The 120,477-nt window shown below is 37.9% G+C and overlaps 5 protein-coding genes across 8 annotated transcripts; 2 read left to right on the top strand and 3 right to left on the bottom strand.

The window, feature by feature from the left end:
* Positions 1-17,167: 17,167 nt before the first annotated feature.
* On the top strand, positions 17,168-18,145 carry LOC118348506. Its single transcript, XM_035690353.1, has one exon. It carries the CDS (start codon positions 17,168-17,170, stop codon positions 18,143-18,145), a length of 978 nt encoding a protein of 325 aa, XP_035546246.1.
* A 4,285-nt stretch (positions 18,146-22,430) lies between these two features.
* On the bottom strand, positions 22,431-24,872 carry LOC108986630 (reticulon-like protein B17). The gene is made up of 8 exons (XM_018959310.2): positions 24,171-24,872; positions 23,892-24,045; positions 23,717-23,791; positions 23,498-23,639; positions 23,332-23,401; positions 23,123-23,188; positions 22,918-23,040; positions 22,431-22,704 (listed from the first exon to the last, which is right to left on the bottom strand). Exons 1-8 carry the CDS (start codon positions 24,826-24,828, stop codon positions 22,562-22,564), a joined length of 1,431 nt encoding a protein of 476 aa, XP_018814855.1. The 5' UTR covers positions 24,829-24,872; the 3' UTR covers positions 22,431-22,561.
* A 9,916-nt stretch (positions 24,873-34,788) lies between these two features.
* LOC108986643 (ethylene-responsive transcription factor 4-like) lies at positions 34,789-35,734 on the bottom strand. Its single transcript, XM_018959328.2, has one exon. The coding sequence runs from the start codon at positions 35,627-35,629 to the stop codon at positions 34,952-34,954; it is 678 nt and encodes a 225-aa protein (XP_018814873.1). The 5' UTR covers positions 35,630-35,734; the 3' UTR covers positions 34,789-34,951.
* Positions 35,735-41,210: 5,476 nt separating this feature from the next.
* On the bottom strand, positions 41,211-41,591 carry LOC108986634 (60S acidic ribosomal protein P2-1-like; the record flags this gene model as incomplete). Its single annotated transcript, XM_035690352.1, has 1 exon — positions 41,211-41,591. A coding segment is annotated over one exon (369 nt), but the record flags the coding sequence as incomplete, so codon positions are not given.
* A 14,511-nt stretch (positions 41,592-56,102) lies between these two features.
* Positions 56,103-117,098, top strand: LOC108986636 (phospholipid-transporting ATPase 2-like). 4 transcript variants are annotated; one of them, XM_018959317.2, is made up of 25 exons: positions 56,104-56,224; positions 70,141-70,357; positions 70,846-71,059; positions 77,430-77,546; positions 83,907-83,999; positions 84,105-84,279; positions 85,416-85,582; positions 86,644-86,748; positions 87,338-87,435; positions 87,552-87,694; positions 88,786-88,882; positions 91,523-91,632; positions 91,718-91,882; positions 98,615-98,769; positions 98,905-98,985; positions 99,116-99,236; positions 99,405-99,511; positions 100,710-100,841; positions 112,227-112,380; positions 113,651-113,768; positions 113,848-114,021; positions 114,176-114,227; positions 114,661-114,788; positions 115,741-115,891; positions 116,490-117,098. In XM_018959317.2, the coding sequence occupies exons 2-25, from the start codon at positions 70,233-70,235 to the stop codon at positions 116,820-116,822; spliced, it is 3,315 nt and encodes a 1,104-aa protein (XP_018814862.1). In that variant the 5' UTR covers positions 56,104-56,224; positions 70,141-70,232; the 3' UTR covers positions 116,823-117,098. The 4 variants fall into 4 exon arrangements, with proteins under 4 accessions (XP_035543368.1, XP_018814862.1, XP_018814864.1 ...); XM_018959319.2 differs by lacking the exon at positions 56,104-56,224 and having other exon boundaries at positions 70,239-70,357; positions 70,889-71,059; XM_018959320.2 differs by lacking the exons at positions 56,104-56,224; positions 70,846-71,059 and having other exon boundaries at positions 70,239-70,357.
* The last annotated feature ends 3,379 nt before the right edge of the window (positions 117,099-120,477 follow it).

The following is a 120,477-nucleotide window of genomic DNA, read 5'->3' as shown; positions in this document are numbered from 1 at the left end:
AGACCTACTACAACTCATTCCCTACTGCAACAGTGTGTCAGTCTGAGGCTTAGGCGGCCGAGGGAGATCGTGGCTTGTCATGCCGTGCTAGATCGGACCTGCTGCTACTTTTCTACCAGGGTTGGGTGTCAGGTTGTGGCTGAGTCTTCCTACATACTTTGAGGGCATGCCGTTGCATGCCGGGCCTTCTGACACATGCATTCAATGCGACATGCCTTGAGTCTGACGAGACCACAATTGGGCATGTCCAGTCGTCTGCGTACAGTAGGGCGTCTTGCTCGGCGCCATACGATAGGGCTCGGTAGGTTGTTGAGTCCCGAGATGTTCTCCTTGGCATATCCGAGCTCAGTGCCGAAAGGCCTCCCGGGTTGGTTTGCGATCACAAGCTCGGCACGTGATCCTCTGAGTCAGGCTCTTAGCCCACGACAGGGTTTCGTCTTTGGGCCTGCAGTTTCATAAATTGACCTCCTCAGGCCTAGGCCGGTTTAAGATGGGCCCCTCCCTCACAGTACCTGGCGAATTCCTATCACGAGCACATGGTGGGAATTCATAGCACTTTTAATTATGGTGCCGTCCTTTGGCTTCTGTCGCTTCAAGTTGCTCTCTTCCTTTCCTGAGGTCGTCCCGTCTCTCGACGATCGATTGGACGTGCTGGCCGCCCTTTCCTTCATGTCCTGGGACCTTATTGGTCCGTGCCCCTCACTCTCTTGACACGACAGCTACCATTCCTGCCGTCACTTTAGAGACCGTGCACTGCATGGTGCTTGCTGAAGTCACTGCTGTTAGGGTCGCTTCGTTTCCCACATACTCTCCATCCTTCCTCCACTATATAAAGCCCACTTCCCTTTCTTCTTTCACCCATTTCCTCCTGTTTTCGTCCATCGTGTTCTTGCCATTTCTCCAGTTCTCTCTCCAGTCGTCACGTCTTTCTCCTTTTTTTTTTTCGGGCCACCGTGTTCCTACCATTTCTCCTGTCCTCTCTCCACCCGTCGCGTTTTTCCACCTTTTCTTTCTCCTTATCTCACTACGACCTCTTTTCCCTTTCTCGCTTTCCTGTTGCTTCCTACCATTGTCATGGCACCCAAAGTCGATCTTGTTCCTTTGTATTTTGGGAGGAAACACTGGGTTTCCTCCATCTTCGGCGATGACCTCAAGGCATTCCGCTCTAAGTACAGGATTCATCTTTCCGTTGTTCTGGAGATTCCTTGGGGTCGCGAGCATGAGGTGAATCCTGATGACACAGCAACGAGGGTGGCTCTTTTCCAGTTAATGTTCACCAATAGTCTTCGCCTCCCGTTTTGCAGTTCGGTTCGCGAGGTTCTAAATTATCTTGGCTGGCCCCAACGCAGCTCCATCCTAATGCGTGGTGGCTCCTGATATCTAGTTGTATCATCTTTCGGATGGTACTTAGCAAGACCCTTGAAGAATACCCCGATCTGACGGTTTGGAAGTTCTTGTACGTATACCGCCTCAACTACCGGCCTGGAAGCATCTGCAGTTTCCAAGCCTGGTCTTCGGGCCGGAAGATCGCCTCGCTCGATCAACGCCACTTCCGCGAAGAGCATGGAACTTACCCTCAATCGGAGGGAGGAGGCTTGCTTGGAGTTGGTGACAGCTTGGTGCGGGTCCATCCTAACGAGTTGCTGATCGATTTGGTCCTCTCAGATGAGAACATCCTCAGTTACTTGTCTACGCCCGATTGCTTGTATGCTATTGGGAGAAAGTTTTGGGTGGTATCCCCTCTCCTCGGGCCCAGTAGTGCGCCTCAAGTTCTTCCAGTCGTCGAGCAAAGCGACTGAAGGTACACCACAACAAAATGGTGAGGTTGGGGGCTCTTCTTTTCCGACGGTCATGCCGGGGAACCGGGAAGCCATCCCAAGTGCCTTCGACCTGGAGTTCACGTGTGCAGAGATTTCGATTCCTTCAACGTGGGGGAGTACAACATCATTTCCTAGTGGTTCAGGCTCTGCTGTCGGGCCCTCTACTCCTATGGGCCCTCAGCTAGCTCCTGCTGAATCTTTTCCAGACCTGTTGCTTCCTTCCGCAAAAGAATCTCTGAAGCTCCATCTCCCGTGGCGTCTGGGCCATTAAGTGAGACTTTGGGATCCCTTCAAGATTTTTCTTGGCAGCTAGCGGTTGCGGGCCCCTCATCTTCCTCTGGGGTAGAGGGGACGTAGCCCCAGCCTCGACTCTGGACAAGGCTCATGCCGCTGCCACCTAGCATGTGGGCTAGATGTTGCGACTGCTTTCGCCTAGGTAGGCTCTTCCTTCATTTGGCATATTCTGTTTAGCCCTTTCCAATCTCTTGCCTCTTACTTGTATTTTTTTTTCTTTTTTACAGGCCACAAACCAATTGGCCATGACGATCGGGAAGGAACTAGGAGAATTGAAGGAGGCCAACCGAGAGCTAGGGACCTTGGCACGCTTTGGGTATTTAAAGATGAAGCAGGCGGCCTAAAGAATAAAGAACCTTAAGATCGAGAGGAAGGAGCTGATCAACTAGGTAGTATATGTGGAAGAACAAAACCAGCACCTGGAGACGGTCTCCGCGAGGCCTAAAGAGAAGAAAAAGGCTCTTAAGGGTTTATTGCGCAATGCTGACTGGGACATCTTTCGTTTGTCGTCAGCAAAGAAGCGCCTCGAAGAGGCTCGCATTGCTTCCAAACGGAGTTTGGTCACCCAGAAAGCTGAGTTGGAGGCTGCTCGGGAGCAGTTGGTGTCTGTTCAGAAGGAACTGCGTGAGTTTAGGGAGGAGAGGGAGTCCGCCCAAAGGGAGCTGGAGGAATCCCGACGGGATTGGGCTCTAGCCGTCAGACATTGTTCACAGCTGTTGTTTGGGCATTTTAGGCACTCTTAAGAGGCCCAACACTTAAGAGAATAACTATGACAGGCGAAGACATGCATTGATGAGCTTTCGCAGTCGGGGATCGAAAAGAACATTGACCTCTTATCCCGCATCATGGAGATTGTCGGCCTGAGGTCTCATCTCAATGACTTCGCCAAACGTTCCAGGGAGATCAAATCTTGGATCGTGAATGAAAATGCTATCCGGGACGCGGCCTGGTCTTATGGCTATTGAGATGACCTCAATCGGATGCACAAACACCTGTTGCAAAACCCCGAGCTGGATTTGCGCACTTTGTCTTTGTCCTCCCTTCCTCCAAGTTCCGAGGTGTAAGCTTTCATTAAAAACTTCGGGAAGCCAGGGTATCTCTCGTTCCCCCCGGGCGCTCTTCTGCCTCCTTCATCCTAGTGATGGGCTCGCCCCCTTCTTTTTTTTTTTGTAGTACTTTGTATAGTGGTCCCCGAGTCCTTCTTGTAACTGAGTATGTTTAATGAATCAAATGAAAACTTGTTTCTTGCAACTACTGTGTTCTTTTGTTTCCTTTTTATCTCCTCATTCTCTCTTTTTGCGCGGTTCTGACGAGGGCTCAGCTTTGTTGGACGGAGGGTCGGGACTAAGTCCTGAGGTTTGGCCTTACCCGGCAATGAGTCAAGGGACCAGTCTTCTTGCAAGTGTAAGGACTCGGCTTAACAAGTCAAGGGACCCGTCTTCTTACGAGTATAAAGACTCAGCTTATCAAGTCAAGAGACCCGTCTTCTTGCGAGTGTAAAGACTCGGTTTAATTGGACTGCAGGTCGATACCTAGTCCGGAGACTTGGGGTCTTACCCCGCAGCGAGTCAAGGGACCCGTCTTCTTACGAGTGTAAGGACTCGACTTAGCGAGTTAAGGGACCCGTCTTCTTGCGAGTGTGTAAAGACTCGGCTTAATTGGACGGGAGGTCGGTACCCAGTCCAGGGACTTGAGACCTTACCCTGCAGAGAGTCAAGGGACCCATCTTCTTGTAAGTGTAAGGACTCAGCTTAGTTGAACGGGGGGTCAGTACCCAGTCCGGGGACTTGGGACCTTACCCCGTAGTGAGTCAAGGGACCCATCTTCTTGCCAGTTTAAGGACTTGGCTTAGCGAGTCAAGGGACCCGCCTTATTGCGAGTGTAAAGACTCGGCTTAATTTGACAGAGGGTCGGTACCCAGTCCGGGGACTTGGGACCTTACCTTGCAGGGAGTCAAGGGACCCGTCTTCTTACCAGTGTTAGGACTCTGCTTATTTCTTAGACAATAAGAGATTTGAGATGAACATCCAAGCGTTCTCATTCATTCATAGTTGTTCGTACAAAGTGATGCCTTATACTTCTACACATACTACTTCTTTAAGTCAACATTCCAGGGATGTGGTAGCTCGTGTCCTTGGCTATTTTTTAGGCAATAGGAACCGGGTCGATTGCTCGCAATTACTACGTACGGGTCTTCCCATCGTGGTCCCAGCTTTCCTTCTTCTGGAGTAGTTATTCCAGTCTGTCGCAGCATTAAGTCACCTATCTTGAAGGAGCAAGACTTGACTTGTTTGTTGAAGTATTGTTCTGCCTTTCATTTGTTACTTGCCGTTTGCATCGCTGCTTCTTCCCTTCTCTCCTCAGGACATCCAAGCTTTGGGCTAGCCTTTCCTTGTTGGCGTTTGGGTTGAAGTGTGGACATTCCGACTTCTATGGGAATTACCGCTTTGCTACCATATGTGAGGGCGAAGGGTGTCTCCTCGGTGGGGGTTTAGACAGTGGTCTAGTATGCCCATAATACGCTTGAGAGCTCTTCAGCCCATGCTCCTTTGTGAGCCCCAATCTTTTTCTTGAGGGTGGAGAGGAATGTTTTATTGATTGCTTCAGCCAGCTCGTTGGCTTGAGGGTGTCCTGGCGAGGAGTACTTCATCTTAATTTTGAGCTCTGTGCACCATTCCCGGTAATGTGTGTAGTCGAACTGTCTTCTGTTGTCTGATCTGAAGCTCTGAGATATGCCAAACCGGCAGACCACTGACTTCCACATGAATTTCATGATGATTTGGGAGGTGATGCTTGCGAGAGCCTCCGTTTCAACTCATTTTGTGAAGTAGTCGATTGCAACAATGACAAACTTGGCTCCTCCCCTTACTGCTGGGAATGAACCAATTAGGTCCAGAACCACTGGGCGAAAGGCCACAGGACCGTGATTGATGTTAGCTCCTCCGCCAGGCAATGCGAAATCAGCTTGTGCTCTCGACACGGGCATTTCGTGGTAAAGTCTTCTGCATCCTTGAGGGAACGAGGACAGTAATATCCGGCCCGAGTTACTCTCGTAGCCAGGGCCCTCCTTCCCAAGTGGCTTCCATAAATTCCTTCGTGAATCTCTACTGGCATATATTGGGCTTCATCCAGTGAGAGGCATCTGAGGAGTGGCTCAGAGAAACCTCTTTTGGACAGAACTCCTTCCACCAGGGTGAACCGGGCAGCCCTGTTCTGTCCTTTTATGCTTCTTCTAGGTCACTGGGCAGCTGCCCTTCCTGCAGGAATTTTTGGATGTATGTTTCCCATTCGGGAGGTGCTGGGGTCGTGATAGACACTTCCTCCCCAATGGATGGGGCATCGACCATCTTGACTACGGTGTGTTCTAGAAGGGGGAGTGCTTCCTGCCCCGACGCAGTGCTTGCCAGACGATCTGCCTTCTGATTTTCTCATTTTGGCACCTGTTGGATGCTGAAGTAGTGGAAGCGGTCGCACTTGTTGCAGACCAGTTGGAGATACTTATTCAGCCTTTCTCCTTTCGTGCCGAACTGCCCCAGTACCTGGCTAACTACTACTTGGGAATCAGCTCTCACTTCTATTTCTTCAGCTCTTAGTAACCATGTGACTGTCATTCAGGCTAAGAGCACTTCATACTCAACTTCATTATTGGTCGCTTTGAAGGCCAGCTTGACTGTATAGTTGTGCTCCTCTCTTGTTTGGTGATAATGTGCACTCTCACTCTCCCACCAACCTGGCAGGACGAGCCATCTACGTAGACCTGCCAGGGCTTTCCTTGGGATGTGCTCAAAAGTTCGTCCGGGAAGTTGGTGAATTCAGGAACGAAATCTACCAATACTTGTCCTTTGATTGCATCTCAGGGCAGGTACTCCATATCGAATTATCTGAGCTTGATTACCCATTTTGTCCTGAGGTGTCTGGATTCTTTAGCACTTTCTTGAGGGGGAGGTCGGTGAGCACTTTCATCGGGTGGGCCTGGAAATACGGCCTTAATCTCCTGGCCACGATGACTAGAGTGAATACTAACATTTCCATTCGGGGGTACCTTGCCTCTGCTCTGCAGATGGGCTGCTGCCCTTCTTCCATTTCCCAGACAAGTACGACTGATACGGCATGCAGTGACACCGCTAGGTACATCGTCAGGGTCTCCTCGGGCCTTGTTTGGCTTAGCAGTGGGGGGCGACTCAAGTACAACTTCAAATCAACGAAGGCTTTTTCGCAGGTCTCATCTCATTCCTGGGCCTTCCTCAGGACTTTGAAGAAGGGTAGGCACTGGTCGGTTAATCGAGCAATGAAGCGGTTCAGGGCTGCTACCCGGCTTGCCAGTCTCTGGACTTCATGAAGGTTGCAGGAGGAAGGCATTCCTATCACTGCTTCCACCATTTCGGGGTTCACCTCAATCCCTCTTTCGGAGACCATGAACCCCATAAACTTACCAGTCTCCACTTCGAACGCGCACTTCAACAGGTTCAGCTTCATTCGATATTGCTGGAGGATGGAAAATGCTTCTCGTAGATTTTCCAGATGCTGTCTGGGATCTTTGCTTTTCACCAACAGTTCGTAGAAGTACACTTCCATAGTACCTGAGTTAGACTTGCTACCATCTTTCTACCAGGATTGGGTGTCAGGTCGTGGCCGAGCCGTCCTACATACTCTAGGGGCACGCCGTTGCGTGACGGGCCTTCTAACACATGCATTGAATGTGACATGCCTTGAGTCTAACGAGACCACAATTGGGCACGTCCAGTTGTCTGCGTACAATAGGGCATCCTACTCGGCACCATACGATAGGGCTCGGTAGGTTGCCGAGTCCCGAGACGCTCTCCTTGGCATATCTGAGCTTAGTGCCGAAAGGCCTTCCCGGGTTGGTTTGCAATCACGGGCTCGACACGTGATCCTCTGGTCCAGGCTTTTAGCCCATGGCAGGGTTCCGTCTTTGGGCTTGGAGTTTCGTAACTTGACCTCCTCAGGCTTGGGCTCTTCTGGGATGGGCCCCTTCCTCACAAAACCGGTATACACTAGTTTCAAAAATTTAAAAACCGATACCGGATCAATTCACTACCGAAATCGAAACTTCCAGTTTTTCTGATTTCAGTCCGGTTCGGTCCATTTTTCTGGTTTTATGGATTATTTATGTTAGTAATAATATGATATTTATATTTACTAAACTATTAGTCTATTTATATTATAGTATAAGTACGTTAATTTATAATAATTCACACATACTAGTATAGTATTGAATTTAATTATAGTCTATATAAGTTTTAGACTTTTTATATTAGTATATATGTATTTACAAAAAGAATAAATATATATATTATAATTTATTATGTTAAAAAGGTATTTATCATTGTTATATATATATATATAATAAGTTTATATTAATAACTTAATATTCATGTTTATGTTTATGATTAGAATTTTATGTTATATTAAATTTTATATTATAATATTAAAATTTATATGTTATATTAAATTTTATATTAAAAATTATAAGATTAATTTTATGTTATATCACATGTTATATTAGTTTAATTTTATAAGATTAATAGATTTGAATAATAAGACTTAAATTATTAGCAATTTAATATATAATATATATCCATAATATAAAAATTATAAATATATATACCGGTCCAGTGCAGTTTAAACCGGTTTTCAAAATATGAAAACAGGTATCACACCAATTTAGGATCAATTTTAATTTTTAAGAATCGGTACCGCACCAGACTACTTACAAACCAGACCGAACTCATCGGTTCGGTTCAGTTCGATTCGGTCCAGTTCAACCGATTTTTCAATTTTTTTACAACCCTAACGAAATGTAATTGAAAGAAGATGATGAAGGGCAAAATGACAATCAATCTCAATATGTTTCGTCTGTTCATGGAAAACGTTGTTACAAGCTATCTGAATAGCACTCATGTTGTCACAAGATACATAAGTGGCAGTGGAGATAGGTACATCCATATCTTATAGTAGCCATCGCAATCAAAGAAACTCAAATGTGGTGTCAACAAGAGCACAATATTCTACCTTAGTGATAGAATGCGCAACTACGGTTTATTTTTTACTACGACAAGAAATAAGAGACGTGCCCAATTAGGGCTGCAAACAAACCGAGTCGAGTCGAATTCGAACTAGGGGTCGCAAGCTTGATTAGCATGTATATCTGCTCGAACTCCAGCTCGAAAAGTACTAGAAATTTCTGATCGAATTCGGCTCGCCTAACATATATTAAAATCAAGCTCGACTCAAACTTGAATACCAAAAATAAATGAGCTAATACGAGCTCAAACTCGCTCGAGCTTGAGTTAAATTTGATGTACATCAACTCAGATCTGTAGCAGATGCACGATGGAAGAAAAACATAACAAAAAATAGTGAAAGAATAGAGAAAACAAAAGCGAAAAAAATTACATATGAACGAAAAAGTAAAAAACATTACACCACTCAGATCTGAACACGATGGCTTCAAATATATGAAGATCAATTCAGATCTATAGAGATAAAAAATCAGAAATAAACCGACCTAAAAAAAATATACATTGAATCGGATTTGTAGGAAGAAAAAGATTTAAGATAAAAAAGTATATGAGAAAAAAATGAACATCGACTTCGATCTGAAGATTTGTAGATCTGTTGGGAAATAAAAAAAAATTCCACCACTAAGATCTCAACACAATGTCTTCAAATATATGAGGATCTATTCAGATCTATAGAGAAAAAATTTCAGAGATAGTCCAAGTTCGAAAACAATTTATATCCACTCTGATCTGTATGTAGAAAACACAAAAAAAATGGGAGAAACAAAGAAATAAAACCATTTAAAAAAAAAACCTATAGACTAATGAAAACGAAAAAAAAAACATGGAGAGACCAACTTCAAAAGAAATTTAAATCAACTCCGATCTGTATGTAGAAAACACAAAGAAAGCAGAAAAATCAAAGAAATAAAACCATTTTTTAAAAATTACAGACCAATGAAAACGTAAAAAAAAAATGAGACAAAAGAAAACGCTTATGTTATAGGCAGAGAGAGAGAGATAGAGATAGATGAAAGAGATAAAGTGAGGAGAGGCAACACGGCTAGGTCATCTTGGAGTTGATCCGGTCGAGAGAAAAAGTAACAATTTGTAGTCTAATGGTGAGGCTACGACACAGAGGAGAGAACAAAAAAAGAGAGAATGCAGAAAAAAAAAATGGGGGCTTGTGTTAAGGACTCAGTTTTTCACATGAGAATTTGGGTCTTTGCTTTTTTTTTTTGTTCGTTCTGGGCTTTAGATGAGAAAAATACATGGGTGTTAAAAATAATTTCAAACCTAACTATTACACTGTACTTTGATAAATGTTTTTCTAAATTAATATATCAACTACCCATAAAATTGTTATAACAAAATAAAATCTTAAAAAAATGTATATATATGGCATATGATATATATATGAATATTAAAAAACATGGCGCCGTATACGAAATGAAGATTAAAAAAATATATATATTTAAGAGTATTAAACTATATATAGTATATTATACTATGATATTTATATAGTATACTATGAATCTATGATATATTTTAATATATATGAATGTTACTAATACTAATTATACTATTACTAATCCACACCATTATGGCCTATTTTATATATAATATACTACTACTAAAATATACTATTAGTCTATTACTATATCTTATAGTATAATTACTAATACTATAGTATCATACTATTAGTATGTTCGTGATTTAATATATATATATATATATATTATATTAATATGTGATACCCCATATGATATGGATAAGTGTAGGTGGTGTATGGAATCCCACATTGCTTGGGAATGAGAAATTCTTGCTCTTTATAAGGTTCCAATGAGGCTCCAATTGTATCATTGACTAGTTCTTTTAGAATATAGGTCATGTGATTTGGGCCTTCTATTGGGGCATTACATAATATATAAAAATATTAGTAATACACTAATATATAGTTATAGTGATAATATAGTATTATCAATAATACTATATTGATACTAATACTATATATAGTTATAGTGATTAGTATAACTATATTAGTATTAGTTATAGTGATTAGCATAACTATATATTAGTATTTGCTATAGTAATTTTAATTTAGTATAACTATATAATAGTATTAGTATAATCACTATACTAATACTATTATACTAATACTATTTGCTCAAATTTCAACTAAAGAATGAATGATCCTGTTGGGCGTATTGATAAATGAATACATCCAAAAAAACAAGTTGAATATACTCTCTATTAATGTCATTCCGGAGACAGTAAATTGAATGGTTTAAATATCTCCTTGTAGACGTATCGTTCTTGTAAACTATACTTTAAAAATATATGTACATTGTTGTGACTTGGTTCTTGTAAATCGTTATATTATAGTTATAAATATTATGCAGATCGTGTGTATAATATGTGTTGTAAACATGAAAAAAATTCTAAAAATATAGATAAATTTCTGTCTGTTTATAATTAAAAATTTGAAACATAATAAAATTGGTCAACTAGGCAGCCCTTACTAGTATTAGCCTATATGAAAGAGTAAAACCTGAAAAATAAAAAGGAAGGATAAAATATTAAAGATGTGTTGTGCATGTAAAGAAATATTACCCAATTAAATCACAAGTTATAAAATTAAGTATAAATCATGTTATCAACCAATTTAAGTCACAACTTGGATTTATGTCTCTTAACTATTTATCCATCTAAAACTAATAATAATGTCAAGAAATAATTTAAATATATTGGTTCTAGATGTATAAAATATGCAATAATTTAGTTTAATCACTTAATAAATTATTATTGTAAAGTAACAAAATATATTACTTATAGAAAGTATAAAAAATAATACATATAATACATAAAATATATACAATAAAATAATATATGTAAGAATATATATATATATATATATATAAATATTGCGAGTATTGTGACGAGCCCATAACGAATCGAGTCGAGTTTATACGAATTTTGTTCACGAGTCTACACCGAGTCGAGTTGAGCTTACACGAGTTTAGCTCGTTTAATATTCGAACCAATATTAGTGATCGCGAACAACTCATTAATCAAATGAACCGAATTCGTATCGAGTTTATACGAGTCGAGCTCAAGCTGTTCACGAGCAGCTCTGCTCGTTTGCAACCCTATGCCCAGTAGGAAACAATAACCAGTAATAAAACGTCGATTTGTTAGGTTATCTCCCCAATCAACATTTGTATAGGCAATCAATTGAACAGGTGACTAGGAAGAGAAATGTAGAACATGAAATAATGTCCCTTTGAGGTATCGAAGAATGTGAAGCACAACAGAGAAATGTGTGGATCGTGGAGCAACCATGAATTAACTTACTTGATGAACAACATATGAAATATCAGGCCGAGTGACAATAAGATAGAAAAGACTACCAACCAAATGTCAATTCAATGTGAGATCATGAAAAGGTTCATGACCATTAAAATTGAAATGAGCATTGAGTTCAGTCGGTGTGTCAATATCCTTGCAGTCAATCAGATTAGCATGTGAAAGCAAATCGGATGCGTATTAGCTTGAGTCAAACGGTAGCCTATAGAAGAAGAGGAAATCTCAATACCAATAAAATAACTAAGAGGGCCAAGATCCTTCACCTCAAAATGTTGGTGAAGATATTGTTTGAGCTCCTGAATGTCGATAAGGTCATCTCTAGTAATAATCATGTCATCTACATACAATAGAAGAAGAATGGTGCCTTGATCTGTGCAACGAATAAACAAGGCTGAGTCATAAAGCTGATAGAGTAGCCAAGACTAGACATGGTAGTGCTGAATTTAGCAAACCAAACCTTGGGAGCTTGCTTGAGTCCATATAGAGCTCGACGAAGAAAAAAAACTGGTTTGAAGGGTTGGAAAATCTAGGAGGAGGCTGCATATAAACTTCTTCGTTAAGTCACCATTAAGGCATTTTTTACATCCATATTAAATAGAGACCAATGATGGGATGCAACAATAGCTATAAGAGCACGGATAGAAGAGAGATGAGCAACATGAGCAAAAGTCTCTTCATACTCAATACCATATTCCTGAGTAAATCCCCAGGCCACAAGTCAAGCATTGTATTTACCAATAGTACCATATGAGCGAGTCATATTTTTAAAGTCCCACTTAGACCCAACAACATACTTCTCTGGAGGCAAATCAACCAAATCCCAAGTATGATTCTTAGATAATGCATCAAGTTCCTCTTTCATAGCAGTTTGCCAAAGGGGGTTGGTGGAAGCCTCATGATAGGAGTGAGGTTCAAGCAAGGCAACTAAGGCATGAAAACAATGCAAATTGGAGAAGTGATAGTAGAGATCTTACCCTGGTGGAACGATGAAGGTTTGAAGGTGGATCGTCGACTGGATCCATGGACTGGACAAAACTTGGGGACTCAACTAGAGTAGCGTTAGGACCATCAAATGTGTGTGGTTCAGGTGAGCTTGATTCTAGGAAGAGAAAATCAAGGAGTTGAGCAAAGATGTGTGTCTCAGTAGGGATGTCAATGAAAAAAGGTGGAAACAACCCATTAGGAATTTCTCGATCTCGTAGAACAATCAATGTTCCCAGAAAACCACATTACGACGGGATATAAGATCATAACACCTATAGCCTTTGTGTTCGATCCCACATTCAAGAAAGCAACACAATCGAAAGCAAGGCTAAAGTCTGGTACGCTCGTGTGGTTGAAGTAAAACAAAACAGGCCGAACCAAAAATTCGTACGCTAGAGGGATCAATGAGAGATGTTAGACTCTCAATATGAGCAACAGTTGTAGTGGGTTTAGGAGCCTTCGGGTGTTAATAATGTGTCTTGGATGTCTGCAAGAATATGCCCGATTCTTGGAAGGAACGTGACAAGGGCCGGCCTTGTCAAGAGGCTCTAGTTGAGAAGATGATGAACCAGAAGATGTGATAGCCAAGACTGAAGTGGTATGATAGGAACACAGTGCTTGTAGGCGAGTCTCTTCTCGAACAATCTAAAAAGCAGTCGTGTCCAATGATGGAAAAGGAGTGTGATGCAAAAGTTGCCCAAGAACATATTCAAAATAATCATGTAGTGCCATCAAAAACTGATAAAGTCAAGTCTGATCTCTACGTGTAACATATAGTTTAGCATCCTCTCGAGCCCTCTATGCTAGATTTGAGAGACAAAGTTAATCCCATAAGAATTGCATGCGAGCAAAAAAGTCATTGATACTCTAGCCCAATTCTTGCTTCAACTAATAGAGATCAAACATCAATTGATACTCTCAAGAACTATCAACCGATGAGTAGTGAGTGGCAAGCATATCCCAGGTAGACTGTGAATCATCGAAAGGGCCAAACAAGACACTAATTGATGGAGTGGTAGTACTACAAAACTATGTGAGAATCTGATAATGATTACTCTCCCAATCAATAAGACGAGTACAAAAGGCTTCATCAGACTAGGGCTGCAACCTGACCAACCCACTTCATGTTTTGGGCCGATCCGACCCGGCCTGGTTCAAGAACAGAATAAACCGATATGGGCCGACCCGACTCGAGATTGGAAGCCAGTCTCTCATTTTCGACCACAAACCCATCAGAAGAAGAAGTTTCAGGGGGAGCGTGATCCTTGGAAGAGCTCGGCCACTCGATTCCACATCTTGAAAGTATCAGGTTTGAAGCCTATGGCGATCTAGCCTTTGGTCCCAACATCCTCACGAAAATCTCAAAATAGCAGTTTCTAGTTCTTCTTTAATGGCAGACATCGTGAATGAGAATGTATACCGTGTTTGAGAAAAATGAGTGCTTCGAGCGACCGTGATAACAATAGAGAGAGAGACCAGGAGGGCTTAAGTAGAGAGGGTGGATACGTTGATTGGGGGTGGGAAATCAGGATTGGGACTGGAAGGTTTTAATTAAGTTGTTTGGTTTTCATAAGGGGAATAGCTGGCAATATTTGGGTGAGAGTGTGTGGGTTCTGACTTGAAAAGGACATGATTGACTACACATATTGATGTTACATTTATTGGCTACATTGATTGACTACACATTCTAACATTAATTGGCAATATCGGTTTCAGCAGGTTCGACTTGCAAGTTTCTTCAATTTGGTTTTTTGGCCGGGTCGAATCGGGTTGTACGGACTGATCGGATCGGATTCTAACATTTTTTGCACAACCCTACATCAGACTTAGTAGAGCCCTTGGTTGGGGCTTCGGGATATCTCCAGTCACATAAAGACAAAGTTTACAACCCTTGAGAAAACTACACATAAATTGAGCTCAAGTGATTTAGTTTGTGATGTCCAAACTAATGAGAATTGGACGTGAAACATCATTTTGAGCCATTGCAAGAGATACTATACAAAAATAGACTGGAAATATGAAATCAGAACGAAAGATTGAGTAGAAAACACCTGGTCAACCATAGGAGTCAACAGTAAAAATCAACGGTCAACGGCACATGGTGGCGTATGAAGGCGTGGAAGAAACTTCTTGCGGCCCGTGAGAGCGCGTGATGATTCTGGCTGGAGATCTGGATGCAGCTTTTAAGTAGATCTTTGTTGGAGGATTCCAATGGTATGGTCAAACCTCTGAAAAGATACTTAAAAGAGGCCTAAAAGATCGCCAGAACTATGAGCAGCATCAGAAAAAATTAAACTGAAGCACCCCCAAAAAAAATAGGGAGAATTTTTTACCGCGTGATTCAGAAGCAATTCTCTGATACCATGTTGGAATCAGTGTGCTTCATTAATCGCACAATGAATATGCTATACAAGGTGTCATATATATAGGAGACCAAAGGTTATATGAGAGACATTCTCAAGCGACGTGGGATTCTAACACTTAACTATTCTAACAGTCTAAACAAGAAGATTAGTGGGGGATAATGTAATTTTGAAGATAGATATGGCTAAAGCCTTTGGTCGAGAGGATTGGTCTTGTCTTTCACATATCTTGGCAGCCTTTGGTTTCAACTCTAGTGTTATAGCTCTTTCTCAGCAATGCTTCCAAGCTTCAAAGTTTTCAAACTTCCTCGATGGCACTCACAGGCTATTTTGCTCCAACTCGTGCCTTACATCAAGGAGATCCTCTCTACAATTTTATTTGTTTTAAGTGAAGAACTTCTTAATAGATGTCTAACAAAGTTGGTGTTAGATACCTTGCGATGACTTGCTGATTTTTACTAATGGCCCAAACAAGAGCTTTTAGACTTTCATTTCTTTCATATCAGAATACGAGCATGAATCTAGCCAAAGGATTAACCTGCAGAAAAGCTCTTTTCTTATGCACCACTCCACTCCAAGAACCTGGAGAAGCACTGTTGTTGCCACTACTGGCTTCCCCGAAGGTAACTTTGCTATCACCTATCTTGGGGCCCCCTTACTTATGGTAAGATTACTCTGTCCATGATTCATAGAATCTGCGTTTCTTTCTATAGGATGAGACTGATGGACATACTAACAGGCACGGGATTTCAGGGAGCTGAATTTGTAGACCAATTCAATAGGGATGAATGGGGATTTAATGCTTACACTGCAAACTTGGAGATTTCTTGATTTTTCTACAACACGGACTTTATTCTGGAGGCAGAAATATCAAAGACTCTTTGATGGACATCACTTCGAAAGTGCACAACTCTTGCATTTGGAGGTCCATATGCAGTTTCCTTCCAACCCTGCACTTAGAGAATCTATGACATGTAAGAGCTGGTTCAATAAGTTTCTGTTTTGATAATAACTGGTCGGGTGAGGGATCACTTTCTAGCATGGGCTTCCCTGGAACCGACCCTGAACTCCTATTTAAAATGAATGCTCATCTTCTCGATGGATCCCTTCTAAGCTCTTCTACTCTTGGGGATCAGAATTTAATTCAAAAGCTGTTGAGCTATAACAATATGCTAAAGGCTGCCAAGAACTCTCGGGTATGAAAACGCATTAACAGTGGTGACTTTCCTACCAAATCTACTTGGAACTTTCTTTCCTCACTATCCAACCTCTCAATGGCTAAATTCGTCTAAAGCCTTGTTATGCCCCCTAAAATTTGTGTATTTATTTGGAAACACTGGCACAACGGCCTAGCTCTTGAGTATCTAAATGCAGCAGCTATGCTGAAGGTTACGCAGAGTCAGGAAATCATGTCTTCTATCACTGTGAGCTTGCTGCAGGTGTTTAGAGGTTTATCACCTCCTTGTTTGGTGTCACGGCACCTAGTTCTTCTTGGCAAGAGACATGCATTCGTGTTCCCTTCATTTGGTGCTGACCAAGTTAAGCTCACTGTTATGCTTTTACCAGCCTTAATTCTATGGGGTTTGTGGAATGCTCGCAATGTGGTTCGCTGTGAAGCCCACTAGAATTAATTGAATTTCCTAATCAAGAAAATCATTGGTTGTATGACTTTTCTTCATTACCAACCAACCAAACTTGTTGCAAGGTTTTATGCCTCTATTTTTTTTATCATCAACTAAGAATTCCTATCAAAGTTTTCAAGTTTTCAGGGAATGCAATTGTCTAGTTGATGGGTGGTCTAAATTATGAGGCGGCTAGGAATGATTGTTCTTTCTCATCTTCACTATTGCTTCCACGGCTTTTGTTGGGTTTACTGGACTCGTTTGTTTTCACAGATGAGATGAGTTGAGATAAATATTGACACGATCAAATCCGATTCTCAGGATTTCAATTTGCACAAAATCAGCTAAGGAATCATCACCATATTTTTAGCCATAGTCATTGATTTGTAAATATCAGTTATTTCCTTACATTTATTTATTTCCATATTTAGTCTGACTTCATGTATCTATTTAATTAGCAGTGTATCATTGTAATTGACAAGTCATTGAGAATAAAATTATTCAGTTTTTCACATTCTTAACATGGTATCAGCCTAAACACGATCCCTACCCCACCCGAGCCCTCCATGTCTTTCTCTTCCTCTTCCCCTTCCGATGTCCCCTTTCCATATATTCTCCATCCCTCTGATTCTCCTAGCCTAATCCTTGTTTCTGGGCTTCTTACAGGAGATAATTTTTCAAAATGGCAAAAAGCCATGACCCGCGCACTCAATGCCAAGAATAAACTCAGCTTTGTCGATGACTCTCTTCCCACCCCTGATTCTAGTTCTCCTGAATACAAACAATGGAACCAAACCAAGGACATGGTCCTTACCTGGATTTTGAACTCCATCAGTCCATCTCTAGCCAACTCCCTTGAATATCACACAAACCCACGCGAAGTTTGGGTTGACCTCCAATCTCGTTTCAACCACGGCAACAATGCCCATCTCTATCACCTCAAGCGTGCGCTCTCTTCTCTACAACAAAACACCAATTCCATCCATGAGTATTACAACCACATCAAACAAATTTGGGATAAATTAAGTCATCTTCAAAACATAAATGATCTCAAAGACATGCAAAACCAAGCCGATGATGAGCGTGTCTTCCAGTTTCTCCTTGGCCTCAATGATTCCTTTGCCCAACTCAGAACCCAAATCCTAGCTATGGACCCACTTCCTCCCATTACCAAGGTTTTTTCTATTTTATTTCACGAAGAACAACAGCGCCTCCTTCAGCTCCACCCACTACCTTCGGATTCTATGGTGTTTGCAGCCGCCACCTCCAGCAACCCACGGAGCCACCTTCGTTGCACCGAATGCGGCAAAATGGGTTACACCTGTGACCGCTGCTGGAGGATTATTGGCTACCCACCTGGACGTGACCAACGCTCCAAGCCGCGCCCCTCCATTCTTGGCAAACCACCACCTGGCCCAGCTCCGGTAGTCAATCAAGCCTCTTCCTCCTCCGATTTGTTGCCTCTCCTTGGATTGATGCCGGAACTCTACCAAAAATTGATGGATCTGCTGAACCCCACACCCATCTCCACCAACTTTGTCAGTAATGCTATTTCCTCTTCCCCCTCCTTTGATAGTCACCGTGATTGGGTCGTGGACAGTGGTGCTAAGGCCCACATGTGCCACGAACGGCATGCCTTTGTTGACCTGCAATCCCCCTTCTCTCTTGGTTAAACTGCCGAATGGCCATACCCTTTCTATTAAGGGTATCGGCACTTGTCACTTATCTCCTTCCCTTACACTTTTTAATGTCTATTTTATCCTTGATTTTCATTTTAATCTCTTGTCTGTCCCTTAGCTCACCACTAACACAAATTGCATTGTTTCTTTTTCCTCTAAAATTTTTTTCTTTTAGAACCCACAGTCGACGAGGCTGATTGGAGCGGATGATTTTTGCAATGGGCTTTATGTGCACCGGCCCAACAATGTTCTGGCTTTTTCCCTGCAATCCTGTACTAATAAAGACTTATGGCACCGACGCCTAGGTCATCCTTCCCCTTTGTTTCTTCCTCAATTATTTAATAGTTCTCATGTTGTCTCGGATTGTGATATTTGTGCTCGTTCTAAACACACACGTTTGCCTTTTTCCTCTAATGATAATAAAAGTATTTTTTCTTTTAATAGAATATTTTGTGACATTTGGGTTGGTTACCACACTTCTTCCATTTGTGGTTCTCATTATTTTCTCACTATTGTCGATGATTTTTTCCGTACCACTTGGCTCTATCTTATGCGTCATAAATCTGAGACATACACCAATCTCATGCATTTCTTTGCCCTTATCCAAAATCAATTCAATACCACGATCAAAAAAATTCGCACTGATAATGGCCAAGAATTTATTTCGCACAAATTCCAAACATATCTTCATAATCACAGCATTATCCATGAATGTACCTGTACTGAAATTCCTCAACAAAATGGCGTTGCGAAGCGAAAACACAGACACCTCTTGAATATTGCTCGTAGTCTTCGTTTCCAAGCCCACTTACCCCTCAAATTTTGGGGCGAATGTGTGCTCACTGCTGCGTATCTCATTAATCGTACACCCAGTCGCATTCTTTAAAATAAATCTCATTTTGAACTTCTCTTCAACACCATTCCAAACTATACTCACATTCGTGTCTTTGGTTGTCTTTGTTACGCCCAAACCCTCGGTGCTCAACGAGATAAATTATCTCCCCGTGCCTCAAAATGTATCTTTCTTGGCTACCCCAGTAATCACAAAGCATACAAACTATATAATCTCGACACCCAAACCATCTTTTTTTCTCGTGATGTCACCTTTCATGAAGACATCTTTCCTTTTCAAGATCTTCCAGATATTTCTCACTCACCTCTCCCTATCCTTCCCTTACCCGTTCCCAAACCTCCCCTACCAACCTCACCCCCTCTCCTCCTCTTATCACCACAGACCCTCTATCTATTTCTATCACAGAATCTCCATCCACTTCTTCTCGTCCTTGTCGCACTACTACTCGACCAGCTTATCTCCAGGATTATGTTTGTCCGACACTACACGCAGGGCCCACTGCATTATCACTCGTTGCATCAACCTCAAGTATTGTTCACCCTTTATCTGTTTTTCTTTCTTATTCTCGATTTTCCCCTTCTCACCTTACAAATTTATATGCTCTCACCACTTATGTTGAACCTTCTTGCTATTCTACTGCTCTTCGTCATTCTCATTGGCAGGAAGCAATGTCTAATGAGCTACGTGCCCTTGAAGCCAATTCCACCTGGACACTTGAGTCCCTCCCTCTTGGAAAAAAACTCATCGGTTGCAAATGAGTCTTTAAAACCAAACTCAAAGCCGACGGCTCAGTTGAAAGATATACAACTCACCTCATTGCAAAAGGCTACACTCAAGTTGAAGGTCTCGACTATCATGAGACTTTTGCACCCATTGCAAAATGACTACTGTCTGGTGTTTGTTAGCTGTCGCTGCCACTCAACAATGGATCATCCACCAACTAGACGTCAACAATGCCTTCCTCCACGGTGATCTTGATGAAGAAGTGTACATGACACCACCTCCCGGATATTGCCCTTAGGGGGGAGACTCGTGTCTACCGTCTCCGCAAATCTCTCTACGGCCTCAAACAAGCCTCCCGCAACTGGTTTTTTAAACTAACCGATGTGCTTCTTGATGCAAGTTTCACTCAATCTCAAGCATATCACTCTTTGTTCACATTGGTCACCACCACGAGTATCACCGTTGTGCTTGTCTACGTCGATGATATCCTGATTGCTGGCAATGATCTCTCCCAAATCGAGGTCTTCAAACATGCTCTCTCCACCAATTTCAAAACCAAGGATCTTGGCCCCCTCAAATATTATCTTGGTCTCAAAGTTGCTCGTTCCAAAAAAATGCATCTTCCTTAACCAACGAAAATATGCTTTTGACATACTGAATGACAGTGGCCAGCTTGGCGCTCGAGTCGCTCATTTTCCCATGGAACAAAATTTGAAGCTCACAAATCAAGATGGCTCCCTTCTTTCTGATCCGAGTGCCTATCAACAACTTGTGGGCCGACTCATCCACCTAACCATCATTCGTCCTGATATTTTCTTCGCCGTGAACATCCTCAATCAGTTTATGCATGCTCCCTGTCTTCCTCACATGCAAGCCACCACTCGTGTTCTTCGCTACATCAAAGGCAGTCCAGGCCAAGGCATTTTCTTTCCGTCCTCCAACACTTTGCATGTTATGGCCTATACTAATTCTGATTGGGCCAGCTGTCCCACCACTCGCCGCTCCACCACCGATTTTTTCATTCAGCTTGGTTCGAGTCCTATTTCATGGTGCACAAAAAAACAGACGATCGTAGCCCGTTCTTCCGTCGAAGCTTAATATTGTGCCATGGTCGTCACCACACGCAAGCTTATCTGGTTGAAACAACTCCTAATTGATTTTGGTATTCCTCATCCTGAACCTTTTAGTTTGCATTGTGATAATCAATCTACTCTGCACATTGCCCATAATCCTGTGTTCCATGAACGCACCAAACACATTGAGATTGATTGCCACATTATTCGAGACAAGATCCGGTCTGGACTCCTTACTGCGGTCCACACGTCATCACATGAACAAATTGCGGAGGAGTATTGACACTGTTGGGAATAACTGTATATCTAAGACTAACTCGAAGTATAGTAGCGGAAATAAGCAAAAGAAAATACTGACAATCACATATAAACAACCCCAATATTTAAGTGGTTCAGCTCAAAGTGAGCCTACGTCCACTGGTGGGGTCGGTATCAAAGCTTTCACTATCAACAAAGATGGAGTACAGAAGAATAATACAAAACTTCTTTCACAAAGAAGTTATCTCTTTAGCTCTCTAACTTCTCTCAAGAAAATCACTAAAACAAACAAAAGTGATTTCTGAAGTGTAAAACAAAAAGGGGGGCGCCGTTTGATATTTATAGAAACAGTGAAAATTCACTTCTGTGAACATTGGCTCGAGCGAACTCTCGAGCGAGTGTCTAGCGAGCGTAGGGTTTTGACAGTTTGCTCAAGCGAACTCTCGGACTTGAACTTCGCTCGAGCTGAGTGTCGAGCGAACTCGAGCGAACTCTCTGACTTGCATTTCGCTCGAACTGAGTGTCGAGCGATGTTGAGCGAACTCTCGGACTTGCATTTCGCTCGAGCTGAACTAACCCTTCGCTCGAGCGAACATACAACTGAGCACTATTTCAACTGACTTCAAGCCACCTCTTAACAGACACGATCAAATTCGATTATCAGGATTTCAATTTGCACAAAATCAGCCAAAAAATATTATTTTTATTTTGAAATTTGAAAAAGTTATAAAATAATTAGATTGGATGAGATGAGAATGACAGTGAAAATAAATGAGGCCTAAAAATTGGATTTAAGCGGTATCGACCCCCAACTTTCGACACATTTGTATATTATTATACACTTCGTGGAAAAGGAGCTTGGGTTTTAAAATTTCTTGTAACCTCCAAACTCCTCTTTTGTAAATGTTTTTAATCCACTAAAAGTGTTCTGGGTATATAATTTTAGATAAAGAAATTTTGGGTGATGTCCACTTTTTAATATGGTATACACAATTAAGGCTTAGAATGAAAGAGAGACATAATAAAGTAGAATGTAAAAACAATGCTCGAGAAATACTATAAAACCAACATAAAAATGATATAGAGCGTTTTCTATATTTTACATAAAATTTAATTGCTACTATACAATCAATTTCATTAAGATATTTTTACTTTTTTTTTTTTTTCTTTTTGAAGGAAAAAAATCCTATTTCCTTACACTCCGTCTGTAAAGCCAATCCAGAAGTTTCAAACTTTTAACCAAAAAGAGTAATTTCTTGTTTTGATGTTTTTTTTTTTTTCCCAATATGAAAAAATCATGTCAAAGATTCACGAATTGTTTTGACAATTTCACATTTAAGCTGCCTGTGCCAATGAGAATGGATCAGCAGAGTAGAAGAAAGTCGAGCCTTTTTAATTTATCCAGGTTGAACATGGATGAGCCATTTTTGTTGTTAACCATCAAGAGTTTAACACAAATGCCTCATCAGGCCACAATATGGTAATGAACATGAATGAATCGAACTACTGCTTTGGGCAGCCAGCTCCTTCTATCACAACCAATGCCTGCTGTTGCTGCACTTGTTCGCTTGTATCTGCTTTTCCTTGGTCCATTCTGGGCACTATATGCTGTCGGCAATATCGGAGTATAACCAGAGATATAAATGCTGCAAAGGTGAGATCGCATCTTAACATAAGAATACATCACTCCACAACAAGCAAGTGCTCTAAGTTTCAAATCATATTCTTAGAACAAATTGCAAATACATGTGACAATTTGGGTTAGACAGACTTGAGGATAAGGTGGTGGTGACTCCTTTAATGCTATTGATGCGGGCATGTTAAACTTAAGACACTAACTCACATTGTCGGGAAATTACCTGTGAAAATACGGGTTTTTATAGTAGACAGATTCCAAAAGGCAGTGATAGCTGATGCAGCCACAATCTTCTTGTGAGAGCAAGCACCCCATACTTCAGCCACCCACCATTTCAACCACTCAGCTGCAGACCAATAACGCTTGGCTTTAGTAATACATGGACAGGAAACTAAATATTTTAGGGTTCTTTTTTGTTTTTGGAATACCTTTTTGGTTGATCTGAATCGAGTAGCATGAGTATAGTTTTGGGACACTGAAGCTGAGAAAAAATCCTGTCCAGCAATACAATAATGAAATACATCCTCACATCAAGAACTAAACACCCCCACAATAACCAAAATCAAGCACGTATTTGCACAATCAATTTTATAAAATGCTGAGAAATGACAAAAGAGACTGAAATCGGTGATCATACCAATTGCGCAGAGCCTCCATAGAGTTATAAGGTGCCCGTACTCAGCTCCTAAAACTAGTAATGGAGCTACCTGTGAGCAGAAAATTATACGCTGATTCATGACTCAAGGAATCTCAGACAACGTGGTGTCAAACATGAATAAAAAAAAAAATCCAAAATTTGTTACCTTGAGGGTCATGGATGGCTCTCCTGAGAAGAGTTCTCTTGTCTTTGAGATTGCAAGATTTGTAGCTGGAAGTATCATTTTAGCTAGACGAAAAATGTCATCTTCTTTAAGCTTAAAGTCATGCTTCTTTTCGTCATTATTTCTGCAATTTATAAACTTCTATACTTCAGCAAATAGAGGAAATTATATTAAAACATAATATGAAGGACTTGTTGTAACCTTTGACAGATTGAATTTGAAACGAATGATGCGCCCAAAAACAGAAGTCCCAGTTGGGATATCGCCGAGAAAACGCTGAAATCATGGCATGGGGTATGTCTTAGATCCTTGATAGAACAGTTAAATTGGAGAGAGAGAGAGAGAGAGAGCGGTAAAGGAAAAGAGAGATACACACCTAAAGTTGATTCCGCTAGTAAAGCAAGAAGACAAGAAACATAGAGTTCCAACGCCAAACCAAAGGCTTGACTTCGCAATATCTCTCCACATAATTAAATCGTTTATCAGCTGCCCAATTCGGTCAAGATTGCCTCCATCATCATCTACGGTTTCTAATATCGCAAACCACCATCCAAAACGAGCATAAATTAATCACTACAGCCCCCAAACAGAAACGAAAAATAGAACAGAAAACTGAAGGAATCCAAAATTGACGAAGAGAGATACGCCGACTTACTTGGAGATAAACTTGAGGAAGGCACAGAAGGGACCAAACTCAGCTTCTCCTTCTTCGACCGGACACTATGCCTTTTTTTCCTGGGCTTTCCAATCTCATCCATCAAGCCTAATTCCTTCTCTTCTCGAATCTCAATCTCCGATCTTCTCCTCGACCTTCTAGCATTCCTCGGCGAGGCACAACCCAGTAGACCCATTTGTGCTGTCCTGCTTTTGCACCTCCGGCGAGAGCCAGCAGCCTCCACCTGCTCCTCAGCCATATCTAGCCGATCTGCAAGACGGGTCTTGGATTTTCGTAGCGGAGAAGATGAAAGAAGCAAGAGTTCATGAAGAGGAAGAGAATTGGAAGTCCTTAGAGACAGTGTGGATGGAGATGGGGTGGCCGCCTTCTTGGGTGATGGAGATGGGGCGAGGTCAAGAGAGAGATGAGGAGGTTCTTTGGTTTCAACGTTGAGATCTCCAATTCTTGCAAGACGAGAGGCCCATTTCGTTCGCAACCGGGAGGGCTCCGATCGATGGGAAGACGGTGTTGAATCCATTAATGAGTCTGATGTTTTATGTAATTGGATTATGAAAGATTTGTGGGTTCTCTGAATAAGGAGAGTGGGTATCGATTGAAGAGATGAAGCGAGGGTTTGGACAGAGGTCTCTTTGTGCATGAAATTAAGTTCGAGGTATAGTAGCCGTTAGGCAGATTTACAGACAAAGGGGGAGCTACGGTTGGCTTTTAAGTTTTTGAATTTTGAGGGAGGGGACAGTGGGACCGTGAGCTACAACGGTAAAAAGTTTTGGGCCGTTAGATTATTCCGTGCCGTTAGTGGGGTTAATATGATAAGACTCATTATGGGCGTATTTTGGATGGTATGGGCCTTGGGGGTTGGAGCATTGCCGATGTTTGTTCTAGACGCATTTCGGCCGTTGGATTTATATCGGTAATAATGGGTCATTGGATCGTGGAGAAGGAGGATATGGTGCCCTCATGACAGCAATCACTTCACCCTGGCAGATTCTAATCACTATGCCAATACCAATTTGAGTATGATTTTGATCAATTGCAACATCCCAATTTGCCTTGAACCTGGTTTTTCCTGAGGAGCTTGCCACAGATATGGTGCAGACTTATCTACCAAGTTTCGATCTAAACAAAATATTTGGAGGCATGAAAATACCATCATAGATCACAGCATTCCTCCTAAACCAAAGCTTCCTCATAATGATAGCCACTTATGCAAATTCATTCAGATCAAGGATCTCACTGAGAAACAAAATAAGGTTCAGAAAATTAAAAAAATCACCAGTTATCTTTTGCACTTTTTTGCAACAGGCACTCCAAACATCCTGAGCTGTTGCACAATTCCATAGGACATGCATAACATCTTCTCTAAAAAGACCACAAATAGGACAGAGATTCGAGTCCATAACTGTCTTCAAAGCTAAATTGGCTCTTGTAGGTAAATCATTTTGACAGGCTTTCCATAGAAACAATTTGACAGCCATAGTTTTTTCCAAAGATGGCTTGCTGCATTACCAGTAGAAGCCTCCCCTATACCCCTCCCTATCAACATCTTCTGTAGGTGATAAGCACTTTTAACAGATAAAAATCCAGAGGTATTATAAAATCAAATCTGCTTATGAATACTATATTAATCATGCCAAGGGGTATTTGCAATATAGCTTCAGCATCAGAATCATTAAAGGTAGCCCCCACCAGCTCAGAATTCCATCTATTTGTTTCAAAATCAACTAATTCTTCCACCATTGCAGTGCTAGGTAGTGTGTTAGGGGATGTTTGAACTACAAATGTCAAAGGTTTAAGGATCCATTTATCTTTCCATTGCCAATTCTCCAAACCAAACCTTCTTTTAATAACATCTTAGCTCCATGGATACTTCTCCAGGCATAAGAAGCTTTATATCCCAACTTTGAATTCAGAAAATGACCATGACTATAAAATTTTCCTTGCATAACTCTTGATACCAAAGAATCAGAATGCTGAACAAGACCTCTGGTCCCCCACTTCTTTGATGTACACATTTTTAACTAACCTACCCAGTGTATCTTCTTGTTTTCCTAGTGATGGCCCCATCAAAAACCCTGTACCATCTTACTGATATCGTGTAATAAACCTTTGGGAAGCTAAAACACATTCATACTATATGATGGAATAGCCTGAACCACAACCTTTATAAGTGCCTCCTTACCAGCTTGTGAAAGAAATTAGGTTTTCCAGTTACCTGTTCTGTTCCACACTCTATCAAGAAGCCACCTGAAAGCTTTAAGTTTTCCTTTGTCCACCATATCAGGAAACCCCAAATATTTATCATCACACTTAATGGCCTGTACACCAGTAAGACATATAAGGTGCTGCCGAACTTCTTGCCTAGGGTTTTTACTAAAAAAAGACAGTTGTCTTGTCTTTATTCACTTAATTTTTTATTTTATTTTTTTTCTGATCAAGCATATTATAGATTAAATAAAAGATACAAAGTTTGAGGTGGATCATTTCCATTATCAATATGCAGAAAACATCTAAAAATTTTATCTAAGGATAGGCTTCCAAAAACATGATTGATATGTGCACAACTGAATGCGCACATCGATTTTGAGATCGATGTATTTTAACAAATTTTCAATCTTGATGAAGATTAGATATGTGCTGAATGTCCTTGATAATAATTGATATTTTTCAAAATAAAGAAGTATCTAGGCTTTCAATAGATGTAATTACCGATTGGAAATTCCCTTCTATTATTGCAAGACATTGAGTTGAAGCCATATTGGGCTTTATTCACTTACTTTACTTTGCTTGCTTGACTTTTCTCTTGCTTTGTTTTGTTCAATGGACTTAGCATGAGTCATCAAATCATTTATCGTGGTTTGATGACACAACGTTTGTATCAAACAGGAGAATAAGTTGTCACTAACTTGAGACTTGGGAAATAAGAGACTGAATAAGTTGTCACTAACTTAACTTGAGACTTGGGAAATAAGAGACTGAATAAGTTGTCACTAACTTGAGGCTTGAGAAATAAGAGACAAGAATATATGTAATAAAGGGGGTGCCTAATTGTGGGTACCCATTCCTCTTTATATGATGAAGTGGCTTAGTAACCACTTCAAAGTTCTTTAATGGTTAGCCTTTAGAGCTAGTCGTGGTCACAAATTGGAGGGGCTATGTATAGCTCCTTCCCCCCTTAGTGCAAGAGATCATTTTGGAATAAATAGAATTCTCTCTCTCAATTGTGTTGGTTCTCTTTAGTCTCAATATTTAGGTTGCAGAAAATATGATTGTTATCCTGATTTTTACAACGCGACATACTTCATGATCATTGAAAGAGATGATTTCAATCAAATAATACTGTGAAAAAGTTTGTTGAATAAACGCACCCGATCCAAGATTTACCACTAAACAAAACATTGCTTGCATTGTACTCTAATCTAAATTTTCTAACTTGACATGATGTGAGCGCTGGATCCATTGTTCATAGTTGGGTCTTAACCAAGTGAGATAACGTCGTTACTTAACATGCATATGCTAGGTTGTTTTAGCAGCCAAGTGATACAACTATTTATTCACTTTTAGATTTATCTAACTGCCAAAAGAGAGAGAGAGAGAGAGAGAGAGAGAGAGAGAGAGAGAGAGAGAGAGAGAGAGAGAGCAACATAAGTGTGAGGGTGGTAATCCCCAGGGCTAGGTCGGGACAAACAGGCCCAACCCATAAGGCCCAAGCAATTCTAGGGCCCGAGGACAAGGGATGGGCCAGGCCAAGTCAGCCTAGGAGGCCCGGGAGGAGAAGCAGTCAAGAAACACACACTGGCCAGGGGCTGGAAGGCAGAATTGTTTGACTCCACTACTAGCCGATAGCCCCAACGCGCGAGATCAAGGACAATCTCTGTCCCTTAACCCCAGCGTCTAAATAGGCCTAAGGAGTGGACGCATTTGACTGGGGCCACACCACATTTAATGAAGGGTTGAAACAGGCATGCCACGACAAGGAGTCATATCGCATTTAATGAAGTCCGAGGCTAGGCATGCCACGACATGCCTCCTGGGTTGTCAGTGGTCACCACGATCAAGTTTGGCAAGTCTGTTGCACAGCAAGCATGGAGACACGACTTGAGTACGGAGCGACATATCCACAATCTCCTTCCCGAGGATCGCCCCCGACCAGGTATTTATACCCCTTCCATAAGTGAGGGGAGTGGGTTCAGACACTTTGATACTTAAGATTTAATAATTCTCACAAGGAAATCATATATTGACTTTGTCATCGGAAGTGTCCTCCACTACTCTGAAACCCTCATTTCTTCATAGTTGCAGGTAGATGGATTGGGCCCTCATGTAGTTGTTCGGGTTACGAAACACGACATCAATAATAAGAATTTGAATTGTAGCAGAACTTCTTCCAATGTTATTACTTTGAGATCCAGCAATGTTAGGGACAAGGAGCTCGTTCCCATATCATTTTTGTTTTAAATTATAAGGAAAATATAATTAGTCGTGCTACATAGAAATCTCACACTCTACATACCACTTAAAACATATGATTTTACTCTTTTATTCTCATATTGAAATATAAGGATAAAAGAATAAAATCATATATTTTTAAGTGATGTGTAGAAGTATGAGACTTATATTTAAAAGTTTTCAGATATAATACGTACGTGCACAATATAAAATATAAGGATAAAAGAGTAAAATTACATATTTTAAATAATATGTAGAATGTGAGATTTATATCTAGAATTTTTAAATATAATACGTACGTGCACAACTATTTTATAGTTTTTACGCAACTTTTATTATTATAAATTTTCAAACTTGAAAGTTGAAACCATCAAAGTAAAAGGTTGAAATAAATTTAAAAAGAAATAACATTTTATTAAATAGTTGTATAAAAGTTGTCAAGCATTTCTGTCCCTAGGTAGTACTAGTGTACTACATCCGTGGTTAGGATGCGGTCACGTGAAGTGGCTTTTACGCCATCCAATTGCAAACCACCGCATGCTGCCTAATTTTAGACTTTTTTTTTTACCTCTGACTATGTATAATCTTTGTAAGAGCATTCTTATTAAATTGATTAGATTTATTTTTAAAATTTAATTAATATTATATTTTTTTATATTTACCTATTTTATTTAAATTCAAGATTAACTATTTCTTCTCTATATAATAATTAAATATTATTAAATTAATAATTTTTTTATTTAATTTATTTGTATCACATTTTATAATTATACTAATTTAATATTAATAATAATTATATTCTAATTAAATTAATATTAAAAAAATCATATTTTCAAATGTCATTTAATGTTAATAAAAAAAATTGCGATTAAAGTTAATTGGAATGAAAAATTATTATTTTAATATTTGGTGAACCAATTATAATTCTCAATATTTTGTTAATCACTGTAACAAAAATTCAAATTATTTTGAAAATTACTAATTCAATATAGAGTCTTTTTGATACAAATTATCTAAATTTTAACTAATCTTCTCATTTAGCCAAGCCAATAAGAATGCTCTAACAAGATATATTTCATTATCCAAATTCCAAACATTTTGAAAGAACCCAAGTGCATGTTAACAGGAGGAGGATTGATGTTGGCATGCATGGTGCATGGACCTTATATAAATAAATAAATATATATATATATATATTAAAAGCATCACGATCGATATTTGCATTTAAAATTACGATATCAAAGATCTTTAGGTATTACTTCCTTATAATAAACTGTTATATTTTGGAGAAAAGTTCAAACACCAAGGGGGTGGGTCATGATTCATCACATCCGAATGAGAATGATGCCCAATCTACCTTTCATGTAATTGAGCTAACAACACAAGTAATAGGGTCCTTTTTCTTACTAAGTATTGTAATAAGAGGAAAAAGCTGAATCCGTACGTGTGCATTGCCGTGTCAGTTAGGGCTGGGCAGTTTCAGCTCATGACCGACCACTTCCCTTCTTCTATTGAAATTTCCCACCTCTCAACTACCATGACGGCCATCACCCTCCCTCCCCCGCCGCTTTTCTCCTCTGCATCCTTAAACGACGAGATTTATTTGTTGTTAATTTCCTCTGGATTACGTAAGAGAAAAATTTTATTCATCATCTTCATACACTACATATTATATTTTATTTTTTTTCTTTTACTAAATGTATTGTAATATATGGATTATAAGTAAAAGAATTCAATTAATTTAAGAAAAATAAAACAAATTTTTTTTTTAAAAAACAACTTAAAAAAAGAAAAAAATATAGTATGTGGTGTATGGTATATGTGATGATGAATAGCAAAGTTTTTAATCATATTTGTTAGGTGGCACATTTTAAGTTATTGTTTATTTAAGTGGTTAACACATAAAATTACTTATAATGTATTGAGAAAAGTACACATTTTGTAAACTAGATAATAAAATAAAATAACAAGAATAATTTAAAAAAAAAAAAAAAAAAAAGAATTCGGTATCAAGGCGCGTTATGATGGGTGCTTTCCTCCAAATCTTAAAAAGTCATAACTTTTCAATCCGTAAACAAAATATTTAACATGCGTCAATAGTTATAACCAAACAACACACAAAGGCCTAGCCATTGAACCGACACTTACATCAGTTCATGATGTTGTGCACATGATATTAATACTAAATATGATTAAAATATTTTAATAAACTAACTCTAAAACTAAACATAAGCCGCCACATTAACAGTGTGATTGTGGATGACAAAATCAAATATAATAAAGAATATCATTTCTTCTATTATAAGTGTAGTGATAATTTAGAGAGGCAAAGTGTAATATATCCTATCTTTCTTAGGGGAAGCCTCAATTCATTCTAATAGCAAATTATACAAAGCAAGCTTATATTTAAAAAAAAAAAAAAAATGGGATCAATTTCCTTGTGTACCCGTTACCGATCACGATTTGCCCTCTAAAGTGGCAATTAAGGATGTAAATTATAAAATATAACGATCTAAAGAAAAATCATAAATACTGATCACCTATCTGTATTATAATTGATGAGCATTAAAATCATTAAAATGTATAAAAAAAAATTCCTTCACAAATAATATGGGATGATCTTATTTATCACTTTCCTATACTCAACTTGAAACGTCATATAAATTGTTACAATTTGATAGTTAAGAGTGTCAATTGTCAGTTTTGAATTTGCAATGCAAATTAAAAAATAAATAAATTAGGAATACAAAATGTCATTTTCTATAAAAAAGAGAAAAAGAAAAATATAAGCACTTTGAGTCTTCAAAGTCGTAGATGCAAGGACCCTTCTCATATCGCTTGATAAATTACACTTACGATAGGGCGGAGGTATTAGAAGTGCACATCTACTATTGACGAACTTAAGCCATTTAAACATCAATGCTTGCTTAGCCTTCAATTATTCAAAAAATAAAAAGTGAAAATAAAATAAAATAAATGAAATACACATCGGTATATTTCGTCGGTGCACATCCTCGGTTCGTGTAGAAGGATTCCTTATAATTTTACGTATAATATTATACATATGGACTAAAAGATTTATTTGATCAATTTTTTTTAATTTGGATTTTGAATTATAAAATTTTTATCATATCAATAAATAACACATTAAAATGTATTTTTATATGAATAAAAATTATAATTATAAATAAAATCTTCCATCAAATAAATCCATCAATTATTAAATTTAAACGTATCAAATCAAAAATAAAATAAAAATAATATTATTTTATTACGTAATTATATATTATTAAGTGGTAACTTTATTATTTCTCTAACAAATTAGATGCTTCCTTCTACCGCGTATACTTTAAAGGTGCGGCTGGCTGGCCGCCATTGCAGTCAACGTTTGGCGCTTCTGATGGCTTGCTCTTAACGCCTTATTACACGTGGCGTCCGATCTCCCCGACTGCCGACTGGTAGGGCCCAAACCACACAACTAACCAAGCGGTTTATCCAAGATTCCACGCAAACCAGGGCGGCGGCAGTAGCTTGCATACGTGGCCCTTCATCTCATTTCTCGTGGTCCCGTGGACAGTACGCATCCGTTCACGTGCTGCGGACCTTCAGTTGCCCACCGCCCCCATAGTTCGTCTCCCACGCGTTTCTGGCGGTCGTGTACACTGTTCACGGTTATAAACTTCTAAATTTAGATTATTCCATCTCATCTTATTTAATTATTAAATTTTATCAAATTTTCATAAAAAAATAAAATAAACAATTCAACTTTTACAAATTCTAAAATAAAATTAATATTAAAAAATATATTCAAATAATATTTTATTCAACTTTCTATTTTTATTTCAACTCATTTTATTTCATCTATAAAAACAAACAAGACCTAAGGATTAATTTGATTACATAAAACTAAATTATCTAATCTCATCTCATATAATTATTACCATTTTTTTAAATTTTATATAAAATATAATAAATAATTCAACTTTTTAAATTCTAAAATAAATATAATATTAAAAAATAATATTTTATTTAACTTACAACAAAATATTTTATCTTATTTCATCTAAATTACATAATCAAACAAGACCTAAGGCTCAGTTTAGATTTAGAAAATATTTCATTTCATTTCATCTCATCTTATCATTACAATTTTATTAAATTTTTACATAAAATATAATAAATAATTTAAAATTTTAAAATAATAATATTAAAAAATAATTTTTAATATTTTTTATTTTTTATTTTTTATTTAAAATCGTTCTACCTCATCTGTCAATCCAAACATCCTCTAAAGTGATCAGAAACAATTTCGTTTGGCAAGAATAGGATAGAATAAACAGCTCATGTCAGAAAATGACAAAAAATCTTAACATCGGCGAACATCATTATTCACATTAAATTTTTTATTTTCTGTTTTGCCGTCAGTATAATTGTAGAAAATTAATTAATAAATAAGTAAGTTTCACATTTTTTATGAAAAAATAAACAATTCTGATACTTACGTGATAAATTGATAATTGATAAATTTACTGGATAACGGTAGAACCCATTATTTTTTCAAAAAAAGAAAAAATGCAACGTAAGTATATATGTTTTCTATGTATATAAAAATAAATATTCTATTTATTTATTTATTTATTTTGTAACTATTATCAGAACAAATCATATGTTCTCAGATACATTCCATAGGTGTAATAGAACTTTTTACTTATAAATCGTGTGACTGATATATTTTCCACTATTGATATGGTATAATTATTTTTATAAAATATATTTATTTTATAAGTATTATAGGAACAAAATCACATGTTTTATAAAAATAAATTCAATTCCCTTGTAATTTAATTTTTTTGAAAAATTTTATTCTCAGAGCAATTCTAATAAAATATTTATTTAGCATAATTTAATTTGGAGCATAAATTTTAAATATCAGCATCTACTGCATAAGTTTTAAAGAAGATAGCAATCAATGCTAATAATAATAAACATTTTATAAGAAAATAAACATTTTTTAATCTCAATGATAAAGGTGATTTATTAATCAAATTTTACTATTTAAATAATATAAATAATCTTACTGAAAAGAATAAACTCTTTTTCATAAATCAATTTCTTTTAGCATATAGCATCAATCTATCAATGCATGTATCACTCTGGAAGAAAGAAGACGGAGTGCTGCTACTCCCACCGATATTTGGTATCGAAATGGGTACGGAATCGTGTATTCTGTGTTTTTTTTAAATATATATAAATAAAAATAAATACTTAAAAAATAAAAAATTTATTAATATAAATAAAAAATTTAAATTTTATTATTTAAATAATATAGATAATGTGACTTAAAAGAAGACTATATTTTCGTATCGAAATGGTACGGAATAGTGTGTTTTTAAATATATATATAAATAAATACAAATACTAAAAATAAAAATAAAATAAAAAACTGTTAATACAAATTATATCGGTGTAGGCGTAGCTGTCATTTTCCAACAAATAAAATAAAGTAGACAGCGAAATCTCCTCTACAGATCCGATCGAATCAGCCGACGCATAAGAGGGGACCCACTAAGAGCGGCAGCGACGGCACCTCTTTTAAAAAGCCCAAAAGGGCCATTAGGCTCCCACCACGTGGGAACCGATGACGCTTCCTATCACCTGCCCGGAAGGAACCAGCTCCGCTCCCAATTTTTCTTCCTTTTTTTTTTTTATAGAAGAAAATAAAGATTCCATTTTTTAAGCAAAAAAACAAAATTAACAAAAAGGGAGGGAGGACGGCAAAAAGTACACGTGTCATCGATAGAGAGTACGACATGCACTCCGTCAACACGGAATTCTTTTTGCTTGGCCCACTTACGTTACGTAAGACCCTGCACTCCACTCGTGATCTGCTGGCCACTGCACCTTCTGTACTGCAGTTGGTGTGTCGGGGACGCAACTCATTCCGTAGACTGTTTCTACGTAATCCATTCACTTATCCATAATATATATTTCAGACAAAATGAATGGGTTTTTTCTCTTAAATTTTCTTTGGGAAAAAAAGAAGCAAAAGAACAGGCTTGAATGGGTCATTACAAGGAGCCTGTTCTATCCACATTCTCTGGGGTTTTGTTCAAAACATGCGAAAATTAAGAAAGAGGCCAGAATTTGAACGAAACATCAAATTTCAAATCATCGTACCATTAAATCTGTAATTCATAGATACTCAAAAGTTAATATCATCGATCCCTTAATTACATTGGAGGGGGGAGGTGTTCTATAATTAAGAAGAAAAACAAAAGAGCTTTGCTTGTGATTATTACAAAACTTATGGGAAATTAAGCGTCCACCGGAGGTGCAAGATTAAGATCAAGATTCAGTTCTTTTCTCGCTCTCGGCTTGCAGTCGACGACCGACGATGAGTCTGACTCGCTCTGGACCCCACTTCCCATACCTAAATTGAAATCAACCGCCGATGGATCGAACCGGATGGGGTACGTCTGGGTCACAAACTCAGGCCGACCAAGCGCGTCCACAAACAAAACCGGACTCACGTGTGAGAAACTACCTACCACTCCCCCAACATACGCCTGTTGATTAAGAAATGGGAACGGAGCCGCAACAGGTCGACCCAGAAAACCACTGCCACCGCCCATCTCTTGCAGGCGCGAGACGCCACGCGCCTCGGCTTTTGGACTCGTCGACTCAACGGTGCTGCTCTGGCTGGGGCTCCGGTCGGTGGGAGAGCAATCATTCGGCGATGGGAAGTTGGTCTTGGCCTTGGAACCGCGGAATTCTCTGGCCGCAGCGTCGTAGGCATGCGCTGCTTCTTCGGCCGTGTCGAAGGTGCCGAGCCAGACCCGGCTCTTCTTGCCGGGGTCTCGGATTTCGGCAGCGTAGCGGCCCCACGGTCTCTTCCTTACTCCCCTGTAATGCATCTCTTTGTCATCGGCAGTAGCCCTTCTAATATTGCTTCCCTTTCTCACTCCAAGGCTGTCTTTCACTTTGATAGCCATTCTGGTTAATTTTTCAAGCAGAAAGGTGGGAAAATCAGGATAACGTGATTCTGCAACGCAGAGATGATGAGTTCGTCTTTTGTTATGGAGATTGGAGAAGAAGGAAGGGGATGGGTGCTTATATACAAATTTGGAGGCCAATAATGTAATTTCGTAAATAAAATTTAAAAATGAAACACCAGTGAGAGAGAGAGAGAGAAATTCTGGGGGTGCAGTCAACGAGGGATTTGACTGAGAAAGAGGCGCCGCCCAAAGACAAGGGGCACAATCCTATGAGAGTTGGGGGTGAGACTTATGATGATGCTGTTGGGGGTTACGTGTCACACGGGAATTTCGGGGCAAGCGGCGATGTGTTGATGCGTGCCGGCTTTTTGCCTAACCGGGCCGTTCTTACGGCTCATCTTTTTGTAGCATGGTGCTTACGCTCTTTGCTTTGAGCGTGTATTTCACTGTACCTTTGAAATTTTCAACTTCTGGATGGTTGCCATATAGTCATTGAAACTTTTATAGCGTGCATCACACGCTCCTTTATGAGATATGGGCATGGTAGTAAGCGGTATAGCCTACGACCATTTCTTTGTACAATTGTTGTCAGTATTATCCGCCATCTTTTTTTTCTTTTATTTATTTACTCTCTCATATTCCTAGGCAGCCTTTTGAATCGCGCTTTTTGGACCGGCAGTTCGTGACCACTCGGTGGGTGCATCCACTAGACTCGGGACACGTGCCCATGTCTTGCGCTCGACGCGTCCGCCCTGACAAGCCGTGTCGTGCGCATCATTGTTTCGGTGCAAATCACCTAATTTGTTTTTATTTTTGTAATTTAATTTAATTTTAATGAAGTTTCTATCTTTGTCCGTGCGCTTTTGAGGTCGTGGCATTTGCCATGGTCCTCTGCTTCGCGTGCTGTCACTGATCTTAACCTTTATGAGAGGGTCAAGTCAAAGGATTTGAGTGGCTTGGAAGGTGGGGGGAATGAGTCCGCCAAGCGCGTGAGTTCGGTATATCGAAGTTTGTTAAAGACTAATTTCGCAGAAATTGATGTTATGCTAAGATTCGCCGCTAAGTATTGATGAAAAAAAAAGAAAGTCTAATTTCGGTTTAATTAAATTCTAATTAAAGATTAATGTTATACACCATATTCTTATTTTATAATATAACGTGTGAGATCCCATCACACATCCTCCTGTCCGCATTTGAAAAGCCATGAGACGATGCCTGATCTATCCACATTAAGCCTCGTTTTATTTATATATATATAAATTAAAAAAAATATTTTATTTAATAAAACGACCCATTTAGGTGTTTGATTGATTACTATATAAAATAAAAACCCTAGGTTATTTGCTCGTCTTTCCTCCTCCTCCTTCTTCTTCTTCTTCTTCTTCTTCTTCTTCTTCTCTCTCTCTCTCTCTCTCTCTCTCTCTCTCTCTCACACCTTTGACGTTCTCTTCACTCAACAGTTTCCTCTCGTCTTCTTCTCCTCCGCCATTCTGTCCTCTCATCTTCTCCTCCCTCCTCTCCCTCTGAAGCTTGTGAGTTTGTGACTGTGAGAAACGATATCTTGGACACGGGCCATGTCGTGGCTGTGGGTTTTGCATAGAGACCCACTGCCATTCGAAGTCGTTGTTTTTTGCTCAGACCCACAACCATGGTGATGGTTGTGGGTCTTGCTGGAGTAGAAAGTTGCCATATTTTTTAAGTTATAATTTTTTGATCTGTATGAATTTTAGGGTTGGATATGTTAATTTGTTGTTGTTTTTTGTTGGTTTTTGATTCTTTTTTTGTTTTCCAGTTGTTTTTCTTATTTTGGTTTTGGATCTGTTGACTTTTCCTCCATGATTGGGCGGTGAGCTGGGTGGGGCAGATGGTCGTTGGGGCCAATCCACTCCCCGGCATCCGAATGGGGCCCTCACCCATGGAGAGCGTTGTCGGGGTTCGGGGGGTGGGCCAAGGCACTTCCTGCTCGGGGGTGCGAGTATCACCCCTAGAAACCGTATGTGACCCTTTTTTTTTTTAGGGTGCGTGTTTTGTTTTTTTTTGTATCTGTGACGTTATTGTTTTCTAATTGCATTGTTTTGCCCTCCCTTCAGGGTGCCCTACCATTTTTTGTATAAATAACTTGGATTCCTTGTGGAGGGGCCAATGGGCTCACAAACAGAAGGACTGAGCCCACACTTTGAGAAAACTCTGAGTTGAAGGGCTTCGGGCCCTAGTCAGGGATTGAGAAGGAGGAAGCATCCCCGGGCCATGCAATAATGAGTCCTAGAAAGATTTTCCATACCCAATCCTACCCTCAGTTGCGCATGCACGTTAGAAGCTAGGATAGGCATAGGAAACTGGGACAGTGTACAACCAAACATACCCTTGCCCTGATAATCCGCGGGAAGCCTGCTACATTAAATAACTTGTCCCTAATGCCATGATGCATATACACTATCGACCAGGATGATAGTAAGAGATTGGCCACATTAAATGATTCGATACGAGATCATAGCAGCATAATCCGACGAGGGATACTGTCCCTAATAGGATCCTAGAAAGAGGCCACACATCACCACCTACCTCAGTCAAACACGATTGAAGGCATTGACCCAGACAACCGAATTAAATGCAAGGCTCACATGACTCTCCATGGGTCTGGAGATCTCGTTGAACACTTTGAAACTTTCAAGAATCACATGACTTTTCATGGATTTCTAGGAGAAATCACATGCCAAGCTTTTCCCTTAATTTCAAGGGGGATGGTTCAGAGCCTTGCTCTCGGGTTTGATCAATACTTTTGAAGAACTCGCTAGGCTATTCTTAATGCAGTTTATAACAAGCAGAAGAAGGAGGCGGCCAGCCACGTACGTGTTATCTATCATGTAGCGGGAGGATGAGACTTTGAAGTCATACTTAACCCATTTTTAAAAAGGATGCATGACAACTAAATATTAGGATGAGAAGATCACATTGGCCGCACTCCTGGGAGGCGTATGGCCAAGGAACATGTTTATGATAGCTGGCGAGGTGAACCTTGACCACTTTGTAGGAGCTTATGGGTAGGACATACGATTTTTTCAAAGCTGAGGACACGCTTAGAGCCTTAACATCCCCTAGAAAAACCAAACTGGAGGAAGCAGAAAAAAAGTTCCCATGTGCAAACTGCTGACAAGGCCCTAGAGAAACCTAGGCAAAGTCGGCACAAGGGGAGGCGAGACAGAGACATTTCCTAGGAGTCAAAGTTTCAGGTTCGCCCATTCAAACTTACATGTGCAAAAGGAAGGAGAAGAAAGCTCGCGAGGCAGCAATAGCCGAACTGAGAAAAATAGCCATTTCTTTGCTTGCCATTAGCAGGAGGGTCACAAGTTGGAAGATTTGTATACTTCGAAAAAGAAAATGGAGGAAATGAGTGAAGACGAGGAGTTAGAGCGCTTAGTGGCTGAACACTCAATGCCCCTACCTAAAAGAGGATCCACGCACAGGAGCTAGAGTTGATCCTGGTGGTCACAGAGGAGCTCAAGTCCAATGCGACAGAAAGAGGCGCAAGGAGACACTCGTGAGGCCTCTCGTCAAAGGCCCGAAATGGAAAAGGCACCTCTGGGTGAGATCAAGACCATAGCTGGAGGATGCTCTGAAGGTGGCCCAACTTCCTCCAGCAGGAAAGCCCATGCCCGAAAGGCTCGGTACAAGGAGGTAAACAAAACGTACTACCAAGAGAGGTGACCCTGGAAGCAAACAAAATGATAGACTGCAATAGCCATATCTTTCGACGATGAAGTTTGCAAAGGTGTCTTGTAACCCCCGCTATGATGCGTTGGTGATAACATTGTTAATCACCAACTATACTACCAAGAGAGTTTTGATCAACAACTGTAGTTCGATCAACGTTCTCTTCTTGGATGTTTTTATTGAGTTGAATATTGATATTTGTAAATTGCGCCATTCGCCCAAGGCGCTAAAAGGGTTTTCAAGTGAGGTGGTATAACCTTAGGCGTCATCACACTACCTGTCTCAGCACGCGTGGCACCACGTGTCGTTACCATCATGACTGACTTCTTAGTGGTGAAAGCTCCCTCATCCTACAATGCCATTCTTGGATGCCTGACCTTGAACAGCCAGAAAGTTGTAACTTCCATTTATCACCAGAAAATGAAATTCCGTCAGAAGCAAGAGAAGGAAAAATTTGAGGCGAACAAGTGTTGGCACGAGAATGTTATGTACAAGAACTCAAAAATTGAGGAGAAGAAGTCCTTATGATGGAGGTCACGACGCCAGATGAGCCACCACCCTTACCACCAAGACTCATCGACCACGAAGTGGAAACAAGAGATGAGCATCGCCTGAACCAGGCTGAAGCGAATGAGCTACTAGAGTTGGTAAGAGCATTGGCAATGGCCTAGCCATTGCCAAGTCTAACATTTAGCTAGAATCTCAACTTTTGGCTATAGCATCGACTTTTAACCAGGTGAACCCATATTGGACTAGCCATCTTAAAGTCAAAATAATAATATAATACTATATATTTTAATAATATTTGACAAATTTATTTATTTATTTATTTTATTCTACAAATACACTTCATATATTAATTAATAATTCCATTTCAATTAGAGAATTCTTCCTCATCCTGAAACCAATTACGAACTACATGTACAAGAAATTATATCAATATCTCAAGGACCAGAAAACAACATGCAATATTCAAAAGAACAATACTAAGTTAATCTGTAAGATTTCTGCATAACTTCCCAGTCTTAAAAGTAGGGGTGTAAATTTAAACCGGGAAACCGGAAAACCGGACCGGACCGGACCGAACCGGACCGGTTGGTCCGGTTTTGAACCGGTCCGGTCCGGAACCGGTTCCTATTTTATGAAAACCGGCCGGTTCCGGTCCGGTTCCGGTTCCGTAGTTTTTGGGACCGGACCGGACCGAACCGGACCGGTTGGAAAAAAAATATATAAAAATTAATTTATATATTATACAAAATATTTATATATATAATATATATAATTATATGTTAAATTTTTATATATAATATATATAATTATATATCATATATGAAAAAATTTTATATTATAATTTATAAATAATAACATAAAATGTTAATCTTAAATATGAACATTTGTAATTTATTTGATCATATGTTATTAATATAATTATATATAAGATAATGTTGTTATAATTTATAAAATAAAAGTTTAATCTTAAAGATAAAAATTTAATTGATCAAATGCTTTAAGCATAATATATATATATTAAATTTTTAATAATATTTTATAATAAGAATTAACACTTTATTATATGTTTTTTACATTTAAAAAAAACCGGAAAACCGGACCGGACCGGACCGGAAACCGGTAAAACCGGAAGTACCGGTTTAGGAGGGTAATCGGGGCGTAATCGGTTTTGAAAAATACAAAACCGGTAAATACCGGTTCGGTCCTAGATTTTGTCCAAAACCGGACCGGACCGGACCGGTTACACCCCTACTTAAAAGAGAACCAAACATTAAAAAATAAAAAATAAACAGCTTGCGGAAACATGAACTTGTGATTTCTACCAAGCCCTGATGGAGTAATCTTGAAACATACATGATATCCTAATTTCTCAATCAAACAGACTGAAGCCCATATCATCGTCTGATTCCTCTTTCTCTTCCACCTTTTCCTCTTTATTTGGCTCTGCTGCAGTAGCAGCAGCAGCAGCACCGTCGCCACCACCTATTGTTGCAATTGCAATAGAACCACCACCACTAGAAGGGACATATGCCAATTTCTCTCTTCCAGATGCAATAAGTTCAGTAATGTCTTTACCCTTCACCTCAGATAGGAGCATCTCAATCTTATCATCAACAACTTTAGCTCCAACGGATCCAAGGATGTCTTTCAAATTCTCAGTTGAAGGGCTGATGTTCCCTCCCAAAACTAAAACCCCCAAAACACACAAAGTTTCAACAACATTGAACCAATCCAAGCATAAACATAATTTTTTTTCCCCGAAGACAAAGAGAGACAATTATTCACATGAATTTGATACTAGCCTCTTCCTCCCACCTTCCTCTTATCTCCCAATCTTCAATATCCTTTCTAAGGCTTCCTGAGAATTGTGGTTTCAGCAATCATGGAAGTGACAATATATGGATCCATGTTAGATGCTAGCCTCCGATCCTCAATGTAACCTACCAACTACGTGGTAGTACGAAATGATTTTCTTTTAATTTAATTCAATGAACCCATCTCTGGAAAGGCCTCAAGCTTTCTTCAATCACACACTAGAAAGATATTGCCAAAATGATAATACCAATTGAATCCTATCAAGAAAATAAATTCATTTCTATTTATTGAGGTTGCCACATGTTGGTAGCAAAGTCATATCTGTGATACAACAAGGAAATTTGCCAATAGCCATCTTGAGCTACTGTATTTCAGTTCTATATGGAAGGATTCTTCTCATATTATTAACAAACATGACGGAAAATTGAACTATTCCTAAATAAAAACTACAATGAAGTGGCCTAAAGACAGATTCATACATAAACTTGGGGTTATTACCGTTAATTCACTCACAAATCCTGCTCCCACAACTTAAAGAATGTCGATTAACAACATTCAAGCTAACTAATCTAGATTTAAACATAAACTTGGGGTTATTACCATTCATTCATCCCAGCTTAATCTAGGTGATTTCTCCTACCAAACCATATTATTACTGATATCCCAAGATCAGTGAAGTAAAGCAATGAACACCACCTTTCCAGCAAAAAGACAAGACGAAAGGGAAAGTACCCTTTTGCACATGCGATGGAACTCTCTGGACTTTGAACTCTCCCTTGAGGTCGACCAACCCTTCGTTGATTTCTTCTGTAGTCTTCAACCCTAATTTCATTCATTTCCTCCTCTCGCTTTGCCATCATCACTACTGAGGATGAAGGGTTTTAGAACAACACCGTCTGAGGAGGCACACGAATCATGCTAATGTGCTGGATTTTAGCACCATTGAAGGAGGATTTGAAGATTGGGAAATGGGGTTGCGAAGAGAAGCTTATCGACGAAGAGAAAGCAATTGGGAGGCTCAACATCTTATTCTTTCTAGCTACGTTTTGTTTAGCGGCTCAACATCCTGGACGAAGTGGAGGAAATCGCGCAACCGTTGGACGAAATTTCACCTGCAACGAGGGAGAGAAGAGGGATGAACGAGGGAGAAAAGAGGGCGAGGAAGCTTGCTGGTTGAGGAGAGAGAAAAGAACGAGGGAAATAAAGAATAGGCTGTTGATGAAAATAATAAAATAATGTGATAAAAGGTGAAAAGTAACTCACCAATAATAGAGAGTCCTCTTAATTTACTGTAGCTCACATGTTAAGCTTTGGAGCATTGACTAGTCCAATGCAGATGTTTTTTCTAACATATAGCCAAATTATGGACTTGCATTGGCATTTGGCTAGCCAATTGTCAATGCTATAAGCTTCGGCTCGGATTATCCGGAGGCAACCACGAGGATCAGAACAAGGATGGGGCCCAAAACCAGACAATAGCTAAAAAGAATCTTGGATAAACACAAGGATGTACTTGCCTGGAGCCACGAAGATATGCCAAGAATAGATAACGAGATCATCGATCATCAACTTTATGTGAACCCCAAAGCCAAGACGATCCAACAAAGGAGAAGGGATTTTAGTATGGAGTACGCAGCCATAACAGAAGAGGTTGATTGTTTGGTAGCTGTTAGGTTCATACATGAGGCCATTACCTCGAATGGCTTTCCAACATAGTGCTAGTAAGAAAACCAATGGTAAGTAGAAAATGTGCGTTGAGTTCCCGGACTTGAACAAAGCCTACCAAGATGATAGTTTTCCCTTGCCTCGTATAGATTTGATAGTGGACTCCACGATTGGGCATTGAATGTTAAATTCCAGGGATGCCTACCAGATGATAAGGAGAAAACGTCGTTCATAACGGATTAGGGCTTGTACTGCTATTGAGTCATGCCTTTTGGCCTAAATGAAAGGCCCATCGATCAAAGATGGGTGAACCGTATGTTTCAAAGACAGATTGGCCAAAATATGGAAGTTTATGTCAACGGCCTGTTGGTCAAGTGTAAAGAACCTAAGGATCATTCAGCTAATTTATAGGAAACCTTTGTTGTGCTATGATATAATAAAATAAATTTGAATCCAGTAAAGTGTGCCTTCGTCATAAGCTCGAACAAATTCCTAAGCTTCATTGTCTCGGAAAGACGATTGGAGGCCCTTCCAGGAAAAAAATTACACCAATAATGAACATGGGGCTAGCCTGGATCATAAGTGAAAGACTAACGGGGCAAGTGGTGGCAGTCAATAGGTTCGTCGCCAGGGCCACAGACAAATGCTTACCCATCTTTAAGGTGTTGCAGAAAGCCCAGTCTTAGAATTGTGAGTATGGCCGAGTATTCGAAAAGCTGAAGGAGTACCTCTCCAACTCGCCTTTTCTGAGCTAGACGGATATGGGAGGGACATTGTACCTATACTTGGTGGCCTACCTAGTAGTAGTCTCTACAGCCTTGGTAAGAGAAAAGAAAGGCACCCAAAGACCAATATACTACCCGAGCCGAGCATTCAGAGGAGCCAAGTCCCGATACCTGCATATGGACATGTTGGCATTTGCACTAGTGATAATAGCCTGAAGACCATATTTCCAAGCTCACCCGATTAAAGTCCTAAAGAAAACTACTATGAAAAAAGCATTACACAAGATGCCACCAGCTGCCTCATGAACTAGTCGATAGAGTCAAGCAAGTTCGACATTGAGTACATTCCCCAAAACACAATGAAATGGCAGATCTTGGCTGACTTTGTAGCTGAGCTCACCAACCTTCCAAAGGAAAGCCCAGGTATGTTGATCAGAAAACCCTAGCAAGGCTTTGCCGACGGTTCGTCTTGCCACAATGACGGGGGGTATGAGTGTATATCAAAGTCGAGTCCAAAGAAGAACACCATTACACAATAAAGCTCACCTTTAAAACCACTAATAATGCGATAGAGTACGAGGCATTGCTGGTAGGACTCAATGCAACTGGCGCATTAGGGGCCAAGGAAATTGAAATGAGAGTCGACTCTCAGATGGTCGTCAACCAGGTTGTATGGGAATAAACAACGAAGAGCGAAAAATTGAAGAAATACTTGCAATTGGTATTGGAGAAGTGTGATCGATTTTGGTATTTCAGTATCAGGCAAATACCGCGAGAGGAAAATTGGCACGAGCCACCTTGGGAATGAAGGATCTCTCCCTACCATGGGAAGCGACATCAAGGACGTTGGAAACTCCCGCTATTGGAGCGAAGATCTAGGAAGTTAGTTTGGCAACGCCAATTTGGGCATCAGGTATAGCAAAACACATGAACCAGGGAACTCCTCGAGGAGAAAACGAAGCGAGAAAGCTTAAGAGCTGGGCAACGCGCTTTGCCCTAATAAATAGAGTATATACAAGCGAAGCTTCTCTATCTCTCTCCTATGATGCGTATAATCGGAAGAATCGCAGTAAATATTGATAGAAATCCATGAAAGAGTTTGTGGGACTCACTACGGTGGAAGAGCTGTAGCAGGAAAGGTCGTAAGGGCTGGCTATTATTGGCCACATGCCCTTAGAGGCAAAAGAAGTTTGTCAAGAGATGCGTGGAATGTCAACTTTTTGCGCCTGTTCCACGTCGCCCACTAGATGAGCTTAAGTTGATCATTAGAAAAAAAAAAAAGGGTTTGGAACGGTTCAGTCCATTATGTAAGCAGTCCGGTGTGGTACTGGTCCAAACTAGTGCGGTACCTGTTTTCATATTTTGAAAACAGGTTTAAACCTTACCGAATTGGTATATATGTATAATTTTTTATATTATATGTAATATTTTTATATTATATTATATGTTATATTTTTATCATTGATATATATATATATATATATCAATGATAAATATATTTTTTGCATAAGAAATTATAATATATATTCTTTCTATAAATACATTTTTACATATTTGATCATATATACTCATATAAAAAGTCTAGAACTTATATAGACTATAGTTAAGTTCAAAACTATACTAGTATGTGTTAGTTATCATAAAATAATGTACTTCTACTATAATATAAATAGATTAATAGCTTAGTTTATGTAAATAACATTTTATTAGTAACATAGATAATTCGTAAAACTAGAAAATCATATTGGACCATATCTTAACTGAAAAGACTATAAGTTTTAGTTTCGATAGTGAATCGGTCCTGTATTGGTTCTTCAATTACCAATATATATCGGTTTGATTATAAAAAAAATGTACAAAACCGAATCGAACCGGACCTGTTACACTCATATCGATCATGTTGTCTTGCCCATTCACCCAATGGGGGGTGGACATAGTCGGCCCTTTAACCCCCAGGAAAAAGAGGTGTGAAGTTCGTGATAGTCGTTGTGGACTACTTCGCAGGTGGGTAAAAGGCTGGAGCTTTGGCCATGATCACGGCTAGCAACATCACTAGATTTCTATGGACGTCTATTGTATGTAGATTCGATATTCTCTAGTTTGTGATCTCCAACAACTGACGATAGTTGGACTCTGACCATTATCGCAACTGGTGTAAAGGGTTGGGGATCAAAGGCACCCTCAGGCTAATGTACAAGTAAAATCAGCCAACAAAACCCTTTTCAGAATCTTGGAAAAAAAAAAAGAAGCCAACTCACCGAAGAGGAAATTAGGCAAAAGAACTCTTAGGAGTCTTGTGGGCCTACCGAACAACCGTGCGAATGCCAACTAGAGAAAACCCCTTCGTGCTGACATATGGGAGGTGGCGGTAGTGCCAATAACAAGAGATTGGAAGAGCATGCCGACTTACTGGAAGAAAAGCGAGAAGAGGCCGAAGTGCGAATGGTGATTAACAAAAGAGAGACCGAACGTTACTTCAACCAAAGGGTGAAGCCGAAATCCTTCAAAGTCGACAACCTGGTTCTAAGGGAAACAAGACTAACAACTCCAAAAGAAGGGAGGCTAGGCCCTCGATGGGAGTGATCATACGTGGTAGTCACCAACAACCAGCCAGGCTTATACCGACTCAAAGATGCCCAAGGAAGGGAGCTGCCCTACCCATGGGATGCCAAGCACTTGAGAAAATAGTATGCCTAAGGGCCACCCATGTATGCTGGAAAGAAACAAATGGAATCGCCTCTTTTCTAAAATTGTTGTGTCCAATCCAACAAAATATTTTTACTCACAAACCCAAGTCCCTAGACTTACCCACAAAGTCGAGTCTCTAAACTTGGCTACAAAGTTGAGTCTCTAGATTCATATGACAAGACTCTTGTCGTGGATAAAGGGGGAAGACATTCCATCAACTCGCACATCGGATGAAGGGGGAAGACAACCTGTTCACTACTTTCATCGTCAACCTTTTAGCCAGCATGGTGACTAATAGAACCATGATGGCCCTTTCGCTGTGTTGGCCCTCGCCCACCAACTCGAGTCCCTAGACTCGCATAAACAATTCGAGGGTGACAACAGTCCCTTGGCTATTTTGACTTTTGCCCAAAAAATCGAGTCCCTCGACTCGCACAACAACCAAAGGTCAGAGATAGCCCTTTGGCTGCTCTAACCTTTGCCAATGAGTCCAGTGACTCATGCAGCAACTAACAGGCAAAGATAGTCCATTGACTATCCCGTCCCTCGCCCCTAAGTCGAGCACCCTTTTCCCCTCGCCTCAGTTGGTGAATGGGTAAAGGCGATCACAAATAGGGATGCACAAGCCCTCACCCTTGATTATCACACCCAGGCATGTGCAATATAGCAATTGCCTAAGAAAGAAAAATCACAACAAATGAAGAGAAATCGCCTTATTTTTAGGTCACTCTACCAAACCGCTTTTGTTCTGGTTAGTTAATTGTCCTTTAAGTCTGCTCTAATAAGAAATCCAGACTAGGGGCATCCATCCAGGGCATTTAAGAATTCAAATTCAGAACAAAAAACAACATGGCGAAGCGAGAGTAGGCACAACAAGAGTTTAATTCAGGATAAAATGATTACAAAGCTGTGTTAAATTTTTTTTTCTTCAGGTATGCAACATCGAATTAGGAAAGGCATCGGGCATTAGGGAGTAAGCAACATGGAAGGTGGTGCTATTGAGCTTGATGAAGCCCAACCTCAACGACGACAAATCTATATCAAGGTTCTTCCACAGGTGACACCTCAAACTCTTCATATGATACGAAAAGCCTCTTCACAAACACCCCTAGCCGCTACAAGTAGGGGTGAACAAAAAGACCGAATACCCGGCCCGACCGAATTACAGACCCGACCCGACCCGAATTACCCGACCCGGTTGTGTTTTAAAGCGGAAACGGAATACCCGTTACCCGATTTGTTTTTAAACAGGTATTACCCGTTTACCCGATTTCATCTAAAATCTCACGGAATACCCGCTCGAGTCGACACTCTCCCTCGCAGCGGCTCTCCTCCTCACAAGCTCACTCTCTCCATCGCAGCTCTCTCCATCGCAGCTGACTCTTGCAGATCTCACTCTCTCCATCGCAACTCAGAATCAAGGTTAGTGGGTTAAACCCATTAATTCTTCTACTTTGCTGTCGTAGATTTCAACTTTCTCAAAATTTCTATTCTATTATGCTCGTTGGTAAAATTTGGCATCTGGTTTAGGGTTTTCTTCTCCTTTTCTTTTCGTAGCAATGCATAAATGTTTTCGTAGCAATGCATAAACATAAATGATTTTGTGTTTAGGGTTTTAGTTGTGAGATTTGATATCTGTTTTATTTTAATGATTGTGTCGATTTTGTTTTGTTTGTTCTTATATTTTTGGTTGAGTTTTCAGTGTGATAATGAACCCAATCACACACTGTTTTGGTACTCTGGTACTTCAGGAATTTGATTACCAGTTTGGTAGTCTGGGTTTATGTTAGAACATATTCCTTAGCATGAAATGTGTCTCTGTAGAGGCAGAGTCGCTATGATGGAGGTTGTAATGTGTCTAAACATGGGAAAGCCGTGGATTTGGTTTGAGTTTCACTTCAGTTTAGAGCATGCATGTACAATGGGAGAAGTGGTGGGGGAGAATCATGATCATAGCAAATTGAAAAAATGCATATATGCTTAAGTTCACAGATTGCTTGACTAACAGTAACAATGTGAATACATTAAGCTAATGATATTTTTTTCCCATATAATGTCAAATAAAACCTTACCATCTCTCTCTCTCGTGGCTCACCTTTTTAAGCTCCAACATGGATTCTCTTTGCCACTGAAAAACCCATCACCTCTCTCTAGAGATAGTACTAGATTCTATCTTCACTCTTTTCCCTTCATCATCTTTATATACTCGCAGACACAGAGAGAGTGAGGGTGGGTAAGGGGCAGAGGGGAGTGAGAAACATTCTTAACAACCAACTATTAAACAAACAGCTAAGAGGCTTGCCTGCCTTATCTGTTGAACTGCAGCGGCTTTTCCTCCACTTCTTGAAGTGGGCTCCTTGGTGTCAAACTCCACAAACTCCCCAGAACTTCCAAATAGCAATCGATTGGCAAAGATGTTTTCATGTGGAATCCCAAGGACTGATGCAACAGGCTTCAAAATAATTTGTTTAATCAATAATTACAAAAAGTAATCCGCTCTTCAATTTATTCCCCAATTTGAAAAAGTAGATGCCATATACCGAATCCCATATAAACAAGAACTCTATGAGCCCTACAACTGTTGATATGTCAGATCACAAAATAAGTTTTTTTATAAGTAGATCACAAAATAAGTTAACCTTCTGAAGCATTCAAAATGGAGGACATTGAAGAAATCTAAGTATTGAATGAACAAATACCTATTCATTTGTTCTAATAATTTCTAATAAAATATTCTTAGTATACAGTATGTACAATAATAAAGCACTTCCAAGGTGCCATCATCATTCGAAGCTTTTCCTTTTTAAGGAGTAGAAGTCATGAATACCGTTTAATCTGAAATTAACATCAAACTATTGGTCATTACCAGTCATCCAGTGGAAAGCAAAAGAAAAATAGATGTCAACAGACAAAAAGCCAGATCTATACTATGCAAGATTGTTTGTGAATACCAAGTAGCACAATTATGTTTGTAATTATTGTTCTTCACCATCATAACCTATAATGGTGGTATCTCCATTGTATAAACAGTTCAGAGTTTCAATTTGATGGCATGACTCAGTATGAAACAAAATAAAATCTGTAGTAGGAAACCAATGATGGCCATTATATTTTAATGGCTTGACAAGCCTATGCTCTGCCATTTAAAATTTCCATGCTTCGTGTACTTATTCTATAAGCTAATAGTTATACTAGTGAAAGTTACAACTATAAAGAACAATAGACAATAATATTAATCTGACAACTCACTTACCCTTGAAAACAGGAGGGATCATTTCAACAATAATTTTACGGCTGGAGCACGAAACTTGCATTTGACATAGTTGGGAACTTGGTTGACTGTTACAGAAATGGTTGCAAGGAAACTTGAATTTATTAAAATGATGACTGCAAAAGTCACTTCCACTATGTTTCGATAACTTACTGTATAAAGGATGCAAACATGGAACTAACTTTGTTGGCATATATATCGTCTCTTTTTGGATTTGATCAATGAAAAAGGAGTTGAAACGGATCAATTTTTTGGATAGTTATTATGTGCTTGAGTCTCTCTTTGCATCCTTTTAAGGGAATATGTTTTCTTTAATTTGTAGGTATCGTACTCTATTTTTTTTTTAATTTGCAGGGAATATGCCTTCATCTGGGTCTGAATCAATGCTCAGTGTGATTCATTTGGATAGTACTCAGCCTCCAACTTTGGATAGCTCTCTCCCAACAACTAGTCCTCAAGTTCGCCCTCCTATCACAAGGAAACGGGGAAGATCAGATGTATGACAACACTTTACGAGGATTGAGAATGTCGAGGATCCCAATGAGCCCAAAGCCACGTGCGATTATTGTGGTAAGGTTTTGTTATGTCATCCTAAAAAACAAGGTACTTCATCTTTGAAGTACCATCATCAGACATGTAAAGTCTTTAATGCTAGTGGAGTTGGAAGGGATAACCCCCAATAAAAAATGACCGGGACTAGGAAGACGGGGGTGGATGGTACAACTAGCAGTCCTAGTATTGGACTTGCTAAGTACAATGAACAGAAAATACGATCGGTGGTAGCTAAAATGATAATCATGGATGAGCTATCGTTTAGATTTGTAGAAAAACAAGGTTTTAAAGACTTTATGGCCGTAGTTGAGCCTAGATTTCGAATCCCCTCTCGCATTACTATTATGCGAGATTGTATGAAGATGTACATATTAGAAAAAGATAAGTTGAAGAACATGTTCATGGCATCTGATTATAAGATTTGCATCACTACTGACATGTAGACATCAATTCAAAATCTTAACTATATGTGCATAACAGTCCATTTTATTGATGATGATTGGATCTTGCATAAGAGGATTATAGATTTTAAGAAAGTTCCTGATCACAAAGAAATAACAATAGGAAAAGAGATTGAGTCATTTGTACTTGGATGGGGCATAAAGAAGATATTTACAATCACAGTCGACAATGCATCCTCTAATACTACGGCCATTGATTATTTGAGAAAAATTGCCAAACTTAGGGATTGTATGGTATTAGAGAATGAACTTATGCATATAAGATGTTGTGCACATATTTTGAATCTCATTGTTCAAGATGGATTGAAAGAAGTTGATAAATCAATTGTCAATATTCGAAATGCAGTAAAATATGTGAAATCTTCCCCTGCAAGACTTAATAAGTTCAAGTCATGCGTAGACAAGCAAAATATTTTGGGTGGTGGGCTTCTTTGTCTTGATATTCCAACTAGATGGAACTCAACATATCTAATGTTGAGTGCGGCTCTCAAATATTATGCGGCGTTTGAGGTGATGCAAAATGAAGACAATGAGTTTGGCCCATATTTACGTGAGGTTGAACAAGGAATACCAACTTTACATGATTGGGAAACCATTAAGGTTTTTGTAAAATTTTTGAAGCTTTTTTATGATACGACTTTGCGGGTTTCAGGCTCAATTTATGCAACTTCAAATTTGTTCATTAGAGAAGTATTTACAGTCTATAATTATTTGAACAAATTTTCTATGAGTGAGAGTAATATGCTGAAAACCATGTCGGAGAGGATGTTGTTGAAATATGACAAGTATTGGGGGGATATTTAGAAATTGAACAAAATGTTGTTTATTGCATCTATGCTTGATCCGCGCTTCAAGTTAGAAGTTTTGGCATTTTGTTTTAGAAATTTTCTTGGGAATGAGCGAGCGTCTGAACTTGTTGATTGGTTAAAGAGGATCATTGAGCGGATGTATAAGCAATATTCAAAATCTAGTGTAGGTTCAAGTAGGAGCCAATCAAGTGTTGGTGAGACCCAAAGCAATACTTCTTATGATAATGTGGATGATATATTAAGTATGTTTGAACAATATCAAGCATCAAAGGGTGTGGTAGAGTCTAAATCAGAATTGGATAAGTATTTCATGGAAAGTGTTGAAGGATCGACACCCGACTTTGATATTCTACTATGGTGGAAGGTGAACTCAATCAGATATCCGATCCTTGCCAATATGGCTCGAGATGTGTTAGCTATTCCCACATCTACTGTTGCTTCTGAGTCGGCATTTAGTGTTGGAGGTCGTGTCTTAGATTCATTTCGTAGCTCATTGGCCCCAACAACAGTTGAATCTCTTATTTGCACACAAAGCTGGTTAATGGCTCCCTCTATTAATTATGACTTCCAAGATGTAATGGAAGATGCTGAAAGCTACAAGTTGGAAATCGGTAAGATTCACATTTGAACTTTATTTTCATATAGTGTTTTCAATTAATTATATGTTTAACATAATTTTTTTTCATGTAGAGATAACTTTGAAGAATATTTTAAATGAGATCGATTGAAGATTACTTGAAGTACTTTTGGATCAAAACTAGCTAATCTAAGAGTAAGACCATTTTTTTTTTTTTTGTGGGCCTGTTCTTCAATCTTCACTTTCTTTCTTAGCAATAGAGGATGTCCAATTTTAGTATCATTATCCAATTTTTTGTGGGCATGCAGATTAGCTAGTTTTGAAGACAAGATGAAGATTCGTGAACACGCATCAAGGACAGGATGGGAGACGTGTTTGTGGGTCCGGTTTAATTGATATGTATGCCAAGTGTGTTTGTGTTGGAAGTGCTCGCTAAGTGTTTGATAGGATTGAAGTAAGAGATGCTGTGTTATGGAACTTTATGGATCAATACCCCTCTTTTTTAGTTTTTTTTTTTTTATGTGGATATTTACAAACATATTTTTTGTAAATTCTTGGAGTCAGAAGATTAAGAGACTAACATATATCTATTTTCCAAAAAAAAAAAAAAAATCGGGTAATCGGGTATTCCGAAAATAGTGTACGGGTCGGGCAATCGGGTATTTGGTAAATCGGGTAATCGGGTAATGGAATAATCTTGGGGTCGGGTCGGGTCGAAACATTAGAATTCAGGTCGGATTGGGTCGGATGAACAGTGCTAGCTACAAGTTGAGGGCCTAGGCGAACAACCTCCTCCTAGGAAGCGGTCAACTCTGCCTTCAGGCGGGTGACATTGTCCTTGTGGTTGATGGAGTTTTGTTTGTGAAACTCCATCGTCTTGCCAAGTTTGAGGAATTTCTCATTATGCTCTTTGAGGTCCTTGTTAGTAGTGGCATACTGAGTTTCTAACTCAGCCATCGGACCTCGAGTGACATCGAGTGTTAGGGATAGCTCTTGGCGGGAGTCCAAGGAGTGAGACAATTGGTTAGCATAATCCAAAGCCTACTTGTTTCCCCCCTCAAACTCCTCTTCCAAATGACGGATCCTATCCCAACCGTTGTTGCACTCCATCTCCAGAAGGCCAACTTAAATTTTTTTTTTCGTCACCTCTTCCTTGGATTGTTGAAGTTTATGGCATAAGTAGGCCATTCCATCCTAGAATCCGAAAGTGTCTTCCTCCAACATGTGAGATTGTGCGGCCTAGTTTTGCCAAAATGTCTCTCTTTGCCCACAAATTGGAAATGACCACATCAGTCTCCGTGGCATAAGTAGGGAGTGAGTGAATCTCATCCGCAGATAAAGATGGCGATGCAAAATCCACTCGACAAGATCATCGACACCCTAGAATGCAAAGAAAGTCTGTAAGAATATGAGGTTAAAGGGATGAGGCAATGGTTGAACACAAAAAAGGCTTACTAGAGATAAGTACGCCTTGAGGAGATCAGTAATGTCCCAAATCGACTGCTCCAACCAACTTCGAGGTTGCAAGCTAGGTCTTGGAGGGCGCGACCAAGAAGGGTGAGAACAGGAAGGACTAGGCAACCTCGAAGAATGAAGTGTCTTTTTGGCAAGAGAAAGCTCGACAACACCCAACTGAGCAACGACTAGGACAGAGAGGTTGGGGAGACTGAGGTGTTGGCACGACACTGGTTGTCTTGCCACCGCTAAAGGAACCTTCCCAATAGAAGAAAAGTTTATGGGAGGTTAAGAAACATGGTCTGGCCCCTCCCCTAAGATAGGAAGAGGGTGGATTTCCTCACCAAAGATAGTTGTGGGCGAAGGGATGGGTGAGGGAGCTTGAGGGTCAGGATATCCGCCTTGGAAAAAATCTCAAGGGTCATGTGGAAGAGCAAAAACCTCATCGCCTAACAAAATAAGCACCGAAACGAAGGCGATCGCTAGGGGTTGAGGCCAAGTGGGTGGCCATGCTGCTCCTGAAAGGCGGTGAAGTCTGTCACTGACGAATGCTTAACGACGCTTAGCTGCTACCCCCAGAAGCCAACGAGGACTGCCCGCGAAAGGGAGCAGTAGCATGGCTAGAACTTCATTCGCAAGAAGATTGGTCCTCGTCATGAACTTAGTCGTCCGTACGAGACTCCTTCCTCTTTTACTCCAATGGGATGGAAGGCTTGCTTCTTTATCCACGAGAACAGGGCAAATCGTTCAAAAAGTAACGCCTAACAACACGAGAACGGGAAGGCATCACCAGAAATCAGTCAATGTTTTCCCGGGTAAGGACAATGTCGGTCAATACCGCCTCTCGGTTTTGGTCCGCCACTGGTAAACTGCTTGAAGAAAATCTTTTTCCTAGATGAAGGGACCACATCAAACTTGCAATCCTCAGAAACCCTACTCCACACCACTCAGATGGGAACTCCTGGCGACTGACTTCTCCCTTTGGGAACTCCCAACAAGTGCCCGACACAAAAAAAAAACCATTTTCGCAAGTCCTTAACATGGGAGTAATGGGGTTCAATGTACACCACCCTACCTGTGGGATGCGAGCGAAAGCTGCACAAATTACTACCCAAACGACGAACAAAAAAGCGGTTAAGGAATTCCCGGGGTGTATGGTTGGGGTATTCTTCGCCCAGAGGCTCCAGGAATTGACACCACATGATGCAGCATACCAATAACGTCCTCTAAGCCTAGCGAATCTAGAACATCCCTTATCAGTCGGCAGAAAGGAATTCATAACTCTATCTAGAACAGAAGCATATAAAGGGCCATCTTTCGGGCAAACCCCTCTGAACCTACAACCCTACAGGTAGACTCAGGCACCTCCAAAACCACCTAGTTAGGGACTCTATATGAATGCCGTACGGAGTCTAGGTCAACTTGGGTAACCGAGGAGACCCAATGACAACCCTCGAAATCGTTGGGATGGTAAGTGCCACCGCTCCAACCTTTTGGGAAGGAGCATGCAAATGGGAGGAACGTGAACCATGAGAACCATGACGAGAAATGTTACGTGGAACCATGAAGAATGGAGAAAAGACTAGTGGTAGATGGAAGAAGGAAAGCAAGAAATTAGGGTTTGGATGGAAGTGTGAGGGCAAAAACAATGGGCACTTAATAAAGAGCATTCTTCCTTTCAAAAAAATAAAAATAATAAAGACACCCCATTTTGTTGTCCTTGGGGACACACCTGTTGAGAAAAATATTGGACAAAATTTGCTAATTAAATGTCATTTTCCATAGAAAATTATAACCATATCTTATAAATCTCACATATTCTACTAGAATACACAAATGTCATAAGCCCACAATCTGTATCTATGTTTTCCTAAATTTTGGAGTGTCTCAACTAAAAAGTTATGAAAATTACTTTGATTATAAGTAGATTATATAAAAATAATTTTACAGATTAATATAATTTGATTTGATTCTATAAATCAAATTTTAAATTTCATTTTATTAAACAAATAAATTTAATAAATCACGTAAAATCTCGTTAATTTATAAATTTATTTTTATACAATTTCCATCGATATGCCTTCCCGTTGAGAGAAGCATTGATCCAGATTGTCACTTACTTGACATGTATTTACTTTTATTTTATTTATCAAATCAAACGGCTGACCGTGGACTTTCCAAAGCAGCGGAGGGTGCGTTGAGTTGGTTATAAGTCTATCCGACTGAAACGGTCACAAATTAGTGTCGCCCCTCTTCTTCTGACAAGAGAGGTTTATTATATTATATGGCAAAGGGAGAGGGAGGGAGAGAGACAAAACCAGCACCAAGAAGAAGAAGAACAACCACCACAGAGGTATGATCTTTGACTATTCCCTATATCTCTGTGATCAATGTTTTAACTTTAGTTTCGGAAACACGGTGCCCTAAGGGAGGGATTATTGGAAAATCTCCTTGAATTTTGATCGAGTCGGATTAGATTGGGGTCAAATTCTGATGACCCATTGAGGGAAACTAATTTTTATTAATGGGTTTTCTTTCTGGGTTAAAGTAATGGGCATTTTGGCTCTTTTCCTAGTTTGCATTTACCTTGACGTTTTTGGAAATTGGAGATTATTATTTCGGGTTAAGAAAAAAGAACTTTTGGTGATTGCTGTTTAAATATACGTATTGAGACTAATGAAGCTATAATATTGTTAGCTATATGCTATGATGTTGTTAGCTATATGCTATGATGTTGTTAGCTATATGCTTGAAGTTTTAATGAAGCTTTTCTCACATAACATGTCATGTCATAGGTGCATAAAAAGGGCTTACATGAAAATGCTAACAATATCATAGCATATAGCTTAAAAACGACACCTTTCAAATATAGAACATTTTGCAATAATCATTAAAGGCATGATCATACTAGTTACCTCGTTTCCTTTAGTCTCGTAGTTCTACACCACTTTAACAACCTAACTGTTCCATTACTTAGAGAATTCTCTAACTTTTGAGTCTTTCTATGCATGTTTGTTATCAGAAGAATGGATCTGATTTCCTTGCTGCTTTCTCAAAGAAAATGATTCTTTTCTATGGTTGGTCATTCTATTAAATCATGTTTTTTTTAAGGAAGAGGGACGGTGCTCCCAATTTTATTAATAGCCCTCACTTCGGCGGAGGAATACCATGTACAAAACAAGAACTTGGGGGTTACAAAAATCCCAAACCAAGTCCTAAACAAACTAAAACTATATTAACTATCAATACAATATAAAATGTAAACTACAATAACCAATGTTTGAAAACAGTACAAGAAAATCTATATTAAGAGCTACAAACAGGACACTAAAATGTAAAGTACTTAAGTAACCACCATCTAAAAGTAAAGCACATGGAAATCATGTTTGATAGTGCTACTAGGATACCATGTGCAAAGGCACTTTTTGGGTTTACTAAACTTATATCAACTAGACCTTTCTCCTATGGCTCTTGAGTTCTTCACAAGGGATCTTTAAGTTTCCGTTTTACACCTGGAAGCTTGCTGGAAACTTCACCTGTATTCAGCCCCTTTGTAGAGTATTTTTAGATATTAACTGTAGGATTTGCAGCAGGTACCCACTTCCATTTGGGTGAATTAAGAGTCTCATTGGCAAGGTCTTGGAGTGGCTTTTTCTAAGGTCTTTAAAGTTCCCTAAAGTCCCCAGGTCATACCTGGTCTTGGCCTAGAAATAACCTTTTTGGGCCTTGATATGTCAAATGTTTGTGTGTGTAGACCGTGTAACCAGTTTAGCGTTGGTGGAGTTTCACTTGTTGTAACTCCAAGGTAATGACTCATGGGATTAAAATCACAAACAGTCCCACAGGAGTCAGGATAGTCAAAACAACAACCCTTAGGAGCTGTCACAGTGCTGCAGTGGTGCAGGTTTCTTGTTCCTTACTTCTAGTTTGTACATGCCAAGTCTATCCTTCTCACCATGGCAGAATGTATGCATAATGATGTAATCTTGTAATGTAGGCCGCATTTCTATAAGAGTTGAGTTCCTTTATGCAGTCTTGGTACAAGTGAAGGCCAATTTGAAGTTTACATGTACAGGAGCTACAAGTCGTGTAGCCAAATTCTTCTAAGTTGTTTACAAGAAGGAAGCTGGCTTATTAGAAGTCATTTATTTCTTTTTGTATTATTAGAATAAGAATCATTTATAGTTTATAAGTCCTTTAGGTCATTACGGGTTCATGTGTTGGATTAGAGTTTATTACTTGAGTTTTCCTAAGAATAGTTTTTTGAGTTTTATTTTTAGTGTTTGAGTTAGTTAAGAGCCTTTTGGTGAAGCAGATTTGTGTTTTGTCTATTCCGCTGCATTCGTAACGTCAAATCTGTTCTATAGGAGCTGCATTCGGAAGGTAATTCTCATATAAGATTTAATGGCATTGAGGTGCTGCATTCGGAAGGTTATGTTCTTTTGGACAGATCTGAAATTAAGGAACATATTGTAGAGTTTTTTGATAAACTTCTTTCGAAGCAATACTCTTGGAGACCAAAGGTTGATGGTTGGCTTTCGACTTGATTGATCAATTGAGTGTTGATTGGTTGGAGAGGACGTTTGGGGAGGATGAGGTGCTTAATGTGTTAAGAGGGATGGATAGAGATAAAGCGCTAAGACTTGATGGATTTTCGATGGCTCTTTTTAAGTTTTGTTGGGATATTGTTAGGGAGGATGTTATAAAGGTTTTTGTTGAATTTCACTTATTTATGAAATTTGAGAAAAGTCTTAATGCAACTTTCATAGCTCTTTTCTGAAGAAGGCCGAGTTAGTGGAGGTGAAAGATTTTTGTCCCATTAGTCTTATGAGTGGAGTGTACAAGATCATTTCCAAGGTTCTTGCCAATTGTACGAGCGTGGTTATGGAGAAGATTATTTCGAATCCACAAAATGCTTTTGTTTAGGGGAGACAAATTCTCTATTCGGTTCTCATTGCAAATGAATATTTGGATAGTAGAATCAAATCCAGTGTTCCTGGTATTCTCTGTAAATTGGATATAGAGAAGGCTTTTGATTATGTAAATTGGGACCTTTTGGTGTATATTCTTGGTAGGTATGGTTTTGGGGAAAGGTGGTGCAACTAGATGAAGCATTGTATCACTATTGCTAGATTTTTGGTGTTGGTTAATGGCACCTCTGTCGATTTCTTTAACAGTTCTCGTGGTTTGAGACAAGAGGATCATTTATCTCCTTTTCTCTTTGTTTTAGTTATGGATTTGCATGTTGGAGGCAGTGGTGGATGGGTGTTTTATGTTTGGTTTTTCTTTTTTTCTTTGATTAGCACTGGGTGTCTGGAAACAAGGTCTCGACTAATATCGGGAGTGCACAGGCCTTTGGCAAGGAGTTTCCCACAAGTGCACATTGGGTAATTCGAGGGAAAAATCCCCGAGTCCGATGACCCATTGAGATTGTTTGCACTCAAGGGGATTTGAACCTTAGACCTGGGGGGAGTATACTGTAACGCATGTCTTTGTGGTGGGACTTAAAGTAGTTTTGGAAAACAAGACAAGAATTACTAATTTTTTTTTTAAAACCTTTCATTTCCTTCTCAGGATATAAAAGATTCTATAGTTAAAATTTGAAACTTTTATTTATAAATCTGAAAGAGTTTTGTAGCGGAACTCGTTTAATTAAAACTACAAAGTTTTTTTACAACAATGATTTCATATACTAAGGCCCCGTTTGGTTGTTAAACTCATCCGAGTTCAATGCAGTTCAGTCTAATTTTAAGCCAAGTCTAATATTCAAACACCCAACTCTCAAATTACTAAACTCATTTCAACTAAAAACCTCTTTACACGTAGGACCCACAACATTTTTCAATTCAACATTTATTTACACGTGGGACCCACAACCTTTTTCAACTTTCCATAAATACATCTAAATTCATCTTAACATCCAAACACATTTAAACTCATTTTAAGTGGACCTCACATAACTCATTCCACCATCTCAACTCACTACTATTCATAAAGAACTCAACTCAGCTTAACATCCAAACGGAGCCTAAATAAAATGCCTAGGCTTTTGTCACATTTTCCTTGGGTCATGTCCGTCCTGATACTTTGTCCTCATTTCGTTCTTGGGTGGGACACACTTAAAAACAAAATGAGTCGAATACTTAGTAAGCATTACTTTATACTGTAAAAATATACTAACATAGTTTTTAGTTCATGCATCTATCATTCATCTACATACTTTACATAAAACATTTATTTTCTTTGAAAATATTACAAGGTGGGTTTTGTTTTTCTTTACAAAGATTTTCATTCCTCAAAACATTTCTCACCTTGTACATTCCTTCATGAGAAAACTAAAACGTTTTATACATCCAATTACTCTTATCACTTTTCCTCTGGCTGGCACACACTGTTACGCTCCGTGTGTTGGGATTAGTGGTCTTTTGGACCCGGATTCCGTTTGTGACCACAGGTTGGGAATCCCATTCATGTCAAAATACTAGGGAAACCAAAAAATACCAAGTGAACTTTTTGGAATCATTGCCTCATTCAACGTAATCCCAAACTATACAAGGAAGTAAATAATCTGCTATACACGTTGTCTAACTACCTCCTCATATTAAGCCTCTATACGTGGTAATATAATCTGTACAACTAATATTAACAGAGTCATAAAGTGTATAAATTCCTATATTGTATAATGTATACGTTAACAATTCAGTTAGAGGGTAGCACTTGGTGCACTACCACTACTACTTACTTGGCATTGCAATTTGCCCATTCTATTGGTACCGTCATTCATTCAGTCATGACCATTACGTAGTTTCATATATTAAAACATTCATTTTCTTTCAATCATTTCCTTTCTTTTCTTTTTCTTTCATTCATTCATTTCAGTCATATCCTTTTCATTCTTTTCATTCATCAGTTCATTTCATTTCATAAAACATCATTTCATAACATAAATCATAAACATCATTATTTCATTTTATGGAACATAAATATAATAAGTACTACATATAACATCCATTCACATGCATACAATTATTCTTGGGGTGCATAAAAAGTGGCTGCCAAAGAAAGCAATTACGTACATATACTTAAAGCATTAATACATTAGCATAGATTCATAAAGCACTTTCATTCTAAGAAAACATCTCATTTTCTTTCATTTCATAAAAAGAACCATTTTCTCATAAAAGTATTTTATTTCCTTTTTTATAAATAAAAACATTCTTTTTCATTTCTTTAGAAAACTCTGGAAGAGTATCACCTAGACTCCATGCTATTTACATTTCATGCAGTTCTTTCATGTGCATGTTAGATGACAACCTACATTCATACATAAGCTTTATGTCATTCCCTTTTTATTTACATAAGCAACTAAATCTAACAACTTGCATAAAACTACCATTCACTTAGGCTGCATTTGGATGTTGAGCTGAGTTCAATTTTTTTTGAATAGTAGTGAGTTGAGTAGTGGAGTGAGTTATGTGGGGTCCATCTAAACTGAGTTTAAAGTGTGTTTGGATGTTAATATCAGTTTAGTACTTTTCATGGGAAGTTGAAAAAGGTTGTGAGTCCCACATATAAAGATGTGTTAAGTTGAAAAAGGTTGTGGGTCCGATGTGTAAAGATGTTTTGAGTTGAGATGAGTTTAGTAATTTGAGAGTTGGGTGTTTGAATGTTAGACTCAGTTTAAAATTAGACTGAGCTCAGCTGAGTCTTGCAACCAAACGCAGCCTTAAGCTTCCTTCACTTAGACATATTCTATTATCCTAGTTCATCCTCCACACTTTCCTTTCATTTCACTTGTATAAGTCACCATTTAATCCTTGAAGCATAACCCTTTTCATAAATCCTAAGCCTAGACTACTTATAAAAAAAAAAAAAAAATCCTAAGCCTAGACTATGAACCTAAAAGCCTAACTTCATTTCTAACTAATAAAGTGAGCTCTTATACTTCACTTTAATCTCCAAAGCATCACTCAACAACCTAAAACTTAATCCCACTTCACCATAAAATCCCAACTACAATATGATACCATTCCTCAAACAATATTCTTCCTCTCCATACATACACAATCCAACATCAACTCAAGTTCTTATTCACTTCCTCACCTACAAACATATTACACAATCCAAAACAAGTGTACATGTACAGCCAACCAAAGCACTCATAGACATGGCTTTCCAAGTTCCATCTATACACGAGACATACAAGGTATACAAAGCTGTCTAATACATCCAATCAATCAAATTATGCATACCCTACCTTTTTTATAACCTAAGATCAACATACAATGCATCCAAAGTACGCATTGGTTTTTTTTTTTTTTTACAAGCTTCACCCACATATAGCATACATAATAAATACAATTCTGTCTAGCCCTCCCTTTAATAAATCAATTTAAGCTCACTTCACAGTCCATTGGCTTCATAAATAGCACGACGATACACCGAGACAACACATAATATAAATCTGTCCAAAAGGATACTGTCCACACCCTTGCAATCCAAACCAACATATCCAATACATGAAATCTGCCCATATAATTTATAAACCTACACCGCACATTCACAAAGCTTTACAAGCTTCATACACATACCACACATTCAATACAAGCTTCTTTAGTCAACCCGATACATCACTCTTTATAATTTATCATAGTCAACACATTAAATATACAAAATTTGTTCAATTAAAAACCAACATCATTATCATGCTTTTCAACTCCACTACAATATAGTTATGTCAATTAAATCCGTTATCCATTTAAACCCAATAAACAACAAACAACCCAATCACATGGCTCCACCATATCCCAACCTTCACAAATACTATTCTCAATCAATAAGCCTATTAACAATGAATACAACACACATATTAATCCATCATCCATTTAAACTCAATATACACAACCAACACAAAATACACATACTAAATCCATAGTCCATTTAAACTCCACATAAAACAAACAAACACAACCCCATACTTCACTTACAACTCCATTATAATCCCAACCAAACCTCATTTCACACGGCACATCAAAGTACTTAGTTCATCCCGATCCTACACATGGCATCCGGCCACTTCACCACTACATAATCACCCCCTTACTTCACACGACACAACCCAATCAAAAACTTCACATTCAATAGATACATAAATTCTGCACCAAAACAGATTGAATCGGGTGGTTGAGCATGGAGGCCCATGGTGGCCTGAGGTGCTGTTGTTGTGACTTGAGGTGTTACTGAGGTGGTGCTTCATGGTTGCTGTCGTCATGCTTTTGGGGCTTGCACAACTGGACGTGGTGTGGTGGCCTCCCTTGGCCATGGTGGTGGTACAATGACAGAGGAGTTCGACAATGACCTAGTGGCACATGGCGGCGTGGGGCTAGAGACGAGGGCAGAGTAGAGGCCGAGAAAACGGTGTGGGGCTTGTTTTTCTGGACGGCGAGGGGTGGTGCTCAACACAAAGGGGCTTGGTTGCGGTGTCGTGTGGTTGCGATGGTGGTTGTGGTGGTCTAGGTGTGCGGGAGGTGCTGCCAGAGGTGGAGCCTCTTTTCTTCCCCCCCCTACATCGTGCCGCCTCCATCTCCCTCTACCGATTCCCACTCCCCTCATGGCCACCCACCAGCCGCGCCACCCTTGCCGGTAAGCTTGTCTCCCTTCAATGACCTCCCTCCAACGACCTCCCTCTCTTCCCCTTCGTATCTCGCTCCCTCTACTTGGGAAATGGTTGTGGTGGTATCATTAGGACATCGATGCTTTATGGAGGATTGTCAATGATGCCAAATTTGGAAACATTTGGGGAGGTTGGAGCTCAAATGAAGTGAGAGGAGTGTACGGTGTGGGTGTATGGAAATTTATTCGGAATGGATGGGAGGAATTCATTAGCAATTTCAGATTTGTGGTGGGTAGAGGATCTAGGGTCAGATTTTGGCATAATGTTTGGTGTGGAGATATTAAGATTAGATAAAGTACTCTTAATTAAAGTGATTCTTCCCCCTTTAGATAAATACATTATTTTCCAACCAGCCAATCTATTATTTATCTTTTCAATAAAACCATCCCATATTGTCTTGGATTTATGAGGGGGGCCCAATGGAAGACCAAGATACTTCACTGGCAAAAGACGACACCTTACAACCCAAGATTTCAATCAAATCCCCAATATTATGTACCAAACCAACAGTTACCATTTCAGACTTAGACAAATTCACCAAGGCCTGAAACAACTTCAAAGCAAAGTAAGAGAGCTCTCAATGAACGAATATAATTAGGATCTGGCTCACAAAGAATTAAAGTATCACCAGCAAAGAGAAGATGTGATATATTTACGCTCCCAAGCGAAGAACCACCCACTAAAAAACCATACATAAACCCCTAGGGGTTGGCTTAAGTGGTATAACCCTTGGGCTAGGGGGTATGTGTGACCAACCGCTCCTTTTTCCTCTCGGGTTGGTCATGAGCCTCACCTAAAAGTCTTTCATCTTGAATTCTCATTTTTAAATCTAGCGGGTGATTTTTAAATTGAGCCAAGTATTTTAAAATCCTCCAAATATTTTAAAAGTCCAAAATTATTTAAATGGGGTATTTTTAGTGTTGTTAGACCAAGCCTAAAATTTTAAGTCAGCCTCTTTAATTGTGGAGCCCCGAAAATAATATCGTTTTAGAAAATCATTTTATTTCTTTAAGAATATTATTTAATATTCATTATTTTATTTTATGTTAAAAAACTTTACTTATTTAGATGATTTTATTTCTCCTAAGAAATATTTATTACAACTCATCATTTTATTTGATGATGAAAAAATTATTTATTTGAATCAAGAATAAAGAGTTTGGTTTTAAAACTTAGTGTATTTCCCCTTGCAATTATTTTTACTCTTTATTTTCTATTAGGTTTAGTGGAATGTGAGGTTATGTAACGCCCAATGTAAGGCTCAAATCACATGGCCTATACTCCAAAAGGACTACTCAATGATACAATTGGAGCCCTATTGTAACATTATAAAGAGCAAGAACTTCTCTTTCCCAAACAATGTGAAATCCCATACACCACCTACCTTATTCTCTTATCATATGGGGTATCACAATCTCCCCTCTTAAATTTTCGACTTTATTGTTTGGTCCATCCATCATAGGTGGCACGGTTCAAGTCCCACATTTCTGGTTGGGATAGACTCTAATACTATTTGCAACGTCCCAATGGAAGGCTCAAATCACATGACCTGTACTCATATAAGACTAGTCAATGATATAATTGGAGTCCTATTGGAACATTATAAAGAGCAATAACTTCTCATTCCCAAGCAATGTGAGATTCCATACACCACCTACCCTTACACATCATATGGGGTATCACAGGTTCATTAGAGCTATTCAGGATTGGGAGGTGGGGGACATATCTGATTTTTACAGCATCTTGTATGCATTGAACTTGGAGTGTGGCGGGGGGAGTGTGGCGGGGAGGATAAATTGCTGTGGATTCATCTCGGGAATAAGAAATTCTCAGTTAGATCCTTGTACAAAATTATGTCGAACCATTCATCTATTGTTTTTCCTTGGAAGTGCATTTGGAAAAGTAAAGTGCCTCTCAAGGTTGCTTTTTTCAGTTGGTTGGCTTTTGATAGGAAATTTGACTATTGATAAGTTGAGGAAGCATGGTATTTTTATTATGTATTGGTGCTTTATGTGTAAAAGGAATGGTGAATCAGTGGATCATCTTCTTCTCCATTGTGATGTGGTGAAGGGTTTATGAGATGGGATCTTTGTTAGGCTGGATATTGCATGGCTGATGCCTAGGAGGGTGGTGGATCTTTTGGCTTGTTGGAGTGGAATTCAGGGAATTGTCAAATAGTGGTTGCTTGGAAGACGGTGCCATTATGTCTTATGTGGTGCATATGGAATGAGAGGAATGGATGTTGCTTTGAAAATAGAGAACGTTTGTTGGGGGGAATTGGAGATTTATTTTTTCATACATTGTTACTTTGGGCAACGGCTATTGTATTGGAGGGGGTTAGCTTTTATAATTTTTATGCTACTTTTTTTAGCTCTAGATTGTAATTAGGTGTTTCTCTCTTGTATACCACCTATGTGCTTGGGCTATGCCTAATTATGTGGATCAATAATTTTTCTTGTATAAAAAAAAATCTGTTCTATAAGCTTCATCATCTTGTCATAAACATATTTTTAGAAATGGAGTTGCAAGGAAATCAGATCTTTTTCACTTGGAAGCAGCATGTGTATAAGTCAAATACTAAAAATAATCTTACTTCCATAACCAGTGTATATCTATAATAGACTAAAATTCATAGATTAAGTATGAAGAAACGCTTACCTAGCCTTACCAGCCATGAACTATGAAGAAAGTCAAGTGTCAAAATCTATCCACTTGAGTTTCTAGAAAGTGTTTTGGTTGAGGTTTTGATTTCTGTTCCAATAACCATTTCAGTTTAGATACTAGAATGGAATATTTTGTTCTATATGTATATACACATATGCATATGTAAGAATTTTTTTGATGACAAGGAGCCTCGGAGACTGCACATATGCAACATGTCTTTTACTTCTTTTCAGTTTAGATGCTAGAGTGGAATATTTCGTTACCTACATATATACATATGTATATATAAGAGTTTTTCTTTTTTGATAACAAGGAACCCCGGATATCATGCGCAACATGTCTTTTAGCCGGTAAAACTCCAGACCTTTGTAATGCACATGTGTGTGTGTGTGTGTATACTAGCGGTGGTAAACGTGCAAAGCACGTTTGCCACATTTGCCAAATTGAAGAAAAAAATAAAATGTAACTTCGAATATTAAAATAATCTAATGTATAAGAATAAAATTATTATTTATTTATGTTCATCATTTATTAAGAAATTTAAATTCAAATTAATTAAAAATTCAAATTAATTATATAGTTTTTTTTTCTTAAAAATGTACAGTAAAATTTCATTATTTATTTAATGAAGAAAAATTAGTATTTTATAAATTAAAGTTGATTTTTAGTATATGATATAATATTATTCTCTTAAAAATGTTTAGTAAAACTTTATCTTTTATTTAATGATGAAAAATTAGTATTTTATAAATTGAAGTTAATTTTTAGTGTATGATAGAATATTTATATTTTAATTATCTATTTTATGTTAGTTTAAATCAATATTTAAACTTCTATCGTTACATTAAATCTGAAGATTAAAAATGAAGAGTTGTAATTTAAAACCTATAAAACAATATTTTTCCTCACTTTTCCTTTCTCCCTCTCTCTCATTCCCCATGCACGATTGTGGTATTATGTCGCATATTGACATTCACACAGACGAACTCAAAAAGAAACAGAAAAACCAAACAAACATGAAAAAAAAAACCTCTTTACTGTTCATTACTGTTGATGAACAATCATAAACAATATAGGGATATGCGAAAAAAAAAACCACACAGCCTCTTTACTGTTCATTACTGTTGATGAACAGTAATAGGATAGCCTCTTTTAAGATATAGGCAAATATATATATATAAATTGAAATTAATTTTAAGTGTATGATAGAATATTTATATTTTAATTATCTATTTTATGTTAGTTTAAATCTGAAGATTAAAGATGACGGGTTGAAATTTAAAATCTAAAAATTAATATTTTTCTTCACTTTTCCTTTCTTCCTCTCCCTCATTCCCCACGCACTATTGTGGTATTACGTTGCATATTGGCATTCATACGGACAAAAAAAAAAAAAAAATAAAAACCTTTTTACTGTTCATTACTGTTGATGAACAGTAATAGGATATACGAAAAAAAACATGCGAAAAAAATCTCTTTACTGTTCATTACTGTTCATAGTAATGAACAGTACACATATAGACGCTTTTAAGTAGTAGGCAGATATAAGAATTGACACGTTATAAATGAACATTTGTGTGTGTGTGTATCTATAAGAATTGACAATCTATAAAATGAAAATATGATGAAACCTATAAAAAGTAAAGGTAGAGACATTGGTGTCAGTAGACGAGATTAGAAAAATACTGACACGAGTAGAGATACACAAAAAAAAAAAAACTAAAGAGCTAAGAAAGTAAACTAAAAAAGAGAGAATAAGACCTAAAAAAAAGAACAAAAGGAAAAGAGAATTGAGGGAAAAAAATCATGAATTTGAGATAATCATAAAATGAGAGATACCATTTGGATTCAAAATTATAGTAATACCGTTTCTATTCAATAATTACAAAAATTTTATCACATTCAAAAATTATGAAAATGGTATCATATTGTAAAGTTAAATTGATACATTCCAGACTGAATGGCCAGAAAAGATCAAAAGTTTCCAGAATTTAGAGCGTACATGTTACTGGCCATTATGGCCAGAGTCGATCAAAATTTAAAACCAGAATTTTGGATTGGGAAATTGGTGCATTCTCTAACTTTTTAAATCTATTCTGTACTATGGAGTTAAGGGATGGAGTAATTGATAAGATGTTTTGGATCCCTTCTAGAAAAGGGAAATTCTTGGTCCGCTTGTTCTACGAGGCCATAACTAGTTAGCACCACAATCCTTTTCCTTAGAGCAGTATTTGGAGGAGTAAAACGCCTCTTAAAGCTGCTTTTTTCTTCGTTTGAGTAGCTTCACTAGGAAAGATTCTGAGCATGGAACATAAGAAAATGACGTATCATGGTAATTTGTCGGTGTTAGACGTGTAGGAGAAGTGGAGAGACAATATACCATTTGCTTCTTCATAGCGGGGTGGCTTGGGCCCTATGAGGTGATATATTCGGTAGTGGGGCTAGTATGCATTATGCTTGGGAGGGTGGTCAATCTTCTTGCTAGCTGGAGAGGTCTATGTGGCATTCCACAAAGCGTAGCAGTATGGAAGATGGTCTCCATACGTCTACTGTCGTCTATTTGGAGGGGAAGGAACGATAGGAACTTTGAAGATAAGGAACGCTCACCAGATAAACTTAGATGCTTCTTTGATACCTTAATTTCACGGTCAATTGCTATAGACTTCGACGGACTTAGCTTTCATGATTTTCTTGAATCTATTCCTAGTTCTTGACTAGGTGTTTTCTCTTGTATACATCCTATGCACTTAGACTACGTCTATTCTCAACCTTACTAATAAAATTTCTTTTACCTTTCGAAAAATAAAAAGGTTCCTTGCTTTCCCTAGCCTTAAAAACTCTTCATTTTATCATTGGAAACAATAGGAAATAATTTAGACATCATGGTAGATAGGAAGTTTCTAATTTCCTAACACTCACTTTGAGTTCTACTTAGAGGTTGGACCAAGGTCCAACCTCTAAGGAGTCCTTAAAAGCATGAAAGAAGGTGCTGCTAAGTTGCTAAAGTAGGGGAGAACATGCTAGTGCAATGATTTTTACTGCAGTGAAGGACTCGGAGATTTTTCTCATTCAACCTCTAGGAGTCCTTGCTTTCACTGATTTTTACTGCCGCCAGCTAGAAGTGGCGCAGAAATACTTGCAGACTTGTATTTCTTGATCAGAAGTCCCTAACCTGGATTTATGCATCGTAGGCAATCTTAGTGGCTTTTCTTTTGAATTTTTCCATGAAGGGAAGTGTTAAACTATAAGATTCTTGTTTACATATGGCTTTGCAGACTCTGGGAAGAATTTCCAGTACTGCTGCCATGGTTTGTTGATGGAAAGTAGAAGGAGAATGGCTGTGAAGAGGAGCGCAGACCTGAGAATGGCTTCCTATATTTTTCATTCAATTTATTGATGAAAGTTTTAGAGTTAAAAGGCCTGAGAGGGGTGGCACACTTGGAAGGGTTTAGAGTTTAAAAGTTCTGGAAGCTTTACCCTTGATTTAAATAGATTTAACCTAACCCTAATGTCTCTTAGGGAGGGTGGCAGGGTAAGGTTTTTCTTGAAGTTTCCAAGGCAGTTTTTATAATACAAAATTCTGATTGATCCCAATAGGGAAGATTTCTTCTACTTTCTCAATACAGAACAAATCTATAATTTGAAATAAAATCAATAAATACCAAAAATCTGGCAGCAACCGCAAATTAGCAATCGAATAAATTATAAATCTTGGTTATGCTAATTTAGGACTTAAATATTCTTGGGTTTGACAGGTAGTCAATATGCTGAACGTTGATGTGCACTTACTATTTAAACTAATAAAAGCTTACTTGGATTATAGCCCTTTGATCTAGAGCTCCTTACCTTTTGTCTTAGGTAGGTTTTCCCTGCTATTGGTTAGATGTATGAAATAGTGATCTGTGCTACTCAGTTTTTTAATTTTTTTGCAGGATGTGACGCTATGAACTTCAATGCTTGTGGAAGTGTCTGGGGTGAACTTGGAAACCCGAGTTGAACATGATTAGATGCTTCTAGTTCAACAATGAAGCGTTACGTCTACATCAATGATGATGAATCATCACATGATCTTTACTGTGACAATCGCATATCAAACAGAAAATATACTTTATTGAACTTCCTCCCAAAAAACTTATGGGAACAGTTCAGGTGATTCTTCAACTGACCTGTTGATTTTCTGTTGGTTCTCATCACGACTTATCTAGTTGTTTGCTTGAGTGATATTGTGAACATTCTCTAGCGGTTATGAACTGAGTGCCAATCATCACTTGTGGCTGACTATGACTTATTCTTCAAACAATTTCCTTGGAGCATGAGCTGATCACATCATAAATAGATGCATTATGGCCCCTTACTTATTTCATGTTTTTTTCATCTTATTTTGCAATCACTTGTGAAGGAGCCCTTGGATTTTTTTGGCTGATTTTATGCTATGTTGCTTAGCACCTCTTTTTGAAGTTTTGTGATTTGTATAGAACATTTTATTTTATTTCGTAGTTAGGTATGTTTTGGACGAGAACAAGTGTTTGTTACCTTTATGTTCGAAAAATTACTAACCTAGTCTAATTTTCTGGAGTTAATTTTTCCTCTTTTGCTTGCCTCCCTTCTCTAATCAATTTGATTTCTTCTGTTTTCAGCCGGTTAATGAACCAATACTTTTTGTTGATTGCTTGCCTTCAGCTATGGCCACTTATTACTCCAGTGAATCCTGCCAGCACATGGGGCCCCCTTATCTTTATTTTTTTTGTCTCTGCGACAAAAGAGGCATGGGATGATTACAATAGATATATATCAGACAAGAAGGCAAATGAGAAGGAAGTCTGGGTTGTTAGGCAGGGCATAAGAAAACTTGTACGCAAAAGTTTTCCTATATCCTCTTTCTATTTTTGTTGTTTGACTTTGTTTTATTTTATTTTATTTTTATGTTTCAAATTAAAGTAAAAGAGCAAAATTAATTTTTAATTCGTTTAAAATTGATCAAATGGTTTGGCTTGCCCAGCACCTACTGCGATACTATATACTTACTTTAAGATGCCCAGCTGGCAGTTAGCCAGTTAGTTGCCATTAGTAGTTGGCTCAATTATAAGATATATATTTTATCATTGTAGCTTTGATATCCACTTGTGTTGTGCTTCTGTGGCTATCTTCTGTTCCAACAAATGCTTAAGAGCTTGCTGGTCAGTTTTAATCTTAAATGGCTGACCAAGCAAGTAAGGCCTCCATTTGCCAACTGCACTCACAAGTGCTAAAAGTTCTTTTTCATAAGTTGACAATAGTAGAGCTTTACTCTTGAGAGCTTTACTAAAATAGGCTATAGGCTGGCTGTTTGTTTGCATCAACACAGCTCCCAAACCTACTCCAGAAGCATCACACTCGATGGAAAATTCTTGAGAAAAATCTGGCAGCTTCAAAACTGGAGAATGAGCTACAACATGCTTGAGTTGCAAAATGGCCTTCTCAGCTTCTTCAGTCCATACAAAGGAATTCTTTTTCAATAATATGGTCAATGGGGCAGCTATTGAACCATAATCTTTGATAAACTTCCTATAATATCCAGTTAAGCCTAAAAACCCTCTTAAGGCCTTAACTGCTTTAGGAAAAGGACACTCCATCATGGCTGAGATTTTGGTAGGGTCTGCTTTTACACCTTCCCCAGAAATAATATGGCCTAAGTAGTCAACTTCCATAACACCAAATCTGCACTTAAGATTTTTAAGCAAACAAAGTATGTTGCTGTAAAACAGATAACGCTGTTTTTAAATGTTCCAAATGTTGAGGTAGATCTTGGCTGTAAACCAAGATATCATAAAAGACTAAGACAAATTTTTGAAGTAAAGGTTTAAAGACATGATTCATTAAACCTTGAAAAGTGGCTGGTGCATTAGTAATCCCAAAGGGCATTACTAAGAACTCATAATGGCCTTCATGAGTTCTAAATGCTGTCTTAGGAATGTCTGCTTCCCTCACTCTTATTTGATGAGAACCTGATCTTAAATCAAGTTTAGAAAAATACCTTGCTCCATATAATTCATCCAAGAGCTCATCTATCACAGGGATTGGAAACTTATCCTTAATAGTTTCTTGATAGAGAGCTCTATAGTCCATGCACATTCTCCATGTGCCATCAGCTTTCTTCACCAAGAGAACAGGTGAAGAAAATGGACTTTGGCTTGGTCTAATCACCCCATTCAGCAATAAGTCTTAAACAATTTTTCCTATTTCTGTTTTTGGTAGTGGGGGTACCTATAAGGCCTCACAGAAACTGGAGCAGTCCCCTCTTTCAAGATAATTTGATGATCAAAGTCTCGAGGAGGGGGCAACCCCACTGGATGCTCAAATACAGATTGGAATTGGTGCAGTACCTCTTCAACTTCTGGTAAAGGCTGTTTTGTCTCAACATCATTTTGAACTGCTACAAGTTGCAAAAGCCAACCCTGCTTTCCAATGAAGGATGACTTCATCATGTTAACTCCAGCTTCAACATGAACTTTTTCAGACAACAACCCTTGCAAAAACAGTTTCTTACCAGCAACCTCAAACTGCATAGACGTATTTGTAAAACCCCACTGAATAGGACCCAATGTTTTAAGCCATTGAACCCCTAAGACAATGTCACACCCTCCAAGAGTCAGAACATGGAAAGGAACTTAGTTCCTTGCACCTTAATCATTTCCTCACATCTGCCTTGGTTGACTGACTATGTTAGTATCATCTGCTACTTTCACCTGAAGACCTCCATCTTCAACCACTTTCAACTTTGTTGCTTGTACTACCAAAGGATCCAGGAAGTTGTGAGTACTTCCTGAGTCCACAAGGATTTCAACAAAAAATGAGCCTATTTTACCCAAGAGTTTCATGGCATTACTGTTAATGCAACCAGAAATGGCATGGATAGAAACTTCAAGTTCCTCAACTCCCTTCTTAACCAATTCCTTAGATTCCTGCAGAGACTGAACCTCAACTTCATCCCCACTGTCAAGTACCTCTTGCATGTCAGTAGTCTCTCCATGTAAGAAATAAACCCTCGGATTTTTGCATACATGATTGAGATTCCACTTTTCCTCACAGTGGAAACATAGACATTTTTTTATTTTTTCATCCATGTGAGATGAATTCACCTTTTTCAGAGGAAATACATTCATTTGACCATTATTAGCTAGATCAGCCAGCCCCACGCTATTAAGTGGCCATTTCTCAGCAAAATGGCCATTTTGTCTCCAAGATTTTCTTGAGGACAACCCATGTTCCTCTTGCAGCTTTGCCAAGCTAAAGGCAGCCCCAAGGTTCAGTGGATTAAACATTTTCACAGGTATTCGAATGTCATCTTTAAGTCCACTAATAAAGCAACTCATCTTATGCTTATCAAACAAACGTTTCAGCCTATTAGACAAGGCCTCGAATTGTGATGTATACAAACTAATAGAAGTAATTTGTCTTAATTTGGTTAGAGCCTCCATTGGATCATCAAATGCTTAAGGTCAAACCTTCCTTGCATTGCTACAACTAAGGTCTCCCATGAGTTAAATTGTCCAGAGTCAAAGGCACTTTGGTACCGCACTAATGCCTCACCTTCCATATGGTGCGAAGCCACCGTTAGTTTTTGATGGAAAGGTACTTGAAAACAATCAAAGTACTGTTTGGCCTTAAAGATTCAACTAGCAGGATCACTGCCACTAAAATGTGGAAAGTCCAACCTCAAATTTCTCTGAAAACCCCCCCTCTTCATGATTCCTAGTGTCATTAGATACTTCTCTATCTCTACGAGACATAATATTGACAGAATCAACTATAGATCTCAACATATCTGAAACTTGTTCTAACCTTTCAGTTATTCCAGAAATTGCTTGTTGATGCTGTTCCAGCTGCTTTTGCATCATTTCCTGCTGCCTTTGAGATCCTTCAATTTGACCTTTCAATGCTGCACGCGTGCCATCTGCCATTAGAATCGCCGTTGCAAGGATTGACTACTACTGATACCACTTGTAATGTGCTTGCTAACAAGAACACTACAGAACCCTTAACAATTGAATGCACAGAATTCACTCAAGAGTAATTCACACCAGAAGATAGAATGATTCTCAAACGCAAGATTCCATTCATGAATCTTGACAGGGAATTTTCGAGGAATTCCCAACCTCCAAATTGTATTAAACTCCAATGATCAATCAATGACTTTTACACACAAGCTGCATTGCTTTTATACCCGCAGAGCATGAAGATGACCCTAAAACGACCATGACTGAAACGTAAAACGCACATTACATCTCTTAAAGCACAACTCACTGTTTCACTTAAGGCCCCAAAACACAACTCTACAAACAAAACGACACTATACCTATTATTACAATGCGCACCGTATCACTTAAACACCAAACTTCCCTTTTTATTCTAAAAGTAGTTACAACCGTTACTTATTCAACCCCTTCAGTTAAAACCGTTACTTCCTTTCCCTCCTGCTTCCATTCAACATCTCTCAACCAGCATAGCCTTCACCCTTCTCTCGCATTACAACCTTCCCTCCTCTTCAAGGACCAGCCCCCCAAGCACCCGTTACATGATTGGAGGCAAGTAATTTGCATGGCGGGATAGATCTCGAAATGTAATGACTCTGTTAAATATGGTTGTGTAATGACTGTAGTAAATGCAAGATAGTATGGATTTGGAATAGCGGAATGAATGTAGATGATCTGTTTGTGGAAATGCTTGAGATGATGGAATAAGAAAAGAATGATATAGGGTTCTTCGAGGGCCCCTTAACCTCCAAAAGTTTCTATTCAGATTTGTTGATAATTGTTCAGATGCCTTTTCTTGTGAATTCCCTGATTCTAATACCCACGCAGGAGTAACTACTCAAAGCAATAACATATGGACACCTCTCCTGACTCTAACAGAAATAAAGCTAGAAAATTCCCTACAAGGTTCTAGATCATGTAAAGAAAATAACAAACAAAACAGTGCACTTTAACAATGGATAAAACGGTGCACTTTGGAATATTGAAATGTGCTGATGTCTTCATGAAATGGTGTGTTGCTCCTTACTGCTGCTGTGCATTTTGATGCTTCAACCCAGGTGGAACGCTGCGTTTTGGAATGGCTTCTCAACTCAACTATCTTCCCAACACTTAACTCTCGAAGTCCTCAGTTGTGTCTTTGTGTCTTCCATCGTCGTTACTCCTCTGTGAACCCTAGACCCCTCCGTGCTCCTTCTCTCTTCTCCATGGGGCCATAACAATGGTATACATAATGAGAGCGTTTGGTCTATTTAATTCCAAGAAGGATTATTTTGTGTTTCTTTTATAGACTATGGGAAGCCAACCAAATGAGAAAAGGATGATATGAGAATTTGTATCGTCGTTTACAGTGGTGATATATTTTATTAAATAGAGATGGTGATTGGTTCAAGGAGTGACCAACAGATAATCACCAATGGCAGAATACCATGCTGAGAAAGCAGTCTGTGAACAAATCCCTCAGTGAGTCAGTTGTCATAACTGATATTATCTTCCCCTGTAACATCATTGCCAACTTCATTGGAAAATTTTAAAAGACTGATTACCTCTCTTCTCTACTTAAAAAATGATATATTTAATGATAAAAGTCTAGGAATAACTTCCTTGGTGGTTAAGAGAAGCCAACTCACGCATCTTGTCCCTGGCAATGGCATCAAGGATAGGAAACCTGTTCTTTTTAGCTCTACCCATGTCCTTGTATTCTCACAATTCCCAATCTGGAATTTTCTAGTCTCTGCAATTGTACATGTCTTGTTGTACATGGAATGTGGATTTTAATGTTTTTAATGAAATGATCATTACTTGTATGAAAAAAATCTTGTCTTAAAGCCATTATGATGTCATTAGTATGCCAACAATGAGAAGATCACAAGTAGAAATATGACTTTCATGCCATAAGCAATTATAATTAATTTTGATAAGTATGCCATAAGCAATTATGGCTGGAGCAAGATTTCTAATATTGTTTTCTTGATAAAGCTTTATTAATAAGAATTAGCTGTGACATTTTTTAATAAGTGGAGTTAGCTGTTACCGATAAAAAAAGTGTGGAGTAAGCTGTCAAAATTAGGGCTGCCTACTTCATTTTGGAGCAAAACAAATAGCGATCAACGAATGGTATAGATATTTGTTGATGTGCTCCCAACCTCAAACTCAAGGAAAATTAACAGGGGAAAAAAGAGACTAGATACTAGTTGAGACCACCACAAAGCACAACATCGGTTTTCTTGTTGCTCATGTGTTTACTACAATACACGAGTAGGGAATATGAATAGAGAATATCTTGCCTCAACCCCTCTAGAGCTACTATGGTCCCACTGTGTTATCAATACACAATATGGAGCAATTGAAAAATAGGTGATTTAGTTTATGTCATGCGTAGCATCTTCACTTTGGTAATGCCCAGAAAAAAAAACATGGACCTTTTTGTGCTTGGAGAGGGTTAAAGTGGCAGCCCACAAATGGCAAAAGTTTGAAGTTCATTTGCCTCATTTGGTGTTTTTGGAGGGAAATGAACAAAAACCATTTTGAGGATTGAGAACGAATGTTGGAGGAGCTGAAAACTTTCTTTTCACTATCTTCATTTGGACATCTGCCATAGACTTTAATCAGCTTTACTTTCATGATTTTCTTGTATGTTTTTCTATTTTTAACTCTATGTTTTTCTGGTAAACATCCTAGGTACCCAAATTGCCACTTTTGCTCTTTTAAATGAAATTTATTACCGATCAAACATTATTATTGTGTCTTAAGTTTGGAGCTTAATAATCTAAAGATGTTTGTTTAGGTTTTTGCCATTATGCTAAATGTTTTTCTGGTAAACATCCTAGGTACCCAAATTGCCTCTTTTGCTCTTTTAAATGAAATTTATTACCGATCAAACATTATTATTGTGTCTTAAGTTTGGAGCTTAATAATCTAAAGATGTTTGTCTAGGTTTTTGCCATTATGCTAAATGTATTAGTGGAGTGTTTTTATTTTCTTGGGGAAAATAGCTGGTACTAATATTTGTAGATCATCATTGGTTCCTTGGTAAAAGAGTTAAATAGACTTTTTGAATAGAAGCTACTCTATTTGTTGTTAAGGTGAGAAAGTACAATGATTGTCTGATTTGATTCTCTCATGGACTATAGATATGCTGTTGTCTTTTTCTCAAGATTTTATATTCTAACCGTATGTTGTTCATCTCTCATTTTTACATTGACTTGTAGGTCAGAGCACAGAATATTCAAGTAGGTAATATTCTATGGATCCAGGAGAATGATGAATTACCCTGTGATCTTGTTTTGCTTGGTACTTCAGATCCACAGGGTGTTTGCTATATAGAGGTAAATCCACTGCTCCATATATCATTCTAGGGGAGAGCTTGCTTAGGTCAAAGTCATAAGTGCATGATCTTTTCAATTTTTGATTTTGTTAACAACAACAGTAAAAATGTCCTATGAAAAGTGTTCCTTGACTATAGAAAGTACAGCAGGAAATGAAGATAGAATATCACCACATCTTCAAGCAAGCTTGATAGTGAGTTATGTTTGTAGAATTCCGTTCAACCTTTGATTTGGCCTGTTTTAGAGTAATGAACTAGGTTTGAATTTAAAGATATAACGACCCAAGGAAGACCCAAGTCACATCGAGGCCTATGCAACAAAAGGACTACTCAATGTTACAATCGGGGACCCTTGGAATCATTATAAAGGGCAAGAGCTTCTCCTTCCGAAGTAATCCACCATCCTATACACAATCCTGGATATTAGAATCTTCTTTAATCCCAACATCATCTTTTTCAAGACTATTTCTTTGGACAATAGCTATAGATTTCACTGGCCTTAATGTTCATATAACACCCCTTTGCGTAGGTCAACAATGTTATATGCATTTGTAACCTTACAGCCATTTAAGAGATTCAACATCATAATAGTACCACTTTATTGAATCACAAAACTAGCTTGGCATAGTAAGATTTCATAAAATCAAGACAAGAACATGGTAATGTAAGACAAGAACATAAAACTAGCTTGGAAACGAAAAAATTTCCAGACCCTCCATTCTGGAAATTTTTTGTGTTCTCCTTGCTTCAATGGTTTTCTGCTATTGTACTTAATGGAGGGTTTGCTCATGCGTTTTTGTTTTTGTTTTATGCTATTAGAATGTAATTAGGTGTTTATTTTGTATTCTTCCTGTGTACATGGACTTCGCCTATTTCATTTGATGAATGAAAGTGTCTTTCTTACTTATAAAAAAAAACATAGTAATGTAAGCATAAACTGGTCCTATGTGACAATAAAAGGTCTAAGACTCCGAAAAATAAATCTACTCCTAGTCCTCTTGCTCGGTGTCTGCGCCATAATCATCTGGGACATTAAAACATAAAAAAAAATGAGTCGAAGACTCAGTAAATAGCACATCATATTGTAAACGTAATTTAACTTAACTTTAGGCTTGGCTTTGAAAACTATCATGGCACGCACACATACACACATATATATGTAGCATATGGATCATTCAATAGTAACTTAGGTAGAATTTAAGAAGTAATCATGGCAATTCCTGTAACATGGATGAGTGAATGATTTGACTTTATGCATCTAATACATTTCATGCATGAGTTGTAATCTTGTCTTTCATTTGCATAACGGCCATCATAACATTTTTTTTTATTGGCACTGTGTGTCTGGAACGGTGTCCTGACTAATCTTGGGGGTGCATAGACCCTCTTTTAGGAGTTTCCTGCAAGTGTTTTTTTGATTCGCACTGGGTGTCTGGGAACAGTGTTCCGACTAATCTAGGGGGTGTACAGGCCCTCAGCAAGGAGTTTCCTGCAAGTGCACCTCGCCACCTTGGGTAATTCTAGTGGAAAATCCCCCAGTCCAATGACCCCTAGAGATTGTTTGCACCCAAGGGGATTTGAACCTTAGACCTGAGGGGAGCATACCCCCAATCCTAAGGCCTTTACCACTTGAGCCATCATAACATATGTGCATTGGTCAATTGTTTTTGATTGCATAAATCATAGCATAAAATATGGTGGACTACATTTAGGTCTGTGGCTTGCACATCCGCCCATAACATAAGGCCAATCATTAAAGCTTACTTATTGTTCGCATGACTTCTTTCTTATCTTATCATGATGCAGGTGAACATTTTGACTTCAGGGTTTTCATGGCGTGCCATACTCATATGCATGGCATAGCACTAAACATGGCATATTAACATAAGCATGTTCATTGTGACATGGCATCCACTTATGGCAATCAATAAGCATAACATAACATAAGAGTGATTTTCATAACATCATTCATTCTAAACAAACAACCAAATCAGCATATCATTCATAATTGCATCCACAAGCACATTGTCATAATTCATCGAGCGTTCATAAAAAAGGACTAACATTGAATATGGCTGTACATAACATAGGTAAAAAACACTTCTTCACACAAACAGAATAGTTACAGGACACCTGAATGTTACGATCATGCCACTTACCTTATCTCCTTAGCTTTGAGAATCAACTAAACACATAAATCACGCACCTATTAAGTTACATACATATCCCATATTAATTTCAACTCAAACTCTTAATATTGACTAAGATATGAACCTATGCCCTATAGCGTTGCTTGCTGTCTACCTAGTGACAGTGAGCAAAACTGGCCTTGGGTCATGCATTCTACTCTTGAGTTTAATTACATGCTTTGAATGTATGTGTGGACATGCCCTTATGATTTTTGGTAAGTTAGAATGCATGTAAATCTCAAAACAGTGGCCGTTTTTCCACTTGGGGTTGCTGACAGAAACATGTTTTTGATGTATTATAAGGGATTCATGGGCATTTTGGTTAAAACAGATGCTAACGTGCTAACATGTCTTGGGTATGCACATGTTTAAAACATTTTTCTTCCTAGTCACTAGCTGCTGTGTGTGTATCATACAGCAGTGAACTAATCAAACATGATATGCCAATATGCAAGAAATCATGGCTTAATGAATGATTGATCATGTTTATGCTCTATATGGCTGAAATTTCTACCTTCAATAAAAATCTGGTTTTACGCAACTATGTAACATTTTACATGCAGTAATTAGGTGTCATGCATGTGCTTTAAATGTGTTCCTTACCTCTAAACATGTCAAGCATGAAAATCCATGACTTTACTAGATGTGTGATATTGCTGTGCTGCTGTCAGGCTCCTGACATCATGTATTTTGTGTGTGCCATGCCTATGATGTCAAAGTAGTATGTATAGGAATCTCTCATGCATGTTTCTAAGCCTCTATACATGTAGTAGTACTAGGTAGGGGTGGGGTTCTAAGGTCTGTCTGGGTTGCTGGCAGCAACCTAGATTCTTATTGCTTCTAAAAGTTGGGTATTTCTCACCCTTTCCAACCCAAGGTGGAGTTGGAGGAAGTCCTTGGCTGCCTCAACAACAGCTGTGTCCCTGCAATGCCACTAAGGTGCGAGTTCTAAGTCCAAACTTCCATAATATAACAGAGGGATTTTTCTAATGCTTAAGACATGGAAGTTTTGATGTATGGAAGAGAAGTCCTTACCTAACTTGCAGCAGAGTTTAGGAGGTTCCCTCTAAGTGTTTTGGTGGAGAGAACTTGAGAAAGAGGGCTGTGGAAAGGCAATATAATATGAGAGACATCATAGAATTCGAATTACCTAGAGAGGGTAAGAAATACTCACTTGAAATTGCTATCACCATGCCTATTTCGTAGGCTTAATGGTATGTTCCTGATTATGACAGCCTAGGGTGGCAGAGGGTACGGCACAATGGTGGTAGCAGCCTTGATAATCCTTTAACAATTTGATGATATGAAACTTAGTGGAGTGTATAGAGTTTCCCCTAAGGAAGTGGGGCTGCACAAGTGTGTATGTATGGGGCTGCCTTTGGTTTGCTAATAGGCTTAGGAGGCTGCCAGGGTTAGAGTTTCACTTAGGTAGAGATTTCAAGAGTCAACTTCCTTCCTAATTAGTCCTAAAATCTTGGCAGCCTCTTCCCTAATTTACTCCTGTGCTAATAAGAATAAAGTCTTGCCTAATGCATTCAGGAAATTCGAAATCCTGCTGCTCAACAGATTTTGGAAACTTCCCAGGTCCTGTTTCCTGCAAGAAAACATGTAAATACCTTCCGTATTTAAGTAAGGAAAGTTTGAGAGCTTAGGATTGCTAGTAGTCCTGAAATCTGAAATTTTAAGTGGGGGAAATAATTCCATAAATTTGTCAAATATTTTAAATTAACTCGGGCACCACAAGCTGTCCAGTGGGCTCGACACAAGCCTATTAACCCTATTCACTCACTTCTATGCATAATTAAAAGTCCAAACATCTATAAAATCAAACAATAGCAATATTAAAAAATAAATCATAGAAATTTAATCAAATATGATAAATCTGGCCATTGGGCCATAGTTGAAGGTCAGCCCAAGCTTTGAATCTAATGCTTGGGGGTGATGACTTCCTTGTATCTATTTCCTTTTCATCTTAGCTAGGTGGTTACTCTTGTATACATCCTGTGTACTTGGGCTTCGCCTAGACTTTCATTCTTGATAAAATTATTACAACAAAAAGAAATCCCAACGACCTCGTCAGGCTGGTCCATATGGGTGGCATGGCTCTAGTCCCATATTTTCTGGTAGGTTTAGCTCCAGTACCATTTCTAACAACCCAAGGAAGACCCGAACCACATCCAGTCTCATACTTTGAAAGGACTACTCAATGTTACAATCGAAGCTCCTTGGAATTCATTGTGAAGCGCAAGAGCTTCTCCTTTCCAAGCAATGGAATACCATTCACCACCCACCTTCATATACACAATTTGAGCCATCACCAAAAAAATTCAAGAATGACTACAGCTTGAAGTCCTTGTTAAGCAAGTTATGAGTTATATCTCTTCATATTAATTGCACACAAAAATTCTTCAAGTATATTCAATCCTAATTCTAGCTCCAAAAATGAGACAAATGTCTAAAACAAAAACCCAGCTGCTTTGTGCCTAATTTTGTTTTAAAAGAGGCATGAATGAATCTAGTTAATCTGATTACTGATACTAGCCAGAGTAATCACACATTGCTTTAAATCTTGGTGATGATTAATCTGGTACATCATAATGCCTGGTTGTTTCGGATTATACTTCTATCCAAATACTGATGAAGTCCACTTATAGATTCTCCTTAATGTTGAGAGCTTCTAGGTCTTGTAAGATTAACTTATTTCTCTTGGGTCATGAGTGTATCATTTCCACAAATGGCGAGGATACAGTTTGCTGGTTGTTTATTTGGCCATATTATCAGTATTCTCGTTGTAACGTTTCTGTGATGTTACATTTCTAGAGCATTTATTTGCACGATAATTGCTTTTTTGATCTGATTAAGAACCTATATGAATGGCTTATTGGTTTAATTGTGATTGATGAGGTCATAGCTAAATGTATACAAGAATGATTGAATTGGAAACTGGGCGTGTTTTGGGCTGAGCTAAGAATCATCCAAAGTCAACCTGAATTAAATTTGGAGCATGCAAGTCAAAATGAAGCTCGGGGTGGGATTAGGGGTGGAAATTCGTGTTCGTGGGTCATGTCAAATCATTAGTAGATTATTTGGATTAGACCGACCCATTTAATTAGACGGCTAGATCCTAAAACCCGACTTGTTTAATTAATTGGAGAGGGGGGGGGGGACGACACGACCCACTTAACCCGTTTAGTAATTAACTTTTATTGGACTCACCCAGGGGTAGCCCAAGTGGTTAGGGCAAACTTGTGTGCATGAGCTCCATGTCACAGGTTCGATTCCCCCTAGGATCAAATTGCGATTTAAATGGGAGGCCATGGTGCTGTGCTAGTTTCCCCGGGAGTTTAGGTTCCATGTGTGAGTCGTAAGGGCTTTGTTGTGAGGTGGTTCCCCCGTCATAAAAAAAAGGTAATTATTGGGTTAACCTGGACACAACCGTTTAAACTCGTTTAACCCGTTCCTTATAAACGAGTTGAGCTGACTCATATATTTATGTTTTAACCCAATTAATATAATACAAGGATGACTATATAAATAATTTACAATTACATCTAGATTCATGATCAATATCCAATAATATATAAGAAAACTAATATTTTCATAAAATAAAATTACATATTAACAAAAAAAGTTAAATAGTTTGAGATCTAACATAGTCAAATACTAATATTAATATCACATATTCCCAACTACAAAAAAAGACATATAAGACTAAACATTTATAAAATTTAAAAATAGAATTTATTTGTATTATACGGGTTGATTGCGGGTTTCGTGGGTTAACCCACAATTGACCCGTTTATTAATTGTGTCTTATCGTATTAACCCGTTTTGATCTATACCCATTTATATCAAACCCAAACCTGTTTATTTCGTATCGTGTTTGTGTCAGGTTCACAGGTTGTCATATATTGCCACCCCTAGGTGGGATTGTGTTCTTCATTTTGGTTTATGGCCTGGCTTTTAGGGATCCCTTTTTTTGTGTTGTTTATCACGATTGATCTGTAGTTCGAGTACATTCTTCTGAAAAACTCATATTCCTTAAAACTTTTAAGTCTAACTGCAAGAAGTCCTTGTATATTATTTTGTAAAGGATGCTAGCATTGGGGATCCTTCTTGGTTGGGACTTGTTTGAGCATGTCAAGGGTCTAATGGTGTGATATGTTTTACAGACTGCTGCCCTAGATGGTGAAACTGATTTGAAGACAAGGATTATACCCCCTGTTTGCATGGGAATAGATTATGAACTATTGCACAAGATCAAGGCAGGTTTCTTGTAACTTATTATAGATGGAAGATTTGTTGGTAATTTACTCTCTTATTGCAAAGTTAGCAATTTAAATGTTCTTTTCTCCCACTCCGTTTTACAGGGTGTTATTGAGTGTCCTGGTCCAGATAGGGACATTAGAAGATTTGATGCAAATCTTCGGTTGTTTCCCCCATTTCTTGATAATGATTTGTGCCCTTTAACAATTAAAAACACAATTCTTCAGTCATGTTACTTGCGGAATACAGAGTGGGCTTGTGGAGTAGCTGTCTACACTGGTATGTATAAGAAATTTTAAGGTCATAGCAATCAACATACTGGTTGTTTCACTTTCTCACACGCACACACAGAACCTACTAGGTTGTTTCTCATGTGCCTCTTATTTTTTATTTTGTAATTTATTTCCCTTTAAAAATTAGGAAAATGAAAGCACTAAGCAAAGGGTCAAAGTGATTATTTTCATTCGCTTGATATTTTCTACTTTTGACAAAGATGGGGGGGAGCAAAATAAGCATGTAATACAAAAAGCTCACTGGTTATAAGTTATTTGCCTGGGACTATTGGAGTCGGATAAATTTTAAGTTGACTTAATCTAGTTTTGTTTTGCATAGGAACTGTAGAATTGGCTGGGGGTTGGTGGTTTAGGCTTGCTTCATCCTTCTATTCTTGGTTGTAAGTGGCCATTTAGATTAATGATGCAATATGGGCAGAATTACTACGCCCAACTGTGTATTAGGATAGAATTGAGTCCAGTAAATTTGTGGTGGATTCTAAAGACTTTGGTAGAAAAGCTTCAGATCAGACGTACGGAGGAATACTTGCTATGTCCTGAGATAATTGCCAAATACCTGTTGTATTCAAAACATTCTTCAGTTGATGGAAATATTACTTGATTTTGGACAAGAATGTGGATGTATATGTTTTGTTAACAGGGTGTCTATTAGGAAAATAATTCTGATTACTGGTAACTTAGTGTAAAGGATACCCGGTGCCAATAAAAAAAAAACTTAGTGTAAAGGATAGTGATTCTTTCTCCTATTATTATGTGAGTCGTTAAAAAGACTGAGCAAAATAGTCCCAAATAAAAAGAATAAAAGGACTAAGGTGGCTGGTTGCTGTCTTTTGTTGACCTGTGGGATGCTGCAAAAACACGTCTAAAACACTTAAACTTGTATGGAATTTAATATTTCGCCTACCCTGGGCTCTAATTAGTGCCAACATGGAAAATGCATATTCTTTTAATATCTGAAGAAGTTTGGGTTTATTTAACATTAGATGTATGCAACATCTAGATAATTTAAAATTCACTAGGGGTGTATGGAACAAGATCTGAACCCCATGAGTTGCCATGATGTTGTTCAAGGCAGTTGTATCAATTTCTGGATTTGTAACTTCTACATATTCTATTTCTCAGGCAATGAAACCAAGCTGGGTATGTGTAGGGGGATACCCAAACCAAAGCTCACAGCTGTGGATGCCGTGATTGACAAGTTGACTGGAGCTATTTTTGTTTTCCAGATCGTGGTGGTTATTGTTCTAGGCATAGCTGGCAATGTCTGGAAGGATACAGAAGCAAGGAGGGTACGTCAAAACTAAGCTCGTGTTTCTTATGCGCTTAAAGTTCTTTGATGTGTGAAAAAAAGAGTAAAAGTTCTTTGATAGGCATGTGATGCAATTCTTGGATAAGTGTTTATGTTTTCTAGGATATGTGGAATTTTTCTTTCTTGGCCACCTAGCATTTCTATTGTCTATAGTAGCAATCTAATTGAACCTTTCTCACCCAATTGAAGACTTTTTGCAGATAGCAAGCTTCATAGCTACTGCTTGTTGGTTAGCCACTTATTGAAGTCTTTCCTAGTCACCTTGCCTTTGATGTTTCACGGTGTTTTGGAAAATAGTGTCTACAGTAGTGCATTTTCACCTGAAATTATGCACGCTGATTATCCATTTAAAAGGGATGACTGAATGTAGCATGCTCCATCATTTTCCAGCATTGAAATGAATTCTATTGGCTTATATCGTATAGCTTCTTTCTATTTTAATATCTTTTGTTTTGGGAGTTGAGTGTTGGGTCCATCTAAATCTGATATAACCTAAGTAAAAATAATTATTTGAAATTTAATTGAGATGGTTAAAAGTTGAACAGATAAAATTCAAACAATGGAATTCTAAGCTATATTTGGCGAGTCATGTCCAAGTTTCTGTACCCATTTTTGTATCCTTATCCCCTTGTCTGTTGTGAACATTAGATGAGTCAGACACAGACATGTACCTACACCTGACACACATACCCAAGGCGATATTACAGAGAATCAAAGTGAACTGGTTTGTCCTCTGCATGTTGACACAATCTCGAAAGATATAATCACCTTGACTTAACGTTTATTGTTTTTCTTGTTGATTTTGTTTGTGAGGAAATCCCGTTTTCCAATTCTTCTTTTTTGCATTCTTATTTTTATTGTTTTTGTCAATTTAATTTCCTTTATTACATATGATTCATTCATTATCCAGGACCACATTGTCCTTTGTCTACTTGAACCTTAGTTTCTTGATGAGTTTTTATACTTACTCTTTTCACGTATAGAACTGTTACATTCAAACATTTGCCCACCTTTTTGGTGTTTTTTTTTTTTTTGTTGTAGCAATGGTACGTACATTATCCGATGGAAGGTCCATGGTTTGAACTATTGGTTATTCCTCTTCGCTTTGAGCTTCTTTGTTCTATAATGATTCCCATATCAATTAAGGTAAGCTGTTGCACGTGATTTTAACAATCTTAGATTATTTATATTGTCATCATTTGGTCTGTCCTATTTCAATTGTTATTTTAATACATAATTGAATTGAGAGAGAGAGAGAGAGAGAGAGAGAGAGAGAGCTAATGGGAAGAAGTAATTAAATTTTTGCAAAAAACCTTAATGATGTCGAAGGTCGAAGGACCTTATAAAATCTTGATTTGTAGTAGAACTTTAGGAGAGGTCCTCAGATTGCATATTTGCTTAATAGTGCTAGATAAATAAAGAGAGCTTCTGTTCATGAGTTGTCATCGCTTTCCACTTCTTAGAATGTATATAGGTGTTTGATTTTGTATACTTCCTGTGTACATTGGCATCCCCTATTTCATTTGATTTAATAAAATTGTCTTTCTTACTCAAAAATAAAATAAAATAAAGGAAGGCCATGGTACTAGCTTGCAAATTGTCATTTATCAAAATTTTTCTTTATGCAGTTATGGTTGATTTAGCGATTATTTTCTTGATGATTATGATTTTGATATAGACGTGAAGTACAGCAATTACTAGCTATACAAAAAACTGAGCTGTTTATTTCTGGCAGGTATCTCTGGATCTTGTGAAGAGCTTATATGCTAAATTTATTGATTGGGATTACAAGATGATTGACCAAGAAACTGGTACTCCATCCCATGCTGCAAAGTAAGTGATTTGGGTAAAAGTTCAGCAATATGAAAAATGATTTGAGACGAAGTCAAGTATATGAAAAATGTGGTTATTTTGCATATATCTTAAGAGGTTTTTGTTATATGTGGCAGTACAGCAATAAGTGAGGACCTGGGACAAGTTGAGTACATTTTAACTGATAAAACTGGTACTCTAACTGAAAACAAAATGATCTTTAGAAGGTGTTGTATCAATGGAATTTTCTATGGGAGTGAGAGCGGGGATGCGTTGAAAGGTTTGGGTTCTAACTTTGCAGTAATGAGCTTTTCCATGTTGTCTGTTACAATGTACTTGCTGCATTTCAAACTTCTCAATATTACTCTTGGATACGCAACCTTTTAGCCATTGGGGGATGTCTTATAATTGAATCACCTGCATGGAGTCATGTCTGAAAGAGTTGAATACTGTTTCAGAATAGAACAAAACACAGGCTGTTTCTCTTCAAATTACAGCCAAATTTTGTTTTTTCTTTTCTTTCATAATTAGAAAGTCTATTCACTAAGGTGATTTTTTTTTAAAAATATTTTCAACCATGAGCAGTGGTGCTAATTGAAGTCAAGTATTTCTGGTCTAATCTAATGCTGCAGTCAGCTGTTATTCTTAAGCTTTCCACATTGCTCTTTAATCATTTGGTTCATCGATTTCCTTGCTTTGACCGAATTTTAGTCATTTGGCATGTTTAGTTAAGTTTTTTTTTTTTTTTCAAAATTTTTCAAAAAGTTTTCAACTTCAAACCATACATACATCTTTCAATCTCAAAAAAATTTTCTATTTCAACTTTTCATCCAATTGTCTAGATTTCTGTGAAAAGTCAAAAGCACAAATACCAAAAATCAAACAACTTTTCAACTCTCCCCATCTACTTTCACAAACCCCAATACAAAACATATTTAAAAAAAATAGTCAAATTTCCCTATGTACCTTCACAAAACCAATTAACAAACACAACTCAAAATTAAAAAAAAAAAAAAATCTTAAAAATTCTTCAACCAAACATGCCCATTGTTTTCATAGGACTGAGTCACTTGGCTACCACTCACACAAACATTCTTACATCTTTGGAATATGAACCTAATTTGTTACTTTATCATTCCTTGATTGTCTGCCATCTAAAATGGTGGACAGAAACCAAATTTTTTTTTTTTAAAAAAAAAAAATTATTCAACATGCAAGATTTTTATGCTACTACATGAATTTATTCAAGCTAAAATGTTTATTTGCTGGTGTATTTCTTGTTACTCTTATACCTGTATCGTTCCGTATGTTTTGGAGCTCTTTTAGGTTGCAACACTTTATCTTCTGATCAGTTCTATACTTGACACCCAGATGTGGAGCTGGTTGATGCTGTTTCAAGTGGCTCTGCTGATGTTGTGCGTTTTCTTACAGTTATGGCAATATGTAATACAGTTATACCAATGAAGAGGTGAGCGTAGCTTCTTTTATGGGTTAATTTCTTGCTAGGACTTTGAAATATACCCTAGAATCAAAGCCTTTTTTTATAAGTGGCATCACTGAATTTTATTAAAAAAGGGTGGAAGGGCACTGAAAGTATATTGGTGGTATGCATAGGAAAACCACCTGGTAAGGATAGGAATGTGAAGAAGAATTCAGAAAATCTACGAAGGAAACACCAATCGATCGCCATATGGCACCACCTCTATAGATTTTCCTTACAATCTTCCTTATATCTGTGGAGCATGTTAATTACCGGATGCAATTTTGATCCTTGAGATCTCCCCTCATAAAAAATCACAAAAGGTTGAGAAGTGAACAGACTTAACTCCACTTTTCAATTTTGCACTAGTATGCTGAAGAGACATTCTAATGGGATTCTATTACTAACCCAGTACCAGTACATTTCAGCCACTGATGCTTCCCTACTACAAGATATTCTGAACAGTTCTGGGTAGGATTCATTTAGGGCTTGATCTCCGCTCCATATATGGTCCTATAAACAATTCCAGATCCATCTTCCAACTCATATCTAATTAGCCTGAAAAACTTTCACTATCCACAAAAATGATTTTCCACACCCCCATCTCCAAATGTCCCATAGACCACATTAGAGCACCATTCACCCCATATATTCCCATAATCTCAACCACTGATTGCCACATAGTCCCCCTTTACTGTAGATACGTTGCAACCAACCCAATAATTCACGTTTAAACAAAATTGAATTTCTATCCCCATTCCCCCTAAAGGCACTGGAGGACATGTTGTTTGGCCAATTAACTGCGTGGTGTTGGGTCGCACAATCTACTCCACCCTGCAAGTAAGTCCCTTTTTAGCATCTCATAATCTCAACCACTGATTGCCACAAAGTCCCCCTTTACTTTAGATACAATGCAACCAACCCAATAAATCATGTTTAAATATAATCGAATTTCTATCCCTATTCCTCCTAAAGGCTCTGGAGCACATGTTGTTTGGCCAATTAACTGCGTGGTGTTGGGTCGCACAATCTACTCCACCCCGCAAGTAAGTCCCTTTGTAGCTTCTCAATTCTCTTTAGAGGGACTGCGAGTGTGATTTTAATCAGCTCGCAACAATTCACCTCTTATAGAAACAAGTCAGAAGATTATGAAGAGCTGAAATTACCACCTTGGTCTAACTGCCCTATGCCGCCCTCCTAATACTGACTTATGAGTGTTGTATCGATTCTCCTTCCCCCAACTTCAAATCCCCGTGTAAAACCCTGTACTTCTCCCTAGTATCACCCTTGGAATTTAGATTCCCCTCTGATGGTGTACCTGGAGCTTCAGAAATAGAAAAGTTCGTCCTCAGCATAACCCTTGGAAATTCCATCTTCAGTGGTCTTATCAGCCTTCTCTTGCACAACCCACAGCCTTCCTCCATCATTTCAGTGCTAGTCACTTGTTGTACAATTCCCATTTCCACCTGTTCTTCACATCAGCTCGATGCACTCCCCAAAACCAACTCACGATAAAAAAAATGATCATCCTCTATATTATCCTTATCGGCGACCTCTTATCCTGAAGGAGAGACAACATCATGTTTGCCCAATACTCCCTCCACCAACCTTCTTGACATTGATGGTTCGAACACCCATCTTCAGTGGTCTTATCAGCCCTCTGTCACACAATTCACCGCCTTCATCACTTCAGCACTGTTGCACAATTCCTATCCTGCCCTCTACCTCACACCTACTTGACGCTCCCCCCCCCCAAAAAAAAAAAAAAAAAAAAAAAACTAACTCATTTTGATCATCCCTCTCTAAATGCTCCTTAACAACACCATCATCTTTGCCCGATAGTACCTTCAACCCATGTTTCCTCAGATTAACTTGAGACATGGCCAAAACTGGCGAGGGGGTTCCTAGAGTCTTCTACCTCACTTGTTGTTCTCAATGGTGTCCAAAGCTAGAGAACCACATCTTTGCAATGCCATGAATCCGTTTGATAAATTTGGTAAAAGCATCTTGAATGAGAATGAGATGGCCCTGCATCCATATTCCTTAATGACACATGCCCAAATTATTACGAGCCTGGCCCTTAACTTAAGCGCATGTTTGGTAAGTGAAAAACTCTCATTTTTAGAATTATTGAAAAAGATTTTGAGATTCGTTTTGTATTGGGTTTCGTGAATGTGGGTAGGTAGAATTAAAAGTTGTTTGAATGAAAATTTTTGACATGTTTTTTTCTTTTCTTTTTTTATTTTTTTTTACATGATTTGGATTTTGTGAAAGTTATTTCATATAATGAAACATGGATAAAAAGTTTTTGAAATGTATTAGTATTGGGTTATATGAAATTGTTTTGGTTTGTGTCACAAAAAATCGAGGCAAATGATTAGATGAAAAGAATACTTCAGAGATGAAAGTTTCTTTGGAGTTCAAAAGATGTTTAGACTGAAAGAGAACTGTTTCTGAAAATTTGTGAAATTTTTCTTAAACCAAACCACTGGAAGTGGGTGGGGCCTTTTCAGAAAGCCATGGCAAGCTTCTTTCCTGTTTGGCTTATGAGAGTCCACCCTGGATTTAAGTCGCCTGCATGTATCTCATAATTTGAAATCTGTCATACCTGTTTTCTGTTGCCTATAGCAAAACTGGAGATATCTTGTACAAGGCTCAATCTCAGGATGAGGATGCTCTTGTTCGTGCTGCTGCTCAGTTGCATCTGGTTTTTTTCAATAAGAATGCAAATATTCTCGGTAAACGCCATTCACTTTTGGCTGTGATAAAAAGCACAGTTCTGATAGTGGTGCTGATGATGTAGTCCAAATTAATGTATTGCAGAGATCACATTTCATGCTTCAACAATTCAATATGAAGTCTTGGAGACTCTTGAGTTCACTTCTGATAGGAAAAAAATGTCAGTCATTGTGAAAGATTGCCAGAATGGAAGGATCCACCTTTTCTCAAAAGGAGCAGATGAAGCTATTCTGCCTGATGCATATTCTGGTAACCCCTGTCTATTGGCGCTTTTTATTTGTCTTTGAGAAGGAATTTAGAAAAACATTGTAAGATGTGTAGTTAGAAAGTTCCTTCCAAAATCATGTTCAATGCAGGAAACAGAATTTACTTAATTTAATGGATCACCACATTTGGTTGGCAAAGGTTGTATTCTTATGTGGGATTAAAACCATCAAACCTGTAATGCCTCTCTCTCTGCTCTTGAATATGACACTCTTTTACATCTGATGCTAATTATATCCAAGTAAATCACCTCTGTGATTGAGTTCCAAAATTTGTGGCGAGCAGCAATTTTGCTGGTGTTTATTCTTCCCAGGAAGGGGAATGTACAACTCATTATAACTCAAAAGTATGGTGCAGTCTCTATTTGTGTGTCCCAGGTTTTCTACACGTTTGGAACTTTAATGCTGTTGCTTGGGCATTGCAGTTGCAAGCCCCTGCACATGTGCTGCTTTGGACAGTATTGTAGTTTGCTACCATAATCTGATTGCATGTATGTTTCATTTCTTGCTGGAGGTGGACCATTGTGGCTGGTCTCTGGAATCTCAGGCCCAGGTGGAAGGAAGGAGGCTGTGAAGGAGACGAGGAAGGAGTTTTAATTCAAAGCTCCTGTTATTCCAATTTTTCTCTTCCTTTTTTTTTTCCAGATAAGTAACTTTGTCATAAGAAAGTGTAGGTGTGCAATCATAGTATGCTGGAGGTATAGATTGAGTAGGGAACACCTGAATAAAGAGGCTACGTGATTTTCATATGCTTAATGTACAACTAGTAAGTGGTATCCAAATTTTGATGCGGAATTATTATAAAAAGAGTAAATTACAATATCAGTGCCTGGGTTTTCAACTTTTTCCAAATCGAGCCACAATTTTCAATTTTGGAAACATTAATACTTTAACTTCGAAAAACTCACTATTAGGTTCCGTCCTCAAACTCGGTTAGAAAACCAACGGCATGATTGCCACGTGGCATCAGTATGCCACGCTTTAGTCTTCAATTTAACAAGTTTACTTGTTATTTGCTCCTTTTTTATATGGGTAAAAGGGTTTATTAATATTAGAAGATGAATATGCATTGTCCAAGTACACATGATGCATACAAGAGAAAACACCTAACTAGGAAGAAGAAATAGATACAAGAAAATCATGAAAGTTAAGCCCATTAATATCAATAGCTAAGTTTATTAATATTGGGAAAATTTTGACATTGGACATTTTAAGGAGCTGGGTATTATAGTTATGGATTGGTGTTTCATTTGTAAGAAGCATTTGTAAACTATGGATCATTTACTTTTGCATTGTGGGGTGGCAAGGTGTGATACCCCATATGATATGGATAAGGGTAGGTGGTGTATGGGATCCCACATTGCTTGGGAAGGAGAAGTTCTTGCTCTTTATAAGGTTCCAATGAGGCTCTAATTGTATCATTGACAAATCCTTTTGGAGTATAGGCCATGTGGTTAGGGCGTTCCATTGGGGAGTTACAAATGGTATCAGAGCCTATCCCAACAAGAAATGTGGGACTTGAGCCGTGCCACTTACAATGGATAGGCCCGACGAAGACGTCGGGAATTTAAAGGGGGTAGATTGTGATAGCCAATGTTTGTAGGAATAGGCATTGCCATGTGGCATCAGTGCGTAATCCTATAATTAGTAGGAAATTTTTCCTTGATGACCCCATCACTACACCAAATGCTATGCCAGAATTTGATTCTCGAGCCATCACCCACCACAAGTCTAGTGTGTTGAGAAAATACCCTCTCCCTTTATTATGCTCTTCCATAGTCCCACCCTTAGGCTCATTGTGCCTCCAATGAGCACTCCCCCAAGCAGCCCCCATTTTTAGCATCAATCACCAATTTCCACAAGACCTCTATCTCATGGATATATTGCCACAATCATTTTTGTAGAAGAGCCCGATTGAACACCTTCACATTTTGGATACCCAACTCACCCCCTTAAATTTGAGAGCACACACTTGTCTTAATTGACTAAGTGAAATTTAAATTCTTCCCACAGTCCACTCCAAATGAAATCACATTGTAACTTCTCAATGCGATTTGCCACACCAGCTGGTAATGGGAACAACAACAAAACCTCTTCCAAATTTCCAACCCATGTTCAGTCTTCTCGATCACATTGTCCCATACAAACTTGGCTTTGAAGGAGACTCCCAAGGGAAGGTCAAGGTACTTCATGGGTGAGGTAGAAATATGCAACCTGAAGTCTCAGCAACTTTGTAACTGAGAATACTATGCTGTTTGAGATGCTCCAGGTTGATGGACAGGTTTGTTCAGGTCATGATGCTAATAGGGTCATATTGTCAACTTCTAAGAAGATCTCCTTACAGGAAATTTTTTTGGAGATCCAAACTTGATGGTTTGCCCTTTGACATTATCGATCAGTCAAGTTCTATTTGGTTGAAGAGACCTTTTGAGGTGGATAAAGTTTTTCAGGTAATTTGTGGGATGGTTAAGGATAAAGCCCTGGATCCGGATGGGTTCTCTATGGCTTTCTATCATGATTGTTAGGATGTGGTTGGTGAGGATATTATGAAGGTCTTTTATGAATTTCATTCTTTTGGAAAATTCAAAAAAGTCTTAATGCGACTTTTATTGCCCTTATTCCTAAGAGAGTGGGGCCAGTGGAGGTGAAGGATTTTCGACCCATTAGTCTTGTTAACGGGGTGTATAAGATACTCTAAAGTTCATGCTAACTGATAAAGTGTTAAAATTGCATGATTAAGTTGCTTTAGTGAATAATTGTTTAACCAAAAATGAGTTAAATACTTAATTATATAGTAGATTATAGTACTTGAGTAAATTGATAATTCCTGATATTTTGCACTTAAAAAGATTCATAATGTAGTTGGTTGTAAACAAGGATACACATGACACTTACATTGTTAAGCCACATTAGGTTTAATATTCCAGTTTTACCCATATAGTGCTGAACACTTAATCTTATTTGCTGTAGGGCATTTTTGGAAGAGAAGATACTAACTTAATTGATACTTTTTTAGAGGACTCACTCGTGTGCCTAATGGACGGATGGAGAAAAGAATGCTGAGGTCCTGAAGGGGCAGGTGCGAGGTGGAACGTGTGTGAAGGGAGGCAGAGCACCAAGTGAGGAGACATGAAAAAATACGGCTGGAATGCAAGAGGTGGTCCCTAGGAGAACACACGAAATTGGGGCTGAAATGGAAGGAGACGTGAAGTGGTCCCGGGGCATAGACGGGTTTTGGCGTGGGTGTATTTTCAGAAAGCAGGAATTGTAGCTGGAAGGCACGGGACATCCCTGGGCATACACACTTGAGCAATTTAACTCATTTTTAGTTAAACAATTTATTCACTTAAGCATCTTAAACATTTTATTCCTGCTTTCTGAAAACACGCCCACGCCAAAAACCGTCTATGCCCCGGGACCACTTCACGTCTCCTTCCATTTCAGCCCCAATTTCGTGTGTTCTCCCAGGGACCACCTCTTGCATTCCAGCCGTATTTTTTCGTGTCCCCTCGCTTGGTGCTCTGCCTCCCTTCACACACATTCCACCTCGCACCTGCCCCCTTCCGGCATCACCGATTCCTGCCCCTTCAGGACCACAACATTCTTTTCTCCATCCTTCCATTAGGCACACGAGTGAGTCCTCTAAAAAAGTATCGATTAAGTTAGTAGCCTCTCTTCCCAAAAATGCCCTACAGCAAATAAGGTTAAGTGTTCAGCACTATAAGGGTAAAACTGGAATATTAAACCTGATGTGGCTTAACAATGTAAGTGTCATGTGTATCCTTGTTACAACCAGCTGCATTATGAATCTTTTTAAGAGCAAAATATCAGGAATTATCAATTTACGCAAGTACTATAATCTACTTCATAATTAAGTGCTTAACTCATTTTATCTATTACCTATCAAAAAAAAAAAAGTGCTTAACTCATTTTTGGTTAAACAATTTATTCACTTAAGCAACTTAAACAATTTATTCCTGCTTTCTGAAAACATGCCCACACCAAAAGCCATCTATGCCCTAGGACCCCTTCATGTCTCCTTCCATTTCAGCCCCAATTTCGTGTGTTCTTCTAGGGACCACCTCTTGCATTCCAGTCGTATTTTTTTGTGTTTCCTCGCTTAGTGCTCTGCCTCCCGTCACACACATTCCACCTTGCACCTGCCCCCTTCTGGCATCACTAATTCCTGCCCCTTTAGGACCACAACATTCTTTTCTCCATCCTTCCATTAGGCACACAAGTGAGTCCTCTAAAAAAGTATCAATTAAGTTAGTAGCCTCTCTTCCAAAAATGCCCTACAGCAAATAAGATTAAGTGTTCAGCACTATAAGGGTAAAACTGGAATATTAAACCTAATGTGGCTTAACATTGTAAGTGTCACGTGTATCCTTGTTACAACCAGCTGCATTATGAATACTTTTAAGTGCAAAATATTAGGAATTAGCAATTTGCTCAAGTACTATAATCTACATAATTAAGTGCTTAACTCATTTTTGGTTAAACAATTTATTCACTTAAGCAACTTAATCATGCAATTATAACACTTTATCACTAACCAAATGAGTGTCGTTATGAGCAACATTATATCAAAACCTTAGAATGCTTTTGTGAAGGTAAGACAAATCTTAGATTTGGTTCTAAATTGCCATTGAATGTTTGGATAGTAGAAACAAGATGGGAAAACCTGAGATTCTTTGCAAATTAGATACGGAGAAGGCATATGATCAGGTTACCTGGGACTTTTTTTGTTACTTTCTTCGGAGGTGTGGTTTTTGGGAAAGATGGATTTCATGGATTAGGCATTGTATTTTTACGGTTTGTTTTTCGGTTTTGGTGAATGGTGCACCAGAGGGATTTTTTAATAGCTGTCGGGGATTAAGACAAGGGGATCCTCTTTCCCCCTTTTTGTTTGTCATTGTGATGGATGCACTCAGTCGCATGTTCAGTGCTGCTGTTGATGGAGGTCTACTTTCTGGTTTTTCTGTGGGAGGTGTTAATATTTCTTATCTTCTCTTTGCTGATGATACTTTACTTTTTTGTGAGCGGGACCGTGGTCATATTCAATATTTGAGGGCTCTTTTGCTTTGTTTTGAAGCTGTTGTGGGCCTGAAGGTGAGTCTTTCAAAGTTTGAAATGGTTCCTGTGGGTAAAGTGTTTAATGTTCAAGGCTTGGCAAAGATCCTGGGCTGTAAGGTATTATTGCTGCCCATGAAATATCTTGGTCTTCCATTGGAGTTGCTTTCAAGAAGAATTCTATTTGGGAAGGTGTGTTCGAAAAGGTTGATAGAAGGTTGGCGGGATGGAAAATAATTTATTTGTTAAAGGATGGTAGATTAAATCTTATCAAAAGCACTTTATCTAACTTCCCTACATTCTTTTTGTCTTTATTTCCGCTACCTACAGGTGTGGCATCTCGTATTGAGAAAGTTTTTCGTAGTTTCCTTTGGGGAGGTGTTGGGGAGGAAGCCAAGTTTCATCTTGTTGGTTGGGATTAAGTATGTTCCCCGGTAACTTGTGATGGTTTGGGGGTGCGCAACTTGAGGACTTTCAATAAAAGCACTTTTGGGGGAATGGTTGTGGAGATATGATCGGGAAAGGGAAGGTTTGTGGAGAGTTGTTATATATTCAAAACACGGGAACTTGAGGGGGTTGGTGTTCTAATGAAGTTAGGGGGGCATATGGTATGGGATTGTGGAAATATATTTGTTCTGGATGGGAGATGGGAGAAAATTCTTAGCTTTTTCAGATTTGTGGTTGGAATGGTCATGTTGTTTGCTTTTGGCATGATATTTGGCATGGTACAAGGGCTCTTAAACATGTTTTTCTTTCTCTTTACCAGATTTCTAGTGATAAAGAGGCTGTGGTGGCTGACTTGTTGGTGTGTTCTAATGGTTCTTTCCATTGGAATGTCAGTGTTTTTAGAGCGGTTCATGATTGGGAACTGGGAATGTTTGCCAACTTTTTCGACTCTTTGTATGTTGTGTCATTTGGTAATGTGATGGAGGATAGGATGATTGGATTCCTATTGAGAGTAATAGGCTCTTGATGCGCTTCTATTACAAGGCTCTCTTGGGATTCTCTAATGATTATTGTTTTCCTTGGAAGGCTATTTGGAAGTGTAAGGTCCCTCCTAAGTTTGATTACTTTGAATGGACCGCATCTCTTGGGAGATTTCTCACCACTGATAATTTGAGGAAATGTGGTCTCATCATTATGGATTGGTGTTTCTTGTGTAAGAAAAACGGGGAATCTGTGGATCATCTTTTGTTACATTGTGAGGTGGCTCGGTTCTTGTGGAATGAGATCTTTAACTGGACTGGTGTGGCATGGGTGATGCCTAGAAGAGTTATGGATATTCTCAAGTGCTGGACAGGTATTAGGGGAAATGCTCACATGGTCGTTGTGTGGAAAATGATTCCCCTTTGTATTATGTGGTATTTGTGGATGTAGAGAAATAAGAGGTGTTTTGAAGACCCGGAGTGTTCCTTGGATGTGCTGAAGAGATCTTTTATAATACTTAATTTTCTTCGGTCATTATTTGTAATGAGGACAGCTTTCATGATTTGATTGTATCCCTCACTAGTGCTTAGTTGGTACTTTGGCATTTTTTGTGTATATCCTTGTATACTTGGACTATGCCTCTTCTTATTAATAAGTCTTGCTTATAAAAAAAAAAAATGTCATGCCATAGACTTTGATAACCCCTAGTTTGTTTCAGGGCAGAAAACCAGGGTGTTCGTTGAAGCTGTGGAACAGTATACTCAATTGGGGCTGCGCACTCTGTGTTTGGCTTGCCGTGAGTTAAACGAAGATGAATATCGAGAATGGTCTTTTTTGTTTAAAGAAGCTAGTAGCAACTTAGTTGATAGGGAGGTAAATTTTCCATCTCAATACGGTAGTTTATGCATGTGTAGATTAATATGTGTGTGTATATAAGTGTGGCTGTATATATATTGAAAGATTCTGATTATATCAACACATGCTTCCTTTAATCTGAACATTTTGCAGTGGAGAATTGCGGAGGTCTGCCAAATGTTAGAACATGATTTGGAAATTCTTGGAGTTACTGCAATAGAAGACCGACTACAGGTGAATCTTTTCTACTCATTGTCCACTGCAACCATAAAAGAAAGGAAAAAGAGGGAAAATCCACTTTTTTGCAAAATGTTCACTTAATTGTTTTTTAAACACTGATGATTTTTATTTATTTATTTTTCAGGATGGTGTACCAGAAACAATAGAAACATTAAGAAAAGCAGGAATAAACTTTTGGATGCTAACTGGTGACAAGCAGAATACTGCAATACAGATTGCTCTCTCATGCAATTTTATTTCCCCAGGTAGTTTCGGTCATGTTTGTTTGTTTAATGTCTTTGGCATTATCTCTTTCTTCTAACAACATTGGAGTTGTTTCCTTGTTTGTTTTCTTGATAAATCAAAACTGTATTGATAATCAAAATGGTGGTCTTCATGCTCTACTAATCCTGTCTTTTGTTTTTGCCTGAAAGACCCAAAAGGTCAGCTTCTGTCAATTGATGGCAAAACTGAAGCTGAAGTTCATAGAAGCTTAGAGAGAGTTTTACTTACGATGAGGATAACAACGACAGAACCTAAGGTATAGCTTATATGCTCCATCAACCACAAATTCAATTTTATGTCACAAGTTTTTTCCTTCCACGTTCTGGGAGCTAATTTATTAAAAACTGAAGTAATTCGAAATAATTAATGTATGTTTCTGTATTCTTCTAATTGATTGTTGTATGATCTTGATCTGGATCTAATAAACATGTGAATCCTAAAATAATGAATGAAATTGAGTCCATGGTATTTGTGTGTAAAGCTCTGATGTCTTCTTAGCCGTGTTGTACTTCATTCTTTTCTCATCTATGATAAGTTTTTATTTTTACATTTTATTTTTGGGCGATGAAATTGTTTCGGCCAACATCAGCATATTGAAGATAAATATAGCTGTTGGATGGAAGCAATCTAAATATTGTCTGAGTTGTGATAAGTGTCATTAATTCGTGTGAAAATCTCGGTGGTTCACTTTTGGTTGGCCTTTTGATTAAGGTTTCACTTGTTATTTTATATCTACATCCTTAACAAAGGGAGTTGAGAGTATTTGGAATCTTACGCATCTAAGCTGGTGTTTCATTTTCCTTTTTCCAAAGAAAGATGCGAGTGTTGGAAAAGTACATACAAAATTACATTTGTGATGCACTCTTGAAATCTTTCTATTCGATGAACAACATTGAATATCAAAATGTAAGAGTTCCAAGGGGAAGGCATTCTGTACTGTTTCGGTACTTACGGTTTTTCCATTCTATGTGTGCTTCCATCAAACTCTGCTCCGTCTATTTATACCATTCCTTGATGCAACTATATTGGGTGGGTTATTGTTTTTAGTCATCTTCCTGAGTCAATCTGTTTTTTCGTGCAATAGTGAAGCCTGGGTATTCTTGAGGAATACTCTCTTTTTGTGTCCTGGTGTGTTTGATTTTGTTCTTTTCCTATAAATCCTTTGCTCCAGCTTCAGAGGATCATCTTTGCATGAGTTCTTATATTATCTACATGGAGGAGGGCAGATGATAGTTTCTATGTGATAGAAATCTAATTTAGTATGGTGGTGATGAATTTTGTCTGCTGCATTTCTATGGGTAATTCTAGAGGAAAAGTTATTCTTGGTATTAACTTTCAGCAAGCAGTGCCTTGTTGACATAATTCTTTTCTCATAATTTTATCTCTTTGCTAGTCACTCCATTAAAAGTTATACGAATCTGTTGTTTCATCTTTGCCTATATTATTTTTAACAGGATGTGGCATTTGTTATTGACGGCTGGGCTCTTGAAATTGCGCTGAAATATTATCGGAATGCTTTTACAGAGTTGGCAATATTGACAAGGACTGCTATTTGTTGTCGTGTGACACCATCACAAAAAGCACAGGTTGGCTTGTCAACCCTGCTGTTTGTTATATTTGTACTCATTTTCATCCTATCTACTTTGGCTTGCTAGGTTCGGTTTGTCTCTTTGGGTACTCTTTTATTTGATGATTATCTTTATTTGATTTTGTTCTTTCTTTTTGCTTGGATAATTCTTCTTTTTTTCTTCTCTCTACTATTGAGGCTTGCCATTGAATGGACAATGAATTATGAACTAAGGCGGTCGAAGGGCTTATATTCATTTTAAAATCCAAGGACAGGAATCCTCAGTTCTAATTCTTGACCTAGAAGAACAAACCCCTACAGATACAAATTCTACATATGCTGCAAAATATTCCAATCTAATAGATTGTTCAACAGCTAGAATTGATGGTAGACCATGTCTAGTAACAATGAGCATAACCTAAAGCATAGATGAAGAATGAAGTTAACTGTAGACCACTTGATTGTGGTCAAAATCCCTTTTCTGCTGTTTAGGCACTAGAGTTGCCTTGTGGTCATCACTAAATTCTGAAGTGAAGAAAAAGTACGGAAGATTTTTTATGTTATTTTTGTTTTAAATTGTGGATGTGCGTCTTTGAAGATGGTGGAAATTTACATTGTGAGTTTGCTAGCATCTGATGGAACATGATCTTTTGGCCTCTTTTGGGGTATTTTGGGTGATGCCTTCTCAGGTGGTGTAATTCCTAACATGTTGAGAAGGGCTGTTTGGGAACTGTTAGAGGACATGGTTGTAATTAGTGTAATTTGTGAGGGTATAATTGTCAATTTTATGTAGTATATATATTATGGTACATCAATGAATAAAGTAAGAGATTCTCTCCATGTGTTTCTACATGGTATCAGAGCGGTTTGAGTACTCGTTGGTGCTGCTGTTGCGTGTTAGTTACTAAGAGCACTCTCATTGGATTAGCTAAAAGCTAAATCCAATGAGTATTTAGCTATTAAAGAGTAAAATATGCTCACATTGGATTAATCAAATTCCAAATATAATATTTGGCTATAGTCATTTTCAAAAATTTTTTCAAATTTGAAAGTTATTGTACATACATCAAATACATATTTTATTAATTATTTCTCTCGCTTTCTTTCTATCACATATTTTATCACAATTAATATATTAATTTGACTTAGTGATATATTAATTTAATAAGAACATGATTATTAATTAACATATAATAAGTAGAATAGTAAAATAGTAAAATAGTAAAATATGATAAAATTAAAAAAATTAATAGTTAAAAAAATTAAATATTTTTGAAATTATTAGTTATTCATTACCATATAATGAATAAATGTATAATCTAATGTGGAGATTTAATGTGAATAATCAAAACCAAATTCATCTTATATTATTTTATTATTATATAATGAAAAAATAGCTATTCCAATGTGGAGATTTATGTGAATGGAATAGTCAAAAGTCAAATTTCTCTTACATTCATTAAAATTGTCTTTTAACTTTGACTAATTCAATGAGTGCTCTAAGTTGACAAATCACTTGGTTACTAAGTTGAATTTTCGAAACACTAGATTTGAGTTGGTATTTTCGGAAATCTGGTATTTCGGATCTAAGTTGGTATTTGTCGCTAGATCAAAGATCACCAGTGTCACTGTTGTTCTCTATGCATCCTAGTGGCGCCTCTCGTCATCGTCACTTGTAGGAGTTTGCCGTCTGAAGGGCTGGGTATCGCCGGCAACGTCGAAAGGCTTGGAGTGCTTGGTTGCAGGTGTAAGCTATTCAACCTTGAGTGCAGCTGCCCCCAACCCAGAGTAAGATCGTGCTCCTATTCGGAATAAAGTCTGTTAGGTAATGAGGATAAACTAATACCTAGATCCTTTATTCTCGTTTAGGATAAGATAATCTGGGTTTAAGGATAGTTTGAAGCCGGTACTGTATAAACCCGGTTCAAACCCGATACAGGCCGAGTTAGACTGGATTCTGGCCGATTTAGTACCGATACATGATGGTTCTGAGCCAATAAGTGACTTTTTTTCTATCCATATTTCATCTTCTGTGTGAATTTTCTATCTTCAAGTTGAATTGTGATATTTTTCTGCATCTATGGCAACTAAATTTGAGTCACAGTCTCTTGCACCAAACTTTAATATGCCTATGACTTCGGTGAGATTGGATGGAAAGAAGTACATGTTGTGGTCAAAATCTATTGCAATATTTTTGAATGGCAAAGGACTTTCTAGCCACCTGGTTGATCCAAGACCTGACTCAAGTAGTTTTACATTTGCTCAATGGGAACAAGAGGTCAAATCTTGTCCTTAATGTTGACCAGTATTGAGCCTAATATTTGTTCCAGTTTGATACATTTTGACATTGCTCAAGAGGTGTGGGGGCATCTCAAGCAGATGTATTTGGGTGTTGGGAACATAACCTGTATTTATGAGTTATGTAAGCAGTTCTTTGGGTATTATTCTCAAGTGATGAGCATATGTGAAGAAATCAAGATGTATCAACCTATCACTTCTAATGTTTCACGTATGCAACAACAATGTGAAAAGTTTAATGTTGTTCGGTTTCTTGTTAGTTTAAAACCTGAATATGAGTTTGTGCGTTCTCAAGTTTTGGCTAGTTCACAGCTTCCCTTGTTTCTTGAAGTGTTCTCCCGACTTCAACTTTTGGGTCGTACACGGGCTTCATCTTCCATAGCTACTCTTGCCAACTTAGGTATAGTGTCCGAATGTCTTGTCTCATCCACTCAAGATCCATGGATTATTGATTTAGGAGCTAATGGACATCTGACCAGTTTATCTTCTGCCTTATCTAAGTTAGATATTGCAACATCTCAAAGTGTCACTCTTGCTGATGGTTCTCTTACTTAACTTACAGGCATTGGATCCACTAAGCTCATTGACTCTATATTCTTGTCATTTGTTCTATATACTCATAGTTTTCCCTTTAGTTTACTGTCCATTAGTAAGATTACTCAAAATCTTCAATGTTCAATGACTTTTTATCCCTTTTCATGTACCTTTTAGGATCTCAAGACGGGCGCGCGCGAGCGCGTGGGGGGGGGTGAACAAGATTGGTACGGGGCATGAAGCTAGCAATCTGTATTATCTCTTGATGTTCAACAGTTACCCACTCAAGCCCTGACATCCTCCTCATCATGAATGGAACTATTGCCTTGGTCACCCCTCTTTTTCCCTTTTGAAGCGCCAAGTTAGGAATCTGGGAAATGTGTCTCCCTTTCATTGTGAAGCATGTCAACTTAGTAAACATCGTCGTGTGTCTGTTGTACCTCGAATTGATAAACGAGCATCAAGTCCTTTTGAATCAGTACACTCTGATATATGGGGACAAATCAATATTGAGGAGACGTTTGGATTCGAAGATGACTTAAGATGATTTGAGATGAGCTGAGATGGATTGTGAATAGTAATGAGATGAGTTGTGAATAGTAGTGAGATTTGTGAGTTAAAGTTGCTGAATAGTAGTGAGATGAGTTGAGATGAGCTGAGATGAGTTGAGATGAGCTGAGATCACTTACGAATCCAAACAAGTCCTGAATCAAACAAGTTTCAGTATTTTGTTCCATTTGTTGATGACTATTCTTGTATGACATGGTTGTTTCTGATGAAAGCACGATCTGGACTTCTTTCCATATTCAAAGTGTTTTGGAAAGAAATTAAAACTCAATTTAACGAAAATGTTCAAGTTTTGCGTCCTGATAATGCTAGAGAATATCAATCTAGTGTCCTTATACACCTCAACCGAATGGGGTGGCGGAACGCAAAAATCGTCATTTGTTAGATATAACCCGAACACTTTTCATCAAATTTCATGTTCTTATACACCTCAACAGAATGGGGTGGCGGAACGTAAAAATCGTCATTTGTTAGATGTAACCCGAGCACCTTTCATCAAATTTCATATTCTTATACACCTCAACAGAATGGGGTGGCGGAACGTACTTTTATCGCACATGGATGTTCCTAAACGATTTTGGAGTGATGGTGTTCTTATTGCTTGTCACCGTATTAATCGTATGCCTTCATCAGTTCTTGATGGTTCCTCTCTCTTCTCCATATTGTTCCCTTCTTCTTCGCCATTTTCTCTCCCTCCCAAAATCTTTGAGTGTGTTTGCTATGTTCATAAACTTGGCCCAGGCGTTGATAAGTTTGATCCATGTTCTACCAAGTGTCTCTTCGTTGGTTATTCCCGGACTCAAAAAGGATATCACTACTATAGTCCTGTTCTTAGGCACTACCATTACCTGCTCTTACACTTTCTCCTTCACACTCACCCAACCCTCCTTAGTGCCTTCCCCAATTCCTTTATAGGTTTACTCGCGTCGCTTGCGGTCGCCGACTCCCATGCCTCTGCCAAACGTGCCTCTATCTTTAGATCCTGAGTTACCTAGTACTTCAGACTCTCTACCTATTGCTCTTCGCAAAGGTACTCGTTCTTATAGTACTCAACATCTAATTAGCCAATTTGTTTCATATCATGCCTTATCTCCTTCATTCTCATGTTTTACTTCTCAACTTTCAAAACTTTATGTTCCTAAGACAGTTCATGATGTTTTATCTGATCCGAGATGGAGAACAGCTATGAAAAATGAAAAATGGAATGGATGCCCTTCACCATAACGGGACATGGGATCTTGTTTCACCACCACCTGGCAAACAACACTTATTGGCTGTAAATGGGTATATACAATCAAATTCCATTCTGATGGTTCTGTTGAAAGTGTGAAAGTCCGCTTGGTTGCTTAGGGTTACATTCAAACATATGACATTGATTACGAGGAGACCTTCTCCCCAGTTGCCAAAATCTCTTTTGTTCGGGTGTTGATCTCTCTTGCTGCTAATTTAGATTGACCTTTATTTCAACTAGATGTTAAAAATGCATTTCTACATGGCGACTTGCATTAAGAAGTTTATATGGAGCAATCACCTGGATTTGTTGCTCAGGGGGAGTATCAAGGTACTAGATGCAAGTTAAAAAAGGCATTATATTACTTATAAAAAAAAAAAACATTATATGGTTTGAAACAATCTCCTCGAGTATGATTTGGGAGGTTTTATGATGCTATTTTGGTATTTGGTCTTCATAGATGCCAAACAGACCAGGTATTTCACCTACATAGTGATGCATGTCACATTTTGTTAGTTGTATATGTGGATGACATTGTAATTACTGGGAGTGATTGCTGGAATTGCTAGTAGGGGTGTAAAAAAAAATCTAGTCTGGTTTTGGACCGGTCTTGTCTGGAACTGGTTTCCGTAATGGGAAAACCAGCCGGAACCGGTCCGGTTCCAATTCTAGGATTTTAGGCCTGGACCAGATTGGACCGATTCCATTTAATGTATTTTAAATTATTTTTTTAAATATTATATATAATATTTTTTATATTATATATAATTTTTATATATAATAATATAAATTATAATTATATATAAGATAATATTATTATAATTTTTAAAATAAAAGTTTAATCTTAAAAATAAAAATTTAATTGATCATATGCTTTAAACATAAAATATATATATTAATAACATTTTATCATAAATTAATTTAAAAATAAACTGAAATTGTAAAACAATAAACTGAAATCGATAAATCACATCAATATTTTTTTCATCACTTAAAATCAGTTTAAAATTGAAAAACAAATCCTATATTATACCAAAGTTGTAAATAAAATCACTAAAATATTATTTACCTAAAAAGAAAGAAAATCACTCAAATATCATTACCAAATTTTTATGGCCTAATAAATTCTCAATATATTCTTTTTTATAAGTACATAATACATTAGTAAATTAGTAATACTAATATACATTACTACATTAGTATATAATGTATATTAATTACAATTTACATTTTATGGCCTAATACTAATAGTCTAATCAAGGTTCACAAGAGTGGAAGCTATGGTGGGTGGGAGATACGGCCTTGAAGGAGGCTTATCCCATAATTTTCAGTATTGCAAGGGAGAAGGAAGCTATGGTAGCTGATTTGCGGGTAATTAATCAAGGTTCACAAGAGTGGAATATTAGCCTTACTCGGGATGCTAATGATTGGGAAGTGACTTGTTTGGTGGAGTTTCTGAACTTGCTGTACAGCACTCCTATTGCGGCCACAACTGAGGATTTGTTGGAATGGAGACCTTCTAGGAAAGGGAAGTTTTCGGTACGCTCTTTCTATGATTCTATTACTATGCAACAAAGGCATAATTTTCCATGGAAGATCATATGGAGGAGTAAAGCACCAACCAAGGCAGCATTCTTTGTTTGGACAGCAGCTCTAGGAAAGATTATGACCATAGATAATCTTAGACGTCGTGGCCTTATCATCACGAACTGGTGCTGTTTGTGCAGAAATAGTGGTGAAACGACAGACCATCTACTCTTACATTGTGATTTTACTCGAGATATATGGAGTTATTTCTTCAGCAAAATGGGAATAGCTTGGGTAATGTCGGGTAGGGTGGTGGAACTGTTAGCAAGCTGGAGAGGGATCACTGGAACACCACAGATCAAGGCTGTGTGGAAGATGACTCCCATTTGTATGTTTTGGTGTATTTGGTGTGAAAGAAACGAGAGGCTTTTTGAGGATAATGAGCGCTCCATGGAAGAGTTTAGGAATTTTTTTTGGAAGACTTTATTTTTGTGGGCCATTGCTCTTTTAGATGGCCTCAGCTTCCATGATTTCCTTGTAACTATTTCTAGTTCTTAAATAGGTGTATTCACATGTATACTTCCAGTGTACCTGGGCTATGCCTACTTTCTTTATCAATGAAATAATTTATTACTTATCAAAAAAAATACTAATAGTCTAATACTATATTACTATTAGTAATATACTTTAAGTCTATATATAAATTAGTATATAAATCACTATACTAAATAATTACATATGAAATAATGATATAGTAATACTAATACTATTAGTAATTTAGTATTAGTATACTAATACTATCACTATTATAATAAATTAAACTCACTATAACAAATACTAATATATTGTTATTCTAATACTAATAGTCTAATAAAGATTATAGTTATAGTTATACTATTATAGTTATACTAAATCACTATAACTAATACTAATATATAGCTATACTAATAGTCTAATATTAATACTATTATATAGTCTAATATATTATATAACTATAATGAATATTCTAATATTAATAGTCTAATATAGACTATAGTTATACTAATATAGTTATACTAAATCACTATAACTAATACTAATACATAGCTATACTAATAGTCTAATATTAATACTATTATATAATATATTAGACTATTGTATATTACCACTACAGTATTAGACTATTAGTAATAATTTTGATAAATACATTATTGTATTAGGAAACGGCGTCGTTTCCCCTCCAGTATCCCAAATTCCCAATTGAAAAAACCCTAAGTCTAAGACCCACCCCTCTCTTCCTCACTCTCTCACTCTGCCTCGCAGCCTCTTTGCTCTCTCACGCGGCCATGGCCCATGCCGTTGCACTGTGCACATCTCGCCGTCGACCCCTCAGCCTCAGTCCCCAACCTCTCGTCATCGGCCCCTCAGAAACACAGACCCGCTCTCTCGCCGTTGCACCTCCCCTCACGGCCTCACCTCTCGAGCCATTCCCATCGCACACACAGCCCCTCTCTCAACGCTGCGCTACCCCTTCTGTCTCTCACCGTCTCACTCTCACGCAGCCGGCAGCCCCTCTCTCACGTCTCTGTCTTCAATGGTAATTTTTCACACATTTTTTTTCATTTCACTTATTTAAGTTATTTGAAATTACTTTGAAATCTGGTATGAATTATATGAACAAGCTTTGGAACAATCTCGGATGTGTATATCTCATACCATAATCAGACTTTATATATAGCTAGTGATCTGTAATATGTGTATATGTATGTGTTAGTTGTTTTTCATGAACTTGGATGCAACTTTTTATAAATGTTTGTGTTAATCCGATGTAGTTTGCATGGTAGCCCTTCAAATTTTCAGATTGCAGGCTGCCTATATTTAGTTATAGAGGTAAGTTGCATGTGTATAGGAATGGGGGTGAATCTGTGGACCATCTTCTACTTCACTGTGAAGTAGCTCGAGGGTTATGGAACGAGGTTTTTAGAAGACTAGACTTGGGTTGGGTAATGCCTGAGTCAGTAATGGCGGTTTTGGCTAGCTGGACAGATCTAAGAGGAAATCGGCATATCAAGGCTGTCTGGAAGTTGATTCCTATTTGCATCATGTGGAGTTTATGGCAGGAGCGTAATGAACGGACGTTCGAGGAAAAAGAGAGATCGATGGAGGAAGTCATTGCTTTCTTTTTTAGAACCCTTTGTACTTGGGCCTCTTCCGTTAATTTTAATGGACAAGATTTCCATGATTTCCTTGTATCTAATGTCCCTACATAGTTAGGGCACTCTTTATACTACACATGGCTTTGCCTATTCTTTTATTAATACAATTTGATTACTTATAAAAAAAAAGTTATAGAGGTAAGTTATTTTGCTATAACTCTTTTTACAACCCTGTTCCAAATGGAGGGTAGTTATGTAATTTAAATAAATTTGAATTTTAATGTTTTTAATGAAATGAAAGTATCACATGAAGTTGTAAAATAATTATATGAATATTATTCTTATCACTTATAATATGTTAGTAGCAATGCACAACATTTTCAGGTTGCTAGGAATTAATTTCTACGAGTTCTAAGGTTCAAGTTGCAAATGTTAAACCATAAACATCTACGTACAGTGCAGATTACTACATAACACTCATTCCATTCCCTCCATCCATTTCCATACACAACATAGGCCCTCAACAAGTCTTGGTCTTCAAACCAATTCATAGAGAGGATCTAGCTAACATGTTTTATTGCATAGACTTGGGGGCTCTGACAACTTGGGGGGTGGGGGGTGAGTTTTTTGACTTGGGGGCTCTGACCCTGCATGCACAAGTTAGCTAGGGCCAGGCAAAGAGCCATTTCCCAGGTTGGGTATTCCCCTAACAATTAAAACCTCCAGCTTGCTTATATATATATATATATTTATATGTATATGTATGTATGTATGTTTAGACAACATGATATATAAGATTTGACTTTTTGTACTGATCATGCATTTATATTGCAATTCTTTTCTTGTCATTTATATTGCAATCTTCTTGAGTTCTTTTAAACATCAGTCTTCTGAGTTTTTTGTACCGATCAGATTTTGGAATAAAAGTATAAAACAGATTCTTTTAAAGCAATTTTTTTTTAAACAGATTTTTTTTTACAAATTTGCATTTATTAAAACCAGAAAACCAGACCAAACCGGACCGGGACCGGTAAAATCGGAAGTACCGGTTTAGGAGGGTAACTAGTGCGTAATCAATTTTTGAAAATGCAAAACCAGTACATACCAGTTTGGTCCTAAATTATGTCCAAAACTGGATCGGACCAAACCCGTTACACTCCTAATTGCTAGGCTAAAATAGTTTTTACATGATTAGTTTCAGACAAGACTTGGGCAAGTTTAGATATTTCCTTGGAATTGAAGTCAGTAGATCTAAAAAGGGTATCAACCTATCTTAGAGGAAATATATACTAAAGCTTCTGGAAGAAACTGGCATATTGGGTGCACGACCTATTGACACTCCTATGGACCCAAATCGTAAACTTTTGAAAGAGGAAGGGGAGTTGTTTGGAGATCCAGGTAGGTATCAAAGACTTGTTGGAAAATTGAATTATTTCACTATCACTAGACCAGACATCTGTTATGCATTGAGTGTACTGAGTCAATTTTTACAAACGCACAGGGTCTCACATTGGGATGTTGTAATTCATATTCTTCGTTATCTTAAGCGAGCTCCGGGCCTTGGATTGTTGTATCGACCAAATGGACATATTAGGATTGAAGCTTTTTCAGATGTTGATTTGGCAGGATCTCCTTCAGATAGAAGATCTACTACTGGATATTGTACCTTTGTGGGAGGTAACTTGGTTACATGGAAGAGAAAGAAACAAGCAATAGTAGCTTGGTCTAGTGCAGAAGCTGAATATAGGGCAATGGTTCACACTACTAGTGAGCTAACATGGTTGCAACACTTCCTCCAAGAAATTGGGTTTCCAGCTCTTGTTCCTCTTTAGCTATTTTGTGATAATTAAGCTGCAGTGCATATTGCCTCTAATCCTATGTTTCATGAGAGGACTAAACACATACTAAGTCATTGTGTTGTAGTTGGTTAAAGCTTATTTGTTTCAAGTTGGGTTTATATGATATATATACTCCAGCTTGAGGGGGAGTGTTAGAGGACATGGTTGTAATTAGTGTAACTTGTGAGGGTATAATTGTCAATTGTATGTAGTATATATATTATGGTACATCAATGAATAAAGTAAGAGATTCTCTCCATGGGCTTCTGCAGGAACTATCAGTTTGCTCCATTGTGGAAGATGATCTCATCTTGCTTATTATTGTGTCTATGGAGAGAGAAATTAGTGCAACTTTGATGATTGGAAAAAATAGGTGTCAGAGCTCAAAGTCTTTCGTTCTTAATACCCTTTACTTCACTAAAATGATGTTGTCTTTCTATTTTTACTTCCATAGAATTTCTAGCTCTTTTTCCTTTTGCTTGTTAGGTTGATCTCTTATATGCTTTTTGTGTACTGAGATAACACCCTTTTTCATCGTTAGTAAAATCCTATCTTACTCTAAAAAACAATATGGATGAGCTCCAGGAGTGTTGTTGCAAGTCTAGAGAATTAGTGCCAAGAGTGGCTGTGTTCTTTTTTCAATTATTGGTTGCTGAATTTTGGGTGGACAGTTTCCATGTATTGCTTCACTTCAGTTAGGTCCTGCATAATATCTTTGTTTTCCCATTAATGCCAGATGTTAGGTCCTGTGTATTATCTTTGTTTTCCTCTTGTAAAGGGTTTGCCTCCTCGAGCCTCTCTATGCATTAGTCATATATCAAACAGCAAAAACAAATATTCAAGATTAGACTTGATTTAGCCGCATGTTTTGAGTCTCCAGGTCAGCATCCTTGATATCTATGTTCTGTATCTAAGTAGTCTTGAAGGTTTTTGTAATCGTGCTGGTCACATCCTATGGCTACTTTATTATGTGAAAAGGCAAATTCCAGAGAGAGTGTTTCTACGTATCAACTGCATGTGAGGGCTAGCCTTTCAGTCCAGTAAAGTAGACATTTAAGATATGTTTGGCAAGTAGGATGAGACAAAATTCTCATCTCATCTCATCTCATTATTACAATTTTTTCAAATTCCCACACAAAATATAATAAACAATTCAACTTTTTCAAATCCCAAAACAATAATAATATTAAAAAATAATATTTTAAACTTTCATCTAAAACCAAAAATTCTCATCTCACTATCCAAACCTATCCTAATGATTATAATTTTTGCAGCTTGTGGAGCTCCTAAAATCATGTGAGTATAGAACATTAGCTATTGGGGACGGTGGGAACGATGTGAGGATGATACAACAAGCTGATATTGGTGTTGGCATTAGTGGGAGAGAAGGACTGCAGGCAGCGAGGGCAGCTGATTATAGTATTGGGAGTAAGTTAATATATACATGTCTATTCACGTCTGCTTTTGACGTGCATTCATATCTGGATGAAAAAGTTGTTCTAGAGAGAGTTTTTAGGTATTTATTTGTGTTACATGTGATTTTTGTCTCTGTGAGTGTGAGTCATAGTAGAACTTTGAAAAACTTGAGTTTTTTATTTGTAGCATACAAATTTCTTTCAACACACTTTAGGTTTTATATTTCTGTAGGGAATGCAAAATGTTAGTTTCCTTTCTTATTAATTTTGCATTATGAACATCCTTGATCCTACATTTGTATCGTGATTCTAAATTTTTGACGTATTAAATGGCTTTAAAATGAGTTCTCCATGGCTCTTCTTATTGTTGATGCCTGTCTGATGTTGAAAAACCACATACTTGAGCAGCATTAGAGAAAAATATTCCCTTCTTATTGTAATTGCAAAAAAAAAAAAAAAAAAAAGTCCCACCCCCCAGAACTATATGTTAATTGAGCTTCAAACATATAAACTATTACCGAATGTTAACATTCTGACAGGCAGTGATAACATCACTGTTCCAAATCAAGCAACTTAGTATCAGTTTGCAAGAGGTCACGAATTAATAACAGATTCTCAAATAATACGTCAAACTTCTCAAAGTGGATTGTAATCAACCATGCATGCTAATCTAAGAATTTGATGAAGATCGTGTACATCAAATCTTCTCGGGCAGGCATCTTTCTTGCTTGTGTTGTGTTGATGAATTTCATTTCATTTCCTGTCAAAACCTAACCTAAAGATACCATGAATAGAAGATCCATTGAGCCAAAATATTTCATATTCTTACCCAAATAATGCAGCACCTTTTGCACAATGTATTCTTGTTATCACTGAGATATTTTATCACCTTCAAATGTGATTCTTTTGTATTGGAAGTAAATCTTGCAAGCTTATTGGGGGGTTGGCTGCATGGACCCTTTGGCTCATCTATAGCCATTTCTCTAGCTACCATATCTTTTTTGGGAATGTATGAAGGATGAATTTAGAATTACACTACGAAAATGTTGTTAGTATGTTGGCTTAACTTCTTTGACCTCAGTTGATCATTTCAAGTTGAATAACCGTCTTTTTATGTAATGTACACGTTGATTGATGTTAGATCTTTTGTAATCGTATTACAATTATTTTGAAATGGTTTTATTGTCAACTTATATTATCGTAGATAGTTTGTGTAATAATTTTCTATCCTATATGGGAGTTTCATAAATTGAAACATACAACTGCTTCTCTTGGTTTGTCAGAGTTCAGGTTTCTGAAAAGGTTGATACTAGTCCATGGACGGTACTCATATAATCGTACAGCGTTTCTGTCCCAGTATTCCTTTTATAAATCCCTACTACTATGTTTCATCCAAATCTTGTAAGTTTCCACATGCATTGGACCTTTTATAAATTTTCATTTTTTTTTTCTGATGCACTGACGATTGTGAAACTTTCAGTTTCTCTTTTATCTCAGGTGTCTCTGGAACCAGTCTTTTCAATTCTTTCAGCTTGATGGCTTATAATGTTTTCTACACTAGTATTCCTGTTCTAGTTAGTGTCCTTGACAAAGATCTTAGTGAGGAAACTGTGATGCAGCATCCACAAATTTTATTTTACTGCCAAGCGGGGAGGTTTGGCTTCATGGAGCTATCCTTATTTGTTTTTGTCCCGTGTTTTGTATTTTTAACTGTTCTATTGGATAGAATTTGAACTTTGGCCAGATGGAAATTATGCTTCCTGTTGGTCAATAGTCATTGAACTCACTCAGCACCGTTTTCTAAACAGGCTTCTAAATCCTAGCACATTTGCTGGATGGTTTGGGCGATCTCTCTTCCATGTGAGTTGTGTTTGGTAGCTTTTTTTTTTTTCCTTTTACTGTTGTTGAACCCCTGGTTTTTCAGTTTACTTCGAGTATATTTTCTTTCCCTTTTGGTGTTTGTCTTGTTAATTTCTTGTCTGCTAAAGTTGGGCCCCACTGGTTTCTTTGCTCAATGTAATGATGCTTGGAAATAAGAACCAAATTCTCTCTCCTTCTCCTGTTTTTGGTGCTTCTCCTGTATACCTCATATATACAAAGAATTTGCACAGCCTCTTGGCATTATTATTTATATATTCATTTCTCATCTAAAAAATATAGTTCAGATCATTTCATTTCATCATGTCTGTAAGATATTTATTCCTATTATCAAACCTAACTTGATAATACCTGTTACTTTTACCTATTCATGCTGGCTATGATTTTTTTTTTTCAAATGTGCTATGTCCTGCAGGCAATTGTTGTGTTTGTAATCAGCATAAATGCATATGCCTATGAAAAAAGCGAAATGGAAGAGGTTTCAATGGTGGCACTCTCTGGATGTATTTGGTTGCAGGCCTTTGTTGTGACATGGGAAACCAAGTAAGCTTCAATCTCATTGGTCTTGGTTGCAAATGCCAATGTCAATTTAGTCCTCTGAACTAAAAAAATGGCCTTATCTATTGGCATTAGTAGTCTTTTTTGAGAAATTGTTCTGTTGTAAAACGGTTTCTAGAAATTGTTTTTCTATTATTATTTATTTATTTTTGGCATAATCCAGTTTTTGGTGCCACTGAAATCTGCTAGTTAATGGAAATGCTTTTGTGGCCAATGGAAAATTATCATTGTCTCTCTTCTCTCTCTTGGGTCTTTCTAGCCCCCACCCCTTCATCTCTCTCCTCTCGCAAAATCCTCTGTACCTTCTCTAATCCACCACCACCTCCCTTCTCTTCCCCATCCTCCATACACAAATGGGCTGCTGCAGCCACTCCAACCCACCTTTTCCATCAATCCCCAACCTTACTGCCAGCCAATATCACCAGGAAACAGCTCAACTCAATTGCTTCTAACCAAATGCCGTTACACATCCTAGTCACAAAAGCCTTTTATTGTCGATTCAGACTTGCCCAGGATAGATCGGTTCTATTTGACCTCGACCAAACCTGCACTATTTTAAAATCAACTCTTGCAGAATCCGGCAAGTCTCTTCAAAACTTTCTTGTTCTCTTGTCTGGTCTCCTAGATCAATACTTCCCTCATGTCTCTCCCATCCCCTCCACTGCCACTTGCCCTGTCTTTTGATGTTTTTTTTAATGTTTTTTTTTTTTTGTATTTACAAAAATTAGAAAACCATTTTAGGTTGATTCTCAATGTTCTGACCAAACAAGGGAAAAGAAAACTGTGATGGCGTTTCCTCAATCACAGAAAAATGTCCACCCTTTTATACTGAAACAGTTAGTATTGCTCATTATACTATGCCCCAGAAGCTTTGCTAAAAAATGTTGATTGTTATTTGTCTTCTCTAAGTGCTTGAACTCGTTTTGGGTGCATGCAGCTCTTTTACAATACTGCAACACATTGCCATATGGGGGAATTTGGCCGCCTTCTATATTATCAACTTGATCTTGAGTGCCCTTCCATCATCGGGGATGCATACCATCATGTTTCGGTTGTGTAGACAACCATCTTATTGGACAACTGTGTTCGTAAGTTTCTTTTCAAGTTTATATTTGTTTCATTTGCTTTTTTTTTTTGTTGGGGATCTGGGAGGGGGGGAGTGAGTTGAAGTTGGGTGAAAGTGATATCTCCAGGGAGTAAATACATCTTGCATGTACTCATGGTACAAGGACAACCCCTGGATTTTCGTTTGTTTTTCTTTTCTTTTCTTATCAGAAATAAGGTTTATATTGTAGCTGTATTTGTTTTGGGCAAATGATGACTGCATCTTTTACCGTGATTTGGCTACCCCTTGTATGGTCGCCTAAGAGATGAACCTTCCATTCACTCTCTTGTTTGACTAGCAAGGCATTGTGTTTTTCAAACCTGAACATATGCTCTTTAGATTCATTGATTTACCACCCATGTTAATCAAAGGACTAGATGGCTTTCAATAACAATTTCAGACAAAAATAAAAAGAAAAAAGAACACAGGCACACAGGCCAGGCCACCCTCTCTGCGATGATGCAGTGACACAGGGTTGGTAACCTGAAAAGCCAGCCTAAGAGAGGCACATCGCAGGAGAGGTGCCAAGACAGATTTTAGTACTGCAAATTTCTGTTGATGATGCCTCAATTGTATTGCAGCTCATGGTGGCAGCTGGGATGGGTCCAATTCTGGCTCTCAAGTACTTCCGATATACATACAGACCAAGTAAAATCAATATACTTCAGCAGGCTGAACGTATGGGTGGGCCCATTTTGTCTATCGCAAGCATTGAACCACAACCAAGATCTTTAGAAAAAGATGTTTCTTCTTTGTCTATAACTCAACCCAAGAATAGGAATCCAGTTTATGAACCTCTTCTATCTGATTCGCCAAATACTAGAAGGTCTCTTGGATCAGGAAAACCGTTCGATTTGTTTCAGTCGCAGTCCAGATTGTCTCCAAGCTACTCAAGCAATTGTAAAGACAATTGAATTAGACAAGTGATCTAACAGCTTGAACCAAATGGTTTGTAGGTGCCACAGATTTTATAGCTCATTTTTTGTCATAAACGAGCAGTATCTGTAGCTCGTGTAGGTGACTAGAAATCCTTATTCATCCAACTTGCAGAAAGAACAGTGCATAGATAATGTTAAATTTTCTGGAATAAATGAATGACAGTGGTCATCGCAATGTTTTGGATACAGTTTCTGCCTTATGTAACTTGATGAGAAAATAAATCAGAAGAGTCTGGTAAGAAGAATTAAGCATGCTGAGTGTATTTTTGGTACTGAGATTGGCTGTATGAGAAATGTTCTAATTCCTAACGTGCTAGATTTATCATATAAACTAGTTTGGTTTAGTGACAAGTTCATGCATCTTTTCTTGGCACTCATGAATTCTTACTATAAAAAAAAAATTGATTGAAATTGGAATGTATTATAGTCTCAGTAATCTTTTGGAGCTTAGTGAGAATCAAACCACCATTTTTCTTATGGAAGCTTCTTTTGGCTCTACCAGTACCAGTACCAGTACCAGTACCAGATCTGCATGAGATGGTTGACATCACTGCCATATTAGAGCCCAACAGTGTTCTCTTCTATTATTTTCCTTTTAAAGTGCAACCTACAGTGATCTGACACACATGAATCATGATCTTTTACAACTGTTTTCCCAACCAAATTTTTAAGGATGCTCCATCCATGATCCATCTACTTCATGAAACCAGGATCTTCTCCAAGATCTGGGCATTATTGGTTGTACCTTTCTTTTTAACTCAAATAGTTTTGGCAGTAAAGCTCTCAGTCAAAGCTATAAAAAAAATTCACTGTATATGTTGGTTGCCCTTTCAAAGGTGACTTATGATTCACCACAACTTGGGAGCACATTTTTTGCGTTGAGTTTGAAAGAATAATGATAGGGTTACCACTCTATTATTATTTATTTACTATTCTTTTTGTATTTAATTTTTGTATTTAATTTTTAATTTTACTTAATGATTAAGGAATTGAGTATTAATAAAGTTATATTTTTTTTTAATTTTTTCTAGGTGATTAAGGATGTTAAAAAATACTTAAAAATGATAAAAAAAAAAAAACTTGAAATGGACTTGGGTAGTATATGTGTAGTAATAGGATAGTAATCCTATCACTACCCTTCAAAAATCTCTTCTGGCCTATGCGCATGATTAGTGCAGTTATCTTTGCAGATACTTCATACCCACTGCACTTCCCTTTTCCAAAAGATGCAGGGGATATGATGGAAACACAAACAATGTTTGCAAGATAGTTATACATTCATTGCACACATTTGAACTTTGGCACATCCACCCCAAGAAAAACCCATAACACAATCTACACAATGCATGTGTAGATCCTATTCATGGGTTAAACCCTAAATAATGGTACTGAAATATTAAATACTCTTTCTTTTACAAAATATTGGAAATATCTGGAAATCTTCACAAACAAATAAGATTCATGCTACTTAAATTTCTCAAATTAGTACTTTCAAATCTTTTATTTTTTCAAAAAATAAACAAGACTCCAATCCAAAACTCAATCACTTTAAGTGTAGACATTTGAAGAAGGATTTAGATCCCTCTCTATCTCTCTCTCTCTCTCCCTTTACTGATAATTTGGAATGGAAGGAACAACAGCTCAATTACAAAGAATCAACTATACCCCAAGGGTGAAGGGAGTCATGCCCTACACAGTATGGGGCTCTTGTCCCTTGAACGTACAATGCATTCAATAGTTCCAATAAATGAAAAGGAAAAATGAGACCCACAAAGGTGAAGGGCAGGTAGGGGACCCCAAATCCTGTCAATCATGGGTCATTTTAGCATGGGTTGCTCCCCTATCCCCACACCATTTTGTTGTGAGACAGTTGCAATCACCAGTACCTAACCCAACACTGCACCTGCCCATATGTACAGAGAGCCCCTAACATGCAGAAAGATTTATTCCAATAGCACATACAACCTTATCATGGGGTCGTTTTCCCCACCACCCTAGCTGTCTTGAGATAAGTTCCCCTCCTAGGAAACCAATAATATTATGCCTTCATCATCATAAGACTACTGCTACAGCTAAACTACCCCCGCCACTACTGTTTCTGATTCAATTCTCTTCCACATCTATCTCTAAATATATATATCAATGATTACATAAAAATAAATGCACAAAATTGACGTGACTTCATAAAAATTATTAGATTTACTTTATAATAAAAGTAATTTTACAATTTGACGTATCGTATCATTTTATAAATTTACTTTTATATAATTTCTTTGAAGCTAAAATATTTTCCAACTATGATTATCATCATCCTCTAAGCACATCCTTAATTATAGGTCATTGTCAGACATATACAAGGGTTTGTAGATTATTATTGTTGATCTTTTGATAAAAGCAACGTTTTGGGTAGCATGCCGTTAATTAGCTTGTTTTTACAACTCTTTTCGGGAAAAATAATATAAGATCTCAAAAGTAGTTTCATCAAAGGTAGGCAGGCATTCACAACAGTACTGTACGTACGTACAATAAAAGTGAAGACGCGTTTGGAAGTAATTAATTAAGCTATTTGAAAAATTGGGATGAATTGTCATGTATCTTTAAACTAAGAAAACTTTTACTTTGTATCTTACCCTATTAAAATTGACGCATTACGCATTCAAGCTGTGTAAAAGTGTGCTTATATATATATATATATATATATATATATATATATATATGAGTAATGTTATATACTATACTCCCATTCTATTTACATCTCACTATATAAGATGTGACAATTTATCATCATTGAATGATAAAGAATCAATCAATAAAGGATCATCTAATAGTGATGAATGTGTCATATCTTACGTAGTGAAATAAAAATAAAATTGTAGTGTGTGTAAAGAATTTTCCTATATATATACGGCACACATGTAGATTATACTTATAGTATGCATTCTGTTGTTTATAATTAAAAGAGTTGTGCTAGGCGGCACGCCCTTCTTTTTCTTTTCATATTAATTTTTTTTTTAAAAAAAAATACACCAATACATCAAAACTCACCAATAAAAATTAAAAAAAAATATACCAATACATTAAGTAAAAAAAATTAAATACATGAGCGGTCAAAATGAGAGGGCAAACTCAGGCGGCATATTAGCATTTCTCTAATTAAAATATGTATATATTAGAAATCCAAATCCATTGCATATATAACCAGACATGAATGAATAAAAAATTTCTTTATATCAAAATGTATAATTAGTTATGTTAAATTTTTCAGTTTGAGTAGAACAAGAAATAGAATATTTTTGGTTCAAATATTTATTTATCTTTAAAATTAGAAACTGATTGAATGGACTAATGGGAGGAAATAAGTTTAAAAAATTAGAGATTTTCTCAACTTGTTTTGAAAGGGGATACTTGAGTTTGGAAAATAGAGATGTTCATTTTTATTTTTTCAAATTAATTTTCGTTTGAGAAAGAAGGCTACTTTTCAGGAAGGCATGGCATGGCCCCTTCCCATTCAACATCTTACATTTGATGTTGAAATTTCAAACAACGGCATTGGTAGTTTATCCTATCCCCCAAGCATTAATGATATCATGATGAATTCACGTGATAATGTCCCAATGTGGTAATTTCCATA

This window comes from Juglans regia, chromosome 1 (genome assembly GCF_001411555.2).
Source record: "Juglans regia cultivar Chandler chromosome 1, Walnut 2.0, whole genome shotgun sequence".
Lineage (NCBI taxonomy): Eukaryota > Viridiplantae > Streptophyta > Magnoliopsida > Fagales > Juglandaceae > Juglans > Juglans regia.
This window is presented reverse-complemented; position numbering and strand designations above follow the sequence as displayed.

Coding starts and splice junctions, on each gene's coding strand:
- LOC108986636 (XM_018959317.2), top strand. CDS start 70,233: ATGAAGCGTTACGTCTACATCAATGATGATGAATCATCACATGATCTT. Junction 88,883..91,522: donor ACAGTTATACCAATGAAGAG/GTGAGCGTAGCT, acceptor TGTTGCCTATAG/CAAAACTGGAGATATCTTGT. Junction 115,892..116,489: donor CTTATTGGACAACTGTGTTC/GTAAGTTTCTTT, acceptor ATTGTATTGCAG/CTCATGGTGGCAGCTGGGAT.
- LOC108986630 (XM_018959310.2), bottom strand. CDS start 24,828: ATGCACAAAGAGACCTCTGTCCAAACCCTCGCTTCATCTCTTCAATCG. Junction 23,640..23,716: donor TCAAATTCAATCTGTCAAAG/GTTACAACAAGT, acceptor TATAAATTGCAG/AAATAATGACGAAAAGAAGC. Junction 23,041..23,122: donor GATTCAGATCAACCAAAAAG/GTATTCCAAAAA, acceptor ATTGGTCTGCAG/CTGAGTGGTTGAAATGGTGG.
- LOC108986643 (XM_018959328.2), bottom strand. CDS start 35,629: ATGGCTATCAAAGTGAAAGACAGCCTTGGAGTGAGAAAGGGAAGCAAT.
- LOC118348506 (XM_035690353.1), top strand. CDS start 17,168: ATGACCCGCGCACTCAATGCCAAGAATAAACTCAGCTTTGTCGATGAC.